At 40.3% G+C, this 144,179-nt stretch overlaps 1 protein-coding gene across 2 annotated transcripts; it reads left to right on the top strand.

Moving 5' to 3' along the window:
* The first annotated feature begins 33,280 nt into the window (after window positions 1-33,280).
* Window positions 33,281-133,403, top strand: LOC134326413 (zeta-sarcoglycan). Of its 2 annotated transcripts, XM_063008568.1 has the most exons (7): window positions 33,281-33,475; window positions 40,846-40,947; window positions 58,338-58,425; window positions 84,304-84,426; window positions 93,564-93,636; window positions 110,246-110,369; window positions 133,206-133,403. In XM_063008568.1, the coding sequence occupies exons 1-7, from the start codon at window positions 33,281-33,283 to the stop codon at window positions 133,401-133,403; spliced, it is 903 nt and encodes a 300-aa protein (XP_062864638.1). The 2 variants fall into 2 exon arrangements, with proteins under 2 accessions (XP_062864638.1, XP_062864639.1); XM_063008569.1 differs by lacking the exon at window positions 84,304-84,426.
* The last annotated feature ends 10,776 nt before the right edge of the window (window positions 133,404-144,179 follow it).

Here is a 144,179-nt window from a genome sequence, read left to right as displayed (position 1 = left end):
ATATATATATATATATATATATACAGTGTATCACAAAAGTGAGTACACCCCTCACATTTCTGCAAATATTTCATTATATCTTTTCATGGGACAACACTATAGACATGAAACTTGGATATAACTTAGAGTAGTCAGTGTACAGCTTGTATAGCAGTGTAGATTTACTGTCTTCTGAAAATAACTCAACACACAGCCATTAATGTCTAAATAGCTGGCAACATAAGTGAGTACACCCCACAGTGAACATGTCCAAATTGTGCCCAAATGTGTTGTTGTCCCTCCCTGGTGTCATGTGTCAAGGTCCCAGGTGTAAATGGGGAGCAGGGCTGTTAAATTTGGTGTCATACTGGCCACTGGATATTCAACATGGCACCTCATGGCAAAGAACTCTCTGAGGATGTGAGAAATAGAATTGTTGCTCTCCACAAAGATGGCCTGGGCTATAAGAAGATTGCTAACACCCTGAAACTGAGCTACAGCATGGTGGCCAAGGTCATACAGCGGTTTTCCAGGACAGGTTCCACTCGGAACAGGCTTCGCCAGGGTCGACCAAAGAAGTTGAGTCCACGTGTTCGGCGTCATATCCAGAGGTTGGCTTTAAAAAATAGACACATGAGTGCTGCCAGCATTGCTGCAGAGGTTGAAGACGTGGGAGGTCAGCCTGTCAGTGCTCAGACCATACGCCGCACACTGCATCAACTCGGTCTGCATGGTCGTCATCCCAGAAGGAAGGTGACGCACAAGAAAGCCCGCAAACAGTTTGCTGAAGACAAGCAGTCCAAGAACATGGATTACTGGAATGCCCTGTGGTCTGACGAGACCAAGATAATCTTGTTTGGCTCAGATGGTGTCCAGCATGTGTGGCGGCGCCCTGGTGAGAAGTACCAAGACAACTGTATCTTGCCTACAGTCAAGCATGGTGGTGGTAGCATCATGGTCTTGGGCTGCATGAGTGTTGCTGGCACTGGGGAGCTGCGGTTCATTGAGGGAAACATGAATTCCAACATGTACTGTGACATTCTGAAACAGAGCATGATCCCCTCCATTCGAAAACTGGGCCTCATGGCAGTTTTCCAACAGGATAACGACCCCAAACACAACCTCCAAGATGACAACTGCCTTGCTGAGGAAGCTGAAGGTAAAGGTGATGGACTAAACCCAATTGAGCACCTGTGGCGCATCCTCAAATGGAAGGTGGAGGAGTTCAAGGTGTCTAACATCCACCAGCTCCGTGATGTCATCATGGAGGAGTGGAAGAGGATTCCAGTAGCAACCTGTGCAGCTCTGGTGAATTCCATGCCCAGGAGGGTTAAGGCAGTGATAATAATGGTGGTCACACAAAATATTGACACTTTAGGCACAATTTGGACATGTTCACTGTGGGGTGTACTCACTTATGTTGCCAGCCATTTAGACATTAATGGCTGTGTGTTGAGTTATTTTCAGAAGACAGTAAATCTACACTGCTATACAAGTTGTACACTGACTACTCTAAGTTATATCCAAGTTTCATGTCTATAGTGTCGTCCCATGAAAAGATATAATAAAATATTTGCAGAAATGTGAGGGGTGTACTCACTTTTGTGATACACTGTATATATATATATATGTATATATATACACAGTATATACACATACATACATACAGATAGATAGATAGACCTCTGAGATCTAGATTTCTGAGAACTTCTGGAAGCACCTTCTCCATCGTCATGGCAACATTTGAATGATGAAGCACGTCCACATGAACTTTTATAAACCTTGCCTTCATGGACCTCATTTTGTACACAGGAGCAGCATCATGCTAAAACAGGAAACGGGAGACTGTTGACACGTTGTTGAAAGCATATAAATCAGATCTTTCAGTTTCATGGCCCCTAAACTTTTGAAGTCTTACCAAAGTCTCTCCATTTCTGCTTCTCACTTTCATCCTTTAAAACTCAACTTAAAACATAAGATAAGATAAGATAAGATAGACTTTATTGTCATTGTAGTTATACAACAAGATTTGGTTTGGTAGCTCTCAGTGAGATCAGCAGCAATAATAAAATAAACATATGATAAAAATATAAAAATATTTTAGAAGAAAAGTACAAAAATATAAAATATAAAAACTCGGTACAGCACAGGTAGTAATTATTGCACAATAGTATATTTTGTACAGAACATTTTTAAAGTGATATGTGCTTTAATAGCAGCTTGGGGAGGGCACGGTTCAAGACAGTTTGATTTGTTTCCTCAGTAGCTATGGGTGTGTGTCTGGGTGGGGGGTGGAGGTGTCATGGAGGCTACAGCTCTGGGGAAAAAGCTGTTCCTCAGTCTGTTTGTTCGGGTCTTAATTGTCCTGAATCTTTTGCCCGATGGGAGGGGGACAAACCGTCTGTGACCTGGGTGAGTTGAGTCCTTGATGATGTTTCTACCCCTTGTATGCAGGTGGCTAGTATACACAGTGTCCAGTTTTGGGAGCTTGGTACCCACAATCCTCTGTGCAGTCCTGACTATACGGTCCATACGTTCTCGGCTGTACAGCTGGTGTACCATACTGTACATACCTGTTTTCTTAATATTTTCATTGATTCCCTCTGTAAATAATTGATAATGTTTTCTTGTAATGCGACCTTGAGTATGAGAAAGGCGCTATATTAATCTAACAATATTATTATTCATATCAATGGCTTTAGACAGCTGTTAGGGCGGCATGGTGGCTAAGTGAGTAGCAGGTCCTGGGTTTGATCCCCAGGTGTGGAGTTTGCATGTTCTCCCCGTGTCTGCGTGGGTTTCCTCCGGGAGCTCCGGTTTCCTCCCACAGTCCAAAGACGTGCAAGTGAGGTGAACTGGAGATACATAATTGTCCATGACTGTGTTTGATATTAAACTTGTGAACTGATGAATCTTGTGTAATGAGTAACTACCGTTTCTGTCATGAATGTAACCAAAGTGTAAAACATGACGTTAAAATCCTAATGAACAAACATCCTTTAAAGCTCAACTTAAAACACACCTATTTTCTTGATATTTTTATCGATTCCCTTTGTAAACAGTTGATAAAGTTTTCTTGTAAAGCGACCTTGAGTTTGAAAAAGGTGCTATATTATTATTATTATTGTTATTATTATTACTATTGTTATTATTATTATTATTATTATTATTATTATTATTGTTGTTGTTGTTGTTATTATTATTGTTATTATTATTATTATTATTTTTATTATTGTTATTATTGTTGTTGTTGTTGTTGTTGTTGTTGTTGTTGTTGTTGTTGTTGTTGTTATTATTATTATTATATGAACTGATTAATCTTGTGTAATGAGTAACTACTTGTCCTGTCATGAATGTAACTAAAGTGTAAAACATGACGTTAAAATCCTAATAAATAAATAAATTAGACAGTTGTTAGAAATGGTGTCTGAAATGCCGAAACTCTGTTATAACCACCAGTCTACCTTTGGTCATATAGTGTAGAGTCCAGTGAATGTGGTGTTAATATAACATGGTTGTACCTTCAGTAGCAATATTTCTAATAATGAACATGTTATCATTAGTGATTATTCTCTGATGGTCCTACAGATTTGTTTGTATGAGATCTGATTGGTTCAGATGAGCTAAACAGAGCCTGAGCTGAGTCATGCAGGGATTTTTGCACTAGCATGAAAATTGCAGCATCGGAGGGTAAAATCATGCAGAGTATAAAAGCCGTACATAAGACGAGCTAATAGACGAGGACCTGAATGGCTCTAATTATGTCATTATGTATCATTTAGATGGATGCCTCTCAGCGGCCTGATACGTAATGACGTCTATTTCAGTTCCCCTGAACCGTTCCACCCCCGGCTCCAGGCATGTGGGTGGAAACCGGAGCTCTGCGATCAGGTTCCTCGTGCAAAGGAGATTGGGAGCATATGGAGGAGTTCATTGGAACTAATGCTCCATAGCGCTACATCGCTCACGGAGCTTGTGCACAGCTTATGGCTAAAGATAACAGAGCGATCATTTCTAACAAGCTGAATTAGTGTCAGATCCGCCACGTGTGTCATGCTAGTGAGCTAACCATACTTGCTTTTAGTGGTATTAAGATTTAGAAAGTAATTAGCAACAGAACACATGGTAGCCAAAAATTGTCATTATTTTAGCAAACTTTGTATATCCGTAGACGTTTTTTTTAATATATATATTTTGTTTATGCATTTTCTCCCTTTTTAGCGCGTCCAATTGCCCGATTGCGTCATGCTTCCTCTCCACCAATGCCTGATCCCTGCTCTGATTGAGGAGAACGAAGCTAACCCACGCCCCCTCTGACACGTGGGCAGTATGCATCTTATCACCTACACTTTGACGAGTGCAGTACAGCTCAGCGCTGTGTACGGAGAGACACACCCTGAGAGCACTCTTTTGTCATCTCTGTGCAGGCGCCATCAATCAGCCAGCAGAGGTCGTAATTGCACCCTATCCGGCTTATTCCCGCCCATCTCTGAACAACAGGCCAATCGTTGTTCATGTGGCAGCTCAGCCTTAGACGGTAGGCAGGGGCCGAGATCCCAGCTCTGGTTCCAGCATGTGTTTTTACCGCTGCGCCACCTGAGCGGCCTGACACAGACCGGTTTTACCTGAACATAACAAGTACTGAAGACGTCATCTCACTGGGTCTGTCCAAAAACTTAGCGCTCTCTCTACAATTCATTTTACGTCATCCTACACTCCCGAGAAGAAGGCGTCTAAATTCTTAGATACCTTAAAATGCTGTCTACTAAGGCACCTTAATTCTGAGCGATAATCTGACTGAATGACGAAGGAGCCTCCGATTGCTCCTTCGGGCCGAAGGCAATCCCAGCATTCAGTGCGGCACAACTTTTCTCACAAAAAATTACAAATATGGGGTTGAATGCAGAGCAACCAACGAAGTTCTTTTGAAATGTAAATGAATTCTTGTTGATTTTTAGTTTGTATAAAGGTCCACAAGTGTCATTTATTTGTAAATTCAGCTTCATCAGTGACAATTTAAACTTTTCAGTACACAGAGGGAAACTTTAGCTGCCATGCTAGGGGGTTGTGCCGCCTCATCTCATTGGTTTGAATGGCCTGAGGCTAACTGTGTTAGCTTAGTAAGCGAAAATTGCAGTGACATAATTGCCATAATCTCTGTCTAAGTAGTGCGCAGTGGTGTATAGTAACGAAGTAATAATACTTCGTTACCGTACTTAAGTAGTTTTCTGGAGTATCTGTACTTTACTGGAGTATAAAAAATATCGTTAACTTTCACTTTTACTCCACTACATTTCCTAAAGAAAATGTGCACTTTTACTCCGATACATTTACCGTATGTAAATTCGTTACTCGTTACTACAAAATAAAACGACAAATTTTTCTTTAGCTAAACGATGTGAGATGTGTGACAGACTGCACGCAGGTTTGGCGAATCTGCGCTTGTAAATTAGATCGGTGGTTAAACACATTAATGCGCATGTGTAAACAAACGTTCAGAGTAAACCGCGCCGTTTACTCAAAGATACGAAAATATCGGCATTTTAGAATCTCCCCGTCCAACACACTCTAAGTTAAGAATGATTAACAAAGTAAAACTGCCGTAGCAAGCCGGGCAAGCCGTAGCCTAGTGGTTAAGGTACTGGACTAGTAACCAGAAGGTTGCCGTTTCAAGCCCCACCACTGCCAGGTTGCTGCTGTTGGACCCTTGAGCAAGGCCCTTAACCCTCAGTTGCTCAGACTGTACACTGTAACTATAATGTAAGTCGCTTTGGATAAAGGCGTCTGCTAAATGCCGAAAATGTAAATGTAAACTCAGCATCATTGTTTTTTAATTATTATTATTAGCATTAACATTGTTCAGATATCTAGCGTTTCACTAAACTAGTTTGTAATTAATTCAGTGTAGACATAAAGACGTGTCCATCATTTAAAAAAACTCACCTACAGACAGATATTTCCTCAGATAACTTCTGTATTACACTGACAGAGGAAACGTTCATGGTGTTGAGGAACATGCAGCACGTCTTTAACCCTTTAATGGTCTCAGCAAGAACTCAATTTATCCAACTTTTTATGGATGATTTTTCAGCTGCTGCTTTAAGTTGACATATAAGTTAGAAATGGTGTTTTCTTAAAGTAAGAATACCAAGATTTTTTGAGTTTAACACATGCCAATCAGGGAGTAGATACGGCCCAAAAAACATTATTTAAATACAGCTTATTTTACCCAAATATTTCGTATATTCTATTTCCGAGTTTTGCTTCAAATTAATTCTGCCAAAATTCAGTGGTTTTTGGTTACTGGGGTATATATACTGTATCTATGACTTGAATGTACAGTACAACCCAAAAAAAAAAAAAAAATGGGACTATAGAAAATGCAAATAAAATAGATGTAGTGTTTCTTACATTTACATCAACTCTTATTTCATCCTATATGGACCCAAAATATTTCATGTTTTGTCTGGTCAACTTCATTACAATTGTTAACATACACATACATGCATTTTAAGCCTACAACACATTCTAAAAAAGTTGGAACAGAGCAATTTAGGGCTAATAATAAGGTAAAAAAAAAAAAAAACTAAATAATGACATGATTTCAAATAGGTGATGTGAACAGCTGATTATAATCATGAATTGGCACAAATCATGTTCAGATGGAAGGAAGAAAATAGGTTGTTAAGGTGGTTTACAGGCTTAAAAAGAACAATCTTCATAATTTTCTAAATGACCGCTTCCGTTTATACTAACAGCATTTACTTTTACTTCTACTTTTAATACTTAAGTACATTTAATATCAAATTACTTTTGTTACTTAAGTACATTAAACATCAGATACTTTTAGACTTTTACTCAAGTAATATTCTAAAAGGTGACTTTTACTTCTATCTAAGTAAATTTCTGGTAAGATACTTTTACTCAAGTATGGCCTTCAGGTATTTTATACACCACTGGTAGTGCGTCTGAATAATCTGCCTTATGAGTTTGATGTCTTATTAGAATTCTCTCTACTGAGGCAGCTGATCAGGTAGGCAGTAGGCAGCAAGGCAGCTCACTAGGTTTTTGGACTGACCTACAGTCTTGTTTTGCTTTTGTTATCAGTTAGCTAGCAGATGTCTGGCATCTCTGTACCCATTATTTACCCTCTGTGTTTTAATGGTTAGTTGAACACTAATGGTTGGTTTTCACACACTTTGAGTCGTTAGCATTTATTACATTCCATGTTTCACTTCTTACTGTGAGGATTAAATTGGCTGATTATACGAGGTACAGGGTGGATAAGAAACATAAACACGTAGCAAGATGCTAAATCCCCTTACAGGCTTATCTAAAAAGCAACGGGAATGTGCACTAGCACAAACATTAGCAATTACCATAGACGATAAACCACTGTTTATTTTCTAATAAACTTTAAAACAGCATCCTGCTAACTGCTGTTAGCATTTTGATTATTAACTACAGTTCAAGTCAAACTTTATTTACTCTTAAGGTATTTTATTACAGATAAACGATTACATTAGAAGAAAAGGGGGACCAGTGCTGAAGAAGATAGGTGCTATAGCTTCCCTAAATGTGGCACCTTCCTGTTTTTAAATGATTTTTTTATATTTTAACTGCTGACAAATTGCTTGTAGTATAAGGTAACAGTTTGGATTTTCTTTGAGAACTTGACTAGACATTGCTGTTCCAAGTACGTTTATCATGTGCAGTCAAACTCACCTTATAGGTGTCCAAATAAAGTAGTTGATGACTGTACATATTAGCAATAGCATGATCTTAAGAAGTGGACCGTGCTTTTTTTCACCAGACAGAAGGTGTTTTGGGTCCAGTAAAGATCCTCAGAGAAGTGGATACCCAAAAACATGAACCTGGAGACGCTCCACCTCGCCACCACTGATATAGACAGGAGAGTGTGTGCAGCTCTTGGTTTTTCGGAAGTCTACGATGAGCTATTTGGTCTTCTCAGTGTTTAAGAGAAGGTTGTTGGAGGAACACGACGCCACCAGCTGCTGGATCTCCTCCCTGTAGGTCAGTTTGTCATTGTCTTTGTGGTGTCGTTTGCAAACTTGATGAAGATGTTGGATTTATGCAGCAGCACACAGTCGTGGGTGAACAGGGAGAAAAGCAATGGACTTAACACACAGCCCTGTGGAACACCAGTGTTCAGAGTCAGGCTAGAGGACACCTGACCACCCAACCTTACAGACTACCCAACCTTAAAGATCACATTCATTCACGTTTGTTAAAATAACACAAACGAGTTCTTGACCAGTGCAGCAGCACACCACCACCCCATGTTTAAGTCTTGGCGGTGCCACTGGCGAATCCTACTTTCTAATCAGGGCACTGGCATACTGTAGTACCAAAGTAAAATGCGAAGCATGACATGTTCTAGTATGTTTAGGAATCTGTTGCTGGCTGGTAAAAACAAACAGCCCACATGTGCTACCCCCGCGTCTGACCCCAGCCAGTGTAGGTGTCATGCATGCAGCGGCGGTCGCTAGTGCAAAAAGTCAAGAAATATGATGTAATTAGAATAAAAGGGGAAAATTAGTAAGTACTTTGCATGGGCGTCCAGGTGGCATAGCAAGATATTCCGCTAGCACAACAGCGCTGGGAATCTGAACTGCCCTAATTCAATTCTTAGCTCTGCTACCGGTCAGCTGGGTGCCCCCTAGGAGACAAAATTGGCCACCAGTCTGCTGGGTGGGAAAATACCGGACTGGGTGGGGTCTTCGACGCTGTGTAAGGATCCTGGTTAGTAGTCCGAGGCGCCTGTACTGAAGTGGAATGTGGTGATCAGTGCATTACTCTTCATGTGCGAGACTGGCCTCATGTGCGAATCCACCAAAGTGTGGGAGCATAAGAAGGGGTCGATGGAGTGCGCAAATATACCCTCCTTGGACACGATCAGGGTCCCCAGCAGCGGAAGAGTAAAAAATTACTTTGCATGACTTTTCTCCATGAACACACACCTACATAATCATCAAAATCTAGCTTCACCTGACTGCTCTCCTGCTGAATAATTAGTCTAAGTGCCTCGCCTGAGTGCCCAGACTGCCCGGCCTTATGGGTCACATTTCAATAGATTAATATTATAAATTCCACTCACATACACTCAGTACAGACAGCATACTCGGATTGACGACCTGCTGCCAGCCAGATGTTAGCTGCCATCATCCCGGAATGCCGTCCAGCGTGTGTGTGTGTGTGTGTGTGTGTGGTACAGTGACCTGTGCCAGGTAGACCATTACCAGCGTCTCACAGCACAGCCACATGTCGCTTCCAGCACGACCTGTCAAATCCCAAAGTGCCAGTGTGTGGTCACATTTTAATGTCAAATTCACAGCCAGCGTACACTTAATGACACGCACACTACATGGCCAGAAGTATGTAGACACCCCTTCTAGGTGTTAATTATTAGGAGTGAATAAAATCAGGTTATAGGGCCACTAAAATAGAGTGGGGGCGGCACGCTGGCTCGGTTGGTAGCACTGTCGCCTCGCAGCAAGAAGGGTCCTGGGTTTGATTGATTCCCAGGTGAAATGGCCTGGGTCCTTTCTGTGTAGAGTTTGCATGTTCTCCCCGTGTCTGTGTGGGTTTCGTCCGGGAGCTTCAGTTTCCTCCCACAGTGGATCTAAGTAAAATAGAATGGTGACTAGTAACGAGGGGTGTACGCATACTTTTGGCCATGCTATGTATTTTTTATCTTGTTTTAATCAAACCTAAGGTGTGTGTGTGCACTCACACACACACACACACACACACACACACACACCTTTCAGAGAGTGGATGTCAGCCAAGTTTCCTTTCAGACACTGTCAATTTGGCATGGTTCTCCAGCCTTTACCCTCCGTGTGTGTGAGTGTGTGTCTGATGATTGAATGGGTGCACTATTCAACCCCTTATTCAGAGTTAGATAGAAGGGGTACTTTTTTTTGGGAGGGGGGTGATTTACTGCATCTCTTGATTTGATGTGATGTGTTTTATGTTTTTAAGTTTGAGGTGTTTGACTCCTGATTTTAGGATATAAAACATTCAGACAGATCGAGTCAATCTATTTATTTATTTCTTTATGGACCTTGCTTTGTGCACTGGTGCGCAGTCATGTTGGAACAGGAAGGGGCCATCCCCAAACTGTTCCCACAAAGTTGGGAGCATGAAATTGTCCAAAATCTCTTGGTATGCTGAAGCATTAAGAGTTCCTTTCACTGCAACTAAGGGGCCGAGCCCAACTCCTGAAAAACAATCCCACACCATAATCCCCCCTCCACCAAACTTTACACTTGGCACAATGCAGTCAGACAAGTACCGTTCTCCTGGCAACCACCAAACCCAGACTCGTCCATCGGATTGCCAGACGGAGGAGCGTGATTCGTCACTCCAGAGAACACGTCTCCACTGCTCTAGAGTCCAGTGGGGGCGTGCTTTACACCACTGCATTCAACGCTTTGCATTGCGCTTGGTGATGTAAGTCTTGGATGCAGCTGCTCGGCCATGGAAACCCATTCCATGAAGCTCTGTACACGACTGGACTTGTTGCACAGGTGGCATCACGGTACCACGCTGGAATTTACTAAGCTCCTGAGAGTGACCCATTCTTTTGTTTGTAGAAGCAGTCTGCATGCCTAGGTGCTTGGTTTTATTTATACACCTGTGGTCATGGAAGTGATTGGAACTAGGGCTGGGCGATTTTCATGATTAATTCGGTTAATTCGAATGAACGTTTTCACCCGATGTTAGAAATGTGACAATCGTGATTGTTTACATACTTTATATTTTAATTAAAATACCAACATGTCACGAGACAGAAACTGACCAGACGCTCGCGGAGTATAAATCAAGGAAAGTTTAATATAAAAAAGGCAAAAACAGTGTACAAAATCAGCGAAAACTAAAACAGTAAACGGAAGGCAACAAGTGTCATATACGGTAACGCTTAGATTCAGTAATAAGGAGCGCAAACGCGATCGGCAAAACGAGACACACGAACAGAAGAGTTTAATTAAGATTCACTGAATCGAACACAGCTGAAATGAATCAAAACTCCGGAGCCGATGAGCTCGATCAGGGTTGGCTGACCGGGGGCATGTGATAGTCACGTGACAGTCCGTGGGAGCATGGGATTTGTAGTCTATATTGTTAGAAGCAGATCTTAAGACCTCCACCCACCCCCCAGAGTCACAAGAGGACAAAATCAAAGCTGAGCTGAGTGCTTACTTGATGTCCCCCCAGTGTAGATACTGATACAGACTCACTTCAGTGGTGGAAACAGTAAACAGGCTCGTGTTCCTTTTAAGAAACCTGTAAAGAACTGTAAAGGGAGTTGTTCGTGAGTTATTCTTATAAAGGATATAGCTAATTAAGATGTCTATTTTGTTTTAATTATTGTTAATTATTGTTATATTGTTATTGTTATAAAGTTTGAGTTCCTTGAAAGGATAATTAAAGGTGGTGCTGTTGCTATTTTTGCACTTCTGCAGTCTTTTAAATTAAAATGTAAAAAAAAAAAAAAAAATTTGAGTCTTTTTTCAATTGCATTATACAAGAACAAAAAAATCGAAATCGTAATCGAGAATCGGTAATAATATAAAATAATCGAGATTTATTTATTTTTTTTGCAAAATCGCCCAGCCCTAATTGGAACACCTGAATTTAATGATTTGGATGGGTGAGTGAATACTTTTGGCAATATAGTGTATCTGCTGTAAATATTGGGAAAAACTGCATATTTACATTTTCAGCATTTAGCAGACACTTTTATCCAAAGGAACTTACAGTACTGTGGCAGTATTTTGTCTAAGCACTTGAGGGTTAAGGGCCTTGCTTAAGGGCCCAACAGTGGCAACCTGGCAGTGGTGGGGCTTGAACCAGTGACCTTTTGGTTACTAGTCTAGTACCTTAACCACTAGGCTTAAAATAAAAGTGTAAATGAATTATACTGCTTTTATAGACTAATAGAGAAGTGTGTATGTGTGTAATTTTCAAGTGCAGAATAAGGTGTTATTTACAGCTACTCGAAGCTTCCTGCTGATTAGGAAGTCACTTTGCACTTGGTGCTACGTGTCCAAACAGAAAGTTTAATTTAGCTGTTAATAACAAGCACCCACATACCGTAAACACTCCTATTACTGAACTTTTCTTCATGTGAGTTAGAAAACTACCTTTCTCGGGCGATCAGGTGGCGCAGCGGTAAAAACACAGGCCAGCACACCATCGGCTGGGCTGAGTGGCCACATGAACAACGATTGGCCTGTTGTTCATATAGGGGTGGGGTATTAAGCTGGATAGGGACTCCTCATTACTGATGCAACTACAACCTCTGCTGGCTGATTGATAGCTGATTGCCTGTTAGCCCCCTTTTCATGCTGTTCTTCAATGGTCAGGACCCCCACAGAACCACCACAGCAGGTATTATTTAGGTGGTGGATCATTCTCAGCACTGCAGTGACACTGACATGATGGTGGTGTGTTAGTGTGTGTTGTGCTGGTATGAGTGGATCAGACACAGCAGCGCTGCTGGAGTTTTTACATACCGTGTCCACTCACTGTCCACTCTATTAGACACTCCTACCTAGTTGGTCCACCTTGTAGATGTAAAGTCAGAGACGATCGCTCATCTATTGCTGCTGTTTGAGTTGGTCATCTTCTAGACCTTCATCAGTGGTCACAGGACGCTGCCTATGGGGCGCTGTTGACTGGATATTTTTGGTTGGTGGACTATTCTCAGTCCAGCAGTGACAGTGAGGTGTCTTATCCACTCATACCAGCACAACACACACGAACACACCACCACCATGTCAGTGTCACTGCAGTGCTGAGAATGATCCACCACCCAAATAATACCTGCTCTGTGGGGGTCCTGACCTTTAAAGAACAGCATGAAAGGGGGATAACAAAGCATGCAGAGAAACAGATGGACTACAATCAGTGATTGTAGAACTACAAAGTGATCCTATATAGTAAGTGGAGCTGATAAAAGGGACAGTGAGTGTAGAAACAAGGTGGTTTTAATGTTATGGCTGATCAGTGTATATTACATTTCCAAAACTATGTAAACACCTAACTATGAGCTTGTGTTGGAGTGCAGTCCACTGAACTTCCTCCTCACCAGATTGTAAAATCACGACTTGATGATTCTCACTTTGTGCACAGCCACACTGAAACAGGAAATCGGCTTTTTAAAACGCTTGCCATGATTCATATTTGTTAGCAGTGGGTCAGTGTGAAATTCCTGAGCTCAATAATAAGATTGCGTGTCTGCATAATTTTGGTCATATGCTGTATTCATAACATCCATGACGTTCCTAATTTGTAGAATTTTATGCAACAGTTCATCATTAAGTACTATTTTTAACTATGTGTCTCTTTTTTTTAACCTCTTCTGGTTTGTCTCGTTCTGTGGTGGTCATTCTAGCCCTTCTTAGCACAAAGTGCTTCAATTTCACGCCTCCGTTTGTTCTGGATTCTTCGCTGGACGTGTTATCTCGATTACCCACAATTCCAGAGTAACTAAGCTGAGTGAGTGAGGAGGAGACAGCTCCTGCTTTTTTCCTTCCTCTTGCTGTTGATATGAATTCAGGGAGAAGAAAGAGGCTCAGAGCAGCTTATTGTTATTCCTTCTTTCATTTCACTTTGTTTTCTCTCTCTGCTCGCCGTGGGTTTTCTGTGTTTCTGACTGAAGGTTGTGCTGCAGATGTGATTTATTTATTTATTTATTTATTTAATCCATAACGTGACAGCAGATAGCTCGGTCCACGAGATTCATTTGGATATGAACTTGGGTTCAAGCTTGCGACTTGGGGGTACCATCGCCCCGGTTGGGCGATCTCAGACAGTCGCCAGTGTTTGAATAAAGGAAAGAAGGCTAAATGGACTCTTGCTGTTTGAAGCTACAGCCAAAGTGGTGAAGAAGATATACTTTATTTGTCATTTGTTTATACATATACAGTTGTACAGTGCAATGAAATTCTTTCTTCGCATATCCCAGCTTGTTTGGAACTGGGGTCAGAGCGCAGGGTCAGCCATCGTACGGCACCCCTGGAGCAGACAGGGTTAAGGGCCTTGCTTAAGGACCCAACACCGCCAATCTTCCGGTTGATAGCCCAAAGCTCTACCCACTAGGCTACCACTGTCCCCATAAAGAATACAGCGTTCTTCGGTTCTCCATACGTTCTGCAAGTCTGTGAGAATCTGATGCTGGCCGGTATTGTTGCTTCACTTTAGTGTTACATCCATTCTGTTTATTGAGTTCAGGTGTATGAGCCACACCCAGTGTTTACAGATATATAACTCAGTTCTGTTAAAGGAAATGGCAGCAGTTTGGGGAAGGCTTTTTTCTGATCCAGCATTACTGTCCCTCTGTGTACAACGCAAGTTCCATAAAGACGTGGTTTGACCGCTTTGGTGTGGAGGAACCTCAGTGGTCTGCACAAAGCCACCCTGACCTCAACCACATTGAGGTCATTCTATCTTTGGAATGAATTGAAATGTCAATTTTCCAACATCAGTACCTGACCTCACTGATGGTCTTTTGACTGAAAGGTCACAGATTCCCATTTCTTGTATAAAAAAATCTTCTCAGAAGAATGGAGGCTGCTTGAGCTACAAGCTGTGTTGGACAGGGTGCTCCATAAAGGTGCCCATGGTTTAGCAATGTACTGTCCAACAAGTTCGCCTGTACACACTGTACAGTAGCTTAAGCCAAACTACAGTAACAGCCCTCTGTTTGTGCTTTGGCAAACAACAAGTGGTTACATTTTAGCAGCCTGACATGCCCTGATAGCCTTCAATAAAGTCAAGATGCTCTTTTTTAATCTCCCAACAAACCACTTGTGGTGGAACTAGTTTTTGAAATAATACAAGCCTTTTAAACAATGTTTGCTCACTTTTCTCATCCTTGCAGATCTCAAGGTCGCGAGCGGATATCATCCCGACTCTGATAATCTATAACGCTCGCCCTCGGTTGGCGCTTGTGACCGATCAGATCCGTGATGTTATTCACGATGAACACATGACCTCTCGTGTTCTGTTGCTTCGATGTGTCACTGTGTTGCGTTTTATCATGTAGGTGTGTGTGACCTTGTCAAGTGCGGAGTCTATTAAAAGCCCTGCGTGTAAACGTACGTGTGTGTTGGCGTGTTTGAGCCGGTGCTCATTTGCATTTTCTGCTGTTTGTTGTTATGATTAGTTTCCATAATCATCTTGTTTATAGAACAGGTAAAAAATCCATTATCATAATCATGAACACGCCAGAACGGCTTCACTGAACAACCCAGAGATGTAAAACATCACACGTTACACCTCCTAATAACACATACTCCATATTTTACTCATGAACACACGTGTGATTTCTTTCATGGCCAAAAGTATGTGGACACACTACTATAAGCTTGCTGGACAGCCTAGTCCAAAACCAGTAGTATGAAAACTTTTACATATACACTGATCAGCCATAAGATCACTACACTCACTGTCCATTTGATCAGCTCCACTTACCATATAGGAGCACTTTGTAGTTCTACAATTACTGACTGTAGTACATAGCTTTTTAACCTGCTTTCACCCTGTTCTTCAATGGTCAGGACCCTCACAGGACCACCACAGAGCAGGTATTATTTAGGTGGTGGATCATTCTCAGCACTGCAGTGACACTGACATGGTGGTGGTGTGTTAGTGTGTGTTGTGCTCGTATGAGTGGATCAGACACAGCAGTGCTGCTGGAGTTTTTTAAACACCATGTCCACTCACTGTCCACTCTATTAGTGGACTTAAAGTCAGAGACGATCGCTCATCTATTGCTGCAGTTTGAGTTGGTGGTCAGTGGTCACAGGACGCTGCCCACGGGGCGCTGTTGGCTGGATATTTTTGGTTGGTGGACTATTCTCACCTCTCAGTGAGGTGTTTGAAAACTCCAGCAGCACTGCTGTGTTTTATCCACTCATTCCAGCACAACACACACCGCACAGCTACCTTAATGGTTGAATGTAAACCTTAAACATTCAGCGATGATCTTAAAGATGAAAATTCTTGTCCATGTTTTGACCCCCCGTCTCTGCGTCCACAGAATTGGTTGTTAGTTTTCCAAACACTTCCCTGAGTCCGGTTTTAGCTGCTTGGACATTTTGACTAACCGATTGCTAACTAATTTGCTGTAGGATTGCTAGGACGCCCCATAGTGCAAATTAACCAGTAAACATGAGGCACTTGAACGATACGTGAATGAAAAATGTTAAATCGCTAAACACAAACCTTAAAGTTTGAATTTCACAGCTAATTTCACCAAGTTGAGTGGCTCTTATCATTTGGTTGTATGCAAATGTGCTAACAATGACAGTAAAGTCTAGAGTCTAGTGTTTGTCTATGCAGGATGAACCATTGTTGCTCCGGTAAGCAATAGTGATGTCTGAGATACTAATTAGAAAGGGTGTCCACATATTTTTGGACAGGTAGCCTCCTCTTGTCTTTGTCTGTGGGTTAATTCGATTTCATGTTATCTGAAACGTGCAGATCATCTGTTGTTTTGCACTGAGATTAAGTGCAAAGCAGAAGGTAGAAGGTTCCAGTCTCACACTGATCGTGTACTAACTCTAATGGAACAGTAAAAGGCCAGTGGGAATCACTAAACCCACTCGGACAAGACTGAAGAACAGCTCCTGATTTAAGTGTGTGTCTGTCTGTGTGTGTATGTGTGTGTGTGTGGTCAATCACCACCAAGAGCGTGACCCAGCTGATGATGGTTTATTACTACCATGTCAAAATTCTGGCACCTCGTTTGTTTTTCACTAGCTGCTTTATCCTGATCACAGAGTCTCAGTGGGTCTGGTGCCAACCAAAAGATAGAGGGCACAGGACAGGATAACACCCTGGACCCAGGTAAAAAACACTTACCCATCATTTGACCAGCTGACACCTAGGGACACGTGAGATGCCAGTTAGCAGCCAGTTTACACACTGCAAGCTTTGGGACATGGCAGAGAACCGCAGTGTCTGTAGAAAATCCAGTGTGAGGTCATTCTTCACACCAAACTCATCAAACAGTGGGTCTGTCTGAAAACCTAGTGAGCTGCCTTGCTGCCTACTGCCTACCTGGGCAGCTGCCTCAGTAGAGAGAATTCTAATAAGACATCGAACTCATAATGCAGATTATTTAGACGCACTAGTTGACAGCAATAATGGTGATTACGTCAACACAGTTTCAATTACTAAGCTAACACAGTTAGCCTCAGGTCATTCAAACCAAAGGGCTAAGGTCGACACAACCCGCTAGCATGCCAGCTAATGTCTCTCTACGTGTATCGAAAATGGTTAAACTGTCACTAAAGAGCCTGAATTTGCACAAATGACTCTTGTGCACCTTTATACAAATTAAAAATCAATAAGAATTTATTTACATTTGAAAAGATATCTTAGAATTTAGACATGCCTTCTTCTCTGAAACATGTAGGATGACGTAAATGTGTCTACGTAGAGAGATCACGAGGTTTTCAGACAGACCCCAGTGTATCTACGGGTCCTTGCTTTGTGCGGAGGGGCACGGTCATGCTGGAGAAGGACATTTTTCATTTCCAGTGTTATTGATTTTGTAGACTGAGTTGGAATGACTGAGGCTGAAACATTTGAACTCAATCATTTTGGCAAATTTGGTCTATTTGTGTTGAGAAGCAGAAAAGAAAACCTGCTAGGAAGCACTTTGTAGTTCTACCATTACTGACTGTAGTTCATCTGTTTCTCTACATGCTGTGTTATCCCCCTTTCATGCTGTTCTTCAATGGTCAGGACCCCCACAGGACCACCACAGAGCAGGTATTATTTAGGTGGTGGGTCATTCTCAGCACTGCAGTGACACTGACATGGTGGTGGTGTGTTAGTGTGTATTATGCTGGTATGAGTGGATCAGACACAGCAGCGCTGCTGGAGTTTTTAAATACAGTGTCCACTCACTGTCCACTCTATTAGACACTCCTACCTAGTTGGTCCACCTTGTAGATGTAAAGTCAGAGACGATCGCTCATCTATTGCTGCTGTTTGAGTTGGTCATCTTCTAGACCTTCATCAGTGGTCACAGGACGCTGCCCATGGGGCGCTGTTGACTGGATATATTTTTGGTTGGTGGACTATTCTCAGTCCAGCAGTGACAGTGAGGTGTTTAAAAACTCCAGCAACACTGCTGTGTCTGATCCACTCATACCAGCACAACACACACTAACACACCACCACCATGTCAGTGTCACTGCAGTGCTGAGAATGATCCACCGCCTAAATAATACCTGCTCTGTGGTGGTCCTGTGGGGGTCCTGACCATTGAAGAACAGGGTGAAGGTAGGCTAAAAAAGTGTGTAGAGAAACATGGACTACAGTCAGTAATTGTAGAACTACAAAGTGTTTCTATATAATACGTGGAGCTGATAAAATGGACAGTGAGTGTAGAAACAAGGAGGTGGTTTTAATGTTATGGCTGATCGGTATATAAATATATTCTATTTATTTATGCATTTCCTCCCATTTTTTCCCTAATTTAATGTAGTCAGTTTGTCTTTTACTGCTGGGGGATCCTATGCTGGGGAACTGTAATTACAATTTCTATTTTAATTTTAAATGTTTTAATTTTCTAAACTTTGTACATTTTTAAAAGGCATTTCTATTCTGGAGTAATGTTTTTTGTCCTATTTTGTCTAAATATTACTTTAAGTGAGCACTTTTAAAAGCATTTTACTGCCAGTTGTAATGTGTATGACTGTGTATGTGACACACTTTAGATTTGATTTAATTTAATTTAATTTGAATTTACAGGACCTCAGGTATGCAGGTATATAGGTATACAGGTTGGAGATTCTCCACCAGAGATATTTTATCAGTAAATAAGGTCGTAGTGAGGCAGTGCAACACCATAGTCTATATACTGTATCTAGTCATATATCTTCCTGCTTTGGGAGCAATGATGCAGTTTTTATAGTTTACTCGGCCGTTTGCTTTTTAATATAAACGCCCGGAGCTGGGTTCGGTGCAGGCAGGATGTGTGTTTTGTCTAGAAATGAAAGTGCATGAACCCCAAATCCTAGAACAAACAGGTCTCGGCAGCAGCAGGTGTCTCTGACGAAGCGTGTAATGTTTTGCCGCTGCTACTAAGCGGGCGGCGGCGACCTTTCGTTACATGCGGAAAACAGAGCTGGTTTGTGAGACTTCAGGTTGTTTTGAATAACAGACTGATGGTGAATGGTGAACAAGAAACTGAACATATCACTCAGGTAGTTGTAGTTGATGCTACACAAAATAGATAGACAGACAGACAGATAGATCGATAGATACATAGATACAGACAGACAGACAGAGAAATGGTTGGATGGATGGTCGGACGGAGGGACAGGCAGACAGATACATAGATAGACACACAGACAGGGAGATACGTAGATAGATAGATGGATGGATGGATGGATGGATGGACGGATGGATGGACGGACGGACGGACGGATGGATAGATAGACAGATGGACAGACAGGGAGATAGCTAGACAGACAGACAAACAGACACACAGGAAAACGGATAGATAGACAGATGGACAGACAGGGAGATAGCTAGACAGACAGACAGACAGACAGACAAACAGACACACAGGAAAACGGATAGATAGACGGATGGACGGACAGACGGACAGACAGTGAAGTAGATAGACAGACAGACAGGGAGATAGATAGACAGACAGACAGACAGACAAATGGACAGACAGACAGGAAAATAGATAGACAGACAGGGAAATAGATAGATAGACAGACAGACAGATATTTTAATAATCTTTATTAACAAATGTACATGTGTAACTGTGCTTTTGAAGGCTTATCGTGGTTTATATCAAGCTGTTCAGGGTAAATGTACGTAATGATATGCATAAACTTATTGGTCTGTGTGTGGGAACTTGTGCCCAATCGAATAAGACAGCATTGTGAGGTCAGACACTGATGTTGGATGAAAAAGACTGGCCTACAGCTCACGTTCAGTGAGGTTGAAGTCATGTTGGCAATGGCTGTTGCTGAAACAGTTGGACATCCATCTGGCGTCTCACTCGTCACCTGAATGGGCGCTCCTGACTGGACAACAAATCCACATTCTGTGTAATCTGCGTGTACGTCCTGTTGCATCTCAAAATAATATTTGTAGGAAACAAGCGAACAGCAATTTCCATTTTCTCCTGCCAGCTTTCTAGAAACTTGGATGGAACCACACCGGTAGATTTGCAATACTTACAGATGGCACCATGCTAGTGTCTTTTGCATTAGCATCTTTTTTTTTAGCACTAGTCCCTAAGCAAACCCTGAGATGCCAGCCTAATTAGCTTCCCCCGGTAGTGGGACATGATGCAGTTTGGCGCCTCGTCGATGCACACGCTGAGTCGCGAACACAAATAAATCAACACGCGAGAGGGAACCAGGCAAGAGGCAAGAGGCAAGCACAAGTCAAGGAAATTAAAATTCTTCTGGCACAGACCCCTGCTGGGAAAAAATGGGTGGGGATGGTTTGGTTTAATGATCAGATCAGACTGGTGTGGTTTGATGAACAGATCAGGTTGGTTTGGTTTAATGATCAAATCAGATCAGGTTGGTTTGGTTTGATGATCGAATCAGATCAGGCTGGTTTGGTTTAATGATCAGATCAGGCTGGTTTGGTTTGATCAGATCAGAATGGTTTGGTTTAATGATCAGATCAGGCTGGTTTGGTTTGATGGTTAGATCAGATCAGGCTGGTTTGGTTTAATGATCAGATCAGGCTGGTTTGGTTTGATGATCAGATCAGGCTGGTTTGGTTTAATGATCAGATCAGGCTGGTTTGGTTTGATGACTAGATCAGATCAGGCTGGTTTGGTTTGATGATTAGATCAGATCAGGCTGGTTTGGTTTAATGATCAGATCAGGCTGGTTTGGTTTGATCAGATCAGAATGGTTTGGTTTAATGATCAGATCAGGCTGGTTTGGTTTGATGATTAGATCAGATCAGTCTGGTTTGGTTTAATAATCAGATCAGAATGGTTTGGTTTGATGATCAGATCAGAATGGTTTGGTTTGATGATCAGATCAGGCTGGTTTGGTTTGATGATCAGATCAGAATGGTTTGGTTTAATGATCAGATCAGAATGGTTTGGTTTGATGATCAGATCAGGCTGGTTTGGTTTAATGATCAGATCAGAATTGTTTGGTTTGATGATCAGATCAGAATGGTTTGGTTTGATGATCAGATCAGGCTGGTTTGGTTTAATGATCAGATCAGAATTGTTTGGTTTGATGATCAGATCAGGCTGGTTTGGTTTGATGATCAGATCAGAATGGTTTGGTTTAATGATCAGATCAGAATGGTTTGGTTTGATGATCAGATCAGGTTGGTTTGGTTTGATGATCAGATCAGGCTGGTTTGGTTTGATGATCAGATCAGGCTGGTTTGGTGTAATGATCAGAACAGGCTGGTTTGGTTTGATGATCAGATCCGATCAGGCTGGTTTGGTTTAATGATCAGATCAGGTTGGTTTGGTTTAATGATCAGAACAGGCTGGTTTGGTTTGATGATCAGATCAGATCAGGTTGGTTTGGTGTAATGTTCAGATCAGATCAGGTTGGTTTGGTGTAATGATCAGATCTGGCTGGTTTAATGATCAGATCAGATCAGGCTGGTTTGGTTTAATGATCAGATCAGATCAGATCAGGCTGGTTTGGTTTAATGATCAGATCAAATCAGGCTGGTTTGGTTTAATGATCAGATCAGGCTGGTTTGGTTTGATGATCAGATCAGGTTGGTTTGGTTTGATGATCAGATCAGATTAGGTTGGTTTGGTTTAATGATCAGATCAGGCTGGTTTGGTTTGATGATCAGATCAGGCTGGTTTGGTTTGATGATCAGATCAGATCAGACTGGTTTGGTTTAATGATCAGATCAGATCAGGCTGGTTTGGTTTGATGATCAGATCAGATCAGGCTGGTTTGGTTTAATGATCAGATCAGATTAGGTTGGTTTGGTTTGATGATCAGATCAGATTAGGTTGGTTTGGTTTAATGATCAGATCAGATCAGGCTGGTTTGGTTTGATGATCAGATCAGATCAGACTGGTTTGGTTTGATGATCAGATCAGGCTGGTTTGGTTTGATGGCTTTCGAGAGTTTGGAATACCTTTCAGCTTGTCAGACAAGACCAGCTTGACATGCTGTTCCAGGCTAGAAGACCAGTTTAAAACCATTTCCAGCAGGTTTAAGCTCATTTTTAATCCAGGATGGTTTTGTTGAGTTCCCCACCCTCTCAAATGCGACACTTGTTTAACATTTAAATGCTTAAGAACAGAAGTGGGTTTTAGTCTAAACCTTATTTATTTAAGAGGGGTTTGCTCATATCCACCCTTGATATACTGCCAGAATCAAACAGTCCAGTTAGTGGTCAATGATGTTTTTCTTTTGGCATTATAATGGATTTAATACTGTTTGACCACTAGCGCCACTTTTGTCTACTTTTAGCTTTTATTTACATTTTCTACTGACCCAACCTTGGCCTGGTAGGACTAGTGGTGCCAAAAACAGGAACCAGTGGAGACATGACCTATGACCTAAACAGACTCTTGAAACAATTTGTCCAGCATTAAAACAATGGTGGTGCCCCAATTTTAACTGCTGCCACTGGACGGGGCACCACAAATAACCACTTTACTCTATGACTCTGAAGTGTTGTGGTATAAATGCCAGTACTGAAGTAATTTTCAGTTTATGTATCCACATATTTTTTTGCACCAGATGTATTATTGTAGAAAGATTAGCTCTATTTGCATTTTCTGACAGTTAGCAAGGCAATTTTAAATGAATCACTGGCCCAATTTCAGCTAATAATAATCAAAAGTTCCTTACTTTTTAGACCAATTGGCTTTGTTTTGTCTAGTAAATACCATTTATGTGCACTCTCAAAAACAAAATAGCCAATAAAATGATGATTTATTTCCCGTTTGCTGAACCGCTAAAGCTCACCAACTGTTGCCGTTCTGTTTGGTTCTGTGAGATTGGGAGCACCTGCATCCCTCGGGCTGTTTTCGGTAATGATTGTGTTCCCAGCTGTTGGTTCAACATTGGTGTCACTGTGACTTCATGTGTGCAGCATCCTGCAGACTCTGTAGTCGAGCAATGCAGCTGTCGTCCGCATCCTTATCAGCTGTTCTATAGCAGGGAAAACGATGCTGTAGGGAGTGTCGGGCTGGGCGTTCAGCCGTGTGATATTTCAACTGCTTGTTTATTACTCATGTGGAAAATGCACCCGTTATTAAAATTCAAGGGTTTTTGTAGTGATTTACTGTGTAAAGATATAAAATATAATGAGGTCTGCTTGACTCTATGAACCAGCTAGGTTCAAAACTCTGACCTTCGTCTTCTACCACCCACCAGACTCTGGTATTTTAAGAAAAAGGCCTCAAGAATTAAAGCCTGGTCTTGTTTTCTTCTGGCAGATTAACAACCTGGTTAAAATGAGTTTGGAGGACAGCGCTCGGGTGGCGCTCAGATGGCAAAGCGGTAAAATACTCTAAATATACACCGATCTGCCATAACATTAAAACCACCTCCTTGTTTCTACACTCACTGTCCATTTTATCAGCTCCACTTACCATATAGAAACACTTTGTAGTTCCACAATTACTGACTGTAGTCCATCTGTTTCTTTATATACTTTTTTAGCCTGCTTTCACTCTGTTCTTCAATGGTCAGGACCCACACAGGACCACCACAGAGCAGGTATTATTTAGGTGGTGGATCATTCTCAGCACTTCAGTGACACTGACATGGTGGTGGTGTGTTAGTGTGTGTTGTGCTGGTATGAGTGAATCAGACACAGCAGCACATCATCTATTTCGTTGCTCCACCTTGTAGATGTAAAGTCAGAGACGATCGCTCATCTTTTGCTGCTGTTTGAGTTGGTCATCTTCTACACCTTCATCAGTGGTCACAGGGCGCTGTTGGCTGGATATTTTTGCTTGGTGGACTATTCTCAGTCCAGCAGTGACAGTGAGGTGTTTAAAAACTCCATCAGCGCTGCTGTGTACAACACACACTAACACACCACCACCATGTCAGTGTCACTGCAGTGCTGAGAATGATCCACCACCTAAATAATACCTGCTCTGTACTGGTCCTGACCATTGAAGAACAGGGTGAAAGAGGGCTAACAAAGCATGCAGAGAAACAGATGGACTACAGTCAGTAATTGTAGAACTACAAAGTGCTTCTATTTGGTAAGTGGAGCTGATAAAATGTACAGTGAGTGTAGAAACAAGGAGGTGGTTTTAATGTTATGGCTGATCGGTGTATTTGTTATATTATTCATTTTTTGGGGGAATCCTATGTGTCATTGTGGGTTAAACATTGGCATTGGGCTTTTCTTGGGTTACAAAGTCTGGTTTGGTTCCAGCACAATCACACATTTTCATTCCTTTCATCTTCAACGAGGGACATAACCCGACGGCTGATACCTGCAATTGCAAGTGCCGGAGCTCGTTTAAAGATGGCAGCATTTAATTAGCTGCAAATCATCTACTGATGTCTCTCCTGCATTGAATGATGTCCCTGGCTGCTCTGACCTTTTTTTAAATGATTTATCGATTTGTTAATTTCACTCAGAGTTAGTGCTTGTGAGCCGACACGTGAAATTAAAGCAAGTATCATGCTGGTATTGATTCAGCGAAAGCACTGAAGGCTGTGTGATATTTTCCAGCTATGTTTGCTCAGTGCGCAGGATTTCATCTCTCCTCCCGAGCACGCTCGTACATGGTTTTTTGTAATTTTAATTGAGACTGCTTAAGCCCTTTGACTTTCTCCAGTGCAGGAAGACGGATGCTAACCGAGAGCTTACAAGAGCGTACAGTGTGATTTAGAGGTACTGTGGTATCAGTTTGTAAATGGAATAAATGATTATTTGAAGATAAGGCGGCACAGCGGCGCGGTGGGTAGTGGTGTGTCGCCTCACGGCAAGAAGGGCCTGGGTTCATGTCCCCGAGCTGGTGTGAACTCCATAAGTCTGCATGATGTGTGTCGATCCATGTTCTCCCAGCACAATATTCCAAAGAGCGTCTTGTGATGTTACTGAATGGACTGTCAAAAAACTCCTGGAGTTTTATCTTCTTTAACTTTATCTTCCAAAATCTGGTTCTTGAACCGGTTCCATTCGGGCTTCTTCAAACCTTGGTGCTTTTTAGAGAACCGGCCCCATTTTCATCAGATTTTGGGAGCCAAGTATGTGACGTCAACAGTGAAAAAGGGTTCTGACAATTGATTTTTGCCTAGTTCACACTACACGATCACCACAGGTCGCCGCTAGATGTGGCAGCTCGGAAGCAACTCGGCATTTTTTTTATTTATTAACCTCCGACTCGCAACAGAACAGGCAATCCCTGCTGCTCACGTAGCCCATCAGCGCACAAACAACTTTGATCGCTCGCTTATTGTTGACATGCATTTTTGGACGTGGTATCATTAAATCCCTCGTCACTTCTCCCGTTTGTTTTCGTGACAAAACGTAGTTTGGAAGACCAGACTGACTCGCCTGCGATTTCTCCCGGTGACAGATCGTGTAGTGTGAAACCCCCCTATCGCCGATCAGTAGTGTAGGGTGAAATACACAACGACTGAAAAGACTCCTGATTACAAGAGATCCAGTTGTGTAGTGTGAACTGTACAGAGATCTGAACAACTTGAAAGTCGTGTAGTGTGAACTTGGCATTAACCAAATTGGCTTGGCTTCTGGTACAGTCTGGACCTTTTAACCCAGTCTTTTTGTCCACTACGGTCTTCAAAATACTTTTGTGTTCATGTGAACAGCAACAAGCATGTTGTGTTGATGTTAAGGTCCCAGTTATCAGCAGGGCCTCCTTTTTTATGTGGCCGCCTATTGGTCAATGCCAGCGTCAAGCTTCTTGACTATTGACTGTGATACCAGTGTTTTATCAGCTTCAATTTTTATAACTTTTTTTGTGGTTCTTGGAATAAGCCTTCCAAGTCTTTACCATTATAGTGCTTGTGGCTCGTTCTAATTGATGTCATCAAAGTAGCACTTTTTAAATAAGCACTGAGAGTAGGGAATAAAGGACATTATAGGACAATCTTATTATCAATTTAATATGCTGGATGTATATTTTGTTCCATCACATTTTATTTTTTCTTATTTGTTCAGAAAACCAACAATAAAATGATAAAGAACCTCTAAGAGTAGCATAACTAGACCAGGTGTAAAATAGGTAGTTCGGCTAATAGTAACTTGAGCCAGACCCATAAACAATCTGACTAAACTTAGTTTTGACTAAAATACGTGAAACTTTTACCCTTTCTTTGGAACCATATGGCTTTTGCCGATAGCCTGGAGAGATTTGGGACAGAATAAATTTTTCTCTCCAGTAAGACCAATATGACCAGATTATAGCTGCATGACATCCATCCAGCTAAGCCATGCTTATGCTATGGGCCGGAGATATTTACAGATATGAGACGTCTAAACTTATTCTAGTTTTTATATGGCTTTTTACAAGGGCACATTTTTTTTCAAACTAGCATTACACAGATTAATATCCAAACCTTTCAAGTGAGCGAGCCTTGGGTGACGGCAAGGAAAAGGAAAGGAAGAAAACTGAAGGAGCTTAAATCAAAATGTGACAATATTAGGGTAGTGGTAGCTTTCTAACGTTGTGTTGGTCCCCTTTTGCTGCTAAAACAGCCCTGACCCATTGAGGCATGGACTCCACTACACCCCTAAAGGTGTGCTGTGGTTTCGGGCACCAAGATGTTATCAGCAGATCCTTTAACTCCTGTAAGTTGTGAGGTGAGGCCTCCATGGATTGAACTTTTTTGTCCAGCACATCCCACAGATGCTCCATTGGATTGAGATCTGGGGAATTTGGAGGCCAAGTCAACACCTCAAACTCATTGTAGTGCTCCTTAAACCGTTCCTGAAGCATTATTGCTTTGTGGCAGGGCGCATCATCCTGCTGAAAGAGGCCACAGCCATCAGGGAATACCGCTACCATGAAAGGGTGGACATGCTCTGCAGCAGTGCTTAGGTAGGTGGTACGTGTCAAAGTAACATCCACATGGAACATTGCCCAAAGTATCGCACTGCCTCCGCCGCATAGTGCATCCTGGTGCCATGTGTTCCCCAGGTAAGCGACGCACACGCACCCGGCCATCCATGTGATGTAAAAGAAAACGTGATTCATCAGACCAGGCCACCTTCTTCCATTGCTCCGTGGTCCAGTTCCAATGCTCACGTGCCCACTGTTGGCGCTTTTGGCGTTGGACAGGGGTCAGCATGGGCACCCTGACTGGTCTGTGGCTATGCAGCCCCATACACAACAAACTGCACTGCACTGTGTATTCTGACACCTTTTTATCAGAACCAGCATTAACTTCTTCAGCAGTTTGAGTTAGTAGTAGTCTGTTGGATCGGACCACACGGGCCAGCCTTCACTCCCCACGTGCATCAATGAGCCTTGGCCGCCCATGACCCTGTCGTTGATTTACCACTGTTCCTTCTTTGGACCACTTTTGATAGATATTGACCACTGCAAATTGAGAATGCCCCACAAGAGCTGCAGTTTTGGAGATGCTCTGACCCAGTCGTCTAGCCATAACCATTTTTCCTGCTTCTAACATCAACTATGAGGATAAAATGTTCACTTGCTGCCTGATATATCCCACCCACTAACAGGTGCCATGATGAAGAGATAATCAGTGTTATTCACTTCACCCTTCAGTAGTCATAATGTTATGCCTGGTTGGTGTATATATAGTATATATAAAGTAAATGTGGCAGGTTGTAGTGCTCAACAAGCGTGTCAATTAATTTCCATCACTTAGAAATGCAATCACATGGGAGTACTCCTGCACACCCTGCACACTTCCTGTATGCTCAGCAAGCGTAATCTGTTTGATTGAAGGCTCGGGTGAGGTGGTCGGTCCAGAGGTCCCTAACGAAAGCAGCTTTCCAAAGAAGTGATGGATCTTTTGCACGTCAGATCAGCCTGAGAAAATCCAGAGAGAAGTTTTACTTTAAAACAGTAAGAAATAAAAACCAATAAAACCAAAGTTGGAAGAGTGACAAGCGAAAAATAACTTCAGATTGCAGAAGTACAAGCTGCTTAACTGTGAAAGCAGAGCCGATGGAGAGTGAGTAGGAGATGAGGCCAGAGGAGGACGAGCCGAACAAAATATATATAAAAAAAAAGGAATTTCTGCCTGTGTATCACGGGATATTTATAGAGGCGAAAGACTCCAGGCTAAAACAGAGGGAGGACGAGATGGAACGTGACCTGTTGCTTTTTACAATGGCTATGAACAATTAATAACTCCTCCGAACCACTTCACGCCCACAAGCATTGATTCACCAACCATGAATATGTATGAAACTCACACCAACATGTTGAAAAATCCTCACAGTTAAAATCGAGCGTTTACACTTGTATCGGACATGCGCAGTTGTCTGGTTCTAACACCTGCATGCTCAGTGTAGGTCCTTCCAGTGGTGGACAGGGGATAGCATGGGCACTATGACTGGCCTGAGACTATGCATTGTGTGTTGTGACACATTCCTCATCACCAGTATTGATCTGCAATTTGTGCCACAGTAGGCTTTTGTCCCTTCTCGGACCAGTCATACTCACCACAGAGCACCACTTGCTGTTTCAGACATACTTCGACCCACTCGTCTGGTCATAATGATAGCACACCAGCACCAGGATTCTGAGCACCCAGTCTGCTGGGTGGAAAACACTGGACAAAGGGTTGGAGTTATCAACGCTGTGTAAGGACCTTGGTTACCTAGGGCGCCTGTACAGAAAGTGATGGAACGCAGAGATCGGGGCGTGCCTCTCCATGCTTGAAGCTGACCTCACGTGCAAATCCACCAAAGTAAGGGTGTGTAAGAAGTAGGGCTGGCTCAATACCACTTTTTTATGTCCGATACCGATACTGCAGGTACAACGGAGGACCCTCTTACGCCCTGCACAGTTACTGTATGGTCAGCAAATGTCATCAACTTGATTGAATGCTCAAATGAGGTGGACGGTCCAGAGGCCGCTAACAAGAGGAGGATTCCACAGAAGAGATAGATCATTTTCTTCTCAGATTAGCTTGGGAGAGTGAAGTGTTGCTTTACTGTGTGAAGAAACGAGACTAAAGGCTGAAAAATATGTATACTGTGTCGGGAAACGATTACAAATCTGTAAAAACTTAAACTCTGTAACAAAAATGTGTACAAACAAGTGGTGTCTATTCTTATTAGCTTTGCAGATGCCTTCTTTCCATGTTTGACATTTGCTACCGTGACTTTTAAGACATGTCATATTACTGTCGTCATTGCTTTGTGATGGTTGGCTGCACAGATGGGTCAGCTTTCTCCATCACCCTCTGTCTCCCCCTGATAATGTAATCCATGTGGTGATGTCCATCCACAAGTCCTGTCATTACTCTGCCTTCAGTGTTGTCATGTGGGTGCCTCATCACATGCACAACGTAATGTAACTTGCAGCACTTAACATGGTTCAGTAGCTTCTTTTTTTTGTTCTGGCCATCTTGTAGACTCATTCAGTGGTCATTATCCTCCTCCATTGGATTTTGATGCACTTGTTCTTTAAATCCTGAATCCATACATGGCTACTGGCCAGATCAAGACTTTCATCAGTCATAGCTTGGTAATGATGCTAATTGATTTGTTTTTCCATATTTTCAGTGCCATTCTTGACTTCACTTCTCCAGCACATCCTGCAGTATTTGATACTTTACTTCCCAAATATAAGGACATTTTTTCTTCTCCAGATAATAAAGCATTTTCATTCAGTGTGACTGATGCCCTTATAGCTTGGGTGCTCTTGAAACTTGAATCTCTGATAATAAAGTGCCAATTCTAAACAATCCTTAATAGCAGATACATCCTGATTATTGCTATTAACCTGCTGGACGCACCTGTCCAGCTTTGGTGGTATCTGTAGGCATGGTATTTACAGGACATGGTAGATATTTGTTAACTGCTTAATACATTTCAATGTTCTGAACTCACTTTTATTTACTTGTCATGAAGTAACTGCACGTACAGATATGCCATCAACCCGTGATCAAAAGGTGGCTACAAAGTGCCAGGCTGGTACAGCTGTGATTATGCAGGCAGCTTAATGCTGGTTGTGGGTGACAATCATTTATCAAGCATCATGTTCAACATGTTACCAAGCAACACAACAGAGCAATCGGGGTCTCAAATCACACGTCACATCAAAGAAAATCTGTGTGTCCAGAATTTAGCAGACAGTGATCCACAAGCGGGTGGCATGGTGGCTCTTTGGGTAGCACCGTCACCTCTCAGCAAGGTGGTCCTGGGTTCGATCCCCAGGAGGGGCGGTCCGGGTCCTTTCTGTGCTGAGTTTGCATGTTCTCCCCGTGTCTGTGTGGGTTTCCTCTTGGAGCTCCGGTTTCCTCCGACAGTCCAAAGACGTGCAGTCAGTTTAATTGGAGATACAAAATTGCCCTATAGGTGAATGGGTGTGTGTATGTGTGTGTGTGTGTGTGTGTGTGTGTGTCTGCCCTGCGATGGACTGGCGTCCCGTCTAGGGTGTTACTGTGTGCCTTGCGCCCATTGAAACGCTTGGATAGGCTCCAGCGACAGTGGTAGTCTAGTGAGTAGAGCTTTGGGTGAAGAGTTAGAATCCCAGCTCTGCCATGCAGCCACTGTTGGGCCCTTGAGCAAGGCCCTTAACACTGTCTGCTCCAGGTGCGCCGTACAATGACTGACACTGCGCTTTGACCCCAGCTTCCAAAAACTAGCTTGGATATGCAAAGAAAAAAATTAGTTGTACTGTACATCTGTATATGTATATATGACAAATAAAGGAGTTCTATTCTATAATCGATGGGTTTCCTAGGGTACATTAGGCTAAACTAACCCCAGGTGTGAATGTAAATGTGTGTTTACCCTGCGATGGACTGGTAGTTCTGTTAGTAGTCAATTTTTTCACCTGGCATCCAGTATTCCTTGGGTAGTAACGTTGGATCCTGGACCAACCCTGGAGATAAATGATTACTGAAGATTAATGAAGCACATTTTTAAAGGTTGTGCTCAGATACCACTCCTGAAACCTCCAACACACACTAATGTACACTACACTGTACTGTGTTACACACACACACACACACACACACACACACACACAGAGTGGTTAATCATGAGTGTGTAGTGCTGGCGCTGCAGCGATGTGCTGCATGAGGCATTATTATGAACAGAGGTTATAGGGGAGCAACTGTGGATGCAGGAGTGCAGATTAAGGCTGGTACTAACAGATGCCGCCTGAAGGAGAGTCACGAGTTTGCCGCCTCCCTCCGTCACTTCTCTCACCCTCTTTTCTCACTCGCTTTATCACTGCGTCTTTTCCTCTCGCCTCTCCATCTTTCCAGCGCCGGGTTATTATTCTGCATCGGTTACAGATTCAGGTCCAAAACGAGCCTGGTGCACCAACACCAGATAAACCATAGTGAATGACCCTCCTCACCAGTTCACAATCGTAAATCTGCAGGGGACGGGTCATGAGTAATAAAGGCAGTTAGTAAAATGCTAAACTGCCAGCTATAAGCTGTATTTAAATGGGGAAAAAAATCAAGAAACATAGAGTGAGTCCAGAAACTTAATGAGCACTGATGTTTCCAGGAGGTGGACATCATGATATATGATACAATTAGCAGCTACAGTGCTACGGAACTGTATAACAAGTCTGAGCAGAACCAGTTCCAGTACAAAGATGTGGAAAAGCAGTCAACCTTCACCATATATGATGGATCTTCAAAAAGTTTCCTCACTTTTATATTTTGGTTGGAAGCGGTGAGGGTGGGAGGAGTAGTAATCGGTCGTGTCTGAGAGACTCTTACAGTTCGGATTTAGCTCCATCTGATTTCCACCTGTTTGGACGCTCAGAGAAGCTTTAGGGGAAAGAAGATTTTCATGTGATGATGATGTGAAAGCAGCGGTGCATTATAGTCTACACGCTCAACCATAAAAATTTTTGCTGATGGCATTAAAATGTTATGATGCTGGGAAAAATACATTGCAAAGGAAGATGACTGTGTAGAAAAGTGATGTCATTTGTTTTTGAAATTCTTAATAAACAGAGTTTAAAAAGTGTGGAAACTTTTTGAAGAACCAGTAAAGGTGTAAATGCTTGAATACCTAGAGTGAATTTGTTCTGTTAGGCTTTACAGAGTGTTTTGCTGCGAACCATTGTTGAGTTCTATTGACTGATCACCTGATCAATATGATGGGACATTTCTATTCCCTTGATTGTGGTCTGTTCCAGGATGGTAATTTATAGATCTATTTATAGATCTGAAGGCTTACTTATTGGTATAATGAATACAGTGGTACCTCGTAACTCAACGTTCACTAAACTCAAAATCTTTGAAACTCTTTGCTGAGAAATTTGTACCCTTAAACTCAACATGTTTAGTGTGGTAAAACGTCATCAAAGTGCGACTATGAGACGAATCTGCATTTGTGTTGAATAACTGTCGCATTCACTCTGAAAGCTCCACATGTTTCTGTGTTTATCTGGATTTTCCTCAGTGTTTCACTTTTAAACTTGTGTTACAGCTCAAGGTTCTGAGAAATTGTAGGAATCAGCTTTTTTTCCCAGTGTTTTTATATTATATCTGTGTTATTTTCAGTCCACGGGACCATGAAACGCATTAACGGGATTCACATACATTTTTATGGGAAAAAATACTTTGAAACTCAACATCTTTTAAACTTAATGCCAGTCTTAGAACCAATTGACATTGAGTTTCAAGGAACCACTGTATAAAAATGTCCAACTAGACCATTTTTGGAGTAACTGGTCAAACAATGCTTCTTACCACCATTAACATTAAAACACACTTAAATTCAGGAAGGATATTTTAGAAAACTGGTGCTCCATCCTTCCAGTCCAATTCCAGATTGTAGAATCAATGCCAAGCCATAACTGGCAGGGTTGTAATGAAAGTGTTGCACATCCTGTTTGATAATTGCCAACATAGCTGTTTGATGAATGAATGATCACTTAAATCCATTCAGTATGGACCTAAGTGTGTGAAGCCATGTGTGATCTCAAACTTATTTGTCCAAGATAAGGTTGATGTATGAAGTCACTGAGTTGAGAAGCTCAGGTTTGTTGTGTGGAAATCTTTTACACTCGGCATGGAACAAAATGATCAAACAGACAAGACGAGACAGAATGGCATTGTTTTTATACCCTTATTCTAACAATAGTTTCTTTCTCTGTCCCTAGATGACACAGGAGCAGTACATTTTGGCGTCTCAGCCCAGTGCCCTCCAAAGGCCAGGTTGCCCTGCTCCGTACCCTGTGGGCATTTACGGATGGCGTAAACGCTGTCTCTACTTTTTCATCCTTCTGCTTCTTGTCACCATGATTGTCAACCTCGCCCTTACCATCTGGATCCTGAAGGTCATGAACTTTACTGTGGTAAGTGTATTTTATTCTCACCATCTTCATCCTCACTCTTCAGTCTAATTCCAGAGAAGGAAAGGTGTCTAATCCACCTGCAGCATCCAACACAGTGCCGTAATTACTCACTTTGTGATTGCTTTTGATTATTTCTCTTAAAAAAGATTTAAACCAATAATAATAATAATAATAATAATAATAATTTAAAAGATTGTAGTAAAATAATCATTTAAATATTAATAATAACAATAATAATACTTGAAATTATTATAATAAATAATAATTCAAAGTAATAATTATAATTTAAAATATAATAATAATATCTTAAATCATTACAATAAAATTATAATTTATAATAATTTATAATAAAAATAATTTACATCATTGTAATAATTCTAACTAATAATACTACTACTAATAATAACAATTTAAAATAATAACAAAAAAATTAAATAAAAATAATACCTAATTAAAAATTATAATAATAATAATAACAATAATACTAACACTAAGACTAATAATAATAATAATAATAATAATAATAATAATACAGTATTTATAATACAATACAATTATAATTTATAACAATTAATAAAATAATTTACATTATAATAAAATAACAATTCTCACTAAAATAATAATAATAATAATAATAATAATACTTTACAGTAATAATTAATAATATCTGTAATAATAATAATATCTGAAATCATTACGAAAAAATTATAATTTATAATAAATTATAATAAAATAATGTAAATCATTATAATAAAATAATTATTCTAAATAATAATAATAATAATAATAATGATAATAATAATAAATCATTATAATAAATCATTACAATAAAATAGTAAAACCTGTGTTTTAGCAGCTTCTAATTGATGTCAAACCTGTTCTTTTTATTTATTTACTTTTTTAACCAGCTGGACAAGTATCTTCTTCACATAAAGTTACATTTTCAAGATCATTGTTTCATGTTCTTCATAATTACAGTTTTTATTGTACAAATGATCTTAATATTTAGGGTTGCTTAGAAACAAGTGACTTTCATGACTTTGTAGGGACAATATTATAAACATTGATAAGTTTAGCATACAGAAGAATCATTTCACATGTATTTGGGCTTTTTAATGGTTTGCAGGCTTTCAATGTGATTAAAGTGTGAACAGAATAGATAAATACATTTGAGTGACCGTAATGTGGCAGCTGTCTGACCTCTGGGTCTCCAAGTGCTTTCGGGAGGATGCATTTGTTCAATTTTTGGCATTCACCCTCACAGATAAAATCTGTTACTGCATTACGGAGGTTTTTCTCTAGAGCAGCTGCTCGAAAATACTGGTAAATGTGCACTGACGCCAACTCACCGGGCACAAAACTGCCCTGTTGTGATTACTTCTTCAACCCACAAATCTTCCACCTAAAGAGAAAAAGAAACTCTACAGGACTGTCCTGTAGAGCCTCAGAGCCTTTAATAATCCCCATGTTCCACCAAGTGTCCGGAATAACATTATCAATTTTCTACCTAACGCCTTCGTTCTGATTCAGTTTACACAGCCGGTCAGCTGCAATTCTGCCACTTACATCCCATAAGCTCATGGAGGTGGGCATCTTTCAACTTTAGATTAGTGTTAGGGGTTTGAAGGACCAGAGACAAGGTTGACAAGTGAGAGAAGGGTAGTCGGAAGGCAAAAACAAATTGGGACGAAATCATTTCAGGAGCTTATCAAGCGTTCTAAACTTCCCGCAATAGCATCAGATTGAAACTTAATTAAAACCCTGATACAGATGGGTTAAAAATGTCAAACTAATTGGAAGGCATGCTGAAATAAGCTTTTATCCTTCACCTTATCTGACCACAGAATTGTACATCATACACTCGAGCTGGCATAGACAAAATCTGATGATCCATGTTATCCAGCATGACTTCAATATTCCAAATAGCTTCGTTATACTACTAATGGTTGGCTTTCTCCATTTTCAAATGCCCTCATTCCCATACGCAAATGTAATACATGTACATATATAAACTATACACTGATCAGCCATAACATTAAAATCACCTCCTTATTTCTACACTCACTGTCCATTTTATCAGCTCCACTTACCATATAGAAGCACTTTGTAGTTCTACAATTACTGACTGTAGTCCATCTAGTTTTCTACATACTTTTTTAGCCTGCCTTCACCCTGTTCTTCAATGGTCAGGACCCCCACAGGACCACCACAGAGCAGGTATTATTTAGGTGGTGGATCATTCTCAGCACTGCACTGACACTGACATGGTGGTGGTGTGTTAGTGTGTGTTGTGCTGGTATGAGTGTATCAGACACAGCAATGCTGATGTAGTTTTTAAAGACCTCATTGTCACTGCTGGACTGATAATAGTCCACCAACCAAAAATATCCAGCCAACAGCGCCCCATGGGCAGCGTCCTGTGACCACTGATGAAGGTTTAGAAGATGACCAACTCAAACAGCAGCAATAGATGAGCGATCATCTCTGACTTTACATCTACAAGGTGGACCAACTAGGTAGGAGTGTCTAATAGAGTGGACAGTGAGTGGACAAGGTATTAAAAAACTCCAGCAGCGCTGCTGTGTCTGATCCACTCATACCAGCACAACACACGCTAACACACCACCACCATGTCAGTGTCATTGCAGTGCTGATAATCATCCACCACCCAAATAATACCTGCTCTGTGGTGGTCCTGTGGGGGTCCTGACCATTAAAGAACAGGGTAAAAGGGGCTATGTTATAATAATATATCACCTTACACGTAACATATGTGTAAAAAGCATTATTGATACAGGGGCATATACTGTATGTCATGTATTACATTTCCATGTGGGTTAATGCATGATGGGATTTGGGTCATGTGACAAAGTCAGCACAGTCAGCACTCTTGATATTCTTTGGTTGTTGCAAAGCTTTGACATTTAAGAATTACAATAAGTACCGTTGTATTCAATTAAAGAACAAATGCGAGCTAGAAGCACTTTCACTAGAAACCTCAGATGTGTGTGTGTGTGTTTGTGTTGACATTATCTTGCAAAATGAATTATTGTAATGATATATTGTCTGTATATTTCTGGATGGTAAAAAGAAAGCAAACACTCAGAGGCATGAGGAACATATCCTAAATTCAAATTGTAGATTCAAAGCCAGGACCCTGGAGCTGTGCGGCACCCACATCACCTGCTGCAGCATAGTGCCATCCTGTTCTTATTTTGGTAGTGTGGATTTTCCCAGCAGGCATTTTGGCTGAATTACAGATAGTGCTTAAAAGTCACTCAGACTACAAAATCAAGCCAAATAACATGCTGTACAGTATTACAGGTGTGTGTGTGTGTGTGTGTGTGTGTGTGAGAGAGAGAGCTTTGCATTTCTTTCCTCTGTTCTGCGACATAAATTTTTAAAACCAGTGTCCACTGAAGGTTGTTGGAATCCAATAAGGTATTGATCGCCCGTGTGTGTGTGTGTGTTTGTGGTCAGATCCGTGGCACGGTTAACCTCACAAGTATTAAAGACTTGGACGAAGCCCTGACCCACTGATAGGTTATGATTATTAAAGTTATTGAGCAAACCCGGGTGGAATTAAACTCCATTAGGTGGTTTTATTACAGGGAAACTTTGTGTGTTTGTGCTCCGATCGTCGTAATCTCGTCCCATTTATTTATTTTTGTCCAGTACAGTCAGTTTTTCAAGATTGGAGAGTGACGTTTTGGCATCCTGGTGCTAAGTAAAGGAGGATAAGCAAAGCAAAATTCAACCTCTGTTTCAAAAAAAGTTCAGGTTAGTGGTGGTGCTACCTGCAGGCTGGGCACCTGCATGAACTACATGATTGGCTTGTTGTTCAAGGTGGGTGTCAGAGTGGATTCCTCATAACTGATGCAATTATGATCTCTGCTGGCTTATTGATGGTGTCTGATGGAGTCGAGGGGTAATGAGGATCAGGGTGTGGCTCTCTGTACACGAAGCTGATCCGCATATGAACTTGCCTCATGCAGGTGACGAGATGCAGTCGGCAGGTGCACATGGGTCGGTGGGGCGTGTGTTAGTCATGGCTCTCCTGTCCATGACTGTGTTTGACATTATGCAACACCTCACCTGGGCGTCAGTCTCATTTTTGCATCCTGATGCTAAGTAAAGGAGGATAAGCAAAGTAAAATTCAAAAAGTTAGGACAGGCGTTTAAGTGGTGGAGTGGTGAAGTGGTGGTGTCAGTTTAAAACTCAGCTCTGCTATCTGCAGGCTGGGCACCTACATGAACTACATGATTGGCTTGTTGTTTGGGGGGGGGGTGCCAGAGGGGATTTCCAATAACTGATGCAATTATGACCTCTGCTGGCTGATTGATGGCGCCTGCACAGAGTCGAAGGATAATAAGAATCAGGGTATGTCTCTCTGTACACGAAGCTGATCCGCATATGAACTCGCCTCATGCAGGTGAAAGACTTGAACTGATTAATCTTGTGTTACCAGTAACTACCTGTCCTGTAATTAATGTAACTAAAGTGTGTAGTTAGTTTTTTTTTTGTTTATGCATTTTCTCCCCTTTTCTCAATTTTAGCGCGTCCAATTGTTAAATTGCGTCATGCTTCCTCTCCACCAATGCCGATCCTCGCTCTGATTGAGGAGAACGAAGCTAACCCACGTCCCCCTGACACGTGGGCAGCAGCCGTATGCATCTTGTCACCTACACTTTGCCGAGTGCAATGCGGATCAGCACTGTGTACGGAGAGACACACCCTGACAGCACTCTTTTCCCGTCTCTGTGCAGGCACCATCAATCAGCCAGCAGAGGTCGTAATTGCATTCGTTATGAGAGAGACCCTGTCCGGCTTTTAATATCCCACCCCTATCTGAGCAACCGGCCAATCGTTGTTCATGCGGCTGCTCAGCCCAGCCCAGCCGGCAGGCAGAGTTGAGATTCTATACGATGTATCTGATATCCCAGCTCTGGTGTTCAGCGTATGTTGTACCGCTGCGCCACCTGAGTGGCAGGACTTTTTCTATAGCTCTATGTTTAAATGTCTCCAGAGCCCTGTGTTCTTAGAGCCAATGTATTAGGGTTCTATGTTTAATAGCCCCTCGTCCCCCTCAAGAGCCATATGTTGACAGTCCCCTATATTATATCTAAAGATATCCTGAGAATATCTACAAAATATAAAAATAAAAATAAGGAAAATAAGAAGGAGGCACTGCATCTACAGCACCAGGGCAAAATATTTCATATTTATGGTAATGTAAAATGACCTTGAGATATAATAGAGATGTAAAAGGTGACGCTCGTGAGGTAGATTAATGGCTTTGATGGTGTATATAAGAAACGGAGCTACTTAGCCCCCAGCTTATTGCTGTGAGAACCTGTGTTAATAAGGTAACCTTGGATGAGGTGAGGTGGGTTTGCTATTGTGACATGATTTTGTTCTGAATCTAACAGATTTGATTCTCAGTAAAGGAAATGACAAAATCTGAGGCTACAAAGGTGGACTTTACAGGTCAGATCTACTAAATGGGACAAATAATTGACTCCAGGTTTACCTCCACTACATGACAGATAAAGATTAATATTAAGGAAAAGTTAAAACTCTCACATGCGTCCAAAATTCATATTATTGAGGTCTTAAACCTCTTGCTTCACAAACAGGTGGGTGAAGGATTTTTGATAAATGAGACAGACGCCTCTGTGTGAGGTGCTGCATAACAAAGTGAGAAATCCAGACAGATTCAGGTATGGCAACGAGACAGATTCAGGTGATTTAGGAATAAAGCAGATCAGTGTTGCAGTGTTGTTATATGAAGGATAATGAGAACAGTAGGCATATCGGTGGCCAATTTAGATGCGCCCAGTTCTCCGCTCACAACTCCCATGCTGTCTGTGAGTGCTGCAGGCTATTATATGTCTCTTTTTTATTATTTTATTCCTTTTCATTTATTTTCTTCCTTTTCTTCTGACTTTAGCATAGCCAATTAGTATTCTGCTGCTGGGGATCTTGATCGAGTCCTAGCAGGGTATATTCTCCAGACGCATGTGCAGTCGACCGACCCGTTCTTATTCCCCCACACTTTGGTGGATTAGCACGTGAGGCGAAGTTCTCCTCCACTTCTGTACAGGCGCCTTGGGCTGCTTACACAATGACGAAGACCCCATCCACTTTCCCACCCAGCAGACTGGTGGCCAATTGTGTTTGCTGAGGGTGCCCAGCCGACTGGCAGCAGAGCTGAGAATCAAACTTGGGTAGTTTAGAATCCCAGCGCTGGTGTGCTACAGGAATATCCTGCTGCATCACCTGGGCTCATGCTAGAGCCTCAACCAGACAGTAGGAGGCGCTGTTAAAGCAGCATGAGGTGACTCAATCCAGCTTCCATTCACTTTAACTTTAGATATCATTACTGGTGGTGGTTCAAAACACAACTTCAGCAATACACAGTACAGGGAGTGTTTAAAAACTCCTGTCTGTGGTGTTCAGTTATGCAAGTTAACCAGACCCTTGAGTAAGGAGGCGGAAAACTGTAGGTGTTATTAATAGATGGGTAGGTGGGGGTGTATTTAAAAGCTGTTAGTATATTATATTATATTAAAAAGCTGTTTTCTTTTGCAGCATCACATATGTTTGAATGAAACTGCACATTTTGATAAAAATAATAAATCAATAAATAGATTCAACTTCATTGTCATTGCTCAGTACAGTTAAAAGGCAACGAAATGCAGTTAGCATCTACCAGAAGTGCAAATAGTAGCGCAAAAAAAACAATGAACATCAGTAAAAATTATAATAATAATAATAATAAAAACACGCATATGAATGAGAATACTAGGTATGTATAATAATAATAATAATAATAATAATAATAACAATAACAATAACAATAACAACAATAACAATAACAATAATAATAATAACGATAACAATAATAATAATAATACACAAGAATGGGAATACTAGGTATGTATTATAATAATAATAATAATAATAATAATAATAATATGTAAAATAAATAACTATATCTCTTGCGTGTGGCAAAGTGGCACAGCAGGTAGTGTGGGTAAAGTGCAGCAGCAAGGTTTGGGGGACCTGGGTTTGTTTCTCTCTTTTTGATTCTTTCAATGTAAGGTTATATTTTTTTTTTAGCTCCATAGGGGGTTCCTTTGGAAATTTTATTTTACTTTCACTTCACAATAATGTTCCAGTAGATGGATTAGCTGCTCTGAATTGTCATTTTAAAGGTGGTGCGCTTTGATGCCTGCGATTTCCTGCTCTGTTTCCAATAGTTTTTTGTCCATCTGCGACCCTGATGTTTACTGAAGCAGCAGTGCATTAATATTACATGATACCATTAATTTATTGCCAGTTATAACTTTCTCTCTTTTTATTACAGGATGGAATGGGTACTCTACGAGTGACCAAAGAAGGTATCAGGTTAGAAGGCGTCTCCGAGTTCCTTCTTCCTCTATATGTGAAGGAAATTAAATCAAGGGGGGTAAGTTTACTTGAAGGCTTGTTTCTCTTCTCATTATATTATGTTGTTTATTTATTTTTTAGCCAATCCATCCTCCCAGCTATTTGTCTGTTGATCCACCCAACCATCATCCAACCCAATTAAAATTTGGGGTCAAAAAAATGTATATAGAGGCTTATGTATATGTTTTATTAACAATCTGATTAATATCTCAGTTTACAAGCACGCTACCAGTAATCTCATCCAATAAGATGCGCATAGGTAGAGTACCACTTAGCGTACATGTTATCAGTTAGTGTTTATTATTATTATTATTATTATTATTATTTAAATCACTGACGTGGGAGAATGGACTTCACATTCACTTATTAATGAAGGGACGAGAGAAAGATGTCACGTAATGCAACATTTCATCTTTTTTTCATTTCTCTAATCCAATCCATCCACCCATTTGTCTCTTTATCCACCCAACCATCATCCAACCCAATTAAAAACAGATTTGTTAAGAATTAAAAGTTGCTTGGCCATTTTTACATGCAACTATTTCCTTTAATCATTAATTTATTTATAGATGTAGACTGAGGTGTTTATATGTATCACATTACTCAACAATCTGATAAAAATCTCAGTTTATAAGCAAGCTACCAGTAATCCCATCCAAAATGATGTGCATGGGTAGAGTACTACTTAGTTGTACATGTTACCATGACAGCAAGCATCACGTGAGTTTTTAGTTAGTGTTTGTTTTTTGGTTTTTTTAATGATTTATTTATTTATATGAAATATAAATTGATTCGGGGGAATGTACTTAACATTTACTTATTAATAAAGGGACAAGAGGAAGATGTCCAGTGCTTTTATTCTGTAACTCAGTGCCCAGAGATTTTTAATTTTCACTCAAACAGTTAAAATCTGCAGCAATTTTATGGTCTACAGTCATAACTAAGGAATGACAAAGCGTACTACTACTAAATAATAATCTTTGGTTGTCGCTGGCCATTTCTACACCTACTGTACATTTACTTCTTTACTTACTTACATTTTCTTGGATGTAAGAACGTGACATCATGTCTGTTGTCATCTGTGCATTTTACTTCAGTTTTTTTTGCTAATTGTTGTGATAGATTGCAGGAATAAATCTGCATCAATCGTCACAAACGATTAATGCTGTTACCGGACTTTCGGAGTCTGATAGCGAATCAGATTAGACGGGACACTCTCTGGGTTTGAAAGACATTAAAACAACCCCAAATCAGAAAAAGTTGGGACAGCATGGGAAATGCAAATAAAAAAATAAAAAAAAAACACAGAGTTTCTTACATTTATTTTGACTTTTATTTGACTGCAGACAGGATGAACCTGAGATATTTCCTGTTTTATCTGCTCAACTTCATTTCATTTATTAATAAACATCCATTCCTGCATTTCAGGCCTGCAACACATTCCAAAAAAGGTTGGGACAGTAAAGCATTTATCACTTTGTAATGTTGCCATTCCTTTTCACCACACTTAAAAGACATTTTGGCCCCGAGGAGACCAAGTGATTTTGTGTTTTAGCTTTTATTTTGTCCCATTCTTCCTTCAAACACGTCTTAAGATGTGCAACAGTACGTGGTCGTCGTTATCGCATTTCTCATTTCAAAATTCAGCGTTCAAGTTAAGCTTGCGCCCTTGGCCTTTACGCACTAAAATTCCTCCCGATTCCTTGAATCGTTTGCTGATATTATGCACTGTAGAGGGAGAAACATGCAAATCCCTTCCAATCTTTGGCCTGAAATGCAGGAGTGGAGGTATATTAACAAATGAAATGAAGTTGAGCAGACAAAACATGAAATATCTCAGGTTCATCCTGTCTGACATCAAATAACAGTCAAAGTAAGGAACACTGCATCTTTATTTCATTTGCATTTTCCATACTGTCCCAACTTTTTCTGATTTGGGGTTGTAATTTTTTTTTATATTGCAGTTTGTAAATATTAATACTGATAATGTCAGTTATCAGTTAACTCAGGATTTTTGTTTATGTGAATAATTGTGAAAATATGTTATATTATAAATGTTGCAAGACCGTTCTAACATACTGTATCAAGCCAGCACATGCCATGCATGCTTTATGGTTTCTTTACTAAAGGGATTGATTTGTTGCATTTTTAATTACGACTGCACACATGAGGCAGGATTTGTTGGACAACAAGTGGACCACCGTGGCTAAATGAAATTGCAAAATCGTTCATAGGCCCCCGGTGGAACGTGCTAAAATGCCTTTTTAGGACCATAAATGTTGCATTAACCACCTTATGGGAACCGACCGAGTGGAACACCAGCAGCAAAGTAAAAAAAAAAAAAAGAAAAAGCTGTCCGGGGATGAGAGTGTTTAAGGTTGTGAATAAGTAATACTGTACTGTGAGAATTAGAGGACGAGTTTAAAGGGATAAAGTAGAAAAAGTAGAGGAAGTAGGAAAAGTAGGCTAGCACAAACCTCATGAGAAGACGCAACTTAAAATGACTGAATGAGAAAGAAGAACAAATAAATAGCAAATCTGTTGTTGGAAGTGTAATTAGCCTAAGTCTAATTTGCATCTTTGCATGATAGCGTTTTGCATATTTTTAGTTGATTACTGTAATTATTATTCCATTCATTCACTACCAGACAGAAACATAATAAATAAGCATTTACATTTTTCTGATTTATCTTGCCTGTTATAAAGAAAAACATTCAGACCAACATTCAGACCAGCGCTCTTCTGACTTTGCATTAAGTTCAATCAAATCTTTACCATAGACCCAATCCCATATGATCCAGCTCTCATCTCCCTGCAGTTACCAGGTTCAGGGGTCAGGGTGCTGTGAGTATTGGCCTCTGATGGGTTCTGACACCAGGTGATGGTTTTGTTTGCATTTGTTCCCTCTCAGCACTCTGTTGTTATTCATCTGGATGAACTTGTGACATCAACAAATCCCTCAAATTTAGCCTTTAACACTCAGGTTAAACATCACGTGTTTGGATTAGATACAAGAGAGCAGAGGTCAAAGACGGTAGTGAAACTGGGTTATTTGTGTTGAGTAAGGCAGTAGTGATACTAGGTTAGTTATGTTGGGTAAAGCAGTAGTGAAACTGGGTTAGTTGTGTTAGGTAAGTCAGTAGTAAAACTGGGTAAGTTATGTTTAGTATTCCTGTAGTAAACCTGAGTTAGTTATGTTTAGTATGGCAGTAATAAAACTGGGTTAGTTATGTTTAGTATTCCTGTAGTAAAACTGAGTTAGTTATGTTTAGTATGGCAGTAATAAAACTGGGTTAATTATGTTCAGTATGGTGGTAGTTAAGCTGGGTAAGTTATGTTTAGTATGGCGATAATGAAACTGGGTTAGTTGTGTTCAGTATGGTAGTAGTAAAGCTGGGTTAGTTATGCTCAGTATGGTGGTAGTGAAACTGGGTTAGTTGTGTTCAGTATGGCGGTACTTAAACTGTGTTAGTTATGTTTAGTATGGTGGTAGTAAGGCTGAGTTAGTTGTGTTCAGTATGGTGGTAGTGAAACTGGAGTAATTGTGTTTAGTAAGGCGGTAGTGAAACAAGGTTAATTGTGTTTAGTAAGGTGGTACTGAAACTAGGTTAGTTGTGTTCAGTATGGCGGTAGTGAAACTGGGGTAGTTGTGTTTAGTAAGGCGGTAATAAAACTGGGATAGTTATGTTCGGTATGGTGGTAGTAGACTGAGTTAGTTATTTTCAGTATGGCAGTAGTGAAACTGGGTTAGATGTGTTCAGTATGGCGGTAGTGAAACTGGGTAAGTTATGTGTAGTAAGGCAATAGAGAAACTGGGTTAGTTTTTTTTAAGTATGGTTGTAGTTGAACTGGGTTAGTTGTGTAGGGTAAGGCTGTAGTAAATCTTGGTTAGTTGTGTTGGGTAAGGCTGTAGTGAAACTGGGTTAGTTCTGTTCATTATGGTGGTAGTTAAACTGGGTTAGTTGTGTTGGGTAAGGCAGTAGTGAAACTGGGTTAGTTATGCTCAGTATGGCGGTAATGAAGCTGGGTTAGTTATGTTCAGTACGGTGGTGGTAAAACTGGGTTAGTTGTGTTCAGTACGGTGGTGGTAAAACTGGGTTATGTTCAGTATGGCGGTAATGAAGCTGGGTTAGTTCTGCTCACTTGTGGTATTAAAACTGGGTTAGTTATGTTCAGTACGGTGGTGGTAAAACTGGGTTAGTTGTGTTCAGTACGGTGGTGGTAAAACTTGGTTAGTTATGTTCTGTATGGTCGTAATGAAGCTGGGTTAGTTCTGCTCACTATGGTGGTATTAAAACTGGGTTAGTTATGTTCAGTACGGTGGTGGTAAAACTGGGTTAGTTATGTTCAGTACGGTGGTATTAAAACTGGGTTAGTTGTGTTCAGTACGGTGGTGGTAAAACTGGGTTAGTTATGTTCAGTATGGTGGTGGTAAAACTGGGTTAGTTGTGTTCAGTACGGTGGTGGTAAAACTTGGTTAGTTATGTTCTGTATGGTCGTAATGAAGCTGGGTTAGTTCTGCTCACTATGGTGGTATTAAAACTGGGTTAGTTATGTTCAGTACGGTGGTGGTAAAACTGGGTTAGTTATGTTCAGTACGGTGGTATTAAAACTGGGTTAGTTGTGTTCAGTACGGTGGTGGTAAAACTGGGTTAGTTATGTTCAGTATGGTGGTGGTAAAACTGGGTTAGTTGTGTTCAGTACGGTGGTGGTAAAACTGGGTTAGTTGTGTTCAGTATGGTGGTGGTAAAACTGGGTTAGTTATGTTCAGTATGGTGGTGGTAAAACTGGGTTAGTTATGTTCAGTACGGTGGTATTAAAACTGGGTTAGTTGTGTTCAGTACGGTGTTAGTTGTGTTTGGACTATGTGACTATGGACTATGGTGGTGATGGCAGGATAAAAGGTGACTACAGTTGCTGTGTGTGTGTGTGTGTGTGTGTGTGTGTGTGTGTGTGTGTGTGTGTGTGTGTGTGTGTGTGTGTGTGGTACTTTGCTGAAGTGACTGATGTTCTTGGCTCGTTCGTCTCCTGCTGTGCTCTTTTCTAATTGTCCCTCATGGGAGGAAATAAGAGTTTATCACTGCGAGCAGGAGAAAGAAAAAAGAGGGTTTATTTTTACCTTCCTTCTATTCTGATGTTAAAAAAGTGGAAGTCTCTGGTGACTGAGTTACTGGAATGAATCGTACAGCAGGAAGTTTATTGTAGGTTTCTGAAATATATGCAGCAAATCTGATGATTAATTTAATGCTGTAGAAAGTTCTATAAAGTAAATCATTACAGAAGAGCTGAATAATTCCTTATTAGTGATAATAGTTATCTACTGTATCATTGTCATTTATATTATACACTGATCAGCAATAACATTAAAACCACCTCCTTGTTTCTACACTCACTGTCCATTTTATCAGCTCCACTTACTATATAGAAGCACTTTGTAGTTCTACCATTACTGACTGTAGTCCATCTGTTTCTCTGCATGCTTTGTTAGCCCCCTTTCATGCTGTTCTTCAATGGTCAGGACTCTCCCAGGACCCCCACAGAGCAGGTAATATTTAGGTGGTGGATCATTCTCAGCACTGCAGTGACACTAACATGGTGGTGGTGTGTTAGTGTGTGTTGTGCAGCAGCGCATATGGAGTTTTTAAACACCTCACTGTCACTTCTGGACTGAGAATAGTCCACCAACCAAAAATATCCAGCCAACAGCGCCCCGTGGCAGCGTCCTGTGACCACTGATGAAGGTCTACAAGATGACCAACTCAAACAGCAGCAATAGATGAGTGATCGTCTCTGACTTTACATCTACAAGGTGGACCAACTAGGTAGGAGTGTCTAATAGAGTGGACAGTGAGTGGACACGGTATTTAAAAACTCCAGCAGTGCTGCTGTGTCTGATCCACTCATACCAGCACAACACACACTAACACACCACCACCATGTCAGTGTCACTGCAGTGCTAAATAATACCTGCTCTGTGGTGGTCCTGTGGGGGTCCTGACCATTGAAGAACAGGGTGAAAGCAGGTTAAAAAAGTATACAGAGAAACAGTCAGTAATTGTAGAACTACAAAGTGCTTCTATATGGTAAGTGGAGCTGATAAAATGGACAGTGAGTGTAGAAACAAGGAGGTGGTTTTAATGTTATGGCTGATCAGTGTATGTGTCCTTGTTGGGCCACCAAGCTGTGCCCATATATCTTTACGTGCTAATAAAACTCCACTGCTGAAGACCCAGTCTCCATATAACAGTCCATATAAATGTGGGTAGTTTATATGGACCTGTCACCAAGAACACTATTCCACCAAATAAACGAGCCAGGCTGCTGTATGTAAAATAATCATACATTGCAATATTGCAATCCCGAGACGCGTATCAATCACTTTATTAGGAACACCTGTATCGAACACACACTGGTCATTTTATAAGCTGTACCTACATATTGGTAATTGGTAATTTCAGCTCTGCCATGATTGGCTATTGTTCAGGGTGGGATGAGCGGCTCCTCATAAATGGTGCAATTACGACCTCTGCTGGCTGATCAGGGTGTAGCTCTCTGTGCACAAGGCTGATCCGCATATGAACTCGCCTCATGCAAGTGAAAAGATTCAGTCGGTACTGGACGCCGCTGCTGGTCTCTTGTCAGACATGGAGTGGCGCAAACACACACCCGAGCACTCCGAGCGCTCTTTGAGCTCCGGTTGCTCAATATGAAGCGCAAACCTACGCCGAGCAAAGGAGCCATGGTGCCACGGTGCATGCCGGACCTCTACTATATGCACTCGGAGAACGGGGCCCTTTCCAGCCTGAAAGGAAGGACCACACAGCAGTCGTTTTTGGGACAGTGGTAACCTAGTGGGTAGGGCTTTGGGCTATCAACTGAAAGGTTGAGAGTTCATTTACACTTTCAGCATTTAGCAGACGCCTTTATCCAAAGCGACTTACTAAGCAACTGAGGGTTAAGAGCTTTGCTCAAGGGCCCAACAGGAGCAACCTAGCAGTGGTGGGGCTTGAAAACCTTCGGATTACTAGTCCTGTACCTTAACCACTAGGCTACGGCTTGCCTACGGCTTCAAATTCCAGCTCTGCTATTCAGCCACTGTTGGACCCTTGAGCAAGGCACCTAACCCTTTCTGCTTCAGGGGCGCCGTACGATGGCTGACCCTGCACTCTGACCCCAGCTTCCAAACAAGCTGGAATATGCCAAGAAAGAATTTTGTCGTACTGTACATCTGTATATGTATATATGACAAATAAAGGCGTTCTATTCTATTATTTAAAGGCCTTTAGATCTGATCCCAAACTGCCAGATTATCACAGTCACTTATAAAACTTAAACATTTTAAAAGCTTTCAAAATGAAGCTTTATTTAATATTTCATTCAAATAAAGTCACAGAGGGCACCAGACATCTCAGGTGAGATTAGTTCTCATTACACATTAATAGCTTTCTCTGTTTAATAAAAAAGCACTCTCAGAATTGGGGTGGGGGTGGGGGGTGATTTCACACAGCTGAAGACTGAACACACAACACGTGCGCTTTACGTCCTGCTGAGCTGCAAATCAGCTCAGTGGTGAAGCTCTGTACCAGGGGTATTATCATAATCCCACTTTAAACTGTAATTCCTCCAACCTGTGCTTATAAAACAGTCATTACTGTCATTACTGACATTACACAATGTCATTACTGTTAACTGTAACGCGGACTGGTGACTGGGTTTGGACACACACGTGTAGACGTTCTGAACATGGCTAATGTTTATTAGGATGAACAAGGTACGCACAATACACAAGCAAGGATACAATTAGAAACAAAAGAAACTAGAAGCTAAAACAACAGGAATGAACCAGTAGTGTAAAACAAGACGTAATACTAAATACTGAGATACACAAAGACTATAAACACAACACAAGAACACCGGAACACTACAGGAGACCAGAGAAAACAAGAACATCGAGAAAACCTATGCTAATGCTGACCGAAGCTAAGTGCTAACTCAAGGCTAAACACAAACTAGAACAGCTTAAAATAATCTCAAACTGATGTGAACCTTTATTTACCTGACAAAAGTACAAATAAACAAACAAACTTTAATGATGCCAGGAACACGCTCAAAATACAAATTGAGACAGGAGCAAAAGTAAAAAGTTCATACAATATTGAAGTCAGGTGATTAAATCCAGTGTTTATTTACCAATCATGTTGGTGTAGGATTCCTCTGTAAACTCTTGTTTTTTTTAGGTGTGAACTCCAGATTAGGTTTGATTGATGATGTGTGTGATGCACTGTGATGGACTGGTGACCTGTACCCTCAGATTTTAGGGTAGATTCTAGACCTACTGTGACCCTGTCCTAAATGGACCAGTTTCTGGAGATGAATGTAACAAAGGACATTTCTTTCTTTCTTTCTTTCTTTCTTTCTTTCTTTCTTTCTTTCTTTCTTTCTTTCTTTCTTTCTTTCTTTCTTTCTTTCTTTCTTTCTTTCTTTCTTCATTCTCACTCATTTCTTAATCTTTCTTTCATGTTTCTTGTTTTTTTTCTTTCTATATTTATTTATTTTCCTTCTTTCTTTCTTTTTCTTTTCTTTTTTTCTTCTTTTCATTTCATTTATTAATAAACATCCATTCCTGCATTTCAGGCCTGCAACACATTCCAAAAAAGGTTGGGACAGTAAAGCATTTATCACTTTGTAATGTTGCCATTCCTTTTCACCACACTTAAAAGACATTTTGGCCCCGAGGAGACCAAGTGATTTTGTGTTTTAGCTTTTATTTTGTCCCATTCTTCCTTCAAACACGTCTTAAGATGTGCAACAGTACGTGGTCGTCGTTATCGCATTTCTCATTTCAAAATTCAGCGTTCAAGTTAAGCTTGCGCCCTTGGCCTTTACGCACTAAAATTCCTCCCGATTCCTTGAATCGTTTGCTGATATTATGCACTGTAGAGGGAGAAACATGCAAATCCCTTCCAATCTTTGGCCTGAAATGCAGGAGTGGAGGTATATTAACAAATGAAATGAAGTTGAGCAGACAAAACATGAAATATCTCAGGTTCATCCTGTCTGACATCAAATAACAGTCAAAGTAAGGAACACTGCATCTTTATTTCATTTGCATTTTCCATACTGTCCCAACTTTTTCTGATTTGGGGTTGTAATTTTTTTTTATATTGCAGTTTGTAAATATTAATACTGATAATGTCAGTTATCAGTTAACTCAGGATTTTTGTTTATGTGAATAATTGTGAAAATATGTTATATTATAAATGTTGCAAGACCGTTCTAACATACTGTATCAAGCCAGCACATGCCATGCATGCTTTATGGTTTCTTTACTAAAGGGATTGATTTGTTGCATTTTTAATTACGACTGCACACATGAGGCAGGATTTGTTGGACAACAAGTGGACCACCGTGGCTAAATGAAATTGCAAAATCGTTCATAGGCCCCCGGTGGAACGTGCTAAAATGCCTTTTTAGGACCATAAATGTTGCATTAACCACCTTATGGGAACCGACCGAGTGGAACACCAGCAGCAAAGTAAAAAAAAAAAAAAGAAAAAGCTGTCCGGGGATGAGAGTGTTTAAGGTTGTGAATAAGTAATACTGTACTGTGAGAATTAGAGGACGAGTTTAAAGGGATAAAGTAGAAAAAGTAGAGGAAGTAGGAAAAGTAGGCTAGCACAAACCTCATGAGAAGACGCAACTTAAAATGACTGAATGAGAAAGAAGAACAAATAAATAGCAAATCTGTTGTTGGAAGTGTAATTAGCCTAAGTCTAATTTGCATCTTTGCATGATAGCGTTTTGCATATTTTTAGTTGATTACTGTAATTATTATTCCATTCATTCACTACCAGACAGAAACATAATAAATAAGCATTTACATTTTTCTGATTTATCTTGCCTGTTATAAAGAAAAACATTCAGACCAACATTCAGACCAGCGCTCTTCTGACTTTGCATTAAGTTCAATCAAATCTTTACCATAGACCCAATCCCATATGATCCAGCTCTCATCTCCCTGCAGTTACCAGGTTCAGGGGTCAGGGTGCTGTGAGTATTGGCCTCTGATGGGTTCTGACACCAGGTGATGGTTTTGTTTGCATTTGTTCCCTCTCAGCACTCTGTTGTTATTCATCTGGATGAACTTGTGACATCAACAAATCCCTCAAATTTAGCCTTTAACACTCAGGTTAAACATCACGTGTTTGGATTAGATACAAGAGAGCAGAGGTCAAAGACGGTAGTGAAACTGGGTTATTTGTGTTGAGTAAGGCAGTAGTGATACTAGGTTAGTTATGTTGGGTAAAGCAGTAGTGAAACTGGGTTAGTTGTGTTAGGTAAGTCAGTAGTAAAACTGGGTAAGTTATGTTTAGTATTCCTGTAGTAAACCTGAGTTAGTTATGTTTAGTATGGCAGTAATAAAACTGGGTTAGTTATGTTTAGTATTCCTGTAGTAAAACTGAGTTAGTTATGTTTAGTATGGCAGTAATAAAACTGGGTTAATTATGTTCAGTATGGTGGTAGTTAAGCTGGGTAAGTTATGTTTAGTATGGCGATAATGAAACTGGGTTAGTTGTGTTCAGTATGGTAGTAGTAAAGCTGGGTTAGTTATGCTCAGTATGGTGGTAGTGAAACTGGGTTAGTTGTGTTCAGTATGGCGGTACTTAAACTGTGTTAGTTATGTTTAGTATGGTGGTAGTAAGGCTGAGTTAGTTGTGTTCAGTATGGTGGTAGTGAAACTGGAGTAATTGTGTTTAGTAAGGCGGTAGTGAAACAAGGTTAATTGTGTTTAGTAAGGTGGTACTGAAACTAGGTTAGTTGTGTTCAGTATGGCGGTAGTGAAACTGGGGTAGTTGTGTTTAGTAAGGCGGTAATAAAACTGGGATAGTTATGTTCGGTATGGTGGTAGTAGACTGAGTTAGTTATTTTCAGTATGGCAGTAGTGAAACTGGGTTAGATGTGTTCAGTATGGCGGTAGTGAAACTGGGTAAGTTATGTGTAGTAAGGCAATAGAGAAACTGGGTTAGTTTTTTTTAAGTATGGTTGTAGTTGAACTGGGTTAGTTGTGTAGGGTAAGGCTGTAGTAAATCTTGGTTAGTTGTGTTGGGTAAGGCTGTAGTGAAACTGGGTTAGTTCTGTTCATTATGGTGGTAGTTAAACTGGGTTAGTTGTGTTGGGTAAGGCAGTAGTGAAACTGGGTTAGTTATGCTCAGTATGGCGGTAATGAAGCTGGGTTAGTTATGTTCAGTACGGTGGTGGTAAAACTGGGTTAGTTGTGTTCAGTACGGTGGTGGTAAAACTGGGTTATGTTCAGTATGGCGGTAATGAAGCTGGGTTAGTTCTGCTCACTTGTGGTATTAAAACTGGGTTAGTTATGTTCAGTACGGTGGTGGTAAAACTGGGTTAGTTGTGTTCAGTACGGTGGTGGTAAAACTTGGTTAGTTATGTTCTGTATGGTCGTAATGAAGCTGGGTTAGTTCTGCTCACTATGGTGGTATTAAAACTGGGTTAGTTATGTTCAGTACGGTGGTGGTAAAACTGGGTTAGTTATGTTCAGTACGGTGGTATTAAAACTGGGTTAGTTGTGTTCAGTACGGTGGTGGTAAAACTGGGTTAGTTATGTTCAGTATGGTGGTGGTAAAACTGGGTTAGTTGTGTTCAGTACGGTGGTGGTAAAACTTGGTTAGTTATGTTCTGTATGGTCGTAATGAAGCTGGGTTAGTTCTGCTCACTATGGTGGTATTAAAACTGGGTTAGTTATGTTCAGTACGGTGGTGGTAAAACTGGGTTAGTTATGTTCAGTACGGTGGTATTAAAACTGGGTTAGTTGTGTTCAGTACGGTGGTGGTAAAACTGGGTTAGTTATGTTCAGTATGGTGGTGGTAAAACTGGGTTAGTTGTGTTCAGTACGGTGGTGGTAAAACTGGGTTAGTTGTGTTCAGTATGGTGGTGGTAAAACTGGGTTAGTTATGTTCAGTATGGTGGTGGTAAAACTGGGTTAGTTATGTTCAGTACGGTGGTATTAAAACTGGGTTAGTTGTGTTCAGTACGGTGTTAGTTGTGTTTGGACTATGTGACTATGGACTATGGTGGTGATGGCAGGATAAAAGGTGACTACAGTTGCTGTGTGTGTGTGTGTGTGTGTGTGTGTGTGTGTGTGTGTGTGTGTGTGTGTGTGTGTGTGTGTGTGTGGTACTTTGCTGAAGTGACTGATGTTCTTGGCTCGTTCGTCTCCTGCTGTGCTCTTTTCTAATTGTCCCTCATGGGAGGAAATAAGAGTTTATCACTGCGAGCAGGAGAAAGAAAAAAGAGGGTTTATTTTTACCTTCCTTCTATTCTGATGTTAAAAAAGTGGAAGTCTCTGGTGACTGAGTTACTGGAATGAATCGTACAGCAGGAAGTTTATTGTAGGTTTCTGAAATATATGCAGCAAATCTGATGATTAATTTAATGCTGTAGAAAGTTCTATAAAGTAAATCATTACAGAAGAGCTGAATAATTCCTTATTAGTGATAATAGTTATCTACTGTATCATTGTCATTTATATTATACACTGATCAGCAATAACATTAAAACCACCTCCTTGTTTCTACACTCACTGTCCATTTTATCAGCTCCACTTACTATATAGAAGCACTTTGTAGTTCTACCATTACTGACTGTAGTCCATCTGTTTCTCTGCATGCTTTGTTAGCCCCCTTTCATGCTGTTCTTCAATGGTCAGGACTCTCCCAGGACCCCCACAGAGCAGGTAATATTTAGGTGGTGGATCATTCTCAGCACTGCAGTGACACTAACATGGTGGTGGTGTGTTAGTGTGTGTTGTGCAGCAGCGCATATGGAGTTTTTAAACACCTCACTGTCACTTCTGGACTGAGAATAGTCCACCAACCAAAAATATCCAGCCAACAGCGCCCCGTGGCAGCGTCCTGTGACCACTGATGAAGGTCTACAAGATGACCAACTCAAACAGCAGCAATAGATGAGTGATCGTCTCTGACTTTACATCTACAAGGTGGACCAACTAGGTAGGAGTGTCTAATAGAGTGGACAGTGAGTGGACACGGTATTTAAAAACTCCAGCAGTGCTGCTGTGTCTGATCCACTCATACCAGCACAACACACACTAACACACCACCACCATGTCAGTGTCACTGCAGTGCTAAATAATACCTGCTCTGTGGTGGTCCTGTGGGGGTCCTGACCATTGAAGAACAGGGTGAAAGCAGGTTAAAAAAGTATACAGAGAAACAGTCAGTAATTGTAGAACTACAAAGTGCTTCTATATGGTAAGTGGAGCTGATAAAATGGACAGTGAGTGTAGAAACAAGGAGGTGGTTTTAATGTTATGGCTGATCAGTGTATGTGTCCTTGTTGGGCCACCAAGCTGTGCCCATATATCTTTACGTGCTAATAAAACTCCACTGCTGAAGACCCAGTCTCCATATAACAGTCCATATAAATGTGGGTAGTTTATATGGACCTGTCACCAAGAACACTATTCCACCAAATAAACGAGCCAGGCTGCTGTATGTAAAATAATCATACATTGCAATATTGCAATCCCGAGACGCGTATCAATCACTTTATTAGGAACACCTGTATCGAACACACACTGGTCATTTTATAAGCTGTACCTACATATTGGTAATTGGTAATTTCAGCTCTGCCATGATTGGCTATTGTTCAGGGTGGGATGAGCGGCTCCTCATAAATGGTGCAATTACGACCTCTGCTGGCTGATCAGGGTGTAGCTCTCTGTGCACAAGGCTGATCCGCATATGAACTCGCCTCATGCAAGTGAAAAGATTCAGTCGGTACTGGACGCCGCTGCTGGTCTCTTGTCAGACATGGAGTGGCGCAAACACACACCCGAGCACTCCGAGCGCTCTTTGAGCTCCGGTTGCTCAATATGAAGCGCAAACCTACGCCGAGCAAAGGAGCCATGGTGCCACGGTGCATGCCGGACCTCTACTATATGCACTCGGAGAACGGGGCCCTTTCCAGCCTGAAAGGAAGGACCACACAGCAGTCGTTTTTGGGACAGTGGTAACCTAGTGGGTAGGGCTTTGGGCTATCAACTGAAAGGTTGAGAGTTCATTTACACTTTCAGCATTTAGCAGACGCCTTTATCCAAAGCGACTTACTAAGCAACTGAGGGTTAAGAGCTTTGCTCAAGGGCCCAACAGGAGCAACCTAGCAGTGGTGGGGCTTGAAAACCTTCGGATTACTAGTCCTGTACCTTAACCACTAGGCTACGGCTTGCCTACGGCTTCAAATTCCAGCTCTGCTATTCAGCCACTGTTGGACCCTTGAGCAAGGCACCTAACCCTTTCTGCTTCAGGGGCGCCGTACGATGGCTGACCCTGCACTCTGACCCCAGCTTCCAAACAAGCTGGAATATGCCAAGAAAGAATTTTGTCGTACTGTACATCTGTATATGTATATATGACAAATAAAGGCGTTCTATTCTATTATTTAAAGGCCTTTAGATCTGATCCCAAACTGCCAGATTATCACAGTCACTTATAAAACTTAAACATTTTAAAAGCTTTCAAAATGAAGCTTTATTTAATATTTCATTCAAATAAAGTCACAGAGGGCACCAGACATCTCAGGTGAGATTAGTTCTCATTACACATTAATAGCTTTCTCTGTTTAATAAAAAAGCACTCTCAGAATTGGGGTGGGGGTGGGGGGTGATTTCACACAGCTGAAGACTGAACACACAACACGTGCGCTTTACGTCCTGCTGAGCTGCAAATCAGCTCAGTGGTGAAGCTCTGTACCAGGGGTATTATCATAATCCCACTTTAAACTGTAATTCCTCCAACCTGTGCTTATAAAACAGTCATTACTGTCATTACTGACATTACACAATGTCATTACTGTTAACTGTAACGCGGACTGGTGACTGGGTTTGGACACACACGTGTAGACGTTCTGAACATGGCTAATGTTTATTAGGATGAACAAGGTACGCACAATACACAAGCAAGGATACAATTAGAAACAAAAGAAACTAGAAGCTAAAACAACAGGAATGAACCAGTAGTGTAAAACAAGACGTAATACTAAATACTGAGATACACAAAGACTATAAACACAACACAAGAACACCGGAACACTACAGGAGACCAGAGAAAACAAGAACATCGAGAAAACCTATGCTAATGCTGACCGAAGCTAAGTGCTAACTCAAGGCTAAACACAAACTAGAACAGCTTAAAATAATCTCAAACTGATGTGAACCTTTATTTACCTGACAAAAGTACAAATAAACAAACAAACTTTAATGATGCCAGGAACACGCTCAAAATACAAATTGAGACAGGAGCAAAAGTAAAAAGTTCATACAATATTGAAGTCAGGTGATTAAATCCAGTGTTTATTTACCAATCATGTTGGTGTAGGATTCCTCTGTAAACTCTTGTTTTTTTTAGGTGTGAACTCCAGATTAGGTTTGATTGATGATGTGTGTGATGCACTGTGATGGACTGGTGACCTGTACCCTCAGATTTTAGGGTAGATTCTAGACCTACTGTGACCCTGTCCTAAATGGACCAGTTTCTGGAGATGAATGTAACAAAGGACATTTCTTTCTTTCTTTCTTTCTTTCTTTCTTTCTTTCTTTCTTTCTTTCTTTCTTTCTTTCTTTCTTTCTTTCTTTCTTTCTTTCTTTCTTTCTTTCTTTCTTCATTCTCACTCATTTCTTAATCTTTCTTTCATGTTTCTTGTTTTTTTTCTTTCTATATTTATTTATTTTCCTTCTTTCTTTCTTTTTCTTTTCTTTTTTTCTTCTTTTCTTTTTTCTTTTTTTGTTTCTTTTTTTTGTTTCTTTACTTTTCTTATCCTTTTTTCTTTTTTCTTTCTTTCTTTGTATTTTTTACTTTTCAATTTTTTTATTTTTCTTCTTTCTTTCTATTTCTTTCTTTTTCTTTTTCTCTTTTATTAATTCTTTCTTTCTTCCTTTTTTTCTCACACACCCTTTCTTATTAATTTGTTCTTTTTTCTTTTTTTCTTTGTTTTTCTTTCTATATCGTCTTTTTTGTATAATTTTTTTTTATTGTTCTTTTTAGTTTTTTTCCCCTCACTCATTTTTATTTGTTGTTGTTCTCATGTTATTTTCCCTTCCTTTTTTCCTTCCCTCCTTCCTTCTTTTCTTTTTTCTTTCCTTCCTTTCCTCCCTTTCCTCCCTCCCCCCTGTACATGACATCACTTCAGTTCAGATACAGGAGGATGAGGGAGGATGAATCAGCTGGGTATAAAATTGGTCCTTGTTGAGGTTCTGAGGGTCTCTGGCTCTGATCATGTCTGTGAGGAGAAAAGTGACAGTGACATTTCTTTACATGGCCGAGTGTTTGATTTTCTTTAATAATGTTGTTCTGACAGGATGACGAGCCGAGCGTAGACCACACCGATTCACAAGCTGACCAATCAATAACCTATTACAGACCAGACGAGTGGTCTCTCTCTGTCCTGAGTGTCAGTGTCTTTTAGCACCAACTGACTTCATAGCAGCAGAACATCGATCAGAGGAGGGTGTCCATGAATTTTACATTTCTTTATGAGAGACGTTATTGGAAGATCGTCTCTATATACACGCTGGTGGTTACAGAGAGCTCAGTCTACTGCTGCACTGAGTCTATCACATTTCTGTTTAATGATTAACTGCTTCAATCAAGCACAAAGCGCAGTCACAAATCATCTCTTCTTGGCTACTAAACTCACTACTGAGTTCCAACAAGTTTTTATGGTTGAAGTAAAACTGTAAGAACAAAGTGTTGGCTGAAGTGTGTAAAGCTCTCTGCAGTTTAATTAATTTTGTACCTTTTTAAACTGCACCAGTTATTCTTTTTGGGTCTTTAGGGGTTTTTTTTTGTCTGTTATATGTTTTTTTATAAATTTACATCAAATCACATTTTAAATATTTATTTTATTTTTATTCCTTTTTCATTTCATTTTTTGTACTTATTTAAAATGTTTATTTATTTTATTTTTTATTTATTGTTATTTTATTGTATTATTTTATTATTATTGGCGCCAGTTTGGTGGGAGAGTAATATAAACTTCACACAGAAAGAACCTGGACTGCTACATCTGGGAATTGAACCCAGGGTCGTCTCATTGTGAGGAGGCAGTGCTACCCACTGAGCCTCTGTAAAACAAAATCTAGTTTCATATAAAGTGTTGTAGTGAACAGGCATTTGGTAACTTGTCTCTGGTACAGGCAAGCTAAAGAGGACAAGTTATGGTTAGGGTTGCCAGATATTAACACTGGCAAATTAGAAATCTATAATGAGGTGCAAATCATCATATTTGGTTCTTTTTTATTTTTATTTTAATTAAGCGTGTGTGTGTGTGTGTGTGTGTGTGTGTGTGTGTGTGTGTGTGTGTGTGTGTGTGTAGGACAGTCCGTTGGTTCTACAGTCGGACCGAAACGTGACGATAAACGCGAGGAACGATCTCAACCAACTCACAGGACAACTAACTGTGGGTAAGTGTAGCACACACACAAAACACACATACAACACACATACAACATTTACATTTAAATTTTCAGCATTTAGCAGATGCTTTTATCCAAAGCGACTTACACAATGAGCAATTGAGGGTTAAGGGCCTTGCTCAGGGACCCAACAGTGGCAACTTGGTGGTGGTGGGGCTTGAACCTGCAACCTTCTGTTTACTAGTCCAGTACCTTAACCACTGAGCTATCACTGGCCCAACTACAACTACAGCTATCACTACAACACACATACAACACACACACACATCACACACACAAAACACATACAACACACACATCACACACACAAAACAAACATACAACCAGCTTCAGAGCTTCCTTATTTAAGATCTCTTAGAAAGCCGTATATGACTTATATGTTCTGCCAGGTTAGAAATATGATAGGACACAGGTGACAAATTCCCACAGTCAGTAATCAATACGGGCAGGATTAAATGATTCAGAGTGAAATAAACCTTTATAAATAAAATAAAAACTCACAATGTTCATATTCACTGGTAAATGGATCTGTAATAATCATGTACAGTGAGGAGGATGCTTAGAGAGGCTAAATGTGTCCAAGAATCACAGCTGGAGGTTTGCAAAAACTAAAAATAGACACCACATCTGCATCAATAAACTCTGGGTCTGTCTGAAAACCTAGTGATGAAGAGGGCATGTCTAAATTCTTAGATCCCTTAACATGCTGCCTACTGAGGTGCCTTAATTATGAGTGATAATCTGACTGAATGACGAGGGACCTTCCGAAGCCTCCTTAGCACTGAAGGCAATCCCAGCATTCAGTGCGGCACAACTCTTCTCATGAAAAACGACAAATATGGTGGACAGTTATTTTCTAATGTAATTTTGTAATGTAAATAAATTCGTAGTGATTTTTAATTTGTATAAAGGTGCACGAGTGTCAGGGACAGTTTAACCATTTACGGTACACGGAGGGAGATGTTAGCTGACGTGCTAGTGAGTAGTGCCATCTCAGCTCATTGGTTTGAATGGGCTGAGGCTAACTGTGTTAGCTTAGTAAGCGAAAACTGTGGTGACGTACGTAGTGCTGTATGGGTTTGGTGTCTTATTAGAATCCTCTCTACTCAAGCAGCTGATCAGGTAGGCAGCAAGGCAGCTCACTAGGTTTTAAGACAGACCCTCTATGTATGGTGTGTCAGAATAAAGTCTTTTCTTTTATCCAGCCACTATCAAGTGCCTAAAGTTTATAGACACTAATAAAACTTTAGACAGACAGGGTGATAAGGGCGATATTATATTTATATGCATGTATTTGGAATGCAAGTCCACATACTTTCGACTCGACGGTGTAGGAATTTCTGACAAAGCCGAGGATATCAACACAAACAATGTGACCTAGCGAGACCCAGCAATTCACCTGAGTCATATCCAGAGAAAAACATCCATGTCATTATGCCAGGCTGCTGCCAACACACTCTCAGCTTGCTGCAGACACTTTGTAATTATGTTCATTGCTGCGAGCTGAAATATGACAGATACCGCGCTGCACTTCAGCTCCATCACCGCCATTGTCTGAATTTTCTTTAAATAGCTCGGTCTGTCAGCTCCATCCCCAAAACAAAACATCCTGTCTAGTTAGTGCACTTAAGACAAACGTCAGAGGATGTTTAGCAGCTCTCCCGCCTCATGTGCTGTCAGACCGGCTCTGACCAGCTGAGACGTGGAATACACAGGACATCTGAAGGAGTCACGTGGTACCTGGTACCAAAACATTACCACACGTCTGCTCGTCCACATGATCATGAAGAAAACAGGATTCGTGGGACCAGACGCCCTCCAGCTCCAGACAGAGTGGGTTCTGATGCAGTGTGTGTTGTGACACATTCATTTCATCAGCAACATTAAAATGATCTGCAGTTTGAGCCTTTATGTCCTCAGTGTCTGTGTGTAGGGGTGTGTGTGTGTGTGTGTTTAAATGTGCAGTGGTATGTACAGTGTATCACAAAAGTGAGTACACCCCTCACATTTCTGCAGATATTTAAGTATATCTTTTCATGGGACAACACTGACAAAATGACACTTTGACACAATGAAAAGTAGTCTGTGTGCAGCTTATATAACAGTGTAAATTTATTCTTGCCTCAAAATAACTCAATATACAGCCATTAATGTCTAAACCACTGGCAACAAAAGTGAGTACACCCCTTAGTGAAAGTTCCTGAAGTGTCAATATTTTGTGTGGCCACCATTATTTCCCAGAACTGCCTTAACTCTCCTGGGCATGGAGTTTACCAGAGCTTCACAGGTTGCCACTGGAATGCTTTTCCACTCCTCCATGACGACATCACGGAGCTGGCGGATATTCGAGACTTTGCGCTCCTCCACCTTCCGCTTGAGGATGCCCCAAAGATGTTCTATTGGGTTTAGGTCTGGAGACATGCTTGGCCAGTCCATCACCTTTACCCTCAGCCTCTTCAATAAAGCAGTGGTCGTCTTAGAGGTGTGTTTGGGGTCATTATCATGCTGGAACACTGCCCTGCGACCCAGTTTCCGGAGGGAGGGGATCATGCTCTGCTTCAGTATTTCACAGTACATATTGGAGTTCATGTGTCCCTCAATGAAATGTAACTCCCCAACACCTGCTGCACTCATGCAGCCCCAGACCATGGCATTCCCACCACCATGCTTGACTGTAGGCATGACACACTTATCTTTGTACTCCTCACCTGATTGCCGCCACACATGCTTGAGACCATCTGAACCAAATAAATTAATCTTGGTCTCATCAGACCATAGGACATGGTTCCAGTAATCCATGTCCTTTGTTGACATGTCTTCAGCAAACTGTTTGCGGGCTTTTTTGTGTAGAGACTTCAGAAGAGGCTTCCTTCTGGGGTGACAGCCATGCAGACCAATTTGATGTAGTGTGCGGCGTATGGTCTGAGCACTGACAGGCTGACCCCCCACCTTTTCAATCTCTGCAGCAACGCTGACAGCACTCCTGCGCCTATCTTTCAAAGACAGCAGTTGGATGTGATGCTGAGCACGTGCACTCAGCTTCTTTGGACGACCAACGCGAGGTCTGTTCTGAGTGGACCCTGCTCTTTTAAAACGCTGGATGATCTTGGCCACTGTGCTGCAGCTCAGTTTCAGGGTGTTGGCAATCTTCTTGTAGCCTTGGCCATCTTCATGTAGTGCAACAATTCGTCTTTTAAGATCCTCAGAGAGTTCTTTGCCATGAGGTGCCATGTTGGAACTTTCAGTGACCAGTATGAGAGAGTGTGAGAGCTGTACTACTAAATTGAACACACCTGCTCCCTATGCACACCTGAGACCTAGTAACACTAACAAATCACATGACATTTTGGAGGGAAAATGACAAGCAGTGCTCAATTTGGACATTTAGGGGTGTAGTCTCTTAGGGGTGTACTCACTTTTGTTGCCGGTGGTTTAGACATTAATGGCTGTATATTGAGTTATTTTGAGGGAAGAATAAATTTACACTGTTATATAAGCTGCACACAGACTACTTTTCATTGTGTCAAAGTGTCATTTTGTCAGTGTTGTCCCATGAAAAGATATACTTAAATATCTGCAGAAATGTGAAGGGTGTACTCACTTTTGTGATACACTGTATGTATGTGTGTACTGTGTATGTGTATAAGGATATATGTGTTTGTGAGTAGGTGTATATGTGCATATGGATATATACGTGTAATGTGTGTAGGGGTATATGTGTGTACATGTGTAAACGTGTGTATGTGCATATGTGTGTAAGGGTACATGTGTAGGAGTATATGTGTGTGTGGTATGTATGTGTATCTATATGTGTGTGTGTGTAGTCATGGCTGGATTACTGACCGGGCCAGTGGGGCCAGCGCCCAGGGGCCCTTGAGGTCAGGGGGCCCCGGGGGGGCCCTGGCCCAAAACATTTTGCGATGCCTATCAACATTTATGATACAATATATTTTTATTTCCGAGGGCCCTCCATTTTAAGGATCCTCTGACTATTAGGGACTTTGACCCCAGGGCCTCTTGGGGGCCCTAGCCATGCTTTTGGGGCCCCTAGCCATGCTTTTGGGCCCTAGCCATGCTTTTGGGGGCCCTAGCCATGCTTTTGGGCCCTAGCCATGCTTTTGGGCCCCTTATGAAAATGGATGAGGCGTTGTGGCACTGCTCTGACTTCGACTTCTGGCTATTAGGGGTCCTAGGAAAGAGGGGGGCATATTTTTCGAGGGCCCTGGTTATGAGAGCCCCTACCAGGGGGCCCTAGAGAAGAGCAGGGCATACCATTAGAGGGCCCTTGATCATGAGGGCCCCTGCTATGGGGCCCTTGACTTCCATAGAAATCGTTTACCATGGCTCCTTGACTTTCTAGGGACCTACAAATTGCCAGGCAAGCTACCATATTTCATAACAGACGTTTTGTTGCAAATATGCGATTCAGGCCCTTACTTAATGTTTCTGAATTTGTATTGTTTTAAAATTATTATGTTCAATTTCTCTTAAGCGCAGAGACACAAATTAATTTAGCAACTCTTTGCCCAGGGGCCCAGACTATCCTTAATCCGTCCTTGTGTGTAGCAGGGACACATGTGTAAGGGTATATGTGTGTGTAGTAGGTACATGTGTAGGAGTATATGTGTGTGTGGTATGTATGTGTATCTATATGTGTGTGTATGTGTGTAGTAGGGACACATGTGTAAGGGTATATGTGTGTGTAGTAGGTACATGTATGTAGGGGTATATGTGTATAATGTGTGTGTACTGTGTATGCGTAGTGTGTATGTGTATATGTGCATAAGGGTATATGCGTGTAATGTGTGTGTGTTTGTTATGTATGTGTACAAATGTGTAGGAGTGTACATGTGTATACATGTGCATAGGTGTATATATATGTGTGTGTGTGTGTGTGTGTAGTAGGTACATGTGTGTAGGGGTGTGTGTGTGTGTAGTAGGGACACGTGTGTAGGGGTATATGTGTGTGTAGTGTGTTGTGTATGTAAATGTGTGTGTAGTAGGAACCCATGTGTAGGGGTATTTGTATGTATAGAAGTTACCTGTTTGTAGGGGTATATGTGTGCATATATGTGTGTATGCATGTACTGTGTGTGTAGTATGTATGTGTATTTATGTTTAGGTGTGTGTGTGTAGTATGTATGTATGTGTATCTTTGTGTAGGTATGTGTGTGTGTGTTTGTAGTATGTATGTGTATGTATGTTAGGTGTGTGTTTGTAGTATGTATGTGAATCTATGTGTAGATGTGTGTGTGTGTAGTATGTATGTACAGTGTATCACAAAAGTGAGTACACCCCTCACATTTCTGCAGATATTTAAGTATATCTTTTCATTTGACAACACTAACAAAATGACACTTTGACACAATGAAAAGTAGTCTGTGTGCAGCTTATATAACAGTGTAAATTTATTCTTCCCTCAAAATAACTCAATATACAGCCATTAATGTCTAAACCACCGGCAACAAAAGTGAGTACACCCCTTGGTGAAAGTTCCTGAAGTGTCAATATTTTGTGTGGCCACCATTATTTCCCAGAACTGCCTTAACTCTCCTGGGCATGGAGTTTACCAGAGCTTCACAGGTTGCCACTGGAATGCTTTTCCACTCCTCCATGACGACATCACGGAGCTGGCGGATATTCGAGACTTTGCGCTCCTCCACCTTCCGCTTGAGGATGCCCCAAAGATGTTCTATTGGGTTTAGGTCTGGAGACATGCTTGGCCAGTCCATCACCTTTACCCTCAGCCTCTTCAATAAAGCAGTGGTCGTCTTAGAGGTGTGTTTGGGGTCATTATCATGCTGGAATACTGCCCTGCGACCCAGTTTCCGGAGGGAGGGGATCATGCTCTGCTTCAGTATTTCACAGTACATATTGGAGTTCATGTGTCCCTCAATGAAATGTAACTCCCCAACACCTGCTGCACTCATGCAGCCCCAGACCATGGCATTCCCACCACCATGCTTGACTGTAGGCATGACACACTTATCTTTGTACTCCTCACCTGATTGCCGCCACACATGCTTGAGACCATCTGAACCAAACAAATTAATCTTGGTCTCATCAGACCATAGGACATGGTTCCAGTAATCCATGTCCTTTGTTGACATGTCTTCAGCAAACTGTTTGCAGGCTTTCTTGTGTAGAGACTTCAGAAGAGGCTTCCTTCTGGGGTGACAGCCATGCAGACCAATTTGATGTAGTGTGCGGCGTATGGTCTGAGCACTGACAGGCTGACCCTCCACCTTTTCAATCTCTGCAGCAATGCTGACAGCACTCCTGCGCCTATCTTTCAAAGACAGCAGTTGGATGTGACGCTGAGCACGTGCACTCAGCTTCTTTGGACGACCAACGCGAGGTCTGTTCTGAGTGGACCCTGCTCTTTTAAAATGCTGGATGATCTTGGCCACTGTGCTGCAGCTCAGTTTCAGGGTGTTGGCAATCTTCTTGTAGCCTTGGCCATCTTCATGTAGCGCAACAATTCATCTTTTAAGATCCTCAGAGAGTTCTTTGCCATGAGGTGCCATGTTGGAACTTTCAGTGACCAGTATGAGAGAGTGTGAGAGCTGTACTACTACATTGAACACACCTGCTCCCTATGCACACCTGAGACCTAGTAACACTAACGAGTCACATGACATTTTGGAGGGAAAATGACAAGCAGTGCTCAATTTGGACATTTAGGGGTGTAGTCTCTTAGGGGTGTACTCACTTTTGTTGCCGGTGGTTTAGACATTAATGGCTGTATATTGAGTTATTCTGAGGGAAGAATAAATTTATACTGTTATATAAGCTGCACACAGACTACTTTTCATTGTGTCAAAGTGTCATTTTGTCAGTGTTGTCCCATGAAAAGATATACTTAAATATCTGCAGAAATGTGAGGGGTGTACTCACTTTTGTGATACACTGTATGTGTTTTCATGTGTAGGTATGTGTGTGTGTGTATTTTGCATGTGTATTTATGTTTAGGTGTGTGTGTAGTATGTATGTGTATCTTTGTGTAGAGGTATGTGTGTGTAGTATGTATGTGTATCTATGTTTAGGTGTGTGTGTAGTATGTACTGTATGTGTATCTTTGTGTATCTATGTGTAGCGGTATGTGTGTGTAGTATGTATGTGTGTCTATGTTTAGGTGTGTGTGTGTAGTATGCATGTGCATCTATGTGTAGGGGTGTGTGTGTGTGTGTCGAATGTATGTGTATTTATTTGTAGGTGTGTGTGTAGTATGTATGTGTATCTATGTTTAGGTGTGTGTGTATGTGCAGTATGTACATGTATCTATGTGTAGAGGTATGTGTGTGTGTAGTATGTATGTGTGTCTATGTTAAGGGATGTGTGTGAGTGTGTGTAGTATGTACGTGTATCTATGTGTAGAGGTATATGTGTGTGTGTGTGTATTGTATGTATGTGTGTCTATGTTAAGTGGTGTGAGTGTGTTGTATGTATGTGTGTCTATGTTAAGTGGTGTGAGTGTGTGTAGTATGTATGTGTAACTTTGTGTAAAGGTATGTGTGTGTAGTATGTATGTGTCTCTTTGTCTATTTTTGTGTAGAGGTATGTGTGTGTAGTATGTGTGTGTATCTTTGTGTAGGGGTATATGTGTGTGTGTGTGTGCGTCTGTGTAGTGTGTATCTTTGTGTGCGTGTGTGTCTGTGTGTGCATAGTATGCATGTGTATCTATGTTTAGGGGTGTGTGTGTGTGCGGGTGTATAATTGTGTATTAGGTTATGTCCTCAGGAGAGTGCAGGTCTTTCTTTATAATTCTATCCATATATTGCAGTGAGTGATGCCGCTGTGCATTGTGGGTGACGGAGGAGGAAATTTATCAGCGTTTGAGCTTGACCTCGTGAGTGAAGAGCAAAGGATTATGGTCCTGGATAAGGGGGTTATTAGGATGATGTATGTGCTATGTTAATGCTGCCGTGTTCCTCTCAGGTCTGATGTGACCTTTGATAAAGAAAAAACTGAAGGAAATGTTTCCAACATGAAAAATCACCTCCTTTATTTAGTTTGGGTTTATTTTTAAAAATCAAAGCTGCACCAGCTAAAGAGTCAGTAACGATATACACTATATTACCAAAAGTATTCACTCACCCATCCAAATAATTGAATTCAGGTGTTCCAATCACTTCCATGGCCACAGGTGTATAAAAGCAAGCACCTAGGCATGCATACTGCTTCTACAAACATTAGTGAAAGAATGGGTCGCTCTCAGGAGCTCAGTGAATTCCAGCGTGGTACCGTGATAGGATGCCACCTGTGCAACAAGTCTAGTCATGAAATTTCCTCGCTACTAAATATTCCACAGTCACCTGTCAGTGGTATTATAACAAAGTGGAAGCGATTGGGAACGACACCAACTCAGCAACCAACTGGTAGCCACGTAAAATGACAGAGCGGGTCAGCGGATGCTGAGGTGCATGGTGCAGAGAGGTTGCCAACTTTCTGCAGATTCAATTACTACAGACCTCCAAACTTCATGTGGCCTTCAGATTAGCTCAAGAACAGTGTGTAGAGAGCTTCATGGAATGGGTTTCCATGGCCGAGCAGCTGCACCCAAGCCTTACATCACCAAGCGCAATGCAAAGCATTGGATGCAGTGGTGTAAAGCATGGCGCCACTGGACTCTAGAGCAGTGGAGACGTGTTCTCTGGAGTGACGAATCACGCTTCTCTATCTGGCAATCCGATGGACGAGTCTGGGTTTGGTGGTTGCCAGGAGAACGGTACTTGTCTGACTGCATTGTGCCAAGTGTACAGTTTGGTGGAGGGGGGATTATGGTGTGGGTGGTTTTTCAGGAGTTGGGCTCGGCCCCTTAGTTCCAGTGAAAGGAACTCTTAATACCAGGAGATTTTGGACAATTTCATGCTCCCAACTTTGTGTGAATGGTTTGGGGACGGCCCCTTCCTGTTCCAACATGACTGCGCACCAGTGCACAAAGCAAGGTCCATAAAGAAATGAATGAGCGAGTTTGGTGTGGAAGAACTTGACTGAGTCCTGACCTCAACCCGATAGAACCCCTTTGGGATGAATTAGAGCGAAGACTGTGAGCCAGGCCTTCTCGTCCAACATCAGTGTCTGACCTCACAAATGCGCTTCTGGAAGAATGGTCAAAAATTCCCATAAACACACTCCTAAACCTTGTGGAAAGCCTTCCCGGAACAGTTGAAGCTGTTATAGCTGCAAAGCGTGGGCCGACATCATATTAAACCCTATGGATTAGGAATGGGACGTCACTCAAGTTCATATGCGTGTGAAGGCGGACGAGCGAATACTTTTGTCAATATAGTGTAGCTTCTCGAAAGGCTTTCCATAGTTTTGGACTGTCTCTGTGAGGATTTGTGCCCATTAAGTCATTTGTGAGGTTCAGTGTGGCTGAGTAACACCACATCAAAGTTGAAAGCATTTCATTTATATCATGAATTCATATACACCTGTTAGCAATGAGTGTGACAGACACCTAAAGCGAATCATTAGGGGCGTCCACATACTTTTGTTCACCCGGTGTCGCTGGCAGAGACCTTTTCCCCATTTCTTTTTACGAGGTTTCTCCATATGTCCACATTAGGACCTCGTATCCATCATCGACTTTTCATTTTCACTGAATTTTATTACGGCCAGATGGGAAAACAAAAAAGAAGAGGAAAGCAGCGGACGAAAAGAAACGAGGCACCAGGGGCCAGAATGCAATTTTCACAAAAGGTTTGGGACGGCGAGGGGGGTGGTAGTTATACGTGATACACACTTAATCATATACTGATTTACAGCCATGTACAGTCAAAAGTTTACATACATGCATCTCAGCTTGGTGCTTATGGGGCCGTATAGACGCAGACCAGTCAGGGTGCCCATGCTGACCCCTGTCCGAAGGTGCCAAAAATGTGCACGTGAGCATTGAAACTGGACCCTGGAGCAATGGAAGAAGGTGGCCTGGTCTGATGAGTCACGTTTTCTTTTACATCACGTGGATAGCCGGGTGCACGTGGCACCAGGATGTGCACTATGTGGCGGAGGCAGTGTGATGCTTTGAGCAATGTTCTGCTGGGAAACCTTGGGTACCCCAGCTACACACTTGTACCTACTACACACACACATACCCCTACACACATGTACCTACTACACACACATATACCACTACACACATGTACCTACTACACACACATATACCCCTACACACATGTACCTACTACACACACATATACCCCTACACACTTGTACCTACTACACACACATATACCCCTACACATATACCCCAACTACACACATATACCTCTACACACATGTACCTACTACACACTCATATACCCCAACTACACACATGTACCTACTACACACACATATACCCCAACTACACACATGTACCTACTACACACATATATACCCCAACTACACACATGTACCTACTACACACACATATACCCCAACTACACACATGTACCTACTACACACACACATACCCCTACACACATGTACCTACTACACACACATATACCCCTACACACATGTACCTACTACACACACATATACCCCTACACACATGTACCTACTACACACACATATACCCCTACACACATGTACCTACTACACACACATATACCCCTACACACATGTACCTACTACTCACACATATACCCCTACACATACAGTATATCCCAACTACACACATATCCCAACTACACACATGTACCTACTACACACACATATACCCCTACACACATGTACCTACTACACACACATATACCCCTACACACATGTACCTACTACACACTCATATACCCCAACTACACACATGTACCTACTACACACACATATACCCCAACTACACACATGTACCTACTACACACACATATACCCCAACTACACACATGTACCTACTACACACACATATACCCCAACTACACACATGTACCTACTACACACACATATACCCCAACTACACACATGTACCTACTACACACACATATACCTCAACTACACACATGTACCTACTACACACACACATACCCCTACACACATGTACCTACTACACACACATATACCCCTACACACATGTACCTACTACACACACATATACCCCTACACACATGTACCTACTACACACACATATACCCCAACTACACACATGTACCTACTACACACACATATACCCCTACACACATGTACCTACTACACACACATATACCCCTACACATATATCCCAACTACACACATGTACCTACTACACACACATATACCCCTACACACATGTACCTACTACTCACACACATACCTCTACACATATTAACCTACTACATACACCCCTACACACATGTACCTACTACTCACACATATACCCCTACACATATATCCCAACTACACACATGTACCTACTACTGTGCTACTGTTCTTAATGAAACTGCACCAGCAAACTTCAGTTCTATGAATGTGTGTCGAAGTGGTAGGAAAGGTGGAGGAGTAGCTGCCTTATTTAAAGATGTATTCCAGTGCAAAAAGACTGAACTTGGCAATTTTAAGTCGTTTGAATACCTCTGTTTTATTTTAAAGGGTACTCCCAACATTTTATTTTTAACCATTTATAAACCTCCAAGATACTCTGCACATTTTATAGATGAATTTACTGAACTACTGTCAGTTATCTCCACTGAGTACAGCTTCTTCATCATAACTGGGGATTTTAACATCCACTTAGATAATAACAAGGACAACAACACCAAAGAACTTTTTGGACTTTTTGACACATTTGGTCTATTGCAACATGTGAAAGGGCCTACACATACTCGAGGGCACACTCTGGATCTAGTTATTTCTAAAGGTCTTAACATTTCCTCTGTTTTGGTCAAGGACTTGGCCCTCTCTGATCATTTTTGTGTCTTCTTTGAAATGCTGATCACTCCAGATGCTCAAACTAGCTCTGTTTCTGTTAAGAAAAGGTGCATAAATGAAAGCACTAGTTCTCAGTTTATGGAGGCCATAGCTATATCACCAACTGTAATTGCAGAGTCAGTTGATGAACTCCTGGATAACTTTAACGTGAAAATATTGACTGTCATGGACGTGGTTGCTCCGGTAAAAGTCATGAAAACGTTGAGCAAACAGAAAGCACCATGGCGTAACACAATGATGGTAATGGCTAAGAAAAAAGAATGCAGGAGAGCTGAACGTAAGTGGAGAAAAACTAAACTTCAAATCCACTATGATCTCTATAAGCAAAGCCTTTGTAGTTTTAACTCAGAGTTAGGCAGGGCTAGACAGCTGCACTTCTCTAAGATCATTAACAGGAACATCAACAACACCCGCACTCTATTCAACGTGGTCGACAAGCTTACAAATCCTTCAAAACAGATCACGCCAGAACTTCTGTCCACAGAGAAATGTAATGAGTTTGCTCATTTCTTCTGTGAAAAAATCAAAACTATTAGACTGACCATTAACTCCACTCAGTCAAACAATAAAACCATGCTGCCCCTACAGACACCTAAAAATAACATGACTATTATGTCACAATTTAATACAATAGACCAAAAAACTCTGGAGAAAACAGTTCAGCATCTTAAATCATCGACATGTTGTCTCGACATGCTGCCATCTGAATTTTTTAAAACTATTTTTAACTCTGTAAAAACTGATTTGCAACAAATAGTTAATGGCTCACTATCATCAGGCGTTTTCCCAAAATCACTTAAAACAGCTGCCATTAAACCACTCCTAAAAAAGAGAACTCTGGATGCGTCTGTGTTAAACAACTACAGGCCGATCTCAAATCTTCCTTTCATAGCTAAGATCATTGAGAAAGTTGTCTACAATCAAGTCAGCAGTTTTTTGAATTCCAGTGGTTCTTTTGACAAATTTCAGTCAGGCTTTCGAGCTCACCACAGCACTGAAACGGCTCTCATAAAAGTGTTAAATGATCTACGGCTGAATAGTGACTCAGGTAAAATATCAGTTCTGGTTTTACTGGATCTTAGTGCAGCCTTCGACACTGTAGATCATAGAATACTGCTGGACAGGTTGGAAAACTGGGTTGGACTTTCCGGAACAGTCCTTAATTGGTTCAGGTCTTACTTAAAAGACCGGAGTTACTTTGTCACTATTGGCAGCTATGAATCTGACAGAGTGGCTATGACATGTGGAATCCCCCAGGGATCAGTTCTCGGACCTCTCCTGTTCAATCTTTATATGCTGCCATTAGGCCAAATGCTACAGGCTAACAACATTGATTACCATAGTTATGCAGATGACACACAGATATATCTGGCTCTCTCACCAGATGATTACAGCCCAATAGATTCACTGTGTCAGTGTTTAGAGGACATCAATAAATGGATGAGCCAGAATTTTTTACAGTTAAATAAGGACAAAACAGAGATTGTCGTGTTTGGCAACAAAGAAAAGAGGTCTAGTGTCATTGAACACCTCAGTTCCCGGGCTCTAAAAACCAAAGACCAAGTCCGAAATCTTGGCGTTCTAATAGACTCAGATCTTACATTCACCAGCCATATTAAAACCATCACCAAAACAGCCTTCTACCATCTTAGAAATATAGCCAAAATCAAGGGTCTAGTGTGCCAACAAGACCTAGAGAAGCTGATCCATGCTTTTATCTCCAGTAGGGTGGACTATTGTAATGGTCTCTTAACTGGACTTCCCAAAAAGACCATTAAACAGTTACAGCTCATTCAGAACACTGCTGCAAGAGTTTTAACTAAGACAAAGAGAACTGAGCACATCACTCCAGTTCTAAAATCTCTACACTGGCTTCCGGTTAGTTACAGAATAGAATTTAAGGTGCTGCTACTGGTCTATAAATCACTGAATGGGTTCGGCCCAGAATACATCTCAGAAATGTTCAGAGAATATAAACCCAGTAGATCTCTTAGATCCATGGACTCAGGTCAGCTAGTAGAGCCCAGAGTCCAAACTAAACATGGTGAAGCAGCATTTAGTTGTTGGGCTGCATATAACTGGAACAGACTGCCAGGAGATATTAGATGTTCCTCAAACATAGAAATCTTTAAATCCAGGTTAAAAACTTTTCTTTTTTCTTGTGCCTATGATTGAGCTCGATATTTTTACTATTACCCTCATTTTACCATATTTCTTTTAGTCTTATTTTAATTCCATATTCTCTAAACTGTAAGGTATATTTTACTATATTTTCTTTTAGTATGTTTTATTTGCTTATTTCTCTTGTTTTAATTTCGTATTTACCAAATTGTAGGGTATATTTTACAATATTTTCTTTTAATTTTTCAAGTTCTTAATTTTTATCTCTCTTGTTTGAATTTCATGTTTTTAATTGTAACTAAATGTTTGCAAGAAGTCTTTCTGAGGTTCTAGATCTCAGGAATGTTTTAATGCTTTTAATTTTTAATTTTTCCTTATGTAAAGCACTTTGAATTGCCACTGTGTATGAAAGGTGCTATACAAATAAACTTGCCTTGCCTTGCCTTACTACACACACATATACCCCTACACATATATCCCAACTACACACATGTTCCTACTACACACACATTCTCCAAGACCCAACATAGTCTATATGCAGTTTAAAAAAAGATCTATATTCATCACAAGAAATCTCCCATCATCCCACAGCCTTTTGATTTTCCCGTCCCTTCACATGTGACAACTCACACACTAATAAAATGCAACAGGACCCCCCTCTAGGCACACCGAGGCCCCCTAGAGGTCTTTGTTACCTGGTTGGGAACCACTGATCTAGTGAAAAGCTTTTAAGAAGAGTAGATGCTGGTACAGCAGCAAGGCAACTATATTTGAATGTTTATTTTTGCAGAGAAAGTGTGTGTGTGTGTGTGTGTGTGTGTGTGTGTGTGTGTGTGTGTGTGTGTGTGTGTGTGTCTGTGCGCATTGAAGTGACTCATTGGTAGGCAGGTTACACAATATCATTAAGCACTGAGCCGCAAAGCAATGTGTCTTATCGTCCTTTTTCCTCAGAGCTTAGTGTAGTACCACTGTGTAGCAAACCCTCCTACTGTGTGTGTGTGTGTGTGTGTGTGTGTGTGTGTGTGTTATGTTTATAGAAGTGGATGATAAGGAAACAAACACAAGCTGTGTATGCACAAGCTTCAATGCACCTTGACATCAAGTTAAAAGGACGCCAGGCGGCACGGTGGCTTGAGGGGTAGCACTGCCGCGTCACAGAATGAAGGTCCTGGGTCCGGGTTCTTTCTGTGTAGAGTTTGCATGTTCTCCCTGTATGTGTGTGGGTTTCCTTCGGGAGTTCCGGTTTCCTCCCACAGTCCAAAGACATTAAATAGAGGTGAATTAGAGATACAAAATTGTCCATGACTGTGTTTGACAAAGAGAACCAGTGAATGTAACCACAGTGTGTAAAACATGAAGTTAAAATCATAATAAATAAATACATTTATGGACGCCTCCCCAAACTGTTGCTACATATTCATAAAGTTGTGGAATTTGTTTAATTAATATGATTTTACACACCTGTCAGCAACAGATGTGGCTGAAACACCTGAACTCTGTGTAATATTTACAGCGGGTGTCCACATACTTTTGGCCATGTAGCATGCATGTGTGTGTGTGTAAGTGTATTTGTTGGTGTGGATGCATATATCTGGCACCGTTTGTGGATTTTGACAGTAACTTTCATTACCCATGTTCCTAAATTTCACCCACATGCGCTCTGATTAATGCGGGTCGGCCGCGTTCATCTTTCTTTTTATTAATGGCCGTTATCAAGCTCAGATAAATAATTTATCTTCCACACATCATAAATCTTTTACGTTCCCTCTCGCTTTGTGTCCTCACGCTGCTGCGTCAGGTATTTTCTGTAGCTCTATCGCCTCTAGCATTTTCCCCGATATAAATAAAAAAATAGATACATTTCTGGGGTCACCGGTAAAATTTTCGTCCTGTGTTTAGGACGTGTCCCTGATTTCCTTCAGGGATTTTTTTACAGAACAGGAAATGATAATGACATTTTTATTGACGTCGTGTCAGACCTGTTAAAGTCATTTTAATGAAACGGAAAAGTATTTTAATGTCATCGAACCCAGGACCTTCTTGCTGTGAGGCGACAGTGCTACCCACTTGATTAATTAATTAATTAATTTATTCATTTATTTATTCATTTATTTATTTATTTATTTATTCATTTATTTTTAATTATTTTTTATTTATCTATTAATTCATTTTTAATTATTCATTCATTCATTCATTTATTCATTCATTCATTTATATTCAGTGCATTTATATTCAATAAATAAATAAATAAATGCTTTAGCAGGAAAGCATTTATTTATTTATTTATTTATTTATTTATTTTTCATTCATTCATTTTTTAATTATTTTTTTACTTATTATTTCATTCATTCATTACTTTTTTTTATTATTCATTCATTCATTCATTCATTTACAAATATTCTCAAAATGCCCACTCCTCCCAATATACTGATGCAATTTGCAGCTCTTCCATGAAGCTGCTTTGAAACGGACACCTTGGATGTGGTGGGTCTAACGAATGCCTCTTTAGCCCATTGACTGTGTTTAGAGTGGCGGTCCAACCTAGGCAGTGTGGCTGTAGTTTCATACTTTATTCACCTATTGTGATGAACTTGAAGTTGAAATAACACACACTTTAGCTTCTAGATCTGTATAAAGCTACATTTAAATATGTATTAAACATCAGTACGGCTCCCCCGTGTTTTTCCTGACTGGATCGATGGCTTTTTCTGTGCGTGTGCTTAACAGATTAGTAGAAATTTGTATTATCGACCCTCTATGTTGATGTAAAATGTTACTGAAGCCTTTGAAGATTAGAAGTCTGAATACAAGTTTTGCATTGCTGGAACTTCTTTAGCATTCGAATGATGCCTCCATTATTTATAGGAGCTGGAGGGATGTGCTGAAGTTGCAGAGTAATCTTGCAGAAGAATGGGTTTTAAGGTTGTCCTTGGCATGTGTGAGTAGCTGCTAGTGATGTTCCTTCTGGCTAATTCTGAGTTTCAAATAGCCATAAAAATTAATGAACAAATACTCGGCTGACTGAGTCCTTCACTCGGATTTTAAACTTGACATTGGGGCTTTGCTTATATAAGTGAGGTCAGGGACTAATGATGGGTGGTGGGGCTTTAGCCATGGTCAGGGTTCCAATTCATCTCAAAGCTGTTGGGTAGGGTTGAGGTATGATACTTTGCCAAGCCATTTTTGGCCCACTCAAAGTTAAAATCCTCTAAAGCAGAAGAATTTAAATAAAGACAGTACAGATAATTCTGACTGCTTAAAATCCACTTAATACCGTAATGCTACCACCACCATATTTTTAAGTACTGATAGTGTTACCAGGCTGATATGCCTTCTTACATTTAAACCTCACATATATATATATATATATATATATATATATATATATACTAATCAGGCATAACATTATGACCACATTCCTAATATTGTGTTGGTCCCCCTTTTGCTGCTAAAACAGCCCTAACCCGTTGAGGCATGGACTCCACTAGACCCCTGAAGGTGTGCTGTGGTATCTGGCACCAAGATGTTAGCAGCAGATCCTTTAACTCCTGTAAGTTGCGAGGTGGGGCCACCGATGCTTAATAATATAATATAATTAATTAAAATATAATAAAAAAAACAGAAGCAATTTAAAGTGAACCAAGTGTGCAAAAGTGATAAAGAAGAAGAACTGAACGTAATACTGAACATATATTGTTGTTGTTTTTCCCACCACTGAGTCTCTGAGTGTAACAGCTTGAATATTATTAATCTATGAGCACCGCTTTAGTTTGGGACTTTAGTTTGCATCTAAGTGCCAGTTGGTGCCACATTAACTATAAAACTTTCTTTTCTCTGTAAACAACATTATTAAGGTTTTTATTTTGTTTGCAATTAGAATCATATACAGATTATATATGCTATCAGATTAATCATACTTATGTCAGAATTATAATAAACAAGAACCCTGCTGCTGGGAAATCTGACGTGAATGAGTTATATAACAGGAAGTGGGGACAGCAGGGCAGTCGGAGGAAAGTGATGAGGGCGAGCGGAAGGAAAACAGGAGCAGGAATAAATGTGATGATTAAACGCAGCCGCTGGTGAATCTGACTTGTGTGATCATGCATGTTTCTTCTTTCTGAATACATATGAATAATTTTTCCCTCAGGTTGTTTTTGTTTTCTAACAGAGAAATTCTGAGAGCTTTTGGAGTCAAACAGGATTTTAAAAGGAGCTGTGTTTTTTATCATGACCCCCTGCTGAGGTACTAATTAACACTTATTGTGGCTCAAGTTTCTGTTTTAAATTCTTAGTGAAAAAATATGCTGACATCCAATTCAATTCAGGATTTAACATGGGAAGGAGAACGTCCCATAATTCCATGCAGTCTGTGGGGAAACTGGATTGATTTTGTTGCTTTGACTAAAGCCTCTAGTAATAAATAATTAATTATAAAGTAATAAATAAAGAAATAAATAATAAAAAATGAATAAATAAATAAATAATAAACAAATAATAATAAAGCAATAAATAAAGAAATAATAATAAAGAAATAAATCAAAAATAAATAACAAAAAATATAAAAATAAATGTTTTTAAATCAAATCAAATATAATAAATAATATTATAAGCTTCTACAACTGTTAAAGACAAATGACAAATAATTAAAACGTTAAAAACATTTTGACTAATTTTGTATAATTTGTCAAACTGTACAGCTGTATGATAAAATACACATTTAAAGACAAATAAAACAGATCAAATTAAATTAAAAAAAAGACTGATTGTTGGATGTTTGTAAATTCTAAATAACTAAAAAAAAAATTTTACTTAGGAAAAAAATATAATTTTTAGTCTGTACAGCTGTAAAATGCAAAGAGAAATATAAGATGCAATAAATTATATATGATTATAAATATAAATTATAAATCATATTTATTTTTCATAAGAAAACTATCCAGTAATAAAAATAAATAAATAAATAATAAAATTTTATCTTTTTGTCATTTAAATTTGATGTGCAATGTACAAATCCAAAGAAACACAGTTAAACATATTTAATTAGCCTGATTTAAAATAATAATAATAATAATAATAATAATAATAACACTTTAATAATCAAATACGTAATGATGTGTTCAGTATTGACCTTTTGTGTTTGACTGGCTGTATCCCATCATGCCCTGAGTGATTGGTTTTTCATCATAAAATTAAGTCCGGGATTAAGCAACTAATCGAAAAATGTATATTTTCTTGAGGCACTAAGCTACCTCGTTCTATCAGCACAATCAAAATGAGTTTTATTTTATCATCATGCTCAATTTACTTTAATCCTCACCTTCATAATTAAGGTCTAATTGTTTTTTTTTTATTAATAATATGAAGCGTTTTGTAGGCTGAGGTTAAAAGTATACTTACACTTGTAAAGACATGTTGGATCATTTTAAAGAACCAACAAAGATTGTTACCTGTGTTTCAGCAGCTTTAAAGGGCGTGTTAAGGTTGTTAGTGCCAATGGCATGACTAACTTGTAAAGGCAACTGAGGGATGAAGGGTGCGTATGCATTTTGAAGCAACATCTGCTGGTTTTTTTTTTTTTTTCAGTACAGCTGCTAGACTGGCCTGTCTGCAGTCCAGATCTGTTTTATATAGAAAATTTATGGCACATTATGCAGCCTAATAAGTGACACTAGTGTCCCATTGTTTACAATAACAATAAAGTTGATTAGATCAAAATGACATATCTTGACTTGTACAGGTCAGGGGCGGCATGGTGTGGTGACTCAGTGGATAGCACTGTCGCCTCAAGGTCCTGGGTGCGATTTCAAGGTGGAGCTGTCTGGGTCCTTCCTGTGTGGAGTTTGCATGTTCTCCCCATGTCTGTGTAAATAAATAAATAAAATAAATAAATTAAATACATTAATAAATAAGTAGGGAGGTAAAGTAAATAAATACATTAAATAAGTAAGGTAATTAAATAAATAAATTAATTAATTAAATAAATACATAATAGGTAAGTAAAGTAAGTAAATAAATTACATAAATAAATGGATAAATTAAATAAATAAATGTAATAAATAAATGAGTAGGGAAGTAAATTACATAATTAAATAAAATAAATAAATAGATAAATTAAATAAATAAATAGATATAATAAATAAATAAGTAAAGTAAATTAAATAAATAAATTAATTAAATAAATGTAATAAATTAATAAGTAGGGAGGTAAAGTAAATAAATAAATTAAATAAATAAATAGAAAAATAAATAAATAAATATATACATTAAATAAATACATTAATTAATTAAATGAAAAAATAAATCAATAGGTAAGTGAAGTAACTAAATAAATTAAATAAATATACAGATAAATAAATTAATTAAATAAACAAATAAATAAATGTAATAAATACAAAAGAAAATAAATAAATAAATACAAAATAAATAAATAAATAAATGAGAGTATTTAGAATTGACTGTTGTCTGCTTTTATCTATGTTGTGTAATTAAAAAGAGACCAAACAGAACAGAATAAAGCACTTCACCAGAGGACGATGCGTGGGTGGGTAAGATGGACCAGAGAGAAGACAGACACAATAAAACAAACAGAATACATTTTCTTCTCACCCAAGGTCACTGGGATGTTACGGATATGATAAAAATGAATGAATAATGCAGCCAGCTGAGCTCGCTGTGATTCCGGCAGGGTTTCGAAGCATCAGGCTCATGATGCATTGTTATTGAGGGCTTAGGCTGCGTATACAGGGACGTTTTTTTGACATCTATCAAACACATTGATGTGATCGATTTAAATGAGAAGAGTGCATTACAAGCACAGTCATGAATCAACCTTCCATCAACTTTATTTATTTATTTATGGGTTTTTTAACATTTGTTTTCTGTGACCTCTGTTGCTTGTACTACACCCATACTGGCTGAGAAGGGCTGTGAGCTAGCTGTATGTTTAATTCAACACGTGTATGCTTCTTTTCACTGGAAATACTTCATATGTCCAAAAGTATTTGGACACCATTTCTAATTCTTTAAATTGCCAAGCATTTGCTTTAGAGCAGGGGTCTCAAACTTATTTTCACTGAGGGCCACATCAGCGTTATGGTTGCACTCCAAGTGCTGTTTGTAACTGTAAGACTGTATAACTACTTCTTAACTTATTGTTAAATAACCTGAGACACCATATCACACACAATTACTGGACAATTTGTGGGTTTTTTTGGAGGCTAAATTTGACATACTTAGCTCTGTGTTTGGTGTCAAAATACCAACGTATGTGTATTTCTTTACCACTCACATCGTCTCATAACACAAGAGACGTATCGTTTTTTTTCTCCATGAAGCACAAACATGTATTTACTTTCCCATCTTTTATTAAAATGCTTTCCTTCTGCATCAATTTGTCTGTTCTTGGACATTTTGGGATTATTTGGGTTGGAAAATCTGCCTCAGTTAAACGTAGATGTGGAAACACTGCAGTCTGGTGGTGGGATGCGGGATGCGGGATGCGGTCACTTTGCGAGTCACAAAATCGACATGCATTGTGGGAGATGTAGTTTATGTATGATTTTACAATGTACGCTTTAAAGCATACATAGTGTGACCGTATGTCTTCGGTGGCTAAGTGAGTAGCACTGTCGCCTCACAGCAAGAAGGTCCTGGGTTCGATCCCCAGGTGGGGCAGTTTCGGGTCCTTTCTGTGTGGAGTTTGCATGTTCTCCCCGTGTCTGTGTGGGTTTCCTCCGGGAGCTCCGGTTTCCTCCCACAGTCCAAAGACGTCCAAGTGAGGTGAACTGGAGATACAAAATCGTCCATGACTGTGTTTGATATTGAACTTCTGAACTGTGGCCAATTAGTATCTGTTCCAGGTACTGCCAATTGTGCCTGCTATATGGCATCCAGCCGACCGGTGGCAACGCCGAATTTCGAACTGAGGAGTTCAGAATCTCAGCGCTGGTGTGCTAGTGGAATATCCCGCTGCACCAACTGCAGCACTGCACCACCAAATTTCCAAAGTTGATGTTCAGTTTTTTAAGGGTGTGCCTTGTCTGTCTGAAATAGCAAAGTAACCTAAGAATTAGTATCTGCTGCGGGCAATGCCAATTATGCCCGCCAGATGGCGTCCAGCCGACCGGTAACAACGCCGACTTTCGAACCAAGGAGTTCAGAATATCGGTGCTGGTGTGCTAGCGGAATATCCCGCTGCACCACCTGGGCGCCTAGTGTCCTCTTTCTTGAGGACAAAATATAGTCACCCTAATAATACAGCTTTTAAGCTCTCACTTCACACGTGTATCTTACAGCGCTGTTCGATGCTAATTATTTGATTGAATCATGCGGTACAACCTGTGTGTTCTCCACTGAGGGTTTTTTCTCTTAAATTTTCTTTTTATCGTACTTTGAGGCTGTTGTCTCTGTTCCTAAACGGAATCCCTCGGCTCTTCACGTTTATTTTTGCATATAGGCCCGAGCAGTTTAAGATCAGCCATTTTTCACTTCTTTATTAAGCCCAATTGATTTTTCTCTCTAACACCGATGCCAATTTCTAGCTTTAACTACAGGGTGAAAAATAGCGACCCGCAGGCCCATTCCAGCCTGCCTAATGAGATTATTTGTCCTGGCGGTGAATCAGGAACCTTCAGCTTCATGTGTGGAATTACACTCGTTTCCATGAAATTCATTTTGTCAGACAATTTACTTTAAGTTTAACTTTGGTCGATATGCAACCTGTTAACATCAACCATTAGCTAATGCTACGAGGATTTAAGAGCCGGTCATACCAGGAACACGTCATTCTATCGGCTGTTTGGTGAGTGCATGTGGTCTGGCTGAGACTGGGAGATGGTTCACCAGATAGCAACCTAGCCATGAATTAGCATCTAATTTGGGAATTTATTCTGGTTTTAGAATTAAGAACAATGGTTTCTAAGTGGTTAAAATATTGAACTGTTAATCAGAAGGTCACAGGTTCAAGCCCTACTACCAAACTGCATCACCAAATTTCCAATGTTGATGTCCAGTTTTTTTAAAGGTGTGCCTTGTCTGTCTGAAATAGCAAAGTAACCCAACAAAACCCATAAAGTAAATAAAAAAGCACTTATTATATGCACTTAATGGACAGTTATATAAGGGAAATTATATATATATATGCTAAGTATATGCTATAAAGACATAAAGAAAAGCTTGGTTCAAAGAAACTCCCTGATCTCAGCCTCGCCGAACAGCTCTGGAATGAACTGGAACACCAATTAAGGCTTTTCTGAGCCATATAAATGTGCTTTTGACAATGGGCACAAATTCCCACAGATATACTCAAAGTCTTGTGAGAAGCCATCTCAGAAGTGTGGCTATTGTTCTAGATGAAAAGATTACGCCCCGTTGGCAGCGTCCTGTGATGAAGGTCTAGAAGATGACCAACTCAAACAGCAGCAATAGATGAGCGATCATCTCTGACTTTACATCTACAAGGTGGACCAACTAGGTAGGAGTGTCTGATAGAGTGGACAGTGAGTGGACACGGTGTTTAAAAACTCCAGCAGCGCTGCTGTGTCTGATCCACTCATACCAGCACAACACACACTAACACACCACCACCATGTCAGTGTCACTGCAGTGCTGAGAATGATCCACCACCCAAATAATACCTGCTCTGTGGTGGTCCTGGGAGAGTCCTGACCATTGAAGAACAGGGTGAAAGCAGGTTAAAAAAGTATGAAGAGAAACAGATGGACTACAGTCAGTAATTGTAGAACTACAAAGTGCTTCTATATGGTAAGTGGAGCTGATAAAATGGACAGTGAGTGTAGAAACCAGGAGGTGGTTTTAATGTTATGGCTGATCAGTGTATAAATAATTTAGTGAGGCTCTGCAGGACCGACTGTGTGGCTGTAAGTGACCCGTACGCTCCAGTTAAATGATTGTTAATGCGAGTGTCGACTCTAATTACAGAGGTGGTTATGCTAACCACGCCGGCCACGCTAACCACATTGACTCAGACCTGCGAGTCGAGAGTGTGTGCACAGGTCAGCAGTGGTGTTTCTTTAACCTCTGCCTCCAAGGCCACCTCCAACACTCCTGAATAAAACTCAAGTGCTTCTCTGTGAATCAGACCTGAAAAAAACATCTTACACTGATAAAAGGAAATGTAGCGCGTTCGTTTATCCACCAGCTCCAGCGTGTATTTATTTCTCACCAGACTCTAACTGATCCTGGCTCAAAACTCCATTTCCCACAAGACTCGGTTACAGGAGATTACAGAAGTGATGGTCCAATAAGTCCTCCATCATGTCCTGTGGACAAACACGCACTCATACATGCTGTCTTAAATTGGAGCTAGCGTAGCGGCAAATAGCACGAAATCCCTCAGCAGGCTAGCATTCCTCTAGACGCCCGGCGCTTAGCCGTTTAAGACGAGACGAGATGGACGTTTCTGATAATCCCACGTCGGATTTTTGCTGGTGTGTGTTTTGATAGATTTACACAGTCTTGACCTTATGAGGCTGCTGCACGAGCTTCTGCTGTTTCTTTTTCTTTAGCGCCATGGTGATAAAAAAGCTTGCTTGACTGTGGACGGGCTTAACATTTTTATATTAATTCAAGAAAATGTGAGGTCTGATTAAATAAAGATACAGTGGTGCCTTGAAACTCGACATCAATTGGTTCTGGAAGTGGCGTGAAGTTTAATAGACGTTGAGTTTCAAGGTGTTTTATTCCCATAAGGATGGATGGAAAACCTGTTAATGCGTTCTATGGTTCTATGGATCTGCACATACACTGATCAGCCATAACATTAAAACCACCTTCTTGTTTCTAAAGTCACTGTCAATTTGATCAGCTCCACTTACCATATAGAAGCACTTTGTAGTTCTACAATTACTGACTGTACTCCATCTGTTTCTCTACATACTTTTTTAACCTGCTTTCACCCTGTTCTTCAATGGTCAGGTACCCCACAGGACCACCACAGAGCAGCACTGCAGTGACACTGACATGGTGGTGGTGTGTTAGTGTGTGTTGTGCTGGTATGAGTGGATCAGACACAGCAGCGCTGATGAAGTTTTTTAACGCCAACAGCGCCCGTGGGCAGCGTCCTGTGACCACTGATGAAGGTCTAGAAGATGACCAACTCAAACAGCAGCAATAGATGAGCGATCGTCTCTGACTTTACATCTACAAGGTGGACCAACTACAGCAGCGCTTCTGTGTCTGATCCACTCATACCAGCACAACACACACTAACACACCACCACCATGTTAGTATCACTGCAGTGCTGAGAATGATCCACCACCTAAATAATACCTACTCTGTGGTGGTCCTGTGGGGGTCCTGACCATTGAAGAACAGGGTGAAAGCAGGTTAAAAAGCATGAAGAGAAACAGATGGACTCCAGTCAGTAATTGTAGAACTACAAAGTGCTCCTGTATGATAAGTGGAGCTGATAAAATGGACAGTGAGTGTAGAAACCAGGAGGTGGTTTTAATGTCATGGCTGATCAGTGTATATTTCGCACCACTCAAGCCAAACTTAAGGGTACAAATCTCTGGACGAAGGGTGTCGAGTTTCAAAGATTTCGAGCTTAGGGGACGTCGGGTTACAAGGTGCCACTGTAGTTTGTTTCTTATCCAAGTTCTAATAATCTTACATACACCAAGAGTTCCTTCCTAAGCTAATAATTGTGTTAATTGGTTGCCTTTAATAAACCTATTGATTAATCATGTGCACAGTAGAAGGTCAAGTATGAATCATGGTGCTTCCTCCATCATGCTTCACAGTGAGGATGACACCTTTTGAACAGACTTTCTCCAGAGGGCTTTGAGTATTATAAATATAACACAGACTCTTTGCTGCTTTGTCCTTTTGTGCAGGTTCAGAGATGGTGGAGGCACAGTGCCAGCGGTTTGAGGTCAGAAGCAGTGATGGAGACCGAGTGTTGTTCTCCGCCGACGAGGACGAGATCAGCATTGGTACCGACAAACTGAGGGTCACAGGTAGATAACATCTAAACACCTTATATGCAAACATTTGGACATACACACATCATAAGTTCTATCTAAACAGTTGTAGCCTAGCAGTTAAGGTACTGGACTAGTAATCAGAAGGTCGCTGGTTCAAGTCCCATCACTGCCAGGTTGCTGCTGTTGGGCCCTTGAGCAAGGCCCTTAACCCATAATTGCTCAGACTGTATACTGTCACAGTACTGTAAGTCACGTTGGATAAATGTGTCTGCTAAATGCTGAAAATGTAAATCTAAACATATTGGAACACACTCAGTTAATAGACATTTGAGTTACGTAGAATACACTGTGTTTTAATATGTAGATCCATGTACGTATGTGTGGGTTCATCTCATTATGAATATGATCTGTTAGATAAAACACTTAATTCTGACATTTTTACACCTCCTTCTTTTACTTTAAGTGAGCAGCGTGGGAAGGTCAAGTGCTAAAATGAGGGTCATGACCGGCAAACTCAGTGTCCATTAAAACCACTGCTAGAATATTAAAGAGCAAAATATGAGAGAGCGAGAAATGAAAATCCAGGGGATAGATAGATCATCTCATTTGTGTTCAAAACAGAGAAAAAATGTCTAATGTGTTCAAAAGAGAAAAACAACTCACAAGATTGAGAGATTCAGTTTGGTTTACCATTTAACTTTGGATTAATTCATTGTTTGCTTTATAGGTAGGTGTGAATCAATGGATAAATAAATATGTGGATGGATGGATGGATGGATAAATAAATAAATAAATAAATATGTGGATGGATGGATAAATAAATAAATAAATAAATATATGGATGTATGGATGGATGGGTGGATAAATAAATAAATAAATATGTGGATGGATGGATAAATAAATAAATAAATAAATAAATATATGGATGGATGGATAGATGGATGGGTGGATAAATAAATAAATAAATATGTGGATGGATGGACGGATAGATGGATGGATGGATAAATAAATAAATAAATAAATAAATATGTGGATGGATGGATGGATGGATGGATAAATAAATAAATAAATATGTGGATGGATGGATGGATGGATGGATGGATGGGTGGGTGGATGGATGGATGGATAAATAAATAAATAAATAAATATGTGGATGGATGGATAGATGAATGGATAAATAAATAAATAAATAAATATGTGGATGGATGGATGGATGGATGGATGGATGAATAAATAAATAAATAAATAAATAAATAAATAAATATGTGGATGGATGGATAAATAAGTAAATAAATAAATATGTGGATGGATGGATAAATAAATAAATAAATACATATGTGGATGGGTGGATGAATGGATAAATATGTAAGTAGATAAGGGAGGTGGTTGTGTAGATATTTAAGTAAATGGATGGATTAATGACTGGATAAATGACTGGTTTGATGGATGAAAGTATGGGTGGTTGGATGGATGGGTGGATGGATGGATAACTATGTAAGTAGATAAGGGAGGTGGTTGTGTAGATATTTAAGTAAATGGATGGATTAATGACTGGATAAATGACTGGTTTGATGGATGAAAGTATGGGTGGTTGGATGGATGGGTGGATGGATGGATAACTATGTAAGTAGATAAGGGAGGTGGTTGTGTAGATATGTAAGTAAATGGATAGATGGATGAATGACTGGATAAATGACTGGTTTTATGGATGACAGTATGGATGGATGAGTAGGCAGGTTAATGGATGGGTAGGAAGGTAGGTGACGGCTTTGGCTGGATGGATGGATGAATGGATGGATAGATGAATGGATGGATGAATAACTATGTAAGTAGGTAGGTAAATAGGTAGGTAGGTAAATAAAGGTGGAGGTGATTGTGTAGGTATGTAGGTAAATGAATAGATGACAGTATGGATGGACGGACGGACGGATGGAAGGATGAGTAGGCAGGTTAATGTATAGGTGGGTAGGTAGGTGACAGCTTTGATTGGTGTTAATGGTTAAATTGCTGCATGATTAGCTAAATGGATGGACAACAGGGTGGCTGGATAAATAGGTAGGTAGATGAATGGATTGATTAATGGATGGATGGATTAATACATATGTAGGTAGATGGGTAATTGGCTTAATGAATGGGTAAAAAGGTAGGTGAGAAGTTTAATTGAATGGTTGATGGTTAGATGAATGGGTAGATGAATAATTAATTGATGGATTTGCAGATAAATGGATGGATGGAAGACTGGATGGATTGATGAATTAGTAGGTAGGTGGATGATTGGATGGACGGATGGATGGATGACTAGGAAGGTTGAAGGATGAGTGAGAAGGTAGGTGACAGCTTTGATTTGTGAGAGTGTTTAAATTGTTGCATGAGTGGCTGGATAGATGGTTGACAGAATGCATAGATGAATAGGTGGATGGATGGATGGATGAATGTAGTTAGATGGGTAGGTAGATGACTGAATGGATAGGTGAGAAGATAGATGAAAAGATTGATAGAAGAATAATTAATGTATAGACTTACAGATGTATGGTTGGTTAAATAGATTGATCGATGGATTGGTGAACACACATTGATCAGATTAATGGATGATATGGCATGAATGGATAAAGTCTGATTCAGTCTATTTCTCAGCCTGCTTTCTATCAGATTTTGAGGTTGATGGGCATCGCTGGTGAGAAGGTGTTGAACAGTGTGATATATACAGTATATACAGTGTATCACAGAAGTGAGTACACCCCTCACATTTCTGCAAATATTTCATTATATCTTTTCATGGGACAACACTATAGACATGAAACTTGGATATAACTTAGAGTAGTCAGTGTACAGCTTGTATAGCAGTGTAGATTTACTGTCTTCTGAAAATAACTCAACACACAGCCATTAATGTCTAAATGGCTGGCAACATAAGTGAGTACACCCCACAGTGAACATGTCCAAATTGTGCCCAAAGTGTCAATATTTTGTGTGACCACCATTATTATCCAGCACTGCCTTAACCCTCCTGGGCATGGAATTCACCAGAGCTGCACAGGTTGCTACTGGAATCCTCTTCCACTCCTCCATGATGACATCACGGAGCTGGTGGATGTTAGACACCTTGAACTCCTCCGCCTTCCACTTGAGGATGAGCCACAGGTGCTCAATTGGGTTTAGTCCATCACCTTTACCTTCAGCTTCCTCAGCAAGGCAGTTGTCATCTTGGAGGTTGTGTTGGGGTCGTTATCCTGTTGGATGAGGCCCAGTTTTCGAAGGGAGGGGATCATGCTCTGTTTCAGAATGTCACAGTACATGTTGGAATTCATGTTTCCCTCGATGAACTGCAGCTCCCCAGTGCCAGCAACACTCATGCAGCCCAAGACCATGATGCTACCACCACCATGCTTGACTGTAGGCAAGATACAGTTGTCTTGGTACTTCTCACCAGGGCGCCGCCACACATGCTGGACACCATCTGAGCCAAACAAGTTTATCTTGGTCTCGTCAGACCACAGGGCATTCCAGTAATCCATGTTCTTGGACTGCTTGTCTTCAGCAAACTGTTTGCAGCTTCTTTCTGGGATGACGACCATGCAGACCGAGTTGATGCAGTGTGCGGCGTATGGTCTGAGCACTGACAGGCTGACCTCCCACGTCTTCAACCTCTGCAGCAATGCTGGCAGCACTCATGTGTCTATTTTTTAAAGCCAACCTCTGGATATGACGCCGAACACGTGGACTCAACTTCTTTGGTCGACCCTGGCGAAGCCTGTTCCGAGTGGAACCTGTCCTGGAAAACCGCTGTATGACCTTGGCCACCATGCTGTAGCTCAGTTTCAGGGTGTTAGCAATCTTCTTATAGCCCAGGCCATCTTTGTGGAGAGCAACAATTCTATTTCTCACATCCTCAGAGAGTTCTTTGCCATGAGGTGCCATGTTGAATATCCAGTGGCCAGTATGAGAGAATTGTACCCAAAACACCAAATTTAACAGCCCTGCTCCATTTACACCTGGGACCTTGACACATGACACCAGGGAAGGAACAACGACACATTTGGGCACAATTTGGACACAATTTGGACATGTTCACTGTGGGGTGTACTCACTTATGTTGCCAGCTATTTAGACATTAATGGCTGTGTGTTGAGTAATTTTCAGAAGACAGTAAATCTATACTGCTATACAAGCTGTACACTGACTACTCTAAGTTATATCCAAGTTTCATGTCTATAGTGTTGTCCCATGAAAAGATATAATGAAATATTTGCAGAAATGTGAGGGGTGTACTCACTTTTGTGATACACTGTATATATACTGTATATATATATATATATATATATATATATATATATATATATATATATATATATATATATATATATATATAGAGAGAGAGAGAGAGAGAGAGAGAGAGAGAGAGAGAGAGAGAGAGAGAGAGAGAGAGAGAGAGAGACTGGAGACTGGAGACTGGCCACTGAAACCAAATACACACCTGCCACCAGTTGAGATATCCCATATCTCATACCATTCCACACATACATACGCACACTTCATTTATTTCTTGTTCTAGTTTGTTTATGTAATGCCATGGGGCTAATTACTAAAGTTATCAAATGAATGTTAAATCAATGTACATGTTTTTTAATGCAATTATTTTCTGATTTATTAATCAGTCTGTACAGAAGTGTTGGCAATACAAATGTGAATATTTGTCATGCTAATAAAGCATCTTGAATTAAATTTAATTGAGAGAGAGAGAGCATGTGTCTGAGATTCCCTAATCAAAGCACCAAGCCTCTCTTAACAAGACTTGCATCCTTAAATAGTTTAGGTTTAAACAGCACTGAAATCAAGCATGGACACGCCCATATTTTGAAAACCCTTCCAATCAATTTAGGGCATGAATTGACTTATACAGTTAAAGGTTGTGGTGGAAAAACCCTTAATACAATATGTCAGAGACTGGATTATAGTCTACAATGAAGGGTCACACTGACAAAGTCTCACATACAGACTTTGTGAATGTGATAAGAAGGAAAGAAAATAATCACCCCTTATACTCCCATCAGTGACCTTGTAGGACAGTGGAGGATTCCACCGTTAGCTAGAACATAGAAACTGGTCTAAACCAGCTAGAACTGGGTTTTGGAGGTCATACAATGCAATTGATGCACTTCTTGTTGGGTACACCACATACGCATCCAGTAACGTTCCATTGTAGAAATATATTGGAATATTGGAATATGACTACTGGCAATCATGGCCTAAATATATCTATGTTCTAAGTAGTGATTGATTATGTATTATTACTTCTAGTGTAGTTGTTCCAACCAACCTTTACTAGACTTGTCAGATTAAAAGCTGACCTCAAGATTAATAAATACCCTCGGATCAACCAATCAGATCCACTGTTTCCGGTTCTCAAAGCTTTCATATAATGTGCTTTACAGAGAGGCTCTGTTCTCACCACATCCAGACGTTTAGACATGCACTCTACTCACAGCTTCTACAACCATCCTTTCATATACAGGGGTGAAATGGTGTTAAATTCCAGTACTACTACAACCACAACTCTCGTGTTTTATTGTTCACCTCTAAGTGGGTAGCACTGTCACCTCACAGCAAGAAGGTCCTGGGTTTGATCCCCAGGTGGGGCATGTTTGCATGTTCTCCCTGTGTCTGCGTGGGTTTACTCTGGGTGCTCCGGTTTCCTCCCACAGTCCAAAGACGTGCAAGTGAGGTGAATTGAAGATACAAAATTGTCCACGACTGTGTTCGATATAACCTTGTGAACTGATAAATCTTGTGTAATGAGTAACTACCGTTCCTGTCATGAATGTAACCAAAGTGTAAAACATGACGTTATAATCCTAATAAATAAATAAATAAACAAACTTATTGTTCACCTCCCCTTGACCTCGATGTTTTAATATTTCAATACCTGTTTAGAGTGGAAAGAAAATTAAAAATGTGGCATTGTGTATAGCAAAAATGATTTATGGTTAAGGTGCAACCTTTAATAATAAATACAAATAATTATTTGTCCCAGTGCACATGACATTAATAAAGTCGGTGGTCTGGTTGTGAAAATAAAATCCTCTCAACAGGAAATCAAACGCGCCCTTTCAAACGCACCAGCTTGTCTGCGCTCCTGTCTGTGTTGTTGAAATAAAATTTACCATCATGGAACATCCAAACTTAATCTACTATACAGATTTTGCCTGCCAAAACCTCAAAGCGCTAGATATCAGTCAGCTGCAGCGCTGGAAGCTGGCGCTAACGTTAACTTGCGGTAATGAAAGGCAACTGGGCTCCGTCCAGCGCGGATCAAAGAAACAGCAGGACTTAGAAGCGGTTGATAAGAGGATGATGTTGGAAGATTAGTTTACTTGCTTAAAGTGTGACTGTGACTGGTTTTTAATGTGGGTTTGGGCAGGCAGCTGCTCTCCATTCGTACATTCGTACAACTACTTTACAATACAAATGAGATAAACATCGAACTGTTTTAATGTTATTTACTGTGTAAACATGCCATTGGGGTCAAAAGTTTACATACACTTGCAAGGGACTTGAGACTACAGTTACTTCCACACAAATCACACATTTAAGTCCTTTAATTGTTGGGTTTCTGAATCTCCAAAATACACATACAGTGTGTGCTTAGATGCTGCAGCGTTCTAATGCTCTAGCTCACTACTGCTGAGACCTCAAGCCAGTGGCGGAACTAGGAGCTCATGGGCCCCAGTGCAAAAAAAATGTCATATATATATATATATGTATATATATATATATACATTTAGCATTGATCCATGACGTTGGTCTGTGTTTAGCTGCACTTTCAGAACATTAGACAGTGGTTGTTACAGAATGAAGGCCATCTCTAAACTGTGGTTTGTGTCTGGCATTCTTCAGCGCGACGTCCTCCGGAGTCAGGACTCGAATTACCACTTATTCCGGCTCCCAGAATGCCTCTTAATTCATTCAGTGTTGTTTATCTGAGCGAGAGCAAGTGCGAATGAGTTTCTGGGACACAAAATGATATTTAAGTGGCTATTTTGAGTTTGACGCAGGAAAACGAGGGCAAGATAAAGGAAACTGCATACTGTGGTACCTTAAAACTCAACGTCAGTGGGTTCTGGGAGTGGTGTTGAGTTTTAAGGTATTTTTTCCCATGAGGGTGTTTGGGAAACCTATTAATGTGTTCCATGGTTTTGTGGATTTGCATATATATTTTAGGCTAATGTAAAATAATGGGGTTGTTTTGACACTTATATACTGAAAATAACACAAATATAATATACAAAAATTGAAATAAAAAGCTGATTTGAGAACCCCGAGCTGTAACACAAGTTTAAAAGTGAAACAGTGAGCAAAATCCAGATAAACACAGATACATGTGGAGCTTTCAGAGTCAGAGTGAATCTGACAGTTATTAAACACAAATGCAGATTCGTCTCATATTCTCACTTTGATGACATATTACTTCACCGCTCAAGCCAAGCGCTGAACAAAGCGGATGTTCATTGTTAACTTGAAATTAAATAAATACATTTTAAAAAAATGAACTAAACGCATTGAGTTTAAGGGAAATGTTGAGTTTAAGGGTACAAATTTCTCGACGAAGGACGTCGAGTTCCAATGATTTTGAGTTTAGGGGACGTTGAGTTACAAGGTACTGTACTGTGTTTAAATTGTGTTTATATATTGTTTCAAGTCACTTGTTTTTTTTAAACTGTTTTAATGCTTAATACTGTTTTTTCTTTGTAAAATTAAGAAAATCTTAAGGACATTAAGCTACGCCGTGTCTGAGTGTATAAACACAATGATTGATGAATGAATAATACAAGTGACACCAACCAAAATCTTGCTTTAGGCAGCACATTAGTTATGACTGGCTCTGCTATGAATCTGTGGTTGTTTTGAGCTTGCTTGATTGTAAGCGGTGTCACAGTTTTAAAAACGTATGTGTTCCAGCCATTTAGTCACAGAAAATATGGTTGCAGAAATCACTTGAATCATATTACTGGTATATTACTATATATGATGGTTCTTCAAAAAGTTTCCGCACTTTTTTTAAACAAATGACATCACTTTTCTACACGCTCATCTTCCTTTGCGATGTATTTTCCCAGCGTCGTAACATTTGAATGCCATCAGCAAAAAAAAGGTTTTGGTTGAGCGAGTAGCCACTGATGCAGCGCTGCTTTCACATCATCATCACATAAAACTCTTCTTCCCCTTAAAGCTTCCTTGAGCGTCCAAAAAGGTAGAAATCAGATGGCGCTCTATAAATCCGGACTATAAGCAACCATAACATTAAAACCACCTCCTTTTTTCTACACTTACTGTCCATTTTATCAACTCCACCTACCATATAGGAGCACTTTGTGTGTTTCTCTACATACCTTTTTAACCTGCTTTCACCCTGTTCTTCAATGGTCAGGACCCCCACAGGACCACCACAGAGCAGGTATTATTTAGGTGATGGATCATTCTCAGCACTGCAGTGACACTGACATGGTGGTGGTGTGTTAGTGTGTGTTGTGCTGGTATGAGTGGATAAGATGCAGCAGCGCTGCTGGAGTTTTTTAATACTGTGTCCACTCACTGTCCACTCTATTAGACACTCCTACCTAGTTTGTCCACCTTGTAGATATAAAGTCAGAGACGATCGCTCATCTATTGCTGCTGTTTGAGTCGGTCATCTTCTAGACCTTCATCCTTGGTTGGTGGACTATTCTCAGTCCAGCAGTGACAGTGAGGTGTTTAAAAACTCCAGCAGCGCTGCTGTGTCTGATCCATTCATACCAGCACAACACATACTAACACACCACCACCATGTCAGTGTCACTGCAGTGCTGAGAATGATCCACCACCCAATTATAATACCTGCTCTGTAGTGCTCCTGGGAGAGTCCCGACCACTGAAGAACAGCATGAAAGGGGGCTAACAAAGCATGCAGAGAAACAGTTGGACTACAGTCAGTAATTGTAGAACTACAAAGTGCTTCTATATGGTAAGCGGAGCTGATAAAATGGACAGTGAGTGTAGAAACAAGGAGGTGGTTTTAATGTTAAATTGGTGTATATATTTCTCTCTTTTTTCATTATTCTTCTCCCTGTATCTTGTTCATCCTACTCTGGTTTGTTTTTATTGAATTAATTAATTACTGTATTTAATTTTTGCAGGTAATGAGGGAGTGGTATTCTCTCATTCTGTGGAGACGCCACACATTCGAGCCGAACCTTCCCAAGACCTGAAGTAAGTCTCAGCCTCTCTAAAGCTTCAGTCATGCTAGAAATCTGACATTCGCTTTGGTTCACTGGTCAAGTGGGCTGGTCAGGCTGAAACTGGGAGACTTTGGATGAAAGTGATTCACCTCTGTGGTTCAGTTTAGCGTTTAGCAATACAGAAATTGTAATCTGGGAATTTATTCTGGTTAAGCTTTATAAATGCAAAATTAAGTCCTTCAGTTTTATCTACATAATTTTGTACCTGCCCTGTTGCTGAGGCACTGTTAGGCTGGGTTTGGCTAAGAAAAAAGTATTAACTTTTAAATGATAATTAACAATATAAGTAAAACACACACAATGTTAAAATTCAGTGATAAATGTAATAGTTAGCTTGGGCAGTATTGTAATAAATTACAGCCTACACTGTACTGTCAACTCTAAAATACTGTCATACATTTACATTTTCGTCATTTAGCAGACGCTTTTATCCAAGGCATCCAAAACAGTACTGTGACAGTATATTGTCCAAGCAATTGAGGGTTAAGGGCATTGCTCAAGGGCCCAACAGTGGCAACCTGGCAGGGGTGTGGCTTGAACCAACGACTTTTTGATTACTAGTCCAGTACCATAACCCATAGGCTACAACTGCCTATCATAGCAGCTGTGTATATAAGTAAAGCATCACACAGCTACTGGTCAACACAAAGGCCCTTTTAGAATAATAATAATAATAATAATATTATTATTATTATTATTATTATTATTATTAATAATAATAATAATAATAATTATTATTATTATTATTATTGTTGTTGCTATTAGTATTATTATTATTATTGTTATTGTTATTATTATTATCATTATTATTGCTATTATTATTATTATTATCATTATTATTGCTATTATTATCATTTATCATTATTGTTATTACTATTTTTATCTTAATTTTTTCTATAGTAATAATAATAATAATTATTATTATTAATTATCATTAATATTATTATTACTATTATATTATCATTATTATTATTATAATTTTTTTATTTTTATAATAATTATTAATATTATCATTATTATAATTATTAATAATAATTATTATTATTACTATTATTATTAATATTACTATTACTATTACTATTATTATTATTATTATTTTATAAAATAATTATTATTACTATTATTATTATTATTTAATTAGCTTTTAGAACTTTTTATTTAGAACGTTTTATTATATAGCAATTTATTTACATTAACTCCTCTCTTCCATTTTACAAGTTTCATACTTTATAGTGTTCTGCTGATTATTCAAAATACAAAGCTTTATTTATTTGTATTGTGTGACGATTTGTCCAAGACTTAGCATTTTTTTATGACTTACTTGTTATTTAAGTATATATTTTTTATTTTGCAATTTTATGCATACATTTTATCATCTCAACATTAATTAAATAATTATTTAATTATTATTTTATACATTAAGACTTTGTTGGCATCTGCCTCGCCTGTCCAAGTCACTATTAGCAAGCTTAGCTAAATTTTTAATGATCTGTAAATCATCCGTACACCATCTCTCTTTATATTTCCAGGTTTTATTATGCTAACAAAGATTTAATTGCATTAGCTGTGAGGTAAAAGCTAATTAGCGCAGACGTAGCGTTAGCCTCCGTTCACATGAACCATGACAGCTGCTATATAAGCCTCACAGATTCATTTCCATTCTCTGCTCCTTTTATTCCGGTTCTTCTTTCTTCACAGACACTTTATTCTGTTTTATTAAGTGTGGTTAGCATTCTTTGCCTGTGCTAGCTGCCTGTGGCTCTGTCAGATTCATTTATTCACTCTTTCGCTTTTGATTAGCTTTGCTCTCTGTACTCTGCCATTCATTTGTAGACTGTGAGTCAGACTGGTTTTATCTTTTAGTGCTGTTTTATTGAAGTGCATTTATCACCTTTTGTACCAGCAGTTAAAGAGGTGCTATGTGATATAGCTAACTGTGCTAGATATATATACATCTGTGCGTTCGTTATTTTTTGAGGATGTTTAGGTAAAAGTTATCAAAAGAAGAAGCAGGATGGATGAGATTTCTGTCTCTTTTTCTGAGAAATTGCCACATTATGCAGTTAAAGTCAATGACACACATAAAGGACTAATGGAGTCTGTTAGTGACTAATGATGTGTAGTACTGCTGTACTGCAGCTCAGTTAAAAATATACAGTGCTAAAGTCAAGGACCTGGTCAGAAAGAATAAATTGGACAATTAGCTCTGTCTTGAAGTACACTGACCGTGTAATAATCGTGTTGTTAAAACCATTTTAAGATGATTTGGAATTTGTGACATAGCGTATTATTGTGCTAGATGTAGTTATTATAAGATGCCCGACGTGTGCCATTGACACCTTTCTCATACAATTACACCACCAGCAGCAGCAGCCTAACTTTTAACACAAATTTATGGTCCATGGATTCTTGTAGTTTACCGTCTACATGCCCCAGCAGAAATAAAAAATAAACCATCAACATTTTTAAATTTTTAACTTTCAAGTCTTATTGAGCCTTAACTTACTGTAGCCCTAAACTGAACCCAATACCATCTTTTGAGACACCTCAAGGTTCAATGCTTGGTACATACACACTTTTCTATTTATTATGGTTAGTGAGCATTCACATGAGAAGTGGCAAAAAGCTTTTGCATAAGCTGTGCCGTTGTTTTCTTTTGGAGTGTGGCGGTGCTGCTTAGCTTGTTGCTCCGCTTCCCTAAGAGGTGTGCACTGCTCACTTTTTTTGAGCATTGAGCTTATGAATTTTGCACTTCCTGTAGCGCTCGTACTTTACCTGATTGAACTTTGACCCAGTTTGCCGCTGACCTTCAATGAGACGAACTGTTTGACATAACAAGGTAAAAACGACTCAGGCAGAATGAACAAAACTTAACGTAAACAAAGTTTAACATGACTTATTGTACTAAAACAACGGGTGAGGAGTTTCATTAGTGGAGAGAACTTATGATCAGTAATAATTAAGAGAAGTTTAGCATTCCTGTGTTCTTCTTTCAAGTACACTAAACCAGGTTAAGCTTTTTTTTTTTTTTTTTACGTTAAGCATTTTAGACTCTCTCGGAAAAGCTGATTCTCACAATTTCTCAGAACCTTGAGCTGTAACACAAGTTTAAAAATGAAAAAGTGAGGAAATTCCAGATAAACACAGATACATGTGGAGCTTTTAGACTGGATGGTTATTCCACACAAATGCAGATTCGTCTCATATTCGCTCTTTGATGACATCAAGCCAAGCACTGCACAAAGATGCTTTTTATCTAAATGCGCCCTTATTGTAGCTCTTCAGCCAGCTCACACCAGTCTGGCCATTCTTTTCTTATTTAATAAGGCATATTCACTTGTAAAACTGCTGCTTACTGGATGTGTTCTGACATACTCAAACCAGCCCGTCTGGCACCAACAACTATTTACATTTTTAGCATTTAGCAGACACTTTTATCCAAAGCGACATTCAGTACTGTGATAGTACATAGTCTAAGCAATTAAGAGTTAAGGGTCTTGCTCAAGGGCCCAACAGTGGCAACCTGGCAGTGGTGGGGCCTGAACCAGCTACCTTTTGATTACTAGTCCAGCACCTTAACCTCTAGGCTACAACTGCCCTACAACTATTCCCCAGTCAGAGTATTTTTTTTTCATTCTGAAGCTCTTGATCCATGTCTGTTTAATTTTACACACTGTTCTGCTGACTTATGACTGATAATTACCCAGTGCTCACTGGAGCATTCATGTATATACAGTATATATCAGAAATTCTGTTAAACAAGACTGAAATGTAAGAATCATGCTAATTATATAAGATTTTTTAAGAGAAGAATGAATCATTTAAATTCAGGCCTTGCACTCTATCCTCTGAGACTTTCTAAGAAGAGAAGTCACGTCTGATTCATGAACTAAGCGATAGCCTTCAGTTTTATCCACTAAGATCCAGGATGAATGTCGGCACACCACATCCTCTCAGTAATGTAATTCTCTTTCTGCCCCCGGATAATTTCATTCATCCCGACACTAAATCAGAAACCCTTCCTTAAACACCCTCTCTCACCCTTCTCCTCTCACGTCGGCTAAGTGAATATCAGAATTCAGCTTAACAAGGCCACTTAGATGTTCATAAATATGCTCCGATCTCTGAGCCCAGAGGTCCATCAGGATAATGAAGAACGTCACAGAGTTCACATGTATTTACAGAAAGTGGCTCAGCCAAAAGCTTCACTTCCTTCTGTAGTTTATTAAAGAGAATTACGATCAGTGACACGTTTACTACTTCATACTGCAAAAAGTTCTAATAGTTCAGCCAAATAATATATTCACACAACTTTCTACTTACAGGAAGTGTGGACAACCAGCCAAGAAGTATTTGGTGTGGAGTTTTGCTTCTTTAGATAGATAGATAGACAGACAGACAGTAGATAGGTAGTCAGATAGATAGATAGATAGATAGATAGATAGATAGATAGATAGATAGATAGATAGATAGATAGATAGATAGATAGATAGATAGATAGACAGACAGATAGTAGATAAATAGGTAGGTAGACAGATAGATAGATAGATAGATAGACAGACAGACAGACAGACAGACAGACAGACAGACAGACAGACAGATAGTAGATAAATAGGTAGGTAGACAGATAGATAGATAGACAGACAGACAGACAGACAGACAGACTAGATAGATAGATAGATAGATAGATAGATAGATAGATAGATAGATAGATAGATAGATAGATAGATGATAGACAGAGAGATAGAGAGACAGATAGACAGACAGACATGATAGATAGATAGATAGTAGTTTAGTGTTCGATGATGTCCCGAGCTAGTTAAGCATTATACAGCGTGATCGCTGCTGGTATAAACGATCTCCTGTACCGTTCCTACGGTTTATGATGTTGTATTAGAGCTACAAGGCTAATTTAAAGGCTAACATAAAGGAGAAACGTATTTAATTAATGCAGACAGTTTGAACTTTCTGCATGAATCAACATACACTTATCTTACCAATGAAAACAACGGGTGTGTTCGAAAACCTAGTGAGCTGCCGTGCTGTCTTACTGCCTACATAAGCAGCTGCCTGAGTAGAGAGGATTCTAGTAAGTCATCGACTTGTAAGTCAGGTTATTCGAACGCTCTACAGCAATTCCACCAGTTTTCGCTCACTAAGCTAACACAGTTAGCCTCATGCCATTCAAACCAATGGGATGAGGTGGCACAACGTGCTAGCATGTCAACTAACTCCCTCCGTGTACCGAAAACGGTTAAATTCGCTGACAAGCCCGAATTTGCAAATAAAAACACTTGTGCACGTTTAAACAAATTGAAAATCAATAATAATGTATTTATGTTTGAAAATAACTCGTTCAAACGTTCAAAATTCGTTTCTCCGCACCGCCCGCCATATTTTTTCTTTTTCTGTGGGAAAAGTTGTGCCGCACTGAATGCTGGGATTACATTCACCGCTAAGGCAGCATCGGATGCTCACTCGTTCTTGAGTCAAAATACTGTTTAAATTTTAAGATACCTTACTAGTGAGGATATTAAGGCATCTAGGATTTCGAACATCCTCCTTCTCGGGAGCGCGAGTAGGATGACCGAAAATGCATCTATGTAGACAGAGATTTTCGAACACACCCAACATTTAAGGCCATCATAATTCCAGCATTTAAGATTAACAGCAGCAGAGTTTAATCATTTGAAAATCTAGTACAGAGCGGCACGGTGGGTAGCACCGTCACCTCACAGCAAGAAGGTCCTGGGTTCGATCCCCAGGTGAGCGGTCCGGGTCCTTTCTGTGTGGAGTTTGCATGTTCTCCCCGTGTCTGCGTGGGTTTCCTTCGGGAGCTCCGGTTTCCTCCCACAGTCCAAAGATGTGCACTTGAAGTGAATTGAAGATACAAAAATGTCCAAGACTGTGTTTGATATTAAACTTATGAAGCAATTTAAGGTTAAGGGCCTTGTTCAGGTGCCCAAATGTGGCAACTTGGAGATGTACCAGGATTCTTTTGATCACAAGTCCAGCAGCTTAACCACTAAAAATAACTGGGCACCATTTAGAGGGCACAAATGGCAGTGTGCTAAAAATTGGCCACTGAGTCTGCTGGGTGGGAAATTACCCTGTGTAAGAAGAAGAGGATGAGCCTCATTTGCGAATCCACCGAAGCACAGGTAAAAAAGAAGGGGTTGAGGGACTGAAGGGACCGTGCACGCGTCAAAGGGGCTATACCCTCCTATACCCTCCTCAAACGCAATCGGGATCCCCAGCAGTGGAAGAGAGAAATACATAAATAAATAGAAATAAATAAATACTGGGGTCGTATGTAGTGTAAACACACTATCAAATAAGCAAACTATTGTACCAACTGGACTAGCACAACTACTGACAACATGCTAATGACTAAGCAAATTACTGTAACTGCTTAAATAGATCATAAAAACCACTAGCACTAGCAAATGGACATTTTACTGTAACTGCTGCCGCAGCACGTCTGCTTTAAACCACTAATCAATAAATCACCATCAATAAAAAACTATATTTAATAAAGGAGTGCACTTAGCTTACACGCTAATGGCCTAGCTGCTATACATTTAGAAATAACTTGCTTATTGTAAAAACTTTAAACTCTTAAATACCATGACAAGTCTGATGATGCTAATGCTAATGAACAGACCAACTATCCACATGTCATTAAAGTGCTAGTACACTAATGACATGTGGATACACAATGATAATCACTAGGAAGTTTTTGTGTTTTTAGTCATCATGCCACTCCAAAATATTCAGGACTGAGACTCTGTGAAGGAGTGTGAGTGTGAGTGTGAGTGTGAGTGTGAGTGTGTGTGTGTGTGTGTATGTGTGTGTGTGGGGGGGGGGGGGAGTGGGGGGGAGTTTGCTGGATCTTGATATTTAAAATGCTATGCACCTTTATAGAAGCTGATAGCATCTGTTTCTCCAACCACATCCAGACTCCTTCTGTTTAGAGTCACTATATCGCTCCATCTGCCCGATAAATACCAACAGCAACGTTATTTACAGAGCAGCTGATACAAGCACAGAGCTCAGAGTTCTAATGCTGCGCCGTCGCAATAAAAAACAGCTCCGAAATGATGCAACCTTCTCATAAACACAGCTCACTACCACCATTATTATGACTTTTAGTTTTTTTTTTGTATACTTTATCTTTTTTTTTTTCTTTCTCTTTACTCTTACAGAAAGTCTGAATAGAATTTGACACTTTATTTGAATTTTATTTGGCCCTTTGTTTATTTGTGTTATTATTTTTATTTTTTATTTTGTTTTTTATGTTGTAATTTTAATTTACCTTGTTTGTCTTTATGTCCAAATTTATTTATTTACATTTTAATGATTTATTAATTGATTTGCTTTTTTTCTCGTTCTTTTCTTTTTTTGTTGTTTTCTTTGTGTCCTTTATTTATTTTGGGTTATTATTATTTTGGGTTATTTTTCTTTTCTTATGTATTTTAATTTTGATTACATTTCTATTTTATTTTCTTTATTTTTCAATTTTTTTTTTCTCTTTTTCTTTCTTTATTTTTATTATTTCTTTGTTTTTTCTTTTCTATTTTTTCTTTTTCTTTCTTTTCTTTTTTTCTTACTCAATTTTATTCCTTCTTCCATCATTTCCTTTAATTTCTTCCTTCCTTCCTTCCTTCCTTCCTTCCTTCCTTCCTTCCTTCCTTCCTTCCTTCCTTCCTTTCCCTTCCCTTCCCTTCCCTTCCCTTCCCTTCCCTTCCTTTCCCTTCCCTTCCCTTCCCTTCCCTTCCCTTCCTTCCTTCCTTCCTTCTCTTTCTTTCTTCCATTCCATTACGATCCTTTCCTTCTCTTCCCTCCCCTTTCTTCACTTTCTTTCTTCCATTCCCTTCCTTCCCTTTGTTCCCTTCTGTTTTTTCTTTCCCTTCCTTCCCTTCCCTTCCCTTTCCTTTCTTCATTTCCTTTCCTATATATTTTTTTTTTTTTCCTCACAGTGACAGAAACTTTTAAACCTGGCTGTTTTTGAAATGTCACGTCCTGTCGTGATGGCGTCTGGGTGTGGGTGATGATGCTCATCTCACTGTGTTATGGTGCTATCAGTCATGCTGAAAGGCTGAGGGGCCTAAAAAAACCATCAGGGAATCAAAAAGGAAAGGTTAGCTTCAGGAATCCCAGTGCTTACTGCTAGCACTGGACCGAGCCAAAAGTCAATATCCAGAAGTACAGGGACAGGGGAAAGGGCGCAGTGTTATAAATCAGAGCTCTCACCATCAACAGAGCCCGGTGTGTGGAGACAGTGATAAATTAATACTTACTCTGCTCTGATATGCAAGGAGAAAAGCTTTCAGTAGTAGTCAAAAAAATTTAATTTAATAAGAAGAAGAGGTTTTGGCAATAGAGTAAAACTACACATTGTATTAAATAGATTTTTTTTTATTTAGAGAACGATGTTATTGAACACATATTACCCATGTAAATAATTTATTTCATCTTATTACTTCATCAACCAGTTTATTAATATTTATTCTAGGCATAAACGTAGCTAATTGTCAGGTTTGATTTTAGCAGCCCTGTAGATTATAAATCTCACTTAACTCAACCCTGAACATCGAAGTTGAGAAGTCCCCTTAAAATCAGCAAGGCTATGTTGCGATATAGGAAAAGAGCAGAATAAAAAGTTGTAAAATATAGGTCTATATAGGCTTATAGAGTTCTTTTTAAAGTTTTAGGACACAGAACAGCAGTGAGAGTCATTGAATCAAAACAATGAATAAAAATAAATGAAATAAACAGGGATGAACTAACCTATGATAAGCTTAGCAAAATGTCTCCAAGGGCTTAATAGAGATAGATACGTTATTGATCCTGAAGGAAATTAAAGCCCCATTAGCATTATACAGCAATGAAAGTGCACACCATAAAAAAATCAAAAGTACAAATGCGAAATAACAAAAACAACGCAAAGGACAATGTAAAAATAACAGGTACAGATAAGAACTGGACATACACAACAATAAAGACCTTAAGTATACCTGTATTTTACTAATGTTGGATAGCTGTAGCAAGTCAACACCACAAGTAAGATTAAATAAATGAATGAATGTGCAGGAAGAAATTGAAGTATAATACTTGTAGGTATATATACATATATACACCGATCAGCCATAACATTAAAACCACCTCCTTGTTTCTATATTCACTGTCCATTTTATCAGCTCCACTTACCAAATAGAAGCACTTTGTTGTTCTACAATTACCATCTGTTTCTATACATACCTTTTCAGCCTGCTTTCACCCTGTTCTTCAATGGTCAGGACCCTCACAGATTAGGTATTATTTGGGTGGTGGATGATTCTCAGCACTGCAGTGACACTGACATGGTGGTGGTGTGTTAGTGTGTGTTGTGCTGGTATGAGTGGATCAGACACAGCAGCGCTGCTGGAGCTTTTAAATACCGCGTCCACTCACTGTCCACTCTATTAGACACTCCTACCTACTTGGTCCACCTTGTAGATGTAAAGTCAGAGACGATCGCTCATCTATTGCTGCTGTTTGAGTTGGTCATTTTCTGGCCCTTCATCATTGGTCACAGGACGCTGCCCACAGGTGTTGGCTGGCTATTCTCAGTCCAGCAGTGACAGTGAGGTGTTTAAAAACTCCATCATTGCTGCTGTGTCTGATCCACTCATACCAGCACAACACACACTAACACACCACCACCATGTCAGTGTCACTGCAGTGCTGAGAATGATCCACCACCTAAATAATACCTGCTCTGAGGTGGTCCTGGGTTCTGACCATTGAAGAACAGCATGAAGAGGGGGCTAACAAAGCATTCAGAGAAACAGATGGACTACAGTCAGTAATTGTAGAACTACAAAGTGCTTCTATATGGTAAGTGGAGCTGATAAAATAGACAGTGAGTGTAGAAACAAGGAGGTGGTTTTAATGTTATGGCTGATGTATTGGTGTGTATTGGTATGTATTGGTGTGATGGTCTGGTGGTTTCACCTCCTATTAATACATTCTGAGTGTAAGGTCATCTGTCTGGAGGCTGAAAATGAAGAGTAATTGTGTTAAAATAACAACAACATTTCTGTATTTAAGGTTCATTAAACAAATAAAAAGAAGACTTTTGGTCGTGGACAGGACTGAGACGTAATGATCAATGACCAGGGCACAATGGTCTCATGAGAAATACGATCCCACTGACTCGCTGTCTTTAAAGTAGTTACTAAACTTGCAGTGATGGTTACTGTATGTGTGTGTGTGGATTTAAATGATGTGTGTGTGTTTTAAAATGATGTGTTATTTGTTATTGTCTGTGTTCTGGGAACCGTTTTGGCAATTTGCTTCATATTACGCTGACAAAGAGCTTTTCTTTGTCTCCAAATTGTTCACAATGGATGCTCTGTTTCACCCTCATCTATCGTTTTACAGAATTCATTTCCATGCGTACAGTGACCTGAAATAAAAGAGGATTCAGGTGTATGAAATGAATTCTATTACATTAAATATTTACTTCTTAGTTTCAAGACTCTTCCTGTTCCTTTGTGCCTCTGTGTACAAACAACGTCTATACAGACATGGTTTGACTGGTTAGGTGTGGTGGAACGTCAGTAGCCTGCACAGAGCCCTGATCTTTACTCCACTAAAGAACTTAATGGGATGATTTGGAACTCCAACTGTGAGAAGTCTTCTCATCCAGCATTAGTGGATTGATGGGAACAATTTTCCACATCACACTCCAAAATCTTGTTAGATGCTTTTCCAGAATAGTACTACTTTTCATATTAATTTCCATGGTTTTGAAATGAGGTAAAATTGGTGTCCAAAAAGCTCACGGTAGGTCAAGTATTTTTCGATTCTACAATTATAAATTGCACATTTCTTTGTAAGGTCTATCAGTATAGTAAAAACTTTCCACAGAGCAAATTAAAATGAAGTCAAAGGAACATTTACAGGCCGCTCAGGTGGTGCAGCAGTAAAAACACACACTAGCACACCAGAGCTGGGATATCGAATACATCGTATTGAGTCTCAGCTCTGCCACCAGGCTGGGCAGAGCGGCCACATGAACAGCGATTGGCCTGTTGTTCAGATAGGGGTGGGATATTAAGCCGGATAGGGATTCTCTCATAACTGATGCAACTACGACCTCTGCTGGCTGATTGATGGCATGTTGGAGTGCGTTGATCAGGGCGTGTCTCTCCGTACGCAGAGCTGATCCGCAGCTGATCTCGTCTTGTTTAGGTGACAAAATGCATACGGCTGCTGCCCACAGATCGGAGGGGGTGTGGGTTGGCTTCTTTCTCCTCAATCAGAGCGGGGATTGGCATCGGTGGAGAGGAAGCGTGACTCAATCGAGCAAATGGACCGGCTAAAAAGTCGGGAGAAAAAGGGGAGAAAATGCATAAACAAATATATATATATATATAAAAACACATGTCACAAGTGTGAGGACATTGTAACGAATGGTTAGCGTTGGGAAGCTCCCTTGTAGAGAGACTTATGGCGCTTAGCCTTGTTCTACGAAGGGAATACACACAGGAGACGACCGGTGCAGGGTAATGGAGAGTATTTATTGGGCATAGGAGCAACCACACTTCCACTCATCACAATCCAGGATAGCAGCAGTAGAATAGAACAGTCAGGCTACAACCCGAGCTAATCACCATGCATGCTAATGTCTGAACGCTCTCTCACACAATAATGCACATGCTCAAACCACTTAAAGGGACCATTACAACATGTTAGGACATTTACCAGTACAAAGAGGCAGCACAGTGGATTGGTGGGTAGCACTGTTACCTGACAGCAAGAAGGTCCTGGGTTCGATTCATAGTTGGAGCGGTCCAGGTCCTTTCTGTGTGGAGTTTGCATGTTCTCCCTGTGTCTGCATGGGTTTCCTCCTGCAGTCCAAAGACGTGCAAGTGAGGTGAATTGTACTGAGGTGGACTGGAGTTTTTAAATACCGTGTCCACTCACTGTCCACTCTATTAGACACTCCCACCTAGTTGATTCACCTTGTAGATGTAAAGTCAGAGACGATCGCTCATCTATTGCTGCTGTTTGAGTCGGTCATCTTCTAGACCTTCATCAGTGGTCACAGAACGCTGCCCACGGGGCGCTGTTGGCTGGATATGTTTTTGGTTGGTGGACAATTCTCAGTCCAGCAGTGACAGTGAGGTGTTTCAAAACTCCATCAGCGCTGCTGTGTCTGATCCACTCATACCAGCACAACACACACTAACACACCACCACCATGTCAATGTCACTGCAGTGCTGAGAATGATCCACCACCCAAATAATACCTGCTCTGTAGTGGTCCTGTGGGGGTCCTGACCATTGAAGATCAGCATGCAATGGGGCTAACAAAGTATGCAGAGAAACAGATGGATTACAGTTAGTAATTGAAGAACTACAAAGTGCTTCTATATGGTAAAGCTGATAAAATGGACAGTGAGTGTAGAAACAAGGGGGTGGTCATAATGATTGGTATATATGCTCCTCTCAGGGTGACGTCTATGACCAGGTAGCCATTAAAAAGTGTCTGGGGCCTGGATTAGAAAAGGAGGGTTACTTTAGGAAGGACATCAGGTGTAAAAACTGCCAAAGTAAGGTGCTTACCTGACAGACTTTTTATTACATCTGGCAACCTCTAAATACAAGAGCAGCCAAAAGGGGGAAAATGAGCGCAAACATTTGGACCACCCGCCTAATACAAGAAATCTGAGACATGTTTTAAGGGCCACATGATCTTGGAGAAGTTGTTAAACAAGTTGACCTCTCCCTGTCGTTTCGATGTCCAGTTCTGATGCTCGTGTGCCAATTGTAGGTGTTTTTGATGATGGATAAGACTAGACTTGGCCACCTTGACTGGAGGCACTGAATATACGTTTATTATTGCTTAGAATATTTCTGTATTTAGATTCCTGTACACTCTGTGGGTTTCTTGTCAACGTCTACCTTCTTGCTGAATAAACCCTATACCTGGCATACCTGCACAGCCCACTCGTCAAAAAAAGTTACCGTTACATCCTCTCCCCACGTGTTTTAATTATGGAAAGCTGCATGAAAAGCTCTTTGTGTGGCATCCGCATTGCCCACTCGACTTCATTCTTTCTGAAATAAAAAGGAAGTGCTCCGGCATTGTGTTCATTTTTTTTTCTGCTTATCTCATCATGTAAACCAAAACCGGCCGGCTGTGAATCCGTCAGGCTGACAGCTGAAGGTCGAGCCGGATGCTGGTGTTGAATTATTGTGATAAGAGCAAACCAGTGCTTGCTTATCTGCTGCTAAAATGAAAGCGGTCGCTGGAGGAGGGTGTGGAATGTCTTGCGCACTTCGGATATTTATACGCTTTTTGTGAACGTCCTGCACTGGAGGACCCTGAAACAGAAAATCGATGCTTTGATTGAATCCCTGTGTTGAAAAGGCCTTCGGGGAGAGATTCTACCCACAGAGAGAAATTGAGGGAAAAAACTGACGATCGTTAGGTCAATCTATTCATTCTTATCAAGGTGTTCATTATCCAGTGAGCCAGTGCAAACTTCTCAGTCCGCCAGGAAACGCCACCTTCAAAAAGTTAGGTAGTTCCATTTCAATAAGCCCTGCATGAATTAGGGCCTTTACTTTCTGCTTTGAAAACCATATGAGATTTGTTCGGTTTCCTGCTGTACATGGGCGCCCAGGAGGGAAGCCCTAGATCCATGACGGTGACTGAATTGGAGCTTTTCTCATTTTGGAGTCCCAGGGTAGCGCCTGGCTCTTTGGTGTCAGATCTAGAATACAGAAAAATGTCTTATTAAAATAGAATTCAAATGAGACCTCTAAAGGTTACTTACATCAAGAATTCACTACTGGATGGATAGATGGATGGTTTGTTGGATAAGTGGATGGATGGATAGATAGATGTATGAGTTCATGGTTTGTTGGATAAGTGGATGGATGGATAGACAGACGGACGGATGGATGGTTTGTTGGATGGACAGATGGATGGATGGATGGTTTGTTGGATAGACAGACGGATGGATGGAAGGTTTGTTGGATGGATGGATGGATGGACAAAAGGATGGAAGGAATGTTGGATGGATTAATGGTTTGTTGGATAAGTGGATGGATGGATAGACGGATGGATGGATGGATGGATGGTTTGTTGGATGGATGGATGGATGGATGGTTTGTTAGATAAGTGGATGGATAGATGTATGAATTCATGGTTTGTTGGATAAGTGGATGGATGGATGGAGGGACGGACGGACGGATGGATGGTTTGTTAGATGGATGGATGGATAGATAGATAGATGGATGGATGGATGGTTTGTTAGATGGATGGATGGATGGATGGATGGATGGATGGATGGATAGATGGATGGATGGATGGTTTGTTAGATGGATGGATGGATGGATAGATGGATGGATGGATGGTTTGTTAGATGGATGGATGGATGGATAGATGGATGGATGGATGGATGGATAGATGGATGGATGGATGGTTTGTTAGATGGATGGATGGATAGATAGATAGATGGATGGATGGATGGATGGATGGATGGATGGTTTGTTAGATGGATGGATGGATGGATGGATGGATAGATGGATGGATGGATGGTTTGTTAGATGGATGGATGGATGGATGGTTTGTTAGATGGATGGATGGATGGATGGATAGATAGATGGATGGTTTGTTAGATGGATAGATGGATGGATGGATGGATGGATAGATAGATAGATGGATGGATGGATGGATGGATGGTTTGTTGGATGGATAGATGGATAGATGGATGGATGGATGGTTTGTTAGATGGATGGATGGATGGATGGATAGATAGATAGATAGATGGATGGTTTGTTAGATGGATAGATGGATGGATGGTTTGTTGGATGGATAGATGGATAGATAGATGGATGGATGGATGGATGGATAGCTAGATAGATGGATGGTTTGTTAGATGTATAGATGCATGGATGGTTTGTTGAATGGATTGATGAATTAATAGTTGAATATGATGAAGGTTAAATTAATAACTAGGTAGTTGATTGGATAAATAATAGTTCACTTCGTTCAGGTTTAGAGCTAAATAGATGTGTTAGGTTTTATGATACTGACAAACACTCTCTTATTACAGTGTGCACTAACAGAAGGTACCAGATTAGTTCTCAGGATTGGGAAAGCTGTAATTTAAACATCAGCAAGCTATTCCCAAAATAACCATATTGTCCTTCTATAAACCCCACCTGATCGGACCCCCATTTTCAGCTTTAGGAACCATAAAGAATGTCTAACCATAGATCTGCTAGTATATGAAATATAGCTACCTTCATCCTGAAGTCCCTTTGGTGCCAGATCCTTATTCCCACACCTCACCTCATTAAAATACCAAAGAACCAGGCAGCAGTAAGACAGGGACGTCGATAGCAATCGTTTTGTCCTATTTAAGCAACATTATCTTTCATTAAGCTTAAATAGGTGATCTGGTCTTGTAATCAAATAGATTTTAATATGTTTCCTCACTTTTAGTCCACACCCCAGAGGCAAACCCTAGATCCTACCTATGAAGAAATTGGAGCTTCCTTTCTTACACACATCACTGCATTAAAATGCCTGGAAGCTTGGTGGCAGCTTGCAAATGGCAGTGAGTGCTACAAAAGAAGCCCTTGGCTCACAGAGAAGCTGTAACTCTGTGTTTTTTGCTGGCTAAGGAGGGCTACAAGATAACACGAATCTTCTCTGACATGTTAAGCTGCCTCCACCAGATAGTGAGTCTCTATTGCAGTAGCGAGGAGGTGAATCCACATCCGGCCTCCTCTCCATAAGACCAGGGGGCACCGCTGAAACTTGAGACTTGAGAAACTCAATAGCTAAGTCCAGCAGTGACAGTGAGGTGTTTAAAAACTCCATCAGCATTGCTGTGTCTGATCCACTCGTACCAGCACAACACACACTAACACACCACCACCATGTCAGTGTCACTGCAGTGCTGAGATTGATCCACCACTCAAATAATACCTGCTCTGTGGTGGTCCTGTGAGGGTCCTGACCTTTGAAGAACAGCATGAAAGGGGGCTAAAAAGGTATGCAGAGAAACATATTGACTGCAGTTAGTAATTGTAGAACTGCAAAGTGCTTCTATATGGTAAGTGGAGCTGATAAAATGGACAGTGAGTGTAGAAACAAGGAGGTGGTTTTAATGTTATGGCTGACCAGTGTAGGTTAGGCATGTATCTGTATTGGTAACACCCAAAATCTCTATACTATTATTAAGAAATGCTGCTACCATTCACTTCTTCTTCACCGTCAGTCCTACTGAGGGACCTGACCTCCGTCTCCTCAGAGCAAACATAAAGATATGAATTTCGGAAATCTATTCAAAATATTCCAAATCCGGCTAGACATACTGGTTAAAATAAACAGCCCAGCTCATAGATATGCATTCTCATAATACTTTCTCTCATAATACTTTTTTTGACCCCACAGGTCGGGATTCATAATGTTTTGTCAAAATTGGAAATCAAAACGTTATTAGCCGAGTGACCTGGGACGGAAAAAATGCATACAAAAGATATTGATTCCTGTTTTGTTTTCGCCGCAGGTTAGAGTCTCCGACGCGGACTCTGACGTTGGAGGCACCTAAAGGCGTGGAGCTGAATGCAGGAGTGGGCGAGTTCAGAGCATCCTGCAGAAAAGATCTAACCCTGGAGTCTTCGGAAGGAGAGGTGAGCATTTTATCAGTTCCACAGATGGTTGTAATGAATGTGCTGAGATACTGTAATAACCATGAAATGATGCTGTCTGGGTTTATACAGCTTCTTCAAGTTGCTGACAATTTAAAATATAAATCAGTCATAATAAGTGATGCTGGATGATGAAATTGTCCTGTTCAGTTCTGCAATTGCCTTGTTTCTGAGTGGGAACGATCCCAGTTCTGTAGTTTAATGCAGCATAATGAGACACTTCATCATGAGAATATAGGCGTTATGTGACAGGAAATTGGGGTCGATTGCAATTAAGCTTTCGAATGCTAATCATTTAACCCATGAATATGTTTTGCAAAGTGTCATGAAATTGAACCCTTTAGTGGTCTGCTCAACCATTTGGCTGAGCTTACTTTGCGTCTAAGTGCATTTCGGGTTACAAGCCATCTTTTTCAACTTAACGTACGAACAAATTTTGGATTACGAACCGAAATTCGCAAAACTCGTGACGTCAAGAACACGTTGGCTCCGACCGTCTCTCTCAGTCTCTCTCTCTCTCTCTCTCTCTCTATATATATACAGTGTATCACAAAAGTGAGTACACCCCTCACATTTCTGCAAATATTTCATTATATCTTTTCATGGGACAACACTATAGACATGAAACTTGGATATAACTTAGAGTAGTCAGTATACAGCTTGTATAGCAGTATAGATTTACTGTCTTCTGAAAATAACTCAACACACAGCCATTAATGTCTAAATAGCTGGCAACATAAGTGAGTACACCCCACAGTGAACATGTCCAAATTGTGCCCAAAGTGTCAATATTTTGTGTGACCACCATTATTATCCAGCACTGCCTTAACCCTCCTGGGCATGGAATTCACCAGAGCTGCACAGGTTGCTACTGGAATCCTCTTCCACTCCTCCATGATGACATCACGGAGCTGGTGGATGTTAGACACCTTGAACTCCTCCACCTTCCACTTGAGGATGCGCCACAGGTGCTCAATTGGGTTTAGTCCATCACCTTTACCTTCAGCTTCCTCAGCAAGGCAGTTGTCATCTTGGAGGTTGTGTTTGGGGTCGTTATCCTGTTGGAAAACTGCCATTAGGCCCAGTTTTCGAAGGGAGGGGATCATGCTCTGTTTCAGAATGTCACAGTACATGTTGGAATTCATGTTTCCCTCAATGAACTGCAGCTCCCCAGTGCCAGCAACACTCATGCAGCCCAAGACCATGATGCTACCACCACCATGCTTGACTGTAGGCAAGATACAGTTGTCTTGGTACTTCTCACCAGGGCGCCGCCACACATGCTGGACACCATCTGAGCCAAATAAGTTTATCTTGGTCTCGTCAGACCACAGGGCATTACAGTAATCCATGTTCTTGGACTGCTTGTCTTCAGCAAACTGTTTGCGGGCTTTCTTGTGCGTCAGCTTCCTTCTGGGATGACGACCATGCAGACCGAGTTGATGCAGTGTGCGGCGTATGGTCTGAGCACTGACAGGCTGACCTCCCACGTCTTCAACCTCTGCAGCAATGCTGGCAGCACTCATGTGTCTATTTTTTAAAGCCAACCTCTGGATATGACGCCGAACACGTGGACTCAACTTCTTTGGTCGACCCTGGCAAAGCCTGTTCCGAGTGGAACCTGTCCTGGAAAACCGCTGTATGACCTTGGCCACCATGCTGTAGCTCAGTTTCAGGGTGTTAGCAATCTTCTTATAGCCCAGGCCATCTTTGTGGAGAGCAACAATTCTATTTCTCACATCCTCAGAGAGTTCTTTGCCATGAGGTGCCATGTTGAATATCCAGTGGCCAGTATGAGAGAATTGTACCCAAAACACCAAATTTAACAGCCCTGCTCCCCATTTACACCTGGGACCTTGACACATGACACCAGGGAGGGACAACGACACATTTGGGCACAATTTGGACTGTGGGGGACACATTTGGGCACAATTTGGACAATGTTCACTGTGGGGTGTACTCACTTATGTTGCCAGCTATTTAGACATTAATGGCTGTGTGTTGAGTTATTTTCAGAAGACAGTAAATCTACACTGCTATACAAGCTGTACACTGACTACTCTAAGTTATATCCAAGTTTCATGTCTATAGTGTTGTCCCATGAAAAGATATAATGAAATATTTGCAGAAATGTGAGGGGTGTACTCACTTTTGTGATACACTGTATATATATATATACAGTGTATCACAAAAGTGAGTACACCCCTCACATTTCTGCAGATATTTAAGTATATCTTTTCATGGGACAACACTGACAAAATGACACTTTGACACAATGAAAAGTAGTCTGTGTGCAGCTTATATAACAGTGTAAATTTATTCTTCCCTCAAAATAACTCAATATACAGCCATTAATGTCTAAACCACCGGCAACATAAGTGAGTACACCCCTAAGAGACTACACCCCTAAATGTCCAAATTGAGCACTGCTTGTCATTTTCCCTCCAAAATGTCATGTGATTTGTTAGTGTTACTAGGTCTCAGGTGTGCATAGGGAGCAGGTGTGTTCAATTTAGTAGTACAGCTCTCACACTCTCTCATACTGGTCACTGAAAGTTCCAACATGGCACCTCATGGCAAAGAACTCTCTGAGGATCTTAAAAGACGAATTGTTGCGCTACATGAAGATGGCCAAGGCTACAAGAAGATTGCCAACACCCTGAAACTGAGCTGCAGCACAGTGGCCAAGATCACCCAGCGTTTTAAAAGAGCAGGGTCCACTCAGAACAGACCTCGCGTTGGTCGTCCAAAGAAGCTGAGTGCACGTGCTCAGCGTCACATCCAACTGCTGTCTTTGAAAGATAGGCGCAGGAGTGCTGTCAGCATTGCGGTAGAGATTGAAAAGGTGGGGGGTCAGCCTGTCAGTGCTCAGACCATACGCCGCACACTACATCAAATTGGTCTGCATGGCTGTCAACCCAGAAGGAAGCCTCTTCTGAAGTCTCTACACAAGAAAGCCCGCAAACAGTTTGCTGAAGACATGTCAACAAAGGACATGGATTACTGGAACCATGTCCTATGGTCTGATGAGACCAAGATTAATTTGTTTGGTTCAGATGGTCTCAAGCATGTGTGGCGGCAATCAGGTGAGGAGTACAAAGATAAGTGTGTCATGCCTACAGTCAAGCATGGTGGTGGGAATGCCATGGTCTGGGGCTGCATGAGTGCAGCAGGTGTTGGGGAGTTACATTTCATTGAGGGACACATGAACTCCAATATGTACTGTGAAATACTGAAGCAGAGCATGATCCCCTCCCTCCGGAAACTGGGTCGCAGGGCAGTGTTCCAGCATGATAATGACCCCAAACACACCTCTAAGACGACCACTGCTTTATTGAAGAGGCTGAGGGTAAAGGTGATGGACTGGCCAAGCATGTCTCCAGACCTAAACCCAATAGAACATCTTTGGGGCATCCTCAAGCGGAAGGTGGAGGAGCGCAAAGTCTCGAATATTCGCCAGCTCCGTGATGTCGTCATGGAGGAGTGGAAAAGCATTCCAGTGGCAACCTGTGAAGCTCTGGTAAACTCCATGCCCAGGAGAGTTAAGGCAGTTCTGGGAAATAATGGTGGCCACACAAAATATTGACACTTCAGGAACTTTCACTAAGGGGTGTACTCACTTTTGTTGCTGGTGGTTTAGACATTAATGGCTGTATATTGAGTTATTTTGAGGGAAGAATAAATTTACACTGTTATATAAGCTGCACACAGACTACTTTTCATTGTGTCAAAGTGTCATTTTGTCAGTGTTGTCCCATGAAAAGATATACTTAAATATCTGTAGAAATGTGAGGGGTGTACTCACTTTTGTGATACACTGTATATATATATATATATATATATACATACATGTACAGTATATATATATATATATATATATATATATATATATATATATATATATATATATATATGTATACAGTGAGTGAAAATTCAGACAGCGGACCGTGTTTTCCGGTGTTTTCTTTATATTTTGTAAAATTCAATATTAAAATGTCCCCAAATAAGGTGCAGAGAAAGCGTAGTGATGAGAAAATGAAAAAAAAAATCTATTACATTTGTTATTGTATAATTCCTCCTGCCAGTCACTGTGTATCAGACAGAGGGGACGAGAGAGAAGAAGGAATTCGGCTCAGTAAAGTATTCTTTCTTTCGTGCAATTACACCTACAAAATACAACACTACTGAAATAAAGAAGGAAATAATAGAGAAATATGAGAGTTATTGTTGTTTCTGGTAGATACATTTTATATAAAAAGAAGGACCTTTATTATGGTGTATGGTGCAGCACACGTACTGTACTGAAGTGTGATGTGTTTTTATGTACAGTACTACTGTGTATTTTTGTTTATTATTGTTTATTACAGGAATGTCTATTCTATAATTTAAGATTTAAGGGAAAATATACTTGTATAAATATACATATAACAAAAAAGACCATTTAAGACATTAGAAAGGTTAGGTAAGGGGGTGGTTTGGGAGGTCTGGCACAGATTAATTTTATTTACATTATTTCTTATGGGCAAAATAGGTTTAATTAACGAACATTTTGACTTAAGAACAGCCATTTGGAACCAATTAAATTTGTAAGTCAAGGGTCTACTGTATTTGAATAATCTTGTTTGGGCCGCATCTACTGCTTGATTGACGTGTTAAACTCAAAAATATTGGTAGATGACACTGTGGTTTTAACAAAACAGCTTTTCTAACCTTTATGTCAACTTGACGCTAGCAGCTGAAAAATCCTCCATGAAAAGTTAAAAGTACGGTGTGCACTAGTAAAAAATTTTCATTCAATGGTTAATTTTTATCCTGACTGGTCGGCGCTAGATTTGCCAGCTCGGGAGCAACTCGGCACTCGCTCGGCAATCCATGCATGAACTAGTCAACGATTCGATCCGAGTGGCTCGCCGAGCAAGGTACTTGGCTGAAGTTATTCATCTAGCATGCTAGATATCTGCTGAAGTTATTCATCTAGCATGCTAGATATCTGGATATGAGTCGGCCGACTGGCAATAAGTGAAGGATCGAACAGCCAATGAGAACACAAGATACGGGGTGAGGGGAAACCCAGTGTTGTAAAAAGGTGGGGCAGGGGCACACTCAAGTTTTACAGTATTTCTGACCTTATCATTCTCTACAAAACATAACACCCACGTTGCATTGCAAAACATATTTATTAACCTCCAACTCACTATAGAACAAACTATCCATGCTGTTTACGTTGCCAAATCCACTCAGATTCATTTATTTTTCCTACTTGCTTTTGATAAAACTTTGATCGCTCGCTACTTGTTGACATGCATTTTTGGACGTGGTACCATTTAACCCCTCATCACTCGCGTATGTTTTAGTGACAAAACAATATTTGGGAGACCAGAGAAGCTCACCTGTGATTCTAGTTGGTGATAGATTGTGTAGTGTGAAACCCCCTATCGCTGATCAGTCGTGTAGTGTGAAAGCCACCCCGACTTGAAAGACTCCTGGTTACAAGAGATCCAGTTGTGTAGTGTGACCTGACAACTTGGTAAGTGGTGTAGTGTGAACTTGCATAACTTGCACTATGAGGCAGTTCTAGCAATCCTACGGCAATACAGTTAGCAATCAGTTAGTCAAAATGTGAGGGGGGGGGGGGGGTGTCAAAACACGGACAGAAATTTTATGTATTTGAGACGGAGCCTTGCACCATTGCTGGATGTTCTAAGTTTACATTAAACCGTTAAGGTCGCTGTGTTGTGTATTGTAGCTTCCATTTATTCTATCATTTAATTTATGAGAGTAATTTAATGACTGCCTTGAAATGTGGCTCTTTTCTTTAAAAAAATCACACAGTGTATTCTTTAAATCATTAAGCTATTAAAGTTTCAGTATATCATTAAACTTGTTTATTTTATAGTTTATTACAAATACAGAAACAATCAGGACACTGTTGGGTATTGTTCTGGCAGTCAGTGCCGTAATAATGTAGGTTTTTTATTACCTAGCTGCTCTAGCGGTTTGTTGCGCTGGTAAAATCTCTAATCTTTTTAGTTTGGTAGGTAACTCGCAGCAGGAGAGCTGTTGTAGTAATCAATTGTGGACACCTGCTATGTCTAATGTACACAATTGGTCACTTGTGACTCTGCTGCAGCTCTCCAGTAATCAATAATGAGATAATCAATCAGGTCTCCCCGTGGACCCGAGCACTGTGGTAGTGTGTTGGTTCGAGATCAGTAAGATCCTCTTACCTCTGAGGCCAGCAGCTATCAAGTAGCATCATGCATTCTACTTTGAGGTTTCAAACTCATAGATCTGGGTTTGGATCGATTGTAAAATCAGATCAGTTCTGGCTGTGTAGGTAAGGATGGAAGAAAGGATCCCATTCAGGGCCGAGCTAATCAGCAACAGATGTGTGTTAGTTCACATGCACAGAATTGGAAAGGTAATCAATAGGAGGTTTAGCATGAGTTGGATTCTGGTGGTGCTTTGGCTCTTTGATAAGCAACACATGTAGCTAGTAACCTCAGTAATGGAGGGTTGATTGTAGTATTCTTTATCATGTGTATAATCTTTAACTCAGAGGCCTGTTTTTGTAGAGTTGTGAAGAGGGACTAAATCAAATCATGAGTGAATATAGATGAGCAATTGGTTAAATGAAAGTTTGGGTGGATGGTTGGTTTGATGGATTGATAATTAATAGATGAAAAGACTGATGAAAGAATAAATTAATTTAATAAAGGTTAAATTAATAAATAAATAGTTGATTGGATGAATAATAGGTCACTTACACTCAGGATGGGTGGATGGGATGGATGAATGAATAAAAGGTTTGTTTGAATGATGGATGATTGGATGGATAGAAGGTTTATTGGATGGATGGATGGATGGATGGGAGGTTTGTTGGATGGATGGATGGATGGATGAATAAAAGGTTTGTTTGAATGATGGATGATTGGATGGATAGAAGGTTTGTTGGATGGATGGATGGATGGATGAATAAAAGGTTTGTTTAAATGATGGATGGTTGGATGGATTGAAGGATTGGTGGATGGAAGGTTTGGTGGATGGATGGATGGATAAATGGATGGATGATTTGTTGGATGGATGGATGGATGATTTGTTGGATGGATGGGTGGATGGATGGATGGACGGATGATTTGTTGGATGGATGGATGGATGGATGATTTGTTGGATGGATGGATGGGTGGATGAATGAATAAAAGGTTTGTTTAAATGATGGATGATTGGATGGATTGAAGGATGGATTGATAGAAGGTTTGTTGGATGGATGGATGGATGGATGGGTGGATGGATGGATGGATGGGTGGATGGATGGATGAATGAATGGATGGATGATTTGTTGGATGGATGGATGGCTGGATGGATAAAAGGTTTGTTTAAATGATGGATGGGTGGATGGAAAGTTTGTTGGATGGATGAATGGATAGAAGGATAGATAGATGGATGGATGGATGGATGGATGGATGGATGGATGGAAAGTTTGTTGGATGGATGGATGTTTGTTGGATGGATGGATGGATGGTTTGTTGAATGGATGGATGAATGATTTGTTGGATAGATGGATGGATGGATGGTTTGTTGGATGGATAGATGGATGGATGGTTTGTTGAATGGATAGATGGATGCATGGTTTGTTGAATGGATGGATAAATGGTTTGTTGGATGGATAGATGGATGGATGGATGGTTTGTTGGCTGGATAGATGGATGGATAAAAGGTTTGTTTAAATGATTGATGGTTGGATGAATTGAAGGATGGATGGATAGAAGGTTTGTTGGATTGATAAATGGATGGATGGATGAATGTTTGTTGGATGGATGGATGGATGGATAGATGGATGGTTTGTTGGATGGATGGATGGATGGATAAAAGGTTTGTTTGAATGATTGATGGTTGGATGGATTGAAGGACGGATGGATAGAAGGTTTGTTGGATGGATTGAATGATGGATAGATAGATGGATAGCCATTCCAACCACAAAAAACACTAAAAATGTTTCGGCCATGGCCACAGGGCATCATGGGATGCCAGACTCTTACAGCCGATGATGCACAAAGAGGAACCCCCTAGCTGGTCGGTCACCACGGTATATCAACAGTGGTCCAGTGGTCTTTTTTTGCAAAAATCAAGAAAGAAACCTCCAACTACCACATCAGGCTGTAGAGTGTTAAGTAATCCATGAAACACCAAAGCATTTACATCACATTTACATTTTCAGCTTTTAGCAGACGCTCTTATCCAGAGCGGCTTACTGAAGTGCTTCCTTAGTAAACATTTCCTACTCCAGTTTAAGTAGACAACAATCCAAAAATACAAATCTGCTGAAACCCTGTTAGAACAAAGTCTTTTTTATATGTAAGATGCTGTAGAAGGTGAGTGCATGTTCAGCTAAAGTGCATAGTAAAGCGGTGGGTCTTTAATCGTCTTTTGAAGACAAAACAGACAGGGGAAGTTTGTTCCCCTGCCTCTGCCTGCCATAAATTGCTGGGAAATGAGTGAAACTGTCCACTAGTAAGCAAGCTTTACACAGTCATGGCTTAGAGGTCGCCATACAGAAATAAAAGCCTTGCTTTTAAAAGCAGGAGCAACGTGAACTGTGAACTGTGTCACTCATGTTCCAGCAGCTTCTAATGTAAGACCTGTTCTTGGAACTCGTCTATCTTATATGATACAGAAAGGTCACCAGCTATATTGAGTCATAATCACAATAAATATGATGGTACTATTGGTTTAAGATGATGCTATTCAATTAGGCATGATGGCTAGTCTGTGTGTACAAAATCGGACAGCTAGGCCTTTTATAATCAATGACCTAATATTATGTAGTGTTTAGGAGTCATATATACACTGATCAGCCATAACATTGTTTCTACACTCACTGTCCATTTTATCAGCTCCACTTACCATGTAGAAGCACTTTGTAGTTCTACAATTACTGACTGTAGTCCATCTGTTTCTCTACATACTTTTTTAGCCTGCTTTCACCCTGTTCTTCAATGGTCAGGACCCCCACAGGACCACCACAAAGTAGGTATTATTTGGGTGGTGGATCATTCTCAGCACTGCAGTGACACTGACATGGTGGTGGTGTGTTAGTGTGTGGTGTGCTGGTATGAGTGGATCAGACACAGCAGTGCTGCTGGAGTGCACTCACTGTCCACTCTATTAGACACTTCTACCTAGTTAGTCCTCCTTGTAGATGTGAAAGTCAGAGACGATCGCTCATCTGTTGCTGCTGTCCGAGTTGGTCATCTTCTAGACCTTCATCAGTGGTCACAGGACGCTGCCCACAGGGCGCTGTTGGCTGGATAGTTTTGGCTGGTGGACTATTCTCAGTCCAGCAGTGACAGTGAGGTGTTTAAAAACTTCATCAGCGCTCCTGTGTCTGATCCACTCATACCAGCACAACACACACTAACACACCACCACCATGTCAGTGTCACTGCAGTGCTGAGAATGATCCACCACCTAAATAAATAATGACCATTGAAGAACAGCATGAAAGGGGGCTAACAAAGCATGTAGAGAAACAGATGGACTACAGTCAGTAATTGTAGAATTGTTGTACAAAGTGCTCCTATATGGTAAGTGGAGCTGATAAAAGGAACAATGAGAGTAGAAACAAGGAGGTGGTTTTAATGTTATGGCTGATCAGTGTATACTTGTCATATACACATGGACACTTGATTCGAAGCTGGGGTCAGAGCCAACGTCAGCCATTGCAAGGTCTTGCTCAAGGACCCAACAATGGCTGCACGGCGCGGTTGGAATTCAAACCCACAATCTTCCACTCGATAGCTCAAAGCTCCACCCACTAGGCTACCACTGTCCCCTAATTAGGTGATATTAGCTAACAGATGCAGCTTCCTAAGTAAGTCAGACAGTTTGCTTACTCCTATTGTCTGGAAAAGATGGCTTAATCCAATTTAGGTCAATGATTCACAATTGGGGTTGTTTGTTGGGTCACATGTACACAAATCAGTTAGGACTCTATTACGACTCTCTGGGAATCAATAGTGTGATTTGTTTAGAATCCCTGAAGACCAATTGGCTGGTCGCTACTGACCTCATTTAACAGTCTCAAATCCTGGGCCATGAATATTGATTAAAGAGGTTTGGTTTGGAATTAATTTGGAAAATAGGAGCATCCTAGGCTAAGTAATGCATTGATACCTTGATAAGGTGATTAGCTAGCACTTTTTGGGTGCAAACGCTGTAAGACGGGGACATGAGCAGAATTTTTGGATTATGTGAAGCATTGTGGACTGACCGCTCTAATGGTGCATTGGCCTAGCACACATAGTAGGCGAATTCAATATAAAAATACAACCTTGCTTACTCTCCTGGATGGGGACATTGTAACCTAGTGGTTAAGGTACGGGACTAGTAATCAGAAGGTCGCTGGTTCAAGCCCCACCACTGCCTGCTTGCTGCTGTTGGGCCATTGAGCAAGGCCCTTAACCCTGAGACTGTATACTGCCACAGTACTGTACGCCACTTTGAATAAAGGTGTCTCCTAAATGCCGAAAATGGATTTACAACTTTCCTTTGGCATAGTGAAGTGAACCGAACTGAATATCACAGAGCCCTTGGACATCTGTAATTAGGATGGACCATGTGCTTTTGTGATGACCTAGCTTTGAAAGATATGCAGCTTGTGACCTTACTAAATAAATCCTCATCACTTCTGGTTAGTAGGTACAGCACAGCAGCATGCATTGTTCACTAAAACCTATAACTCATGGGTTAGGATTCTCAGACGGACTTGGAGTTAATGAGCAATAAAAATAAATATCAGAATCATATTAGTTGGGTGATGCAGTGGCCTGGTTGCTCGAGCAATTATCTTGTTTCACTGGGTTCAGTTCAGACTGATTTAGTCAATAAGGAATTTGTAAGGTATTGTACAGAATTGGGAATTAGGACTTTTCTATTAGTCTTTGGCAATTAATGATAGTGTAATCAATGCCTCGTGTATAACATACAGTTGTAAAGGTAAAGAGATTCTGCTTTGAATGAAATCTAATTATATAACAAATGAACAAAGAAAATGAATAATGTAGAGTTTTAGAGATTTCGTTACTAGTGCAGGGGCGGCACGGTGGCTAAGTGGGTAGCACTGTCGCCTCACAGCAAGAAGGTCCTGGGTTCGATCCCCAGGTGGGGTGGTCCGGGCCCTTTCTGTGTGGAGTATGCATGTTCTCCCCGTGCCTGCGTGGGTTTACTCCGGGTGCTCCGGTTTCCTCCCACAGTCCAAAGACGTGCAAGTGAGGTGAATTGGAGATACTAAATTGTCCATGACTGTGTTCAATATAATCTTGTGAACTGATGAATCTTGTGTAATGAGTAACTACCGTTCCTGTCATGAATGTAACCAAAGTGTAAAACATGACGTTAAAATCCTAATAAACAAACAAACAAACTAGTGCAGAGTCACATTTATTCAACCCCTACATAATACTGCTGATTTTTAAGCCTTGATTTTAAATCCTTATACAAACGCCACCCAGAGATTCAAGTCTTTAAGGTGTGTTGCAACCACGATGAAAAATAAACAGCTGTCAAAAGGGCACCCGGGTAACTGAGCAGGATATTCCACTAGCACACCATCTCTGGGATTCTGAACTCCTCGAGCTCCACTTCCGGTCGGCTGGACGCCCTCTAGCGGGCACAATCAACAGAGCATGCAGCAGATGAAATTGGCCACTAAAGTCTGCTGGGTGGAAAAAATAAATAAAAAACAGGCGGGGTCTTTGGCACTATATAAAGACCCTGGTTAGTAGCCTGAGGCGCCTGTACAGAGGTGGAGGAATGTGGAGATCAGTGCGTGACTCACTGTGTGTGAGACTGGCCTCACATGCAAATCCACTATAGTACGGGTGAATAAGAAGAGGTCGGTGGACTGCCAGTCTGAGGGAGTGTGTGTCAGGCAAATATACCCTCCTTGGACATATACCGTAATCAAGCCGTGTACACATTACTGCTAACATTATTGTTTATTCATCCTTTCATTATTTCTTCATTTATTTATCTTTAGAATTTTTTTTCTTTCTTTTTTTTTTTTTCTTTTTTCTTTCTTTTATTCTTTTTTTCTTATTTTTCTTATTTTTCTTGCTTTCTTTTTTACATTCTTTCTCTTTCTTTCTTTCTTTCTTTTTCTTTCATTTCTTTCTTTTTCTTTCTTTTCTTATTTTTTCTTTCTGTCTTTCTTTTTTTCTTTCTTTATTTTTATTTTTTCTATCTTTATTTTTCTTTCTTTTTTACCTTTTCTTTCTTACTTTTTTTCTTTATTTATTTATTTTTCTCTTTATTTATTTATTTTTCTTTCTTTCTTTCTGTTTTTTTTTTTTTCTTTCTTTTTTACTTTCTTCTTTCTTTCTTTCTTTCTTTCTTTCTTTATTTTTCTTTCTTTCTTTCTGTTTTTCTTTATTTTTCTTTCTTTTTTACTTTCTTTTTTCTTTATTTATTTTTCTTTATTTATTTTTCTTTATTTATTTTTATTTATTTATTTCTTGTTTTCTTCTTTTCTTTCTTTCTTTCTTTCTTTCTTTCTTTCTTTCTTTCTTTCTTTCTTTCTTTCTTTCTGTTTTTTCTTTATTCTTTCTTTCATTCATTTATTCATTAATTCATTCATACCCTCCTTGTATATATACCCTAATTGGGGTGTCAAGTGGCAAAAGACTGGTTGACTACTCTAAATTGGAAGAAACAGGGAATAAAATAGTGAAAGATAAAGAGCTTTCACAAAGTTGATCATTTTATTGCACCAAAAAGTCAATGATGACAGTCTTTGAACATTCCCTGGAATGCTCCATACTCCATACTGCTAATCTCATAAGGACTATAAAGAAAAAACCTCAAGGGCTCTGAATTATTTTGTGAAAGTTATTTCAGCAAAGTGATACTGAAGCTTTTTTTTTTATAGAACAGCTTTTTTTGAAAAGCTTTGAAACGTTTTGTCAGTGTGAGTGTTTGAGTGTAGACTGATGGGTAGAAATAGCAAATATACTGTATCTATTTAATTTCAAATTTACAACACAATAAAGTGTGTAATGCACCTTCTGAATCCACTGTACATCTCACTAACTGTGGGCAGGCGAGTGAGACGGGTCCATCTACAGGTCTGTGTTAGTTTAAGCTAAGTAAGAAACCCCGCTGACCACGCTATTAGCGCTCGGTTGAGCGGGTGGAGGATGAGAGTAGATCTGAAGAGACGGCTCATTTGAGCTTATCATGCATCAGCACTGGCTAGTTTTCACTGTTATGACAGCTAGTTTACAAGGTTGCTGAAGAATCACAAGCCGTATCGGGAGAAACCAGACACGCCCGTGTTTCTGTCTCATTGTGTGTTCGGCTGTCTGCATCGATCAAACCTGTCAAACCCGAGCGCTCGAGAGACCCGGACGTGAATGCTTTCCTGCGTCCATCACGCCGACGAGCCTGTTTCAGCTAATGAAGGGAGCGAAGATTAGTGGAGGAAGTCGGAATGAATCAATAGAATAAATTGCAGCTTTGATGACTGAGTTGACTCTGATTATGACTCCTGGTTTTGAGTATCAATTTAAGTGATTCAAGTCTGAAATCCACACAGATTTTAGACTGTAGCGCATCGACATCATAGTCTGTAACCGTTTACTGCTGAACATAACTGGTGCACGCATTACTGCTCACATCATTTATTCATCCTTTTATATTTATTCATTTATTTATCTTCAGTATCTTCTGAGACACATAAAACATTTTCTTTTTTTACCTTTCTTCTCTTCCTTCTCTTCTTTCCTTCCTTCTCCTCTTTCCTTCCTTCTTTCTTCACTTTCTTTTCTTCTTTCCTCTTTTTTCCTTCTTTTCCTTGTTTCTCTTCCTTTCTTCTCTTCCTTTCTTCCTTTTCTTCTTTTCCTTCCTTTCCTTTTTTCCTTCCTTCTCCTCCTTCTCTTCTTTCCTTCTCTTCCTTCTCTTCCTTCCTTCTCTTCCTTCCTTCCTTTTCTTCTTTTCCTTCCTTTCCTTTTTTCCTTCCTTCTCTTCCTTCTCTTCTTTCCTTCTCCTCCTTATCTTCCTTCCTTCTCTTCTTTCCTTCCTTTTCTTCATTCATTTTTTTTCTTCCTTCCTTCTCTTACTTCCTTCTCTTCTTTCCTTCCTTCTCTTCCCTTCCTCCTTCCTTCCTTCTCTTCTTTTCTTCTTTCTCTCCTTCCTTTCCTCTCTTCATTACTTCCTTATTTTCCTTCTCTTCTTTCCTTCCTTTCTTCCTTCCTTCTCTCTTTCATTCCTTCCTTCTCTTCCTTCCTTCTCCCTTATCTTTTTTTTTTTTCTACTTACATATTGCTTGTGTTCTGTTTTTTTTTTTTACAACCATTATAAATGTCGAAATCAGATCATATTTTATTTTGAATGTACCTTTCCTCTACATACTTTCAGTCTTTTCCTCACTGTGTGGCCATGTACACACATTTTCCTAATTTTGTACCTTAGCTACAGGAGCAGCTTATTTTTTCACATTTGGTGGTTTATTGAAACAGCTGACCAGTTATTTCTGGTATATTCACACAGCCTCACAAGGCCCTCAACCAGTTGAAATGAATAAATGAATCAATAAATAGCAGCTTAATAACTGGTCACAGAGTCCACAGTCAATCAAGCTTCATATCACCATGGGCTTAGAGGCAGCCATGCAAAGAAACAAGCACCTACTGCAAAATCAGCACCAAATGAAAGGTAAAAGAAAAAAGCAGTGACTTTGTTCTTGCCTGGTCGTTCATGTAAACATATTATAACAATGACGATTGGCACTTCAGACAAAAGTGCTGATTAATAGTGAATAAAGAAACATTTAAGTATATAATTATACATAAAGCCAGTTATGAATGTGGTTGATTTTGAAGGAAGTCACCTGACGTGATCACTTCCTCCATGACTTTATACGTTTTTTTTGGCTTTCTAATCAAGAAGTTACTCTAGACTCCACTTAGACTCAGTTTGGATTAGTGCCGCCATGTTGAACCAGCCCTTTTCACTTTGCTGTGTTTCCTGTTCTTGCTGTAGCAACAGCCAGGCTATTTAATTAACTTCTCCAAACCCGAGCAATACATCATGCTGTCCTGACAACTTCCTGTAAAGGGAAGCATTTTCCTATTTCCTGGAAGATAGTGAGTGGTTCCTTCAGACCTGCACAATACCAGCCAGAACTACAAGCCCTGATACGATGGGAAAGTCACCGACAGTGAGACGCAATAAAAGAGCTCTGAAACGTCTGTCCGATCCTTCCTCGTCATGAATTTATCAAGCCAGACTGTGTACGGCAGCCGCGAGTGCTCTCGCCGGCTTATCCGATCTTCTCCTCCTGCTCTTTAATTCCTGTTGGGTTCTCTCGGGAGGAGAGACGAGACGTGACGAGACAACGTTAAAGCCGGCGACAGGTGAAGTGAAGGAGAATGAAATAAATGTGTTTGTCAATTTAGACGGAGAAAATGAGGTTCTTCAGACGGTCCAGTTGTGAAGCTAAATCAGTGCTGACAGTGGCTAACTCTTTTAAAGCTCGACATTAAAGTCTGGGTCCTTGCGAAGGGAATTAGAGGCAGAAAAGTGTCCTTTCGTCCGGCTTTTAACTGCCCATTACAATGAGAGAGGCAGATATGTGATGTGATGATGCTCGTTCTGTTTAGCCCAGAGATGCAATCAGAGAGAGCTAGCGATAGCAATCAGCTAATGAAGATAAAGTGGTATATAGACAGAAAGCAATGCTAATCTGATGTATTCTTAGAGTTTGCTGTATTTCAATAAACAATGAACAGATATATATTTATTTACATATCACACAGCATTCACTTATATGTGACATACAATTTATTAAATACAGGCTATTTACTTTCTTTTTCTCTCTTTCCTCTCTTTGCTTGCCTCATTTTTCTTGCCTTTCCTCTTTTTCCTTACATTTCTTTTCTTACCTCTCTTTTCTTTATTTACCTTTCTTCTCTTTCCTTTCCTCTTTCTTTTCCTTTCCTCTCTTTACTTTCTTTCCTTTTTCCTTTCCTCTTTTTCTTTTCCTTTCTTATCTTTCCTTACTTTTCCAATCTTTCCTTTCCTCTCTTTCCTTTCCTCTTTTTCTTTACCTTTCATTCTTTTCCTTACCTCTTTCCTCTCTCTTTTTTCCTTACCTCTCTTTTCTTTTATTTTCCTCTTTCCTTTCCACTTTTCCCCTACATCTCTTTCTTTTCCTTTCCTCTATTTTCTTTACCTCTCTTTCCGTTTATTTCCTTTCCTTCCTTTAATTTCCTTTCCCCTCTTTCCCTTCCTTTTTTATCCTTTATTTCCTTTCTTCTCTGTCTTTTCCTCTTTCCTTACCTCTCCTTTCTTACCTTTCTTTTCTTTTATTTTCCTTTCTCTCTTTTCTGTCCGTTCATTTCATCTCTTTTCTTTCCTTACCTTTCTTTCCTTACCTTTCTTTTCTTTCCTTACTTTTTCTATCTTTCCTTACCTCTCTTTTCTTTTCTTTCCTTACCTCTCTTTCATTTTCCCCTCTTTCCCTTTCTTTCTTTCCTTACCTGCCTTTCATTTCCTTTATTTCCTCTCCCCTCTTTCATTTCCTTTACTTCTCTTTTGTTTCCTTTTATTTCCGTTCCTCTCTTTCCTTTCCTTTGCTTACCTCTTTTCTCTTTCCTTTCCTTTCCTTTCCTTTCCTTTCCTTTCTTTTTCTCTTTTTCCTTACCTTTCTTTTCATTCCTCTGTTTCCTTTCCTTTCCCCTCTCACCTTTCCTTTCATTTCCCTTTTCCTTTTCTCTTTTTCCTCACCTTTCTTTCCTTACCTCTCTTTATTTTTCTTTATATTTCCTTTTCTTTCATTTCTTCCCTTTCCTCTATTTTCTTTCCTCTCTTCTTTCCTTTCTTTCCTTACCTTTCTTTCCTTTCCTTACTTTTTCTTACTTTTCCTATCCTCCTTTCCTTGCCTCTCTTTTCTTTCCTTGCCTTTTCTCTCTTTCCTTTTTCCTCTTTCCCTTCCCTTTTGTTCCTTTATTTTCCTTACCTTTCTTTTCTGTCTTTTCCTTTCCTTTTCTTTCCTTTTACAATGTTGACAGTGCTTACACTACTAAGATTTAATACAACCACAGTTCAAAGAAAGTTAATCTATGTCCCTATGATCTCACAGTCATGCCTGAAGGGCCTTCCCAATACTATTGCCACCATGTTAAAAATAAGGAGGGTTGCTTCAGAAAGTATCCGGACCAGAATGATCTGCTGTGGTGACCACTGAACACGAGAGCAGCTGAAATGACGTCAACGACTGATTCTGACTGAAACACCTGAACACTGAATGGGTGTTTCTACTTACTTTCCACCATACAATGCTTTCCATGTTCTAGAGAGGTTCCGTTTCAGAAAATACTATTAATTATATCATACGATTGAGTTTTCTGTGACTGTACTGGCTGTAACCTGCCCTGCTTCAGTTTCTTTAGTGAATTCTTTAATTTCCACTTTAATGCTTCACTGACTGAATTTAAAAGCTAGCAGTGCTAAGCTCTAATTACTCGGGTCCTTTATAATTAAGTTCTTGAAGTTGACACACGATATCGTGGAGCGTTAGAGCTGAGCTGTTACTGGTGATGATACATGACCCTGAGTGTTCTGCTGCTTTTAGTGCAACAGTTTGTTAAAGTAAAAACTAACTGTCCATTTTATCAGCTCCACTTACCATATAGAAGCACTTTGTAGTTCTACAATTACTGACTGTAGTCTATCTGTTTCTCTGCATACTTTGTTAGCCCCCTTTCATGCTGTTCTTAAATGTTCAGGACTCTCCCAGGACCACCACAGAGTAGGTATTATTTGGTGGTGGGTCATTCTCAGCACTGCAGTGACACTGACATGGTGGTGGTGTGTTAGTGTGTGTTGTGCTGGTATGAGTGGATAAGACACAGCAGCACTGATGGAGTTTTTAAACACCTTACTGTCACTGCTGGACTGAGAATAGTCCACCAACCAAAAATATATCCAGCCAACAGCGCCCCGTGGGCAGCGTCCTGTGACCACTGATGAAGGTCTAGAAGATGACCAACTCAAACAGCAGCATAAGATGAGCGATCGTCTCTGACTTTACATCTACAAGGTGGACCAACTAGGTAGGAGTGTCTAATAGAGTGGACAGTGAGTGGACTTTAAAAACTCTGATCCACTCATACCAGCACAACACACACTAACACACCACCACCATGTCAGTGTCACTGCAGTACTGAGAATGATCCACAACCCAAATAATACCTGATCTGTGGTGGTCCTGTGGGGATCCTGATAATTGAAGAACAGGGTGAAAGCAGGCTAAAACAGTATGTAAAGAAACAGATGAACTACAGTCAGTAATTGTAGAACTACAAAGTGCTTCTATATGGTAAGTGGAGCTGATAAAACGGACAGTGCTTTCTGACGTCTGTACAGTTGTGTAGGTAGTTGTAGCGGTTAAGGTACTGGACTAGTAATCGAAAGGTCGCTGGTTTAAACCCTACCACTGCCAGTTGCCACTGTTGGACCTTTGAGCAAGGCCCTTAACCCTCAATTTCTTAAACAATATACTGTCACAGTACTGTAAGTCGCTTTGGATTTACAAAAGTTATTTTCCAGTATAGATTTCTAGAACGTTCCTTCGTTCTCGGAGCTTTCTTCCTTGACCTGAGCAAACTGCAGCTAAACATTGCGGTTCATCTTCCACGCGCGTTCCTGTCTCCGTTTGATTAACCTTTCATCCTCCGCTAGCAGTGATATCATGAATCATAAGCATCTAGAGACACCGCCGGTTATATGTCGGACCATAGGTTTAATGCCGTGCCGGATCTGTTGGAACGGAATTCTGGGAACGGGGCCATAATTACGTGTTCGTGTGCGAAGCGCTTTCTTCTCTGGCCAGGATCGTGCAAGGTCATGTGACTCCGGGGTCCGGCCGTTTCAGCGGCTTAATGAAGTGTGTAATGCGCCCGGACGACTTCGTGTCCAAGGCTGTCTTTTGTAACCTGGCGCGTAGGGCGGTCGGACGGACGAATAGGGTCAGGGTTGTGAGAAGGGGGGGTGCGCTCATGTTTGCGCTCATGTTTGCGCTGTTTTCAGATTCCTAGAACGTCCTTCATTTTTTATCCGTCTTATCAACTTGTCGCGGAAAAAAATCACTTTCATTTCTCTCTTTCTGTTTACCTGACAGCGGCTCTCAGTCCTTGTTTCTACACTCACTGTCCATTTTATCAGCTCCACTTACCATATAGGAGCACTTTGTAGTTCTACAATTACTGACTGCAGTCCATCTGTTTCTCTGTGGTCAGGACCCCCACAGGACCACCACAGAGCAGGTACTATTTAGGTGGTGGATCTTTCTCAGCACTGCAGTGACACTGACATGGTGGTGGTGTGTTAGTGTGTGTTGTGCTGGTATGAGTGGATCAGACACAGCAGTGCTCCTGGAGTTTTTAAATACCGTATCCACTCACTGTCCACTCTATTAGACACTCCTACCTAGTTGATCCACCTTGTAGATGTAAAGTCAGAGACGATCACTCATCTATTGCTGCTGTTTGAGTTGGTCATCTTCTAGACCTTCATCAGTGGTCACAGAGGGGGAAGGGGGGGGGGGGGTGGGTTGCACTCATGTTTGCGCTCATGTTTGCACTCATGTTTGCGCTGTTTTCAGATTCCTAGAACGTCCTTCATTTTTTATCCGTCTTATCAACTTGTCACGGAAAAAAATCACTTTCATTTCTCTCTTTCTGTTTACCTGACAGCGGCTCTCAGTCCTCGGCCGCTTCACTCCGTCATCCCTATTCTCTTCCTGTCTCTCTCGCGCCGCTCTAATTGCCTCCAGTCCATCCATATGCACACACACGCATTTGTATGGTAAACAGGGCACCGCTGAGATGTTTTCGCGCCCGTGTGAGAACAGCGGGCATTAACGAGTGCAGATATTTCAGCCGGGAGACATTAACACTCCTCAGAATCCTACCCCAAGGGCTCCGGGTTGCCTGATTTGCCTGATTTCCTTCTCTCTTACATCCTGATTCTCTCTGTATAGGCTCATTTTCATGCTAAATGTAAATAAATTTACATCAGCGGCTGATAGTGCGGCTAAGTGTAGCTAAGTGCTGCTATTGAAGTCCGAACATTACATACTGAGCAATCTCCGCAGCTGTTCATATCCTGATGATTGGAACACACTCACTGCCCGGCCAAACCAAAGTTATCTGACCATTAGCTTGTTGGATATCTCATTTAAAACCATTAGCATTATTATTTTGATAGTTGCTTTCTCACTCTATTTCAGTTATATCAGCCTCCACTCTCAGGGGAAAGAGAGTGGCTTTTAAAGATTGGTTTTAAATCTGTTCGGTCGAAACAGTGGTCATTAGGGTTGAGGTGTTAGTGTGTGTTGTGCTGGTATGAGTGGATCAGACACAGCAGCGCTGCAAATACCATGTCCACTCACTGTCCACTCTATTAGACACTCCTACCTAGTTGATTCACCTTGTAGATGTAAAGTCAGAGACGATCGCTCATCTATTGCTGCTGTTTGAGTTGGTCATCTTCTAGACCTTCATCGGTTTTCACAGGATGCTGCCCACGGGGCGCTGTTGGCTGGATATTTTTGGTTGGTGGACTATTCATAGTCCAGCAGTGACAGTGAGGTGTTTAAAAACTCCAGCAGCATTGCTGTGTCTGATCCACTCATACCAGCACAACACACACTAACACACCACCACCATGTCAGTGTCACTGCAGTGCTGAGAATGATCCACCACGCAAATAACACCTGCTCTGTAGTGGTCCTGTAGTGGTCCTGACCATTGAAGAACAGCATGAAAGGGGGCTAACAAAGCATGCAGAGAAACAGATGGACTACAGTCAGTAATTGTAGAACTACAAAGTGCTTCTATATGGTAAGTGGAGCTGATAAAATGGACAGCGAGTGTAAAAACAAGGAGGTGGTTTTAATGTTATAGCTGATCGGTGTATGAATGTATGTATGTATGTAGAAACCCGACTGGTCGATAGCACTGCTGGGTATTCGAACTCTTAGTTCCAGAGGTAGTGGGTTAGCGTATTCTATAACTGTGTCACCTGATTGCCACCTGATATTTACTGTATACCCCAGTAAACAACAAATAGAAACTTATAGATGACTGCATAGTAGTTCCATAATACATGGATAATCTTTATTCGGGTACATTTTATTTATAAGTACTTTTAGTTGTAAGATTATTCATTATTCTTTAATCATACTTTTAATTATAAGTTTGATATCGGTTCTTTGTTAGCCCTGGATGTCCAGACACCTGACAGAAATAGCGTGATGGCTGAAGGAACGGTGAAGCTATCAGAACAAACAGAGAGTGATGGAATGCTGGAAATGAATTGTGTGATACAGACGGTCTGGGCTTGTGAAGTCTCATCTGTCTGGACCGAAGCCTGTTTGTGTTTCTGTTTGGACAGATATGGACCATCGACGCCGCAGATACCGTTATCCATTATTCATGATTCATTATAATTAGGCCGTGTAACGCTCTTTGTCTTCACGACTTTCTGTCTCTCCACTTCCCGTCTGTGTAATATTCTGAGTCTGAGTCTGAATGGGTTCCGGTGGAGATCGCACGCTTCGCCGTGTCCTTCGCCGACCCTCGAGTTGGAGTTTGGTGCTGATAAACATAAGCGGCGATGAGCGAGGAGACGGAGAGTCGGGGATTGACTGCGGCTTAGCAGATAAACCGACTCGCAGTCGTCGGCGTACACAGTCACGGATCAAAAGCTAAATAACGCGGAAATGTGTTCGGCTTGTCGGAGATACCGAAGACACACACACACACCCACACGAATATAAATATATATACACAAATACATACACCGATCAGCCATAACATTAAAACCACCTCCTTGTTTCTACACTCACTGTCCATTTTATCAGCTCCACTTACCATATTGAAGCACTTTGTAGTTCTACAATTACTGACTGTAGTCCATATGTTTCTCTGCATGCTTTGTGAGCCCCCTTTCATGCTGTTCTTCAATGGTCAGGACCCCCACAGGACCACCACAGAGCAGGTATTATTTAGGTGGTGGATCATTCTCAGCCCTGCAGTGACACTGACATGGTGGTGGTGTGTTAGTGTGTGTTGTGCTGGTATAAGTGGATAAGACACAGCAGCGCTGCTGGAGTTTTTAAACACCTCACTGTCACTGCTGGACTGAGAATAGTCCACCAACCAAAAATATCCAGACAACAGCGCTCCATGGGCAGTGTCTTGTGACCACTGATGAAGGTCTAGAAGATGACCAACTCAAACAGCAGCAATAGATGAGCGATCGTCTCTGACTTTACATCTACAAGGTGGACCAACTAGGTAGGAGTGTCCAATAGAGTGGACAGTTAGTGGACACAGTATTTAAAAACTCCAGCGCTGCTGTGTCTGGTCCACTCATACCAGCGCAACACACACTAACACACCACCACCATGTCAGTGTCACTGCAGTGCTGAGAATGATCCACCACCTAAATAATACCTGCTCTGTGGTGGTCCTGTGGGACTCCTGACCATTGAAGAACAGGGTGAAAGGGGGCTAAAAAGGTATGAAGAGAAACAGATAGACTACAGTCAGTAATTGTAGAACTACAAAGTGCTTCTATATGCTAAGTGGAGCTGATAAAATGGACAGTGAGTGTAGAAACAAAGAGGTGGTTTTAATGTTATGGCTGATCGGTGTATATATTGTTTTTTCTTCTTCTCTTGTTTTATCTGTCTCTATTATCTCTCTTTCTTGTCTTTTCTGACCTCTGTCTTTTTTCTTTCTTCTCCTCTCCAGATTTTACTCAATGCCAAATCTATTCGGTTGCCGAATCTTCCTCATGGTAGCGTGGACCCCCTGCTGAGCCCCGGTACCAGTTACCCCAAACCCACCGTGTACGAGGTGTGCGTGTGTCCGAGCGGTAAGCTGTACCTGTCCCCCGCCGAGAGCGCCTCCACCTGCCAGACCACCAACAGCGTGTGCTTATGGAGCTGAAAGCGGTGGGGTGGGTGCCCCGCCCGACACCAGAAAGGCCTTCCTTCTTTCCACCTCCTTCTCTTCTTGACTTGGTTTTTTTAATTTCCTCACATCTGTCCATACATTCTTCCAAAAAATGATGATGACCAATGAAAAACAGACGAATCCGGTCTTACTTGGTACGGCGGCTTTGACTTTCATGTTTACGTTTTATTTTCTCTTCTTGTACTGATTCTCCATATTTCTTTATTTTTATTTCTTTATGTTTTATTTATTTGTTTCATTTTTTATTTTTTTATTTTTTATTTCTTTGTTTTATTACTTTATTTTTTATTTCTTTATGTTTAATTTCTTTTTTATTTATTTTGTTTTATTTCTTTATTTTTTTATTTATTCATGTTTAATTTCTTTTTTATTTATTTATATATTTATATTTTTTTATTTCTTCATATTTTATTTATTTCTTGTCCTTTTATTTTTTTTCCTACCTTTTTTGTCTCTTCCTTGATCCTCCCCTCTTCCACTCTCAGCAGAAATCAGGAATCAGAACAAACTCGGCTTGATAGAAGCCTAATCTTCCTAATCTGTAAATGGAGCAAAAACTCAAACTTTTGTCTTTAATCTTTTTGGTATTTTTGTACGAGCGTTCGACCCACTGAACACTCCTGAAGATGTGACGACAGGGACGGACCAGGCTAATATAAAGACCAAACCTACCCTTCATACAGAGTGGGTTTATGTATTTTCTTTGCTTGTTTTTTCTTTTCTTTTCTTTATTTTTTAAGCGATACACTGGTGCCTTTGCTGCCGTAAAGCACACGTTGCCCCCCGACCGTCTTTCAGTCGCAGCAGAACACGGGCAAAACGAGGAACGCTAATTAACGTCTACTTTCATCACGGAACAGTCCAAACCAGAAAGAGATGCATTCAATGTAGTCCTGTTTTCTTTCTTTTTGACTTCTCTCCTTTGGGAACAAAGCACAAGATTATGCCATGTATATAAGAAAATCAATAAATATTAATAAAAAGAGAAAGTTTATTTTAAATATTTTGTACTCAATAATGTCAATGATTTTTTATTTATTTTGTTTTAAGTGTCTGTGTACACACCAAACTTATCCCTGTCAGAAAATTATCAACTGATGTAAAATTAATGTAAAAAACAATTACATTTACATTAAAAATTTATTTGATTAGAAACTTTATCACGATTTGTTTAGTAAAAATGTACAATCCAATATAAACAATCAGATTTCTTAGAATTTGTAAAAGTATATCCCAATAAATCTATCCCAATAATAAAAAAAAAATCATGACTTTTATGAAAAAATGTATTTTATAAATGTATTGTTTCATTAAAATATATTTGAATGTAACTGGACCTACAAATACATTAAAAAATATTATTATTATTATTATTATTATTATTATTATTATTATTATTATTATTATTATTATTATTAAAATAGATGATCCTAAACATGATTCAGTTATTTACAGGAAAACTATGCAATGATTTATTTAGAAATTCTTAAAGGTCTCTAACAGTTGAGTTTTTGAAGCCATTTCTAGGGCTTTAGGACTCCACTGAACCACACTGAGAGTCATTATCCCTATATAAAAAGATACCTAAAGCATTGTGGACATTTCTTTAAGGGCTCACTGAGAACTCACCCAGGAAGGCAAAAAAATACTAACCAAACATCAAAATCAGGGTTTTTCATACTTTGTAAGTGACTTACATTTTGTCCATGATTTTTTGTAGTGACAGGCAACACAAACGATGCTGCAAAATGAAACACAAAACGAAGCATACTTAATTAATAAAAATGGTGGCAATATGGTCCCACTGTGGTTTACAAGATGTAACGTGAAGCATCTACAAGGGGGCGTTCATGTACAAGTTTATTTAGGGTTTATGTGCCTGTTAAAATTTGTTTATTTAATTATTACTATTTTTCTCTGCAACCATATATATATATATTAACATTTTCTAATATAATGGACAGTCAATATTTACTGTTGATTTATTTAAGAACAGTGGGTGTTTGATTTATTTAATAATGCATTTTCCCAGTTGTCCTCCCAATCTGGTCATATCCAATTACCTGATTGCATTATGCTTATTGTCTACTGCTGCTGACCTCTACTTCTGACCTAGGAGAGCTGTGACTAACACACATGTGCAGTAGCTGATTGCATCTTTTCACCTGCTTGAAATGTGTTTATATGTGGATCAGTCTTACACATGGAGAGTCACGCACTGATCCCCATTATCTCTCATCCCTGATGCAGGCACCTCTTGCATCCAGTCCGACAGACGAGCCAATCACTTTTTGTGTAGGTGCCCAGCCTGCCGGTAGCATAGCTGAGAATCAAACTCACCAGATTAAATGTCAGCTCTGGTGTGCTAGAGTATTTTTTACCCATTATGCAACACTTAATAATAATAAATACTAAATTACTAAATGATTGAGTCTGATTGGATGATTATTAGCACTGATCTTCAGTCTATATTTAAAGCTTCATATTTTAGGAGGGGTGTGAATACTCCATCTAATTAGCTTCCATCAGTTTTCAGTGTCCTTTTCTGATGAGCTGCTCATTATGAAAAGATGGATTTTTTTGAAGGTCAATGAATATTGAATGGTTTTGCGGTTCTGATATTTAGCAGACGTGGGCAGGAATGCTAATTAGCTGACATACAATGAAGGGAAACAAGTGAAGTGTTCAACCACTTACTACTTCAAGTACTAATATCCATTTAACATGGAGTATTTGTATGGAACACTTGTGTTAGTTATACGGATCAGTGCTGCAAGTAAACAATAAATAAATACTTGAATTGGATCTGGTGTTATTACACAAGATGTTGCCATTGGTTGGGAAGATTTTACACAAGATTGACGATCAGGTTGAAGGTAAAGAAGCTTTCTAAGAACTGAGAGATGCTAATTTGTATACAATTTGCACAGGAGCCTTTTGAACAATTGAAACATTGTGTAGATAAAACACAAAAGCAGAACATTTTGTCTCTAATTCAGCTTCTCAGGTTTAAAGGAAGAGGAAGCATCATAATGTGGAACTACTTTTCTACCAACAGTACTGGAGCATTTTATGTCAGCAAGACACCATATTAGAACTAAATCTGTATGTTCAAACAAAACAACCCCAAAAATTAAACCAAAAGTACAAGATTTGTGTCTTAAGAGTATGTAAGAGTACTTGAATGATGTTAGAAATTGCGAGTCCATCAGAGGGACCCTTTAAAACACAGAGTACTGAAGATGGATTGCCACAAGGACCTTCCCAAACTGTTACCACAAGCTTGCCATCAGCTGGTTACATTTTACCTTTTAACTGTATGTACATGAGCATGAATGTTTGCTAGCTACAGGAACATCGGTTCACCTACAGTGTAAATATGGTATTAGGTCACCCTGCTAAAAACTCCAGCTTGGTCAAACAGGCTTGTTTAAACTGGTACCTAGCCAGTTGGCTCCCAGTGGGTCTGGCTGGTTTGGTGGTTCTAGATGGGGTCTGGTTATTGGTTACTCTAGTTGTAGTTGATCAGGCTGGTCTGTTTTAATGGTTTTGATTGTGCTTGCTAGGGGGTGCCCAGCCAACCGGTAGCAGAGCTGAGAATTGAACTCGGGGAGTAACACAGCATTAAAGACCCCGTCCCCTTTTTTAAGTCCAGTATTTTCCCCACCTAGCAGACTTTAATGGCCAATTTCGTCTGCTGCAGGCACTGCCGATTGTGCCCGCTAAGGGGCACCCAGCCAACTGGTAGCAGAGCTGAGAATCAAACTCAGGAAGTAACACAGCATTAAAGACCCCTTCCCCTTTTTATAAAGTATGGTGTTTTCCCACCCTTCAGACTTGGCTAATGGCTAATCTCATTTGCTGCAGGCATGGTAGGGGGCGCCCAGCTGACCGGTAGCAGAGCTGAGATTTTGACTCAGGGAGTTCACAACCCTAGCTAAATTAACATTTTGGGTTGAGTTTCAGTGAACATCAGTCATGTAACCAGTGGAGCTAAAATGAACTGGTTGTTGTGTGTGGGTGAAGCTCGTTAAGATTCAGAGTGAAGCGAAAGCGAGTACATTGAAGACTGGCAAGCCTCATGAGGGGGGTACTTTTACTTTCTTGGCATTTAGCAGACGCTTTTATCCAAAGTGACTTACAGCATACAGTCCAAGCAATTGAGGGTTAAGGGCCTTGCTCAAGGGAAACCTGGCAGTGATGGTGTTTAAACCAGCAAGCTTTGGATTACTAGTCCAGTACCTTAACCACTAGGCTACAAATGCCTTTCGTTTACACCCATTCTTATTTGTTTTGTTTCTCTGTTGGAGCAACAAACTGACAGGTATCTTCACCCTGGAGAGAAGGTTCATGTGGTTGAGTCTGAATAAATATGAGTCCTGTATTGTATTTGTAGTTTAGCAAAGTTCTCAGCTGGCGTTCACATTTCCTGCTACCTCATCCATCATTGTCCTGCTTCTTTTAAATTCAGTCAGTGTACGGTGTACGTCTGGACCGCTGCTTTATTTCTTGCTTGAAATGAACGGTAGCGTTCTTTAGACTAAAGTAACTGGAGAAATATTACTTCTTGAGTCCTGTATAATTAGAACATGTTTTTTTTTATTCACCGCGTCCATTCAGGTGTGTTGGGTTGCTGGGATGATGGCGTGTTGGCACAAGTTTGTAAATGTTTTTTATAATTTATTGTATATAATTGTTTTTCTGAAACAGCTAAACTTAGCACTGTTTTGTGTGCGTTCCTGGCTTGTGCCCGAGAGTCTCCGGTAGGTTTCTGGCACCTGTGCAGCTCTGATCGGGATGAGGCAGTTACCAAAGATAAATGAATGAATGAACGGATTAAACGGCAGTAAATCACGGGTTTTAATTAAGCGTAGGAGCAATAAGTGCAGCAGTTTGGAACTCAGCAAAGCTTAGCTAAGTATCACAGGCCTCTAAATCGGAATATATCTACGACATCTGAGCGAGACGGCTGGAGTAATGGTGTGGCTAACTGGTTTGATTGCACCATTTTCTGGGTCAGCGGGGGTGCTAAATATGCCCATTATGCACGCTTTCTGGTGCACAAGCATAAAGAGCCTCGGCGGCATGATCCACGTCTAGAAAAAATCAGATTAGTCAGGCAATCACCTGCAACAATGCGCACACCGTACACCCCCCACCGACTCCCGCCCGCCCCTCTGCAACCATCCAGCATCAGCTTTGATTTAATCTAATATTACCTTATTCAGCATGATGAATAGTGCTCACTGAGAGAGCTCCAGTTCCCACAAACACACCAGTTACTTTATATAAGTGGTGTTTATTTAACTGATTAATGTTCACTGCAGCGGATCCTCGGTGAATTATTGCAAGAGAAATTATTGCTCATTACAGTGTAGAAATATCTACCAGAATGCATTTGGGATAATAAATTATATGTATTAGAAATACATTTGGTTTTTTTTGAGAATGCAAACACAAGCAAGTCTTCTAGTTTTAATGAAAAAAAGGAACATTAGAGTAAAACTACTCAAGCAAATTTAATTTAGAGTAAATTAGAGTAGTTTTATTGATTTGTGTGTTTTAAGAAGCAGTGCAATTACATGAATGCATGAGTTTTTAACTTTATAATGTAGGGGTTTTTTTAGAAAAAGAAATATGAACCCAGTTCCAAAAACGTTTGGACAGTACATGAAGGCGAATAAAATCAGAGATCGGAAATATTTAAAACTTTATTACAATTTTCTTAAATAAAGTATTTTATTAAAAAACAGCTAAATTAAATGATAGTTAATATTTTATTTTATTTAATAATTCATCAGCTTTATGATTTTTTACATAGATTTTTTGTTATGTTAGTTTATATATACGTATACACACACACTGATCAGCCATAACATTAAAAACACCTCCCTGTTTCTACACTCACTGTCCATTTTATCAGTTCTGCAATTACTGACTGTAGTCCATTTGTTTCTCTACATGCTATTTTAACCAGCTTTCACCCTGTTCTTCAATGGTCAGGACCCCACAGGACCACCACAGTGCAGGTATTTTTTAGGTGGTGGATCATTCTCAGCACTGCAGTGACACTGACATGATGGTGGTGTGTTAGTGTGTGTTGTGCTGGTATGAGTGGATCAGACACAGCAGCGCTACTGGAGTTTTTAAATACCGTGTCCACTCACTGTCCACTCTATTAGACACTCCTACCTAGTTGGTTCACCTTGTAGATGTAAAGTCAGAGACGATCGCTCATCTATTGCTGCTGTTTGAGTTGGTCATCTTCTAGACCTTCATCAGTGGTCACAGTACGCTGCCCACAGGGCGCTGTTGGCTGGATATATTTTTGGTTGGTGGACTATTCTCAGTCCAGCAGTGACAGTGAGGTGTTTAAAAACTCCAGCAGCGCTGCTGTGTCTGATTCACTCATACCAGCACAACACACACTAACACACCACCACCATGTCAGTGTCAGTGCAGTGCTGAGAATGATCCACCACCTAAATAATACCTGCTCTGTAGTGGTCCTGGGAGTGTCCTGACCATTGAAGAACAGGGTGAAAGGGGGCATGCAAAGAAACAGATGGACTACAGTTAGTAATTGTAGAACTACAAAGTTCTTCTATATGGTAAGTGAAATCTAGAAGCCTATATTAAGTTATAATAACAACATTGCTTTTTAAACTTATAATTAAATATCTATAACTATTAAAAGTAATACTGTATTTCCAAAGAAAATACTAATACAGTATAAAAATGATGATTGTATGTGCTTTAAACTGGAGTTATGAAACATAATTCATTTGCAGACTGTGAAATTATTTAAAACATGTTTATATATTTAAATTACTGTAATGTAGCATTTTTAACAAAGAAAACAGGTTATTCTTATTTTAAAACCTTTAACTCGTTTGAGCATTTATTTCTGGATTTCTAAGCATAAAATGAAAAGGAAATATTAATATTAGTATCATTCATAACCAGCAAAAAAGAAGAAGTACAGTTATAAAATCAGCAGATTGGATATCATTTTATTTCTTTTTTATTTCAAATGTCTCTTCTCCCTAAAATCTAGAACCATTTTCCTTAAAAGACAAACATCAGTCAATCTCTCCACCTAATTACCTCCTCATTTCCAATAAGTGCAGCTGAGCTGATAAAGCCAGATATGAATCTCTCGACGTTTTAGGCTTTTGCAGAATAAATGAAGCTCAAGTCCTTCTGCTCTTTTTAAAAAATGAAAGATTAAATGAGATTTGGGATTATTAGGTCAGCGTGATATGAAAATCACCATCTAATATCACTTTAGCACTGATGTCTTAATACATATGAAGCTTCTGCAGTGCACGGCAGGTCTTTTGTAGGAAGAAGCACTTTTCTGTAGGAATGTGTGCCTATCTAGTAAAATATATATATACTTGTGAAGTAAGACACTGATTGGACCAGAGCGTCTGGCTCACCGTCAACATTCTAATTCATCCTGAAGGTGTTCAGTAGGGTTGAGGTGAGGGATCTTTGCACATCACTGAAGCTCTTATACATTAAACTTATCAAACCAGATCTTTATAGACTTCACTTTGTTGTAGTCTGGTGGTTTAGGTACTGGACTAGTAATCAAAAGGTCACTGGTTCAAGCCCCACCACTGCTAGGTTGCCACTGTTTGGCCCTGGAGCAAGGCCCTTGACCCTCAATTGCTTAGACAATATACTGTCACAGTACTGTAAGTTGCTTTGGATAAAAATGTCTGCTAAATGCCGAAAATGTAAATGTAACTTTGCGTAAGAAAAAAACACTTGCTTCAAAATTGGCACCTTAAGGGTGCATTCACACGAGAAGCGGCCAAACCGCTTTTGCGCCAACTGTGCCCTTATTTCCTATGGAGTGTGGCGGTGCTGCTTAGCTTGACGCTGACCGCACACTTCACCTGATTAAATTTTGACCCAGTTTGCCACTGACCTTTTCAAAGCTCCTCCAATAAGTCGAACTGTTTGATATGATGTGGTAAAATCGACTCAGGCCCTACGAACAACGCTTAACGTGACTCACTGTGTTAAAACAATGAGCAAATTAATAGAGAGAACTTATTAGCAGTAATAATTAAGAGAAGTTTAGTGTTCCTGTGTCGTTTTTTTAGTACATTAATCCACGTTAGGTGTTTTAGACTCTCTCGGAAAAGCTGATTCTCACAATTTCTTAGCACCACGAGCCGTAACACAAGTTTAAAAGTGAAACAGTGAGGAAAATCCAAATAAACACAGATACATGTGGAGCTTTCAGACAGGATTTGATGGTTATTCCACACAAATGCAGATTCGTCTCATATTGGCACTTTGATAACGTTTTATAAGCAGAAGCAGGAGTTTCATACTTGTCCGGCTTCTTCTAAATTCATGGTGATGCAAAGCTTGCTATACTGTAAACAGTGTCACATGTCCTTTAGTAACTTTAAATTCATGACAAATCTGTTTTGTTTGTGGTTATTGGATTACATCTGATCACTCTCACTCACTCACTGTCTTAACTGCTTATCCAATTAGGGTCACGGGGGGGGAGGGGGGGGGGGGGGTGCTGGAGCCTATCCCAGCTTTTCAATGGGCGCAAGGCACACAGTAACACCCTGGACAAGGCGCCAGTCCATTGCAGGGCAGACACACACACACACACACACACACACACACACACACACACACACCCATACCCATTCTCCTGTAGCACAATTCAGTGTCTCCAATTAACCTGACTGCATGTTTTTGGATTGTGAGAGGAAACCGGAGCTCCCGGAGGAAACCCACGCAGACACTGGGAGAACATGCAAACTCAAAGGACCCGGGCCACCGCACCTGGGGATCTTCTTGCTGTGAGGCGACAGTGCTACCCACTGAGCCACCATGCCATTTCTTTTTATTATAAGATAAGAGTTTGATGTAGGACAGTTAATGGGGCAGTTAAATTAGCCCAATTTATTTGGGCACAGAGAAGGTCTCAGAGCAAAATTGTCTTATTATTAAACCGAAACATCTAACACAATAACATTTGAAGCTTTTGGCTCTTTTTACCTCCCTGGTCCTCCCAGCTTTTGAAGGGACTCATTATAAAAACGTCCGCTGAGAAGTCGAATCGTGTTTGCTAAATCACACAGTACGCCAAAAAACCTGCAGTGCAAGGGCTTCCAAGAATGGAACTGGCAACCGCTGACTTTCAGACGTACCCAGGGACTGCGTTTCTCAGTCCCAGCACTGTGTGTTCCAGCTCTAACACACCTGAATCAGCTCATGTGATGCTGGCTGATGAGGTAATGAGCTGAATCAGGTGTAGTAGAGCAGGAGGATTCATCTGGGAGGGATTGTTGGCCTCCAGCAGAGAACTGGAACCCTGATTTTTGGATCACACCTGATCTAATGTATATGATGCTATAGGATTACAGAGTTAATTAGCAGTCTTTGCAGGGCAGGGTTTGTTTCCACATGAGACGAAGAAGAATTAAAGCCTTTATTTGTCAAATATACATATACACTGATCAGCCACCTGCTCCACTTACCATATAGAAGCACTTTGTACTTCTTCAATTACTGACTGTAGTTCATCTGTTTCTCTACATACCTTTTTAACCTGCTTTCACCTTGTTCTTCAATGGTCCACAGGACCACCACAGAGCAGGTATCATTTAGGTGGTGGATCATTCTCAGCACTGCAGTGACACTGACATGGTGGTGGTGTGTTAGTGTGTGTTGTGCTGGTATGAGTGGATCAGACACAGCAGCACTGCTGGAGTTTTTAAATACCGTGTCCACTCACTGTCCACTCTATTGGACACTCCTACCTAGTTGGTCCACCTTGTAGATGTAAAGTCAGAGACGATCGCTCATCTATTGCTGCTGTTTGAGTTGGTCATCTTCTAGACCTTCATCAGTGGTCACAGGATGCTGCCCATGGGGTGCTGTTGGCTGGATATATTTTTGGTTGGTGGACTGTTCTCAGTCCAGCAGTGACATTGAGGTGTTTAAAAACTCCAGCAGCGCTGCTGTATCTTGTCCACTCACACTGCAGTGCTGAGAATGATCCACCACCTAAGTAATACCTGCTCTGTAGTGGTCCTGACCATTAAAGATCAGCATTAAAGGGGGTTAACAAAGCATGTAGAGAAACAGATGGACTACAGTCAGTAATTGTAGAACTACAAAGTGCTCCTATATGGTAAGTGGAGCTGATAAAATGGACAGTGAGTGTAGTAAGAAGGAGGTGGTTTTAATGTTATGTCTGATCGGTGTACAGTACAATGTATATCAATTTCTTTACCAAATTCTCACTTTTAATAGTTGTGCCTCAGTCTCAGGCATTCTTAAATTACATCCGTCCAGGGTCACGAGGACGATGCAGCACTAATCAGTCAAACAAAGTCAAACCTGATCAGTCTGCAGTGAGTGCTTGGTATGCATGATGCAGGGTTTTCAAAATAACTCATATTCTGCCAAAAAGAGGAACATTCTGTGTCAGTACGTCTGCTCGAAATGCCAACAGCTTAACTAATCAAATCTCATGTCAGTAGCTATGAAACCCTGCATGTGTCAGAATCAAATAGGTGCCACTTTCGTTTTCTTTAGACCGTCACCAGGGCAGGTGCACTCCCGTACCCGCTGGAAAACATACTGGATTTCTGTATGGGACAGTGGTAGCCTAGTGGGTAAAGTTTGGGTCTTGCATTGGAAGATTTTCAGTTTAAATCCAGGCTCTGCTATGCAGCCACTGTTGGGCCCTTGAGCAAGGCC

This window comes from Trichomycterus rosablanca, chromosome 14 (assembly GCF_030014385.1).
Source record: "Trichomycterus rosablanca isolate fTriRos1 chromosome 14, fTriRos1.hap1, whole genome shotgun sequence".
In the NCBI taxonomy this organism is placed as follows: Eukaryota; Metazoa; Chordata; class Actinopteri; order Siluriformes; family Trichomycteridae; genus Trichomycterus; species Trichomycterus rosablanca.
This window is presented reverse-complemented; position numbering and strand designations above follow the sequence as displayed.

Coding starts and splice junctions, on each gene's coding strand:
- LOC134326413 (XM_063008568.1), top strand. CDS start 33,281: ATGACACAGGAGCAGTACATTTTGGCGTCTCAGCCCAGTGCCCTCCAA. Junction 33,476..40,845: donor AGGTCATGAACTTTACTGTG/GTAAGTGTATTT, acceptor TTTTTATTACAG/GATGGAATGGGTACTCTACG. Junction 93,637..110,245: donor GAACCTTCCCAAGACCTGAA/GTAAGTCTCAGC, acceptor TTTTCGCCGCAG/GTTAGAGTCTCCGACGCGGA.